General features: G+C 37.6%; 17 protein-coding genes across 35 annotated transcripts; 7 read left to right on the plus strand and 10 right to left on the minus strand.

The window, feature by feature from the left end:
- Positions 1-1,124: 1,124 nt before the first annotated feature.
- LOC105197419 lies at positions 1,125-2,991 on the minus strand. Its single transcript, XM_011163758.3, has 5 exons — positions 2,684-2,991; positions 2,253-2,504; positions 1,934-2,176; positions 1,623-1,787; positions 1,125-1,367 (listed from the first exon to the last, which is right to left on the minus strand). The coding sequence occupies exons 1-5, from the start codon at positions 2,950-2,952 to the stop codon at positions 1,238-1,240; spliced, it is 1,059 nt and encodes a 352-aa protein (XP_011162060.1). The 5' UTR covers positions 2,953-2,991; the 3' UTR covers positions 1,125-1,237.
- Positions 2,992-3,345: 354 nt separating this feature from the next.
- On the minus strand, positions 3,346-8,557 carry LOC105197418 (kelch-like ECH-associated protein 1B). Its single transcript, XM_011163757.3, has 7 exons — positions 7,731-8,557; positions 6,996-7,308; positions 6,682-6,846; positions 5,727-6,394; positions 4,717-4,965; positions 4,106-4,404; positions 3,346-4,004 (listed from the first exon to the last, which is right to left on the minus strand). Exons 2-7 carry the CDS (start codon positions 7,296-7,298, stop codon positions 3,817-3,819), a joined length of 1,872 nt encoding a protein of 623 aa, XP_011162059.1. The 5' UTR covers positions 7,299-7,308; positions 7,731-8,557; the 3' UTR covers positions 3,346-3,816.
- A 1,143-nt stretch (positions 8,558-9,700) lies between these two features.
- On the minus strand, positions 9,701-26,073 carry LOC105197420. 3 transcript variants are annotated; one of them, XM_039459416.1, is made up of 9 exons: positions 25,924-26,073; positions 24,812-25,346; positions 23,610-24,628; positions 22,672-23,536; positions 22,064-22,413; positions 21,273-21,639; positions 20,993-21,063; positions 20,658-20,853; positions 9,701-10,864 (listed from the first exon to the last, which is right to left on the minus strand). In XM_039459416.1, exons 2-9 carry the CDS (start codon positions 25,262-25,264, stop codon positions 10,748-10,750), a joined length of 3,438 nt encoding a protein of 1,145 aa, XP_039315350.1. In that variant the 5' UTR covers positions 25,265-25,346; positions 25,924-26,073; the 3' UTR covers positions 9,701-10,747. The 3 variants fall into 3 exon arrangements, with proteins under 3 accessions (XP_039315350.1, XP_039315344.1, XP_025986878.1); XM_039459410.1 differs by lacking the exon at positions 9,701-10,864 and having other exon boundaries at positions 12,698-20,853; positions 20,993-21,060; XM_026131093.2 differs by lacking the exon at positions 9,701-10,864 and having other exon boundaries at positions 12,698-20,853.
- A 1,262-nt stretch (positions 26,074-27,335) lies between these two features.
- Positions 27,336-33,974, minus strand: LOC105197422 (cyclin-G-associated kinase). The gene is made up of 7 exons (XM_011163761.3): positions 33,740-33,974; positions 32,297-32,358; positions 31,540-32,125; positions 30,302-31,098; positions 29,506-30,228; positions 28,269-29,417; positions 27,336-27,835 (listed from the first exon to the last, which is right to left on the minus strand). Exons 1-7 carry the CDS (start codon positions 33,861-33,863, stop codon positions 27,728-27,730), a joined length of 3,549 nt encoding a protein of 1,182 aa, XP_011162063.2. The 5' UTR covers positions 33,864-33,974; the 3' UTR covers positions 27,336-27,727.
- LOC105197423 (ubiquitin-like modifier-activating enzyme atg7) lies at positions 33,466-39,702 on the plus strand. Of its 7 annotated transcripts, none has more exons than XM_039459481.1 (9): positions 33,466-33,577; positions 35,967-36,180; positions 36,352-36,829; positions 36,929-37,245; positions 37,332-37,632; positions 37,712-38,062; positions 38,188-38,303; positions 38,427-38,724; positions 38,936-39,280. In XM_039459481.1, exons 2-9 carry the CDS (start codon positions 35,984-35,986, stop codon positions 38,978-38,980), a joined length of 2,103 nt encoding a protein of 700 aa, XP_039315415.1. In that variant the 5' UTR covers positions 33,466-33,577; positions 35,967-35,983; the 3' UTR covers positions 38,981-39,280. The 7 variants fall into 7 exon arrangements, with proteins under 7 accessions (XP_039315415.1, XP_039315397.1, XP_039315405.1 ...); XM_039459463.1 differs by lacking the exon at positions 33,466-33,577 and adding an exon at positions 34,691-35,567 and having other exon boundaries at positions 35,984-36,180; positions 38,936-39,702; XM_039459471.1 differs by lacking the exon at positions 33,466-33,577 and adding an exon at positions 34,691-35,567.
- Positions 39,703-40,419: 717 nt separating this feature from the next.
- On the plus strand, positions 40,420-44,401 carry LOC105196509 (peroxisomal membrane protein PEX13). Its single transcript, XM_026131092.2, has 5 exons — positions 40,420-40,704; positions 41,210-41,452; positions 41,817-42,064; positions 42,137-42,337; positions 42,565-44,401. The coding sequence occupies exons 1-5, from the start codon at positions 40,637-40,639 to the stop codon at positions 42,957-42,959; spliced, it is 1,155 nt and encodes a 384-aa protein (XP_025986877.1). The 5' UTR covers positions 40,420-40,636; the 3' UTR covers positions 42,960-44,401.
- Positions 44,402-45,462: 1,061 nt separating this feature from the next.
- On the minus strand, positions 45,463-49,503 carry LOC105197424 (transcription initiation factor IIA subunit 1). 3 transcript variants are annotated; one of them, XM_011163765.3, is made up of 7 exons: positions 49,175-49,503; positions 48,036-48,246; positions 47,489-47,821; positions 47,066-47,274; positions 46,800-46,949; positions 46,642-46,731; positions 45,463-46,556 (listed from the first exon to the last, which is right to left on the minus strand). In XM_011163765.3, exons 1-7 carry the CDS (start codon positions 49,196-49,198, stop codon positions 46,449-46,451), a joined length of 1,125 nt encoding a protein of 374 aa, XP_011162067.1. In that variant the 5' UTR covers positions 49,199-49,503; the 3' UTR covers positions 45,463-46,448. The 3 variants fall into 3 exon arrangements, with proteins under 3 accessions (XP_011162067.1, XP_025986875.1, XP_011162068.1); XM_026131090.2 differs by having other exon boundaries at positions 47,489-47,776; positions 49,175-49,465; XM_011163766.3 differs by having other exon boundaries at positions 46,800-46,946; positions 49,175-49,465.
- A 181-nt stretch (positions 49,504-49,684) lies between these two features.
- LOC105197426 (vacuolar protein sorting-associated protein 45) lies at positions 49,685-52,797 on the plus strand. Its single transcript, XM_011163768.3, has 8 exons — positions 49,685-50,226; positions 50,420-50,618; positions 50,755-50,904; positions 51,000-51,379; positions 51,568-51,840; positions 51,913-52,077; positions 52,155-52,384; positions 52,471-52,797. Exons 1-8 carry the CDS (start codon positions 50,134-50,136, stop codon positions 52,667-52,669), a joined length of 1,689 nt encoding a protein of 562 aa, XP_011162070.1. The 5' UTR covers positions 49,685-50,133; the 3' UTR covers positions 52,670-52,797.
- On the minus strand, positions 52,681-56,849 carry LOC105197425 (metaxin-1). 2 transcript variants are annotated; one of them, XM_026131091.2, is made up of 6 exons: positions 56,559-56,849; positions 55,434-55,681; positions 54,645-54,810; positions 54,129-54,515; positions 53,609-53,669; positions 52,681-52,978 (listed from the first exon to the last, which is right to left on the minus strand). In XM_026131091.2, the coding sequence occupies exons 1-6, from the start codon at positions 56,643-56,645 to the stop codon at positions 52,962-52,964; spliced, it is 966 nt and encodes a 321-aa protein (XP_025986876.1). In that variant the 5' UTR covers positions 56,646-56,849; the 3' UTR covers positions 52,681-52,961. The 2 variants fall into 2 exon arrangements, with proteins under 2 accessions (XP_025986876.1, XP_011162069.1); XM_011163767.3 differs by lacking the exon at positions 53,609-53,669 and having other exon boundaries at positions 52,683-52,978; positions 56,559-56,842.
- Positions 56,850-57,004: 155 nt separating this feature from the next.
- LOC105197427 (very-long-chain (3R)-3-hydroxyacyl-CoA dehydratase) lies at positions 57,005-59,410 on the plus strand. Of its 4 annotated transcripts, none has more exons than XM_011163774.3 (6): positions 57,005-57,218; positions 57,334-57,489; positions 57,603-57,719; positions 57,804-58,038; positions 58,103-58,204; positions 58,343-59,410. In XM_011163774.3, the coding sequence occupies exons 2-6, from the start codon at positions 57,415-57,417 to the stop codon at positions 58,906-58,908; spliced, it is 1,095 nt and encodes a 364-aa protein (XP_011162076.1). In that variant the 5' UTR covers positions 57,005-57,218; positions 57,334-57,414; the 3' UTR covers positions 58,909-59,410. The 4 variants fall into 4 exon arrangements, with proteins under 4 accessions (XP_011162076.1, XP_011162072.1, XP_011162073.1 ...); XM_011163770.3 differs by having other exon boundaries at positions 57,006-57,265; positions 58,100-58,204; XM_011163771.3 differs by having other exon boundaries at positions 57,006-57,222; positions 58,100-58,204.
- Positions 59,411-59,751: 341 nt separating this feature from the next.
- LOC105197429 (mitochondrial import inner membrane translocase subunit Tim22) lies at positions 59,752-62,619 on the plus strand. Of its 2 annotated transcripts, none has more exons than XM_011163777.3 (5): positions 59,752-59,835; positions 59,949-60,314; positions 60,666-60,850; positions 60,948-61,020; positions 61,192-62,619. In XM_011163777.3, exons 2-5 carry the CDS (start codon positions 60,074-60,076, stop codon positions 61,272-61,274), a joined length of 582 nt encoding a protein of 193 aa, XP_011162079.1. In that variant the 5' UTR covers positions 59,752-59,835; positions 59,949-60,073; the 3' UTR covers positions 61,275-62,619. The 2 variants fall into 2 exon arrangements, with proteins under 2 accessions (XP_011162079.1, XP_011162078.1); XM_011163776.3 differs by having other exon boundaries at positions 59,768-59,868.
- Positions 61,286-65,612, minus strand: LOC105197428 (septin-1). The gene is made up of 6 exons (XM_011163775.3): positions 65,062-65,612; positions 64,369-64,561; positions 64,001-64,259; positions 63,525-63,890; positions 63,349-63,453; positions 61,286-63,232 (listed from the first exon to the last, which is right to left on the minus strand). Exons 1-6 carry the CDS (start codon positions 65,083-65,085, stop codon positions 63,100-63,102), a joined length of 1,080 nt encoding a protein of 359 aa, XP_011162077.1. The 5' UTR covers positions 65,086-65,612; the 3' UTR covers positions 61,286-63,099.
- Positions 65,613-65,922: 310 nt separating this feature from the next.
- LOC105197430 (eukaryotic translation initiation factor 4H) lies at positions 65,923-70,347 on the minus strand. The gene is made up of 5 exons (XM_011163778.3): positions 70,091-70,347; positions 68,834-68,998; positions 68,524-68,759; positions 68,081-68,311; positions 65,923-67,153 (listed from the first exon to the last, which is right to left on the minus strand). The coding sequence occupies exons 1-5, from the start codon at positions 70,120-70,122 to the stop codon at positions 67,011-67,013; spliced, it is 807 nt and encodes a 268-aa protein (XP_011162080.1). The 5' UTR covers positions 70,123-70,347; the 3' UTR covers positions 65,923-67,010.
- A 757-nt stretch (positions 70,348-71,104) lies between these two features.
- On the plus strand, positions 71,105-76,365 carry LOC105197431 (myb-binding protein 1A). The gene is made up of 10 exons (XM_011163779.3): positions 71,105-71,341; positions 71,453-71,647; positions 71,755-72,150; positions 72,491-73,074; positions 73,134-73,246; positions 73,320-73,840; positions 73,965-74,606; positions 74,672-74,920; positions 75,013-75,419; positions 75,509-76,365. The coding sequence occupies exons 1-10, from the start codon at positions 71,141-71,143 to the stop codon at positions 75,924-75,926; spliced, it is 3,726 nt and encodes a 1,241-aa protein (XP_011162081.1). The 5' UTR covers positions 71,105-71,140; the 3' UTR covers positions 75,927-76,365.
- Positions 76,366-77,087: 722 nt separating this feature from the next.
- LOC105197432 (aldehyde dehydrogenase, mitochondrial) lies at positions 77,088-83,360 on the plus strand. Its single transcript, XM_011163780.3, has 8 exons — positions 77,088-77,362; positions 80,355-80,600; positions 81,338-81,584; positions 81,718-82,052; positions 82,151-82,288; positions 82,384-82,548; positions 82,674-82,831; positions 82,926-83,360. The coding sequence occupies exons 1-8, from the start codon at positions 77,267-77,269 to the stop codon at positions 83,071-83,073; spliced, it is 1,533 nt and encodes a 510-aa protein (XP_011162082.1). The 5' UTR covers positions 77,088-77,266; the 3' UTR covers positions 83,074-83,360.
- Positions 83,361-84,105: 745 nt separating this feature from the next.
- LOC105197539 (excitatory amino acid transporter 3) lies at positions 84,106-88,354 on the minus strand. Of its 2 annotated transcripts, XM_026131086.2 has the most exons (10): positions 87,774-88,354; positions 86,982-87,245; positions 86,562-86,733; positions 86,219-86,261; positions 86,062-86,098; positions 85,617-85,800; positions 85,122-85,355; positions 84,864-85,055; positions 84,537-84,671; positions 84,106-84,339 (listed from the first exon to the last, which is right to left on the minus strand). In XM_026131086.2, the coding sequence occupies exons 2-10, from the start codon at positions 87,220-87,222 to the stop codon at positions 84,174-84,176; spliced, it is 1,404 nt and encodes a 467-aa protein (XP_025986871.1). In that variant the 5' UTR covers positions 87,223-87,245; positions 87,774-88,354; the 3' UTR covers positions 84,106-84,173. The 2 variants fall into 2 exon arrangements, with proteins under 2 accessions (XP_025986871.1, XP_039315448.1); XM_039459514.1 differs by having other exon boundaries at positions 86,982-88,354.
- Positions 88,355-88,574: 220 nt separating this feature from the next.
- LOC105197433 (ankyrin repeat domain-containing protein 50) lies at positions 88,575-99,016 on the minus strand. Of its 3 annotated transcripts, XM_039459437.1 has the most exons (15): positions 98,190-99,016; positions 96,485-97,256; positions 95,661-95,834; positions 94,968-95,138; positions 94,497-94,808; positions 93,889-94,210; positions 93,519-93,765; positions 92,584-92,767; positions 92,249-92,465; positions 91,928-92,119; positions 91,434-91,675; positions 90,767-91,308; positions 90,296-90,424; positions 89,864-90,041; positions 88,575-89,488 (listed from the first exon to the last, which is right to left on the minus strand). In XM_039459437.1, the coding sequence occupies exons 1-14, from the start codon at positions 98,747-98,749 to the stop codon at positions 89,870-89,872; spliced, it is 4,236 nt and encodes a 1,411-aa protein (XP_039315371.1). In that variant the 5' UTR covers positions 98,750-99,016; the 3' UTR covers positions 88,575-89,488; positions 89,864-89,869. The 3 variants fall into 3 exon arrangements, with proteins under 3 accessions (XP_039315371.1, XP_039315358.1, XP_039315363.1); XM_039459424.1 differs by lacking the exon at positions 90,296-90,424 and having other exon boundaries at positions 98,190-98,994; XM_039459429.1 differs by lacking the exons at positions 88,575-89,488; positions 89,864-90,041; positions 90,296-90,424 and adding an exon at positions 90,448-90,688 and having other exon boundaries at positions 98,190-98,994.
- Positions 99,017-139,244: the final 40,228 nt, after the last annotated feature.

The following is a 139,244-nucleotide window of genomic DNA, read 5'->3' on the forward strand; positions in this document are numbered from 1 at the left end:
AGACGAATCGTCGTGAGGAGAATCTTGAATCCTTCGTGTCGCGATCAGACGACAATGATCGGTCGGGATGGCACAAAGTCGCGTCTTCTCCGTTGCTCCGTATCCTGTATCTCGAGTTTTCGATGGGCGTACCGGAGATGCCGAAAACGAACCAAGTGTCGCGCGTTTGTGCCAAGTATGAATCGAGAGGAGGAGGATCTTGGATCTTCGAAAGCGGCGGCTGAGACTACGAGACGGAGCTGGACGGAGCGACCAGCGAATGGTGAGTCAATTTATTTGTACGAGTATCTACTGTTTATTTGCCCCCACATTTTAGTATTTGTGTCTCGTCCTGATTGCGCTCGCATAAATTGCGACTCAACAAATTGCGTATAAGCCGTTAGGATAGGAAAAATTTTAAGTTCGTATACGCGCGCTCGGCACTCATCCCTTCGCCAGGTGTGCCAACAGACGCGATTGATGTGCTTTCCGAGGTATTGACCGACTGTATGTATGTACAACATTGGCATCGTAGTGTTTGTTCACGTTATAGAGATGGCGTATGGTGTCTCGAAAAATTATAGCAACTAAATGCTGCTAAATGCTAAATGGATATGGCTATTCTCGGGCTTTTTCTTTTCTTCCTTTCGATTTTCTCGTAAAATCTATCCTATCCAAGTTTTTTTATGCGAACTTTTATTCTCCAGGATTGCGATTTTTTTTTGCAATTGTATACAAGAATATACAATTTTGCAATCTTCTGACACAATCTTCGTTGATCAAATGTACTAATAATTTTAATTTTTTTAAAAGCTCGTAAATAACAATAAATAATTTATCAGATTTCATTGCTGCAATGGCAAATAAATAACCGTGTTGCTATGTATCTGTATCTGTTTGTCTTTTTAAAGCAAGAGCGAAAATGTAAATCAAAATCGGTAACACATACACACTCACCAAACACAACGTTACATGTAACGTAAATGTTAGTTGTAATTTCCCACTCAACAATGTAACTGTTATATAACGAGTGTGTTATATAACAGTTACATTGTTGAGTAGGAAATTACAACTAACATTTTTCATTTAATACTGATAAATTTAAAATTATATTAATAGTATTTAGAATAATTAACTTAATGTTATAATGCCAACGTATTTTATTATTGGGATATTATTTAAAAAATAAACCATTATTTTCGTCATTATATTTTTTCGGTACATAACGATAACAGATAACATGTTACAGGTTACAAATTTAGCTATACTTCAAAGACACTAATTGCTTTTCTATACTACTAACAATTTTCCAGTCTACATCCTGATAAAATAGAGTATTGAAATCTGTGTGGCCCATCATCGTTTTTAACGTCTTTTTTGCGTCATTCCTGAAGTTAAAGTATTCACCCTCATTATCTCTAATATTATAGCAAAAATTCTTAGGCCTAAGTTAATGAGATTTGAAATTTTGGATTTTTATAATTTGTAATACTTCACAACGACAAATAACTGAGCATTTTTATCAAGAAATAATAAATCTTTAAAAAACGTAATGTAAATAATTTATAAAAAAAGATCACAAGAAAAAGCTTTATGTAAGACGCTACTGTTAATGATATATTCTCGATGCGAATTAAAAGTACCTTGTTTCGTTATTACCATCGAGAAGGAATTTTGCACACATTGTGAATATCTTACGGCGGGCATCTTTGAGATTGGGATTGGACATTAAACATTCTACTCCAATAATGTTAATAATATTATAGAGCAATCGGCTAACGGCTGCTCTGATCAATGGATTCTTGTGGCTGTATAGATAGAAAAACAGTGTTCAAAATTACATTAAAATCTATAATTCATAAATAACAAAAATCAATTAATCGTAACAGTATATGGCAATTAATGTAATTCAGCGATGTTGACTGAATGACGAAATAAAGCCCCATTTGGTCACCTAGCACCATGTTCGCTGGTTAGTATCCGAATGCAAGTTGCTGGAGGCAAGTGCGACACCATGGAATCCAAAGCACGTTGAGCGTCATTCCGGATTCCCTTGTTTGTGTGCGTGCTCTTCAAAAGCAACGTGGACGCAAGTTCGTCAAATTCAGGTCTCTGCGTACATTGGACTGTCTTGTACAACTCCGTTGCTATCTGGCAAACCGTTCTAACGACGTGCGGCCTCGTATTCCGAAGTAAACTGTAACACAATAATGTTTCATTGCAGCGAGCAAAGGTATAACAAAGAGATGATACAATGGAGATAGTCAAATGACCTGCATAACGTTCGGTATATACGAGGCATATTGGAGTCCAGCAATTCCGGTTGAATCCTCGAAATGTGCATTAACTTTATTAGAGCCGATACATTGCTCTGCCATTGATCCTGCTTTAAATTCTGAATGGCGTGTTTCAGTGCTTCTTGCGGACTCGCAAAGTTTCTTTCCTCTGTTTTTATACAATCGCCTTCTAGCATGGATGTATAGTCTCCATAATTAGTCGCAGGATTAATATCCCTCAAAGGCTTGCTATATAAAGATATCATACATGTTTAAACATACATGAGCAATTACTCAATGTTTATTATTTATATATATTTGAATATATTTGACTCGTGATTTGTTAATTTAGCTTAATTCATAAAATATTACGTCTCATAATAAAAGTTTAATAAAATGCGCTAAGAAATTAAACATCCACGATGTACCTGTCGGATAACGTGAGAAAACGTAGGTCTCCCGAAGCTTCGGAATACGCCGCTTCGACAAATTGCGTTTTTGCAACTTGTGATGAATTTGCATTCTCATGCTGAATAGATAAGGAAATTGTTTCTGTCGCTGCGCATGTGACTGACTTACCTTTTTTAAAAACAGTTTTTATCAAGAAATAAATGCACTCGTAAAAAGATTTCACAATTAGCAAAATCGCAATTTCATAATTTCCTACCTGCACCTTTGCACATGGGACACGTGACATACTTCTTGCATTCCGTATATGCCATTGTATTATAAATTTATTGAATCGTGGCGAAATATAAATATATAGGGACTATATGTTACAGAAATTCGATTACTTTAATGCTGCAGGAATTTGTCCGCCTCTAACGTCCATTTTAAACACGCAAGCATCGCTCACATAACTTTTCATAAAAGTATTACTTCGGTATTTAGACAAGTTCAAGTCGATGCGTTTAACACGCATAAATTTGCATCAAATTTATATTTATTATATTCGCGCGCGACAATTGTGATAAAAATTTTAATAAGACAGATCGACGGAAGTTAAGTTACGACGATGGCGATGACATTGCGAAAGATAACGACCGAATATATATGCAATGGACACTAAACTAAGAAAAACACTTTCGCATTTTCTTTGAAAATAATTTTCTTACGATATGAGAATATGTACATTATATATTATTTGTCTATTCATTGTATTAATTGTAGAATCATTTCTATAATAAAAAAGCGATAAAGCTATGAAACGTTGCACAGTCATATTTATCCTATATAATGAATAAGATAAATTGATTCTTCGATAAATCGCGAAGTAACAAAAGTTACTTCGCTTTGTCGTGAAAGCACTTTCCGTCGACTAGTTACGATTTTCTAGCCGACCAATTATGGTCCGGTTTGACGACATGTCGCATATGTCGTCTAAGCATTATATAAATACACTTCTCAATTCAGTTATGGACGATTGAAGGCATATCCCACTTTATATCGCATAGTTCCATTTTAAGGAACTTCTATTTTGCAGTTTTATTTTGTCCCGCGCGAATAAATTTGACTATTCTTGCTTTTGAATGTCACCTAAAAAACGTATCAGTTCCGCGTATCACGATGGCGGTTTTTCAAGCGAGATATTATAATCCAAATGATCACAATGTATAGGACACTGATAATATGACACCGCGCTAGCGTGGCCAGATCTTCCTGACGTCATAGGCACACCTTGAATCCATTGGTCCAGTGCCGGATCGTAAATTTCTACTATGTTTAAAAACGTCGTACCATCGTATCCTCCTAAAAAAAAAAATCGTATATTATCTTTCACAGTATGCCTTTCTTAATAAAAAAAAATAAAAAAAACTAGATTTGTTATTTCGACAAAGAATTATGTTTACCCATTGCATATAGTTTGCCGTCAAGAATGGTAACGCTAAGAGCACTGCGAGCGATGGTAACGCTGCTCACATTTTCCCAGACGTCACGCTCCGTGTCGTACCTCTCTACCGAATTCAACTGCGATTTTCCATCGTATCCGCCTATAACGTATATGTACTGGCTTAGACTGGCTACCCCAGCTCCCGAGCGACTGCACTTCATAGGCGATACCATCGTCCATTCGTCGTTCTCGGGATGATAACACTCTACTGAGCTGAGCCGGTCCTTGCCATCGAAGCCACCGATCGCGTACAACAATCTGTCAGGAACAATCGTTTATACCATAAATAGACTTAATATATTTTTGCCTAGTTTCTTTAATGAAAAAATATTTGAAAACAATATCTTAAAATATTTTAAATGTAAAAATTGTTATTTATACTTTCGAGGAACTCCAATGTTAAAGTACTACAATTTATATTAGTAACGTAATTAGCATACTTATGCCATAGCTAAATATGATTTGCTTTAAAATTTAAATTTAGCAGTCATCTATTTTCATAAGCAATTAACGTATTTGATTAATATTTTTATCGTGCAATGAGTGTAACAACGCTATGACAATTAGTACCTATTCACTACCGCTACTCCAACGCCTAATCTCTTGATATGCATGGGTTTTACACTGGTCCACGTATCTTGATCCGGGTCATAGCATTCGACACTATTATGGTATTCGACGCCCGCGCTGCCACCCACGGCATATAATAGACCATCCATAACGGCGACTCCAACCCTGTTCCTCGGTACTGACATTGGGCTGCATGGTCGCCACTGATCAGTCATTGGATTATACCTATCTACCCAGTCGCTGTCGTATCTGAGAAAAGTTACAATTTATTTAGTTGTATTTTAAAGTCTTAAATGGAATTAGCATTTGCATTTGCAATTACTTGTGCACACAACAATGTCTCAAACATGATTTTTATACTGCTTGATAACGTTTGGTATATCACAGAATACATTTTCCAATTTTGAGCCTTTTTTGCTTAAATCTCCATGCAAAATTAGAACTTTTAAATGCTAAGTAAAAATTAATTTATTATCTGAGTTTTATTTATTTTATTTATGATTAGAAGAAAAATAAAAAATTACTCGAATATCAAATTAAAAAAAAAACTTTCATAAAATAAATTAATAATAACATTAAAAGTAATCAAAAATAATTTTTTATCGTGTTCAAAATATTTTCTATTTATAAAAAATATAATAAGAAAATAAAATCCGCTGTAAATACAAAGAAAGTATCACGTTTAGATTTTGAAGAAAATTTCGTTAAAAGTATGTATCTAAATATTTAAAACACAAGACATTAAAAAGTTAAAGATCTAGAAAATACACACATACACTTACATGACACTTTTTGAAACCAAAAATATTTTAAATGCAAAAATTGTTACAGCGCTTTAGTACTCGCAAAATAAAAACAAAATCAAAGACACAATCTTACAAAACAGAAAATCACTGATAAAATTCCTTCTTAAGGCAGGAAAAATTCCTTGAGAATTTGTGAATTTTTCCAGATATCTCGTATTATTATAGCTTTAAATCGTCAAATAGGATTGGCGTCCAAGTGCTAACCTGCTTCCTGGTGAATTGTGTCTGCCACCGACTGCGTAGAACATCCCTTTGAGGAACGCACCGCCCAGGCCGGATCTGGGGACAATGAGCTTGGCATGCTGCGTCCACGTCTTGTCGTCGGCGTTGTAGCCCTCCAGGACATCGAGCGAGTGTTTGAAAAAACCCCCGGCGATGTATATTACTCGTCGCGTATTAGGCGTACGCTCCTTCACGACCGGCTTCTTATGTAACGTCAAATCCTTGAAAATCTGCGCCAGATATTCACGACACGCCGGCACTTTCTTCAATACATCGCAGTTCTTCATCTGCTCCCGCAAAAAATTCGGCGTGAGGTACTGGCAACGCACCGCGTGCAGGATGTGCTCCATTTTGGGCCGCCTTGCTTCTTCGTTATACTTGACCCACTTCAGAACAGCATTGTAAACCTCTCTCTCCTCCTGCACGTTCAACTCGTCCTTCCTGATGAGCGTTACCAGTTGAATGGCGGATAGCTGCAGGAACTCCTCCTCCTGACATATCTGGTTGAAGTGCTGAACAATGAATTGATTCGCCTTGTGGTACAAATCATGGCAGCCATGCTGCTCGGCGAAGTTGGCGATTCCAATTGCGTTTGTGGGATCGAGTTGCCTCTCCAGAAAGACACTGCACGCATCTATCACATTGCTGACCTGCATCCAGATACATTATCATATGTTAAATCATATCGACAGATGGATCAAACCTTGTATTATTCACTTGCAGATATATTTATCAAGATAATTGACTGAGTTCCACCAAACTTTACATCGTTACAACTGTTGTAAGACTTTAATATAATTGGCTTTTGCCTTTAGTTGCTTGGATCCAAATGTATAAATCAATTATATAAAAAAATCTGAAAAGCTTTTACTGTGCTAGACACAGCCATTCTTTCCTTTAAGGACGCATTTCTTTCTTCTAAAAATCATTTACTTACTTGGAACATGGTAGCTGCTGACAGCAGTGAACACACGGTAATCTCAGTTACTCTTATTTGACCAGTATACATGAAGTACATTAAGCGAGCCATCGTGCTTGGACAGACCCCTTGGAGCTTCACTCTTGTCATCTCGCACTCCTTCAATCCTCCAGTAAACATTGCCTGGAATTCAAAAACAAATCAACAATCGATTCACCCACCTCCATCCAATTTCGACGGCTTAATCTCCAAGCAAGATAAGCAAATGCGAGTTGGCATTAACGTGCGATGCGTATTCATTTATTCCACACAACTGTCGAGCTTATTAATACCTTAAAATAGGGACTAGCTGCTGCTAAAATAACTTTATGCGCGTGGAAGAGTTCGGAACCGACTTCCAGTATCACGTCAGTCAGCATATGATGGCTGCGCATCATAAACATCATCTTCATAGTCTCCTTCAGGTAGCTGGCCATGCAGAACGTCATGTCGCCGAGGTCACCCCGGTGCCGCTCCGTGTTGAGCATACCCTCCCAATCAGTCTCCTCTCCCGAGGCGGACGGAGCGTCGCCCCGGGACGACTGGGAGCCGCCCCGGGCCTCTTTCTTCCCCTGACAATCTTTCTCTCCATCCATTAAAGTAGAGCTGCAAGGTGAAAGCACGCGGGAATTGCGCCTTTAGATATTTACATACGTTCGCGTCATGGCGCGCTGCGGTCCGTTTCCCTCTTCGCGGAACTCATTAATATCGCGCGAACTCTCGCCATTCCCCGTGGACGTTCCCTTTAGCTCCGTCGTTCCGCGACGCGCGTACCAGAAAAACCCCGAGGGCGAGAGCCGCGTGCAACAATAGCAGAGTAATCGTGTGAGGCGCGCTACGCATGTTGTCGCGGAAACGTCGCACGTGACCGCGTGAAATTTCCAGGAACGAAATACGTCGTGATCACCGTCATTGTCGTCACCGTCGTTGCCGTTGCCGTCGTTGTCATCGTCAGCGGAGAGACTACTCTGTCTTTCTTATCCGCGCGCGCGCGCGCAAGCGAACTACCGCAAACACATGGCACTTACCCGGCCTGCCAGATCGCCAAGGCGACCTAGGTGCGTCGAGGAGTCACACTGGGCTCGAAGGCGAGACAGGAGAACGCGGAGGAGACAGACAGCAAGGCAGCGTGATCATGTTTCACGATCGATCTCGCCGATGATACACGATGACGCAGGCATCCTCCACCTCCGGCTTCGGCCCTGCTCCGATAGATGCGGCGTCACCGAGCGAGCGAGCGTGAGATCGTGCTCTCTCGCCCGCGCCCGCGCGCGCGCTCGTCACGCGTTCGTTTGTGTAGACCGGTTGCGGGCGACGAGTAAAACTTGCGTCGTGATATCACGCGAACGGGCGATTTGCATACGCACGTGTTTCAACCGCCCCGGGCGGACGATCTCACGAGCACGAACTCGCGAACACCGAGTCCGCGTAGATTCAAGAGCGTGGGCGTGGGTGAAACTTTCTCTCAATAGCCGACAACCGCTACTGTCACCGCGGCGTCGTCCGCCGCATCGCCGCCGCCGGCGGCGCGAAGCGCGAGATCGCTTCGTCACGATTTGTACCGTAGATACGCCGGTGTACCTTTGTCCGCGCCGCTGATAGCGGCCCGGCTGGCTGGCTGGCTGGCTGCCTGGCTCGGCTAATAATCCAGCGCGCGCGCGCGCGACCCTGACGGTGACTCGGTAATAAATATCGCCGACGAATCGTCGAGATTCACGGGAGAGCGAGGTCGACGGCGCGGAGAACGGTTGTTGCTTCCTTAGCGACGCGGATCGCGCCGGTTGTTCCTCGGGATGATTTTCAACGAACGCGGTGGAGGCTGGAGGTACGATTCCGCGAAATTAAATGCCCCAATTCGTTTCGCGAAATCGGAGAAGGCGAGACGAGCGCGCGACAAAGCCCCTCCCCCCTCGATCCATAGATACATCTTGATCCCGAGATCTTTCTTACGAATTTCATTTAAATCTTAATTCTTCGTGTCAGCCTCGATTTACGATCTCACACAGACAACATACTTGCACGTGCCTAAATGATATCCTTCAAACGTCTTTTACATATATGTTGCTGTCTGGAAAGTAATCCAGAAGGTGTCGTTTAAACTGAGAAAAAAAATTGTTGCAATTATCATAATTTCACTATGTAATTTACAATCATTTTTGGTACCAATAATATATTCAGCTGTTCTAATTATAAAAATAATAGCTATTAATTATTACTACGTAAATAATATCTATGGTACAAGCAAATGTTTAAAAAATAGTTGCATATTCATTATATAATTGTGATTTGCACTTACTACATAGAAATGTTTATTTTATTTCTATCACTCATATTTTCATATTTTACAATCTATATTAAGATTTAAAATTGTTATAATAATCAGTTGGGTAAGTAAAGATATTTTTTTAACTAAATTATGTTAAAGTTAATGATTCATAAAATTAATTTAGTTACACGAACTCAATTAAAAGCTACGTTAAGATTAAATTGAGTTAAAAGTTAATTTCGAAAAGCATTTTTCATGTTAAATTAAAAATTCGTAATTTTTTAAAGTTAGATTACTCAAGATAATTATAATATAGGTCATCCAACGAATATAATATTTTATTTATAAATTAACTTTATATAAAGTAAAAAAGAAATATTTTTTTTATGAAAGAATGTATTTTTTTCTTTATAATTTTTTTTACACAAATTTTTAACTCAGAAAAAAGTTAATGAATTAAAATTTATATGTTTAAAAAATGACAAATTAAAATTAAAAATTAAATCGTTTAGAGTTGATCAAATTGAGTTAAAGGTTATTAATTTTTTAATTTTATTATTTAATTAAACCGTTTAACAAGCTACTAACCAACCCTGATTGTAATTTATAATAAATTTTTCATAGTCGATTAAATTATAATTGCAAGGTCATTATGATATTTTTATCATATTTTTACATTATTGTATTATTATATTATTATTAATATGATAATAAGAAGAATAAAAATGTTAACCATATAGTATATAATTATAATATATAATTATTTTACTGCAATTGTAGTCACAAATACCAAACATTGTTTTCTCAATGTACGCTATATAGGATAGTTGTAAAAGACTTTTGCAAGACTAAGTTCGGATCGGCGACATTAATTTGCTGTACAAACTTCAAACTCTTAAACATTTTACGACTCTCTTTACAGATTAAAAAAACGTTCGTTTCTCTCTTTCTCTCTTTTTCTGTGGGAACACATCTCGACGGAATATCCTCGTAAATTGCGGCGCAGCGCAATAGCAAATACGACCATTCGTAACGCGAATGTTTCAACCTGAAAGAATTTTCCGCGTCATACGGAGATAAGAGATGCTGGAAACTCCCTTGGATTATAATCGATTTTATAAAAACGACATCGACGACGACATTAGTATATTATTTCGGTCCTCCCATTCCCGCAGGTAAAAAAACGAGGGTGGAATCGCGCGCGCGCGCGTCCTCGTCCATTCCCGCGAACGGACCAACCGTGAAACAGCAATCGTGACCGTAGATGACTCGAATGACTTGCAAATTCCGCGGTCGGCTTGCCTCGATTTCGCGCGTAATCGAGCGAACGGTACTTTTCTCCATCGCCGCCGCCGCCGCCGCGCGCTCACGAGGAGTCAGCTGTTCCGCGTCTCCCGCGAAGACGAAAAGGACTGCGAATTGATTGAGCGTTTGACGGTTCGTTCCGGCAGACTCGACGCGAGATAAACGAACCCGTCCGTCAATCGCGCGGTTCTTCGCAAGCGTTCGCAAAAATGGGGAGACGAGAGGTCGGAGGCGTGAGAAATGGAGCGAGCGCGACGCTACGCGTTTTATTTCAGAGGGACAAATGTATCCACTAAAAAAAATATTAAAAAAAACTCGTCGCGCGCGTGTCCATCATGACCAATGGGGAGAATGAAGGAAAATGACAACCTCGCAAAAAAAAAAAAAAAATTCTCGTACGGAATTGTCTCCGAGTTAATGTCGGTTCATTCACATTCGGATAGATATCGAAATGAATTTGATACGAAATGTCATCTAAGATCGCCGAGAGACAAAAAGTTGCGCCGACGTGCTCCGGCGACTCTCGGAGTGGCGATTGAATTGAATTCCGATGTGTGCCGCCCTCTTTCCGTCAAAGTCGAAACTCGAAACCTAGAGAACATTACGAGATTACGACGGTTTGTAAAGTCTAAGAAATAATTATTTAGAAAATTTCAGAAACCTTCTGTGAAATTGTTGAAAAGGCATCCGACAATGATTGATTTTTATATATTTTACGTCATGATTTAGGATATTTTAAAAACTGTTTTAGGATATCCTTGGAACATCGCTTGGAAATCGCTTTTAAACGCGATAATTTCGATCGATAATGCAGTTTATATTATATTATATGCATATAATATATTAATACAGGGTTGTATCGCGTACATTTCAAGATTACGTCTACATGTATTGTTTATACGAATCTTTTTCTTTTCTTTATAAATAATATAACTAATGTAAATTATTACAAATTGAATAATTCAATATAGAACAAGTAATTAAATTATAAAATTATAAAATTAACATATCTTTGGTGTATTAATAAAATAAAATATATATTAAAAATAAAAAGATAAAATTTTCACTATTTCTATTTTAATTTAAATCTTCTATGAACTATTGATTAATGTTTACATACACTAAAAAATTATGTTTAAGTAAATATATTTATTTTAACATTATTTCCTTGATTAAAAAAAAAAATATTTTCTAAACTTAAAAATAAATTATTTTGTATACAAAAAAGAATGTTCTTTTTTGAGAACATCTTTATTTTCAAAATGTTAGCTATTGAATTGAAATTATATAATGTTAAACGTAATTGGCTTACGTAAAGAAATTTTGCAGTTTTATTTTAAAAATGCATTATTTAATCATTTTCATGAGTTAAGAGAAACAAATAAAAACTAGAAAATAACAATATCTTCAAAAATAACTTCTACCCGAGGGGAAATTCACAGCCGGCATTGGTGTACAAAATTTCGGCAGTGGACTGCCGAAAAAAGTAAGCAGTGACCTATAATATTGACGGCATTGTCGTCAGTGGTTGGGGAGTGGTGAGCTCACTTCAGAGTCGGTTTTTCGATCATGGGGTTGAGCACAAAAATTTTTGAATACTTCGGGAAAGCTTTAGAATTCTTGTGCAGGCATTGGCGTATGATAATGGGCACGCGGTAGTGTTCATAATTGCATGGCATTGCCTTAATTTTAATATAGGATTGACGGCATTGTAGGCATTGACTAACAATAAGCATTGTCGGCAGTGTACAAAAATGTCGGCAGTGTTTTACAGCAATGCCAAAAATCGGCATTGGTGTACAAAATTTTGGGTTGTGAATTCCCCCTCGGATCTACCCTTTGTGTAACGATATACTTTTTATGTATTGATATTCCTTCTGGAATTAAAAATACAATAAATCCGTCATCGTTTAAAGTGCGGAAACACAGCGTGCATTTCGTTCAGAAGTTCGAATGCGAGTTGAAGGATGCGTCCGCGAAGTGCATAAACGTCAGTTCCGATTTCGGAAAGATAACGAGGAACGTACTCCTGCCGGTTCTTAATCAAGATGAGAGTGATATTTTGTATATAATATCAATGTACATATAATTTAAGTTTATGAAGAACTTATTATCATCGACTTCTTATCAGTGTATGCTATTAGTCGAAAAAACAGCATTATAATTACATAGCGTATATATCTCTCGTTGCACACTCGATTAGAGATAAAAAAAGAGATTTTCTTACGAGATAAGAAAACTCGGGTATTATTAAAATCAGAGGAAATCAGGAAAGTCGACATAAAAGCACGTTCTCATCTTCCGCAATCTGCAACGCATCTCAACACGTTCGATTCGTTATATAAAACGAAAACAAAACGAGGATGAGAGAGGATGAGGTGCGTGTACACATATATACATATTATGTATATATTATAACTACACTTTGAGATAATATATTTATTTCTTATTAATATGGAGTTTTCATCAACAATAACAGTGTAGCAGTAGGCGTAACAAGAGAGACGAGGTAGGTTACGAGGAACCTATCCTAATGTCGTACGCCAACAAGTCACCGCAGTTGGAAGGGATCTTCGTGGCGTCTATTCCTTCGTTCGTCACATTTGTTTGTGCTACGACGCCGAGCTATCGGTCGTTAATCACCGCGGGCAGAGAGAGAGCGTGATCCGGACCGTCTCTCCGTCACGTGTAAAATCTTTGGCGCATTCATTTTTAATCCTCGAGCAATTCGTTATCGCAGAAGAACGCAGTCTTATCGTGTATTTCAAGTGTATTTCCGTAACATTAACACGACGGATAAGAATTGGAACTCTTTCGTTTTCCGCCGTTTTCTTTCTCTCTCCCCTTTTTTTTTAACCATATCTCTGTTTCTGTGCGTAAAGCTGTAACAACAGTTACTAAATGCATAAAGAGGGAAGAGTAATAGTGAGTAACGAGTTAAGAACGAACCGGCATACGAGCGTTCGAGGATTAAACTGTTACGCGCGCGCTCGCATTTAATAAATGTGCAGCGTCGAGAAACGAGGTAACACGCCACGGTAACCCATTTGTTCTTTCTTTCTTATTTCTTTTTTGCAGAGTTATTACGAACGGAAGAGCCACATGCTATATTAATCCCTTACGATTAATTATTCCGTAAAGTCTAACGCGTTACATTACGTTTATAGCCGATCCCTCCTTACCAAGTGACAAATCAAGACGTCGCATACTGGGAAGGGAAAACGTCTGACGTCTGACGATGAAGAATTGCTCTCGTCTCTCTGAAAGATTTCACGAGACTTTTCCTCGTCGCGATTGTGCGTTGATACATTAAGGAGCACGAAAACAATTAAAGCTTGTAACATGATAATTTACTTTCGTCGATCCAACGAAGCGAAATGCTAGGCAGTACAGTTTGCCAGCAGAATATTGCGACAGATTGGCACCAACCGCAGGGTCCGCTGACAATTTGCCGGATGAAAATTGAGGAGAATCTGTGTGTCCTTTCATAATTTAAATGGAACATGTTATTTAAATCAAATGCATCATTTAAATGGAATTGTAAGAAGAGAGCTAGCGTTGGCTCGCGTTTCGCCCTTAGTATTATGATTGCAATCAATTCAGCTGATTCAGTGATTTAGACTTGCGGTTTTTCTTGGCGACCCAGTTAAGTGGCTGCTCCATTTCGCCATCTTTTATCTCAAACAAATTGCGCGCTTCGATCTTCCGACGACATTCGTTTCTGATTTACGAATATTGGACTTTCTGTTTAAATAATTGTAAATTTATCTCGTGATCAATAAACTCCCGAGATCCTCCTTATTCCGTCAGTTCATCGTAAAATATATTATTTAAATGAAATGTATCATTCAAATGATACGAAATGGTAGATTTCTGCTGGCAAACCGCCACCACATTCCATTAACAAATTCTGCTATCTTTCCGCTGGCATTGTGCCGACAAAATTTGTAGCAGACGCTTTGCGATAGATTTGGCAATCTGTGGGGAATAAGAGAGAAGAAAATTGCACCGTTTAGGGAGAAAAAAAAAACCCAAGTGAAATATTTGCGAGCACAGCGATGTTCGCTTCGCGAAAGACACTGGACAGCAGCATGCGAGACATTTGCATATTAATTCATCACTTAGCATGGATCGGACCCGTTCGTTCAACGATATCAAATAGTGGTATTACTTGGCAGGATTTCAAAATCAACGTAACAACAGTTCAAATTATGGCAGTGCTTTGTAGAATAATCTTATTGCCCGTTAGTGAGTGAATTAATATGATGCCACTTAATCAACGCGATAATGATAATGAGGCGAATCAATCATGTGATCCGATAACTCGATCCGCCGTGAACGCGTTTCTCGGAACCTACGGACTCTCCTTTGCTCTAATTGGTGTGTTCGCTTGTGCTCCTCGTCTTTTGCCGCGAGTTTTTCTTCCCATCAAACGAAAATAAATTCAAACGAATCGAAAATTGCAATTCATTTTAAATTTAACCGAATTCGCGCTTTAGAGCCCCGAAGTATTTTTGAATTCGAATAGACTCAAATGGATTGGAATACGAAATGCGCTATTCGTCATTTTGATTTCGGATGAATTAATGTCCTCGTTATATTTATTTCTGGATTCAAATGAATTGAAATTTAAAGTGAGCTACTGATTATTTTAAATTCGGATAAATTCATATTATTTTTTGATTCCAATGGATTCGAAAATCTAAAGTGCGAATTCGACAATATGAGAATGAATTTATTTCTATCCATTTCAATTGATTTTCGTTTACCGGGTATTTCTCTTGTCCTCGCTCGTCGTCCTATACGTGTTATACCTGGCGACGATCTCGCCATTTCCCTCGCGTAAGTGATTGCATTTCGGGTATACCGTACCCGTTTCTCCCTCGGCATCGTCGTCGAGGAACGAGATGCGCGGAGAGATGGTTGGAAAGAGAAGAGCGAGTGCACTCTACGCGATCTCGAATATCGCACGTCGGAGACTCATGTATCACGGAGAAAAACGCGTGGAATGTCTTCGCATCTGTGTATAGGCCGGCAATTCCAGATACATATATTATAATAATAATAATAATAATAATAAATACAGCTATATTGCAGTGAGATCAACACTCGAAGAATACTTTTGATGGTAAACATTCGAAGAATATTTGATAAGTTATCGAACGAGAGAGCGCAGATACCAATATTTATTTAGAGCGCGCGCGACGTTTCCTCAGAAATTATTTTGAGATTCTGCATATCGTCCGTGTACATCTCTTTCCTATCCCTCTCTCTCTCTTTCTTTGAGAGTACATCGAAAAGTGCAAATTCCAAACGCTCCTTGGCATTCGTCGTTATCGCGACAGGATTGCGATCGCGCGGAATTGCGTATCTCAGAAAGGAGGTCGCTCTCGCGAAGACGACGATGACGACAACGAGATAAGTGCATTTTGCTCTTATCTTTCCGTGCGTGTGACGTCTAACAGGCTCTTGTTGGCGCACAAAGAAGTAGGAGGGCTCGACCTTTAATTCAGTGCAATAGTGTTCCTTCAGGGGCATCTAGTAGAGAAGACACATTATGTACAAGGAATCCCCGAGAGAGACATACACCGAAGGGAGGGGGGGAGGGAAGAAGGGGGTTTTCCCGGCTCATGAAAACGGAACAACGCGATGGGAAAACGAAGATCGAAGAAAGTGAGAGGGGCGGAAGGGTGTGGGGGGTGTGGAAGAGAGAGCCCTACTGAACCAAATTACCGGTAGAACCCACACGTTACGAGGAGAATTATAGCTTATATAAATTAATAAGTCTATCTTTGATTTCTTTAGGCGCGGGTGACTCTAGACTGGCCCCCTATATGTTTGTATTTTGATCACTTCCTGAATTAATTGCAGCACAGATTACGTCTATATAGTCTGCCAGTGAACGCAGTTTCCGTGAAAGGCCCGTCTTAGCTTCGGCAAGCTAAAAGCCCTAACAATCACGGGGTGACGGAGACGAGCAAGTGTTTTTCTTTTTCTTTTTTTTGGAAGGTCGATGAGAAAAGTGGGCGAGCTGAGCGGTTGCGTTCCATGTCGCAAAGACACCGCGTGTCTTTAAATGTAGGCGCATTTTGCCGCGTTTTGCGTGCGTGGGTGCATGCGTGTGTGCGTGTGTATCGTCGGCGGAATCGTTCAGCGCATTCGTAAAAACGCTTAGCGAGTCTCGCCGTGAGATCTGCGCAAAGTCGGACACGTTACTTTAAAAAAGTAACGCGTTATTGTTACCGTTACTTATAAAAAGTAACGATTCGTTATTTTCTTGTAATGCCAAAATAAAATATTGAATTTTAAAGATATATTGTATAAAAATCGATAAGTGTATTTATAAAATGCAACAGATGCATTTATTTCATTTTAGCTAATGCATCTATCTCATTTTATCTCGAGCGTCCTGAAAAAATTAAAATGGCGGCCCAATCAAAAGTTGTCTAATGTTCATTTCCATTAATGCAGATTAAGTTTGATCTCGGTTTAACTTACTGTTTATCTTTTTCTAGTTTGAGGTTCTAAGAATTAGAAGAAAAGATAAACAATAAGTTAAACTAAGATCGAAGTTAATCTATTGATGGAAATGGACATAAATGGTGTCCAATTTCCTATTTGGATCTCTAGTTACATGTACATTTTTATAATATAAAAAAAGCTTCCTATATAATTTGGAGTTTTAAGTTCAATTGATTTTTAAATAATGTAACTTGAAAATCTAATGTCTTACTTTGGCATTATCAAAAAGTAACTGAGTGTAACGATAACACATTACATTTTAAAATTAGTAACGAGTAACGATAACGAGTTACTCTTACTTTAGAGTTAGACTTTCAGTATTAACAATAATGGCAATAACTATCGGAATGCAGTTTAAAATATAAAGTACAAAATACTTTACAATATTTAAAATATAAAAATAAATAAAATTTATAATTGTGTATATTGTACGTAGATCAGTACGCACTGATCTGGCACACCGATTGTATTTGCGCACGGAAAAATAGAAATCTATTGATTAGGCACAAAGATAATACTAAAGTAACGATAAAAGTAACGTTATCGCAACTGTTACAGACAGAAAAAAGTAACGTTCGTCATTAAAACGAAAAAGAAAAAAAAAACAAAAAAGTAACAGCGTTACAAGTAACGCGTTACTTCCCCAGTCCTGGATCCGCGTACCCGGGTGCGGTGACCCCCTCGCATGGGTGCAATCATTCAGGACACTTTCATCGATTTCGAGCGCGCGGCTTCGGCGCGACGCGTCGCGACATCGCGTCGGGGCGCGTCGCGCTGACGCACGCAGGATCGAGGGAACACCCTCGGGACTACCTAGCCACGACCTACTTAACGAGGACAATGACGCTCTAGCTCTACCGGAAAAGTGTAGTCTGCCCCCGCGGCGGCGCTCAGCCGCCATCGTCGACGGTCGGCGACTCGCCGCCGCGTGTTTCCTGGTGGGAAAATAGTCGCACGTACACTCACACACGGAGAGAGATCTACCCTACTAAGGACGAGGAATTTAGTTTAAGTTTTTTTTTTCTGAATACAATATAGCGCTCTACCGAGGAGAACTATGAAACTAAATGTCTATTATACTCTATCGTACAATATAATGTAGTGAAATATTCGAGTACAGTACAGTACTAGTTTTAAGTAAAGTATCTTTTTTTTTTGGGCGGATACGACTACTCCTCTAAGGCCTCGCTCATCTTCCCGTCCTCTTTAAAGTAATTTAATTTGAATCTCGTCCTCCTCCTTTTTTTTTCCTTAGTCCCGCACACATCCACGTTCTACTTGTCTAAGTTGAATAGTAATGAGACTAGACGTGAGTTCACCCCCCCTTTTCATCAAGTGAATCGAAAGAATTCGATAGACGAAGATGGGAGACATACACATCGATCAGTAACAATTATTCAATTCCGATAATGTTTCAATTTACAATTCCTGAATGAAATTTCGACTATCAGTCTAGTAAAACCGTCGGAAGGAATCGTAAGGTAAATTCGCCGGCCGCGGGCGAGGTCGGAGATTTACCAAGTCGCGCAGCGAACGAACGAGCAAGTTATCGCGTGATACCGGACCCCGGCGTGCTCTCTTACCTAGCTAAAATATACATTTCTATTACACATCTCTCGTGCCGGATGAAAGAAAACAGTCGAAGTCGAGTCGCGAAGTTAATACTGACATTTTGGTACTGCTTTAGGAGACAATATTGCGAGACGTCGTGGGATCCGCGACGTGGATGCGAAAAAGATCCTCCTGTTTATATAGGTATTCACCTCCTAGTGCTTTCTTGCCGAGTCCCAATCTCCGGTATCGAATAACCCGCGTTATGAACACGTCAAGAGAGAATTCGATTAGAATTCCATCAGCCACCTAGAATTCTTCCTCTCCTGACGCGATAATTGTAAGATTTAATGCATATTATCTCGCGGTAAGTGGTCATTCTACGCCGAGAGTCCATCGAGCGAGTCTCTCTCCTTCCGCAGTCACAGAAATTATTAAAGTATGGCAGTATGCAGTCCAATTCGAGGAGGTTCGGTAGATCAGCGTTTCTCAACTTTCGCACTACGCGTTTATATGCTTTTGCCTATGGCGAAGTATCCGGAATGAGAGTTCCGTCGTATTTACAGTATTCTTACAGAGACGAGGAATTGAAGAAACGACAGTCTATATCTCGAGATATTTACACTGTCCCCAAAGGGACGATTATCCTAGATAATGTAGCCTGTCCGAGTTTTTTTATCCGCGAGCGAAACGCCCCCGCCGCCTCTCCATCGCTACCGCGGAAAAAGAAACGGAAACGAGATAAATGGGAATAGACGCTATGTCCATAAATCATCGCGTGTTCGTTGTATTCGTGCGCTGGGTGTGCGGCTAATCGATCGCCGTCGCTGGGAGTCAGTGGTGCGAACGGTTGCGGATGGAGACCCGCTCGATAAACTTGGACAGACTTGATCTGGTGAACGATGCTTTTTTTTTCTTTGCGTAAACTGGTTTGAGAACCGATAAATTTTGAAAGAGCTTTATTCATACTATGTACTAAGATCGTGACGGAAGAATTCGTCCAAGATCGGAGTTGAGAAACGCTGCAGCGTACAATATATCCGATACCATAGCAATCGAGAGAGACTCACCCAGGCTGCCGGTTAATGTAGAGTTAAAATGTCAACAAGAAAATATCTTAGTACTCGTATGTGTCTCGCTACCTATTTAAGACAACACTACTAGAGTTTATAGCACTTTTGTTTATCCTATATTATCAATGTACGTAACAACGTATGAACAATCAAAGAGATCTTTCTCCGTTTTTTTTACCCCATCCCTCCCCCCACTTCAACAGCTGAAAATTCTGCCCGTTTACTCACATCGCCGTATGCCTCTGGCTAGTTCTTATAATTTCTCTGATAAACTGTCGGATTCCTCTAACAAATTGACCTATAAATCTGATATTGCTTAAAATCAATCAAGCCCCTCAAAGGCTCAGCGATCCTCCAAAAGCCCAACTGCTTTCAAGAACTCTCCCTTAGTACGGAGCGGTTTCCTATCAAGGGGGAAACAGATCGCGATGGTGGGCCCTGGCAGTTAAAATGGCCTTCAACTCGGAATCCAGTTGCTTCTTGGTTCGCTCGCTGACAAACTGACCGCCCACCACCGGCTGGGTCAATCTCGGCGACGGTAGATCCGCCATCAGCTTACCGCTGTCGCGATTCTCGTGACTCCTAGCGCGCCGTATGGGCTTCTTGATCGACAACGCTTCCTCTTGAGCCTTTTCTTCGCCCGCGGAACGGCTCAAAGAAAGCGTCATTTCTTGATTCAGAGTATACGTTGAACCACGACCACCACCTCCACCACCTCCACCACCACCACTACCACCACCACCACCCCCGCCGCCGCCGCCGCCGCCACCACTACCGCTGCCTATAGCCTCCGACGACCTGGTGAGGTCAATAGTCCCGGAGCCCCACTCGCGCGACAATTTTCTCCCAATGGCGGACGTGAGTTCGCTGTTCGGTGACAACAGCGGACTCCTGGACGCCTGATAACTAGCCGAGTGCGGTGGTTTCAGAGTGGCAAACACCGGGAAGGATTGACCCCGCTTGGCCGGGCTGCGACAGTATCTTGGTGTCGGTATACCGCCACCTCCGGCGGCGGAATCACGACGAACGGTCGGCGTGCCACCGCCGGTTGAATCGCTTCTGGTAGGTGCTAACGGACGCAGATTGGCACTGCCGCCGAAAGAGCCGAGACGTGGCGGCGGCGAGCCGCCGTCTCCATGGCTCAGTCTACGGCCTACCGTTTCTAAGGGGCTCCTCGCACGTAAATTGGTGTTGCTGAGCGTGAACTCGCGCGGCTTCATTGGCGCGTCGAGACTCACCGGTGACAATCCGAGACGAGACGTTGATAGGTTCGTCGAGCTCCTGCTCTTCTCCGATCGCTTGGGGCTTCGAGGCATCAACGGACTTTTGCTACGACTCCTCTCTCTACCTTTTCCCAGTTTTTCATCTTTTTTCACTGTCTTGGTGGCTTCAGGCTCCTCGGGTACTGTTTCGATCTTCTCTTCCTGTTGTACTCTGAAAGATAGTTAATATTTAGTAATTTCTCTTCCACTCTAATACTGTCGCCTATTATTCTGATGTAATAGATTATGAAAAAATATTGGGTTTTGACTTTTCGGCATAGGAAAAAATTGTTTTGACAAAATTCCCTTACCTTCGAATTTCTTGAATCATCTCGAAGAACTGCGCTTTGCTCTTACGTCTACGACGTTGTTCATGTTCCTTCTAGAACATGGAAACATTATAGATATTTAGAAATCAAAGTGTGCATATTGTCCATAAGTTCGCAAACATAAATCTTCGAATAGACATGTTTCTATTTATTAAAAAAAAAAAAAAAAAAAAAAACTCGAAGTCAATACTTATTTCAGAGTATTTTTATCGAGATTTAATTCGCGAACCTGTGGATCATTTAGAAAATCGAAGATACGCACTCGTTTGACACTCTTCTGGAAGAGCGAGGCGATCTGGCCCTGTCGCACCGTGTGTACCAATTCCCGAGCGGCGTGATGCGGCGAGACCAGCTCCACGCAGTTGATAAACCTGTATAATTTCTGTGAGAAGAACATGACGTTGCGGCTACGCCAGATGGAATCCTCCGGTCTGTGCCGTAATCGTGGTAACGTATATTTGTAGAAGAGATGTTCTCCCACCAGTATAATGGTACCGAGCACTACGCCCATCCCGAGCAAGCAGAACACTCCGGCCACGGATGCGACTCCCAGAGGCCTAGGTTGGCCACCCGGCTCAGCATCTAAAGCCATCCCTGGTCGACCGTTCAGACAAGGTAAATCGCCATACCTGGAATTAGCTCGCTTTATATAAAGTGTTTACCTCACTGATTTTAATCTGAGTTTTTTGTAATACTAACGATCTGATAGTTACATAAAAAATATATAAAGTATACAAAATTAACAAATATATTATGTAGGTTAAATATATTTAATATATATAATAAAATGTTTGCACGTGTAAACACACACATAATTTTCCAAATAAATTGATTTTACTTGACACAAGTCTTTGATGGGATAAACAACATACTTGCTTATACTTTTTTCGCGCAGTTCATGTATTCTGCGCGTCGGACTTTATTTATCACTTAATGTATTTTCGTCTAACGTAATTATCACGCTCCCGTTATCGCGCAAATAAAAAGAAAGTTCGCACGCGAACCAATATCGATTATCCAATTTTTTCGCACTTATTTTTGCGCATCACTCACCATTTTTCCTGCAGCGTATCAAGCATCCCGTTGCTTGTGTAATTCGATATAACTTTGGATATGCTTTCCTTCATCGGATGTCCTCTCGTAAGCGCAATTGCATAAGTGTCCTCGTTGATAGTATCACCAATCTTCTGCAAACGGCAACCGTTGTCGGTCGCCCGGTAATAATCCAGAATCGGCGTGTCCGCGATCAGAATGTCCAGGGAGCCGTTTCTCAATCTTTCCACGCCTTCGGCAACATTTGACAAGGAATATCGAGCCATGTGGGACCATAATTGCGGATTCGCCTTTTGCACGTAATAATCAGCCGCAGAAGCTCTCGGTGCACCAACTCTTTGTGACAACAGCTGTAACATAATGCATTCAAAAATCTTAAATCTATGACTGAAAACTAGATACTAAAACAAAATATTTTCCTTTTATGCATTTACTCCGCATTTATGCATTAAACCCCAAAACTGTTTTATTCATAAATATAATAAATAATTAACAGAAAATAATTATAATGAGAAAGACTTGATACACATAAATTTTTTTTTCTTTTATTTTCTCTTACATTAATTTCTTTGTAAACATTTGCGTATTTAAAGAGTCGAGATACTCACGCTTTTATCATGATAATTGCTCACTGAAGAGTGAAAAAAGAGACCGGCGATAAGGGCGGCTATGTTAGCTGTGTACGAGGCCACAAAGATAACGGAGAAGCCACCCCAAATGTTGATGAGGAACTTGTTAGGCCACGATTTTGGCGCCTTGAAGGCCACGAGATGGCCACACAGGAGGCCCCACATTACCCATAGCGCGGAGGCGATGGAGAAGTTCTTGCTACGCTGCCTGCCCCAGGGATTCAGGCCAAATGGGCTGAACCATTCGTAGAGCGCGACGGCGATAGCGGTAAAATTCAGCGATGTGAATACGGCGATCCACAGCTCCGTGCTGAACGGAAACAGAAACGCAAACAGCGGTATCTCGGAACGTAGCTGCGGCGCAGTGAGAAAGCTCACACCGCTGAAGTAGTATGGCGTGCTGAACTCCACCACCTTGGCACGATGGGTGGATACACTCAAGGCCGCAAATGACATCTGCGCCCGGCCGGATACCAGCTCACCCATCACACCGTTCCAGGTGCCATTTCGGTTGTTTTGTTTACCAAATAGCCCGTCTTCCACCAGGTACAGATTAAAACGGAACCCAAGTTCGCGCGCCACCAAAGTCAGCAAATCCATACTCAGGCCGTAGCAGCACACCACGGTTTTACCTTGTTGGCAGGTGAGACCGCCACAGAAACCCTCCTGCAAACTCGTGACCATGGTGAATGGCGATGCCAGCGCGGTCACGATACGATAAATCGGCATTCCGATCTTTTCGCCACCCTGCTCGAGATATGCCGGCATAATACCGCCACCTGGCCAGATTATGGTATCTAAGCGGACTTCCCTGCCTCCCTTGATAGTACCGACCTTGGTCCACCTGTTAAACATTGATGATATCGATTATTCCACCTTCTAACGATAGATATGAATATCTTAAGATCAAGCTGAACCTCAATTGAGTCTTATTCCCAGGAAACCTGACGGCTTGCAAATTCAGTAACTGGAACTCTGCCTTGTCCTTGGAGATTTGTCCTATGGATTTCCTCAATTTATTCGTCAGGGTCGCGGATACGTTCTCCCTCGCGTCGCTCGTCATGAATGTAGCATTAGGATCCGGGAAGCATTCTGGGACGAAGTGTTCTTTAAGCTGCAGTTCGCGCATACGACTCAATCTCGGTTTTGTTTCCAAAAATGTTTCATCCAATGCCTGCGAGGTTTCTCTCAACATTCTGGTCAGTATGGTGTCGCCACTCATTATTTTGATGCCGGATGGTCTAAGCGCGAGCATCCCGATCGGCATGAAACTTTTGGAATTGAGCTCTTTATCACTCGCGAGTCGCACGACATCCTCCTCGTCGTCAAAATTGAAGCTTTTGTCCTCCCTTTTAGTTAAGATCTTTTCATCCCGCCATCTGAAGTCTTGTAACCGATGTATATCGTTAGCCAGACTCGGTAATGGATTCAGCGGCGGCAGTGGCTTATCCTCGGATGCGAGATTCGTCGCTCGCTCTAATAATGGTGAATTCTCGTTGGCTGCAACGGCGAAACGCGAACCATGAAGGAGGTGCGAGCTGATGATGTTGGGCTCGTTCGGTCGCAGCTCCGCTTTGAGATCCAACCAGAGCCACAAGAATCTGCCTGAGAGCATTTCGAACTTGCCCGCCGCACCGAGAATTTTTCGGGCGTTGCTCAGGTCGCAAGCCATCACTACAACCCCGCCGCTGCCGTTCTCTTCAGCTACTCGCCTCAGCCTCAATCTTAACGTTCTATCATTTGTCGGAAGGTATATAATCGCGCGAGGTGTCAATGTCGGCTGATTCGTTTGTAGAAGATGTGTGACGGAGAGGAGGGTAGTATCGATGAGAAGGGTGAACGCATGCCAGTTAGCCCGATTCATTAAGGCGGCAGCTGCCGCTCCGACCTCTTTGGGGCTTGAACCTATGCGGTTCTCAAACCGGCCAACATTTCCCTGTACGAAAAGTAATCGCTTAAATTTTTACATCGCAAAACATCATTCAATTATGTAATCAAATCGAGTTCTGTATCATAGAATTTGATCATAGCTATCGTGATATAAAGAAAAACGTATGTATTTTTTTTTTCGTAGAATTAATGATACAAGCGACTGAATTTTGTAAATGTGGATATATACCTGACGAAGAAAGTCTCTGTGCGTGAACGGCAACCACAGAGCTGGAAGGTTCAAGGCGGCGGCAGCCGTAACGAGAAATCTGGCTGCCGATCCTCCCCCTATAATAAGGCTTAATACTGTTTTTCCGCCTTCGATGTCTGTACAAAATTTGTTTAACACTGACAAGGGGTATAACAAGGAATCCGTCATGGGTGCCATCCTTGTTTCTATATATGACACATCCATGTCCGCGTGAAAAGATTCCAGTCTCACGTCCTCCCATGCTTTCTGTACGTCTGCCTTGAAAGGAGTCTGAGGCTGAGTTAAACATACCACTATCCGCCACGATGCGTAAGACGATCTGAGCCTGGCCTTTGCCGCTCTCAGAGATTTGGCAGCATCTGCGGTACCGGACACTGACACAGATGTCCCTAACAAGAGGAGAATTACAACTCTTGTATAGGAGCCAGGCATCTTCCTCAGTTTTTCCTTACACTCCCCTTCCTCTTTTTCTATTTAGCTTTTTTGATGTACATTGCTGGAGTGTGGGCCTAATCTGTAAGAAATAATATTGTTGTTGAGAAATTGTAAAACTTTAATAATTTTTAATTATTTTAATGTGTACCATTAATATATCATTAATACATGTGTGGCAGATAAGTTTTTATTAATAAATATTTGTCAGCATTTCGCTAAATATTATCGTGCACATAATGTATAATTGCTTTTAAATTATCTTCAAATTATACTTCATGAAGAATTCTTCCAGTACAAGATTACTTATAATTATATATCTCATACTGTATAAATAAATGTGTAAAAAAATTTTACACTTTTATATTATAAAATTCTGAAGTACTATGAAGAATACACGAATCCATAACAATAATTTATTAATATTAACGATAGATATGTAAAAGATTTATAATAAGTCTCTTTCACCTGCCAGGAGTAGTTACCCTGTTCTACTTTCTTTTTTTGCAAGTGTCAAGATAACTTTTTTGGCACAAACGAGCACATAATTTCGCGTCACGATGTGCACGCACCTCAAAGGGGAGAGATTTTAAATTACATTCTAATAATTGTAATCCGTAAGCGCGTTTCGCGGATGCACAAAACAGAGACGACCTTACCTCTTGACGGAAGGGATAGAAGGTCGCGCGTCTGGTGGGGGTTTAAGAAGAGCAGAGCAGGGATCGCTTTTCGGCCACCGTCGCATAATAGCCGTCGATCGGGTAAACCGTGTCAATCGTCGCGAGGCACTCGGTCAATTGGTCGGCGCGGTGGAATTGGTCGGCGCGGTGGACACGGACGATGAGCCGCCCCGTGCGTAACGGCCATTTTCGCGAGAGCAGCCCCTCCCTTTAAATTTCACCCCTGTGGCATCCTGTGGTCCACACGAGCGCGCTCGTGGCATACTCCATGTATTGCGCCTGTCTCCCTTCGTACGCGTGTACGTGTAAGTGTCCTTGCGTATATATATCGACGGCTCTCTAACAATGCCACTAACACTCGTGGATTTTGCTGACGCCCGTTATAAATGTCTCTCTCAGTATCCTATGAATTAAAAAAGAACGGATTTCTTGAGCACCTCCTAATACGAGGTGTTTCGAAAGTTGTGACCTGATTTCATATTTTTAAGATAACAGCTCGACTTCCTTTTTCGAGCAATATAAGTTGAGAAAATAACAATTTTAGAATCATTATGAGAGATTGATTAGGTGATGATATTGCATGTAGAAGCTGAAAAAAATAAATATGATATAAGGACTTAAAGTGTTTAACTGGAAACTTTAGAAACGTCCGGATATTCGACTTTTCGTTTTATTTTGTCGTTAGTTTGAGTTTGCTCACAATTTTAAATCTTCAGACAAAAATAAAATTTTCTCCTATATTTTCAAACCGCAATTAAATATATTTAATGTATCGTTTAAGTTTAATTGAACTTTGCTCCTCGGAAATAATTCAAAATTTAATTATTAAAGTTAAAAAGTTCTAACATACAATAACTTAAAATTTTATTTTTATCTAAAAAAAGTTTTATTTTATATTTTAAAAAAATCTATAAAAATAAAAACTGAAAATTATTGGGATACTGTATATACTAAAGGGAAAAAATCAAAATTAATATATATTCACATATATTTAGAGATAAGTTATATTCTAATCTTGAGTTTTTCATATAATATTTTATGCTTCTATTAAATTATTAAATTAACATAATTTTTATTAACAAACCATAAATAAAATATACTAAAATCTGGCTAATTACTATTAAAAAATTCTTTTTGTATTGGCATTGTTATACCAGCAATATCTTACCTTAAGTAATCAAGGAAAATAAAATTGCACAATTGTAGCAACAATTATGCACATGTTGACGTGAGTCTATAAAATTTCGCAACAGAAAGATATAGTACTACATCAATTTGGTACTATTATTATGCCACGATTTGTTTCAAAATTGAAATAACAGCAAATATATCGTAATGTATGGAATACCTCTACAGCAATCCTCGAATCTTCGATAGACAAGAGTGCAAAGTACTTTCGGCCGGAAAATAGCTTCGTATATTTGGGATCCTCTTTTTAATGTACATTTGCATTATATACATATATACGTTACGCCGCACTGCCTTAATTGGAGACATTTTAACTAGGTTTACAAGGCGTTGAAATAATAAGGAGACGTGTCCCGAAGCATAGCTTCGCCGAACTCGCTGTCACCTCTGAAGACTTTACTTTCTCTCTCGTTCCCTCGCTCTTTCGCACCCACTCTTTCTCTCTACAGCTAAAATAACGTAATCGGAATGTAGTTACATGGATGCAGTTATCTCACGGATAACGAGATTTCCGCCCCATCCTTAGCTCCCCTTCCGCTAGGAACTAAATTAATTACAGAGACAGGTTCTCGATAACAGATAACGATTATTAAAATTAGCTAAATAGGTTCTGCTGTGACGCATCGTTCTCGAACGTGCTCCACGCATTGTTCAGCTCCATGAAAATCAACTTTGCTATATTCTCATTTGCTGTGCCCGTTTGCTGTAACACAGAAACAAATTCGCGATAAATTGTTTCGTTTAAATTAAAAATTACATTTATAAAATTGTTTAAATAGCAAAATAATTATCCTAAGTAAATATAAAATACATTGATTTTTCTCTTCGGATTAATGTACCCTTTGTTGTAACATTATTAATATTTAAATGCTATTTAACAAGTGATAAAATTAATAATAATTTATGCATTAAATATGTTTCTATTATTTAACATTTAATAATATTGACTTTATCAATAGTCAAATAAGGCAGTTAAATTAATAATTAATTATAAAATAAACTGCTGTTATTATTCATTTATGTAAAATTGATTGAAAAATTAATATATTAATATTTTTCGTGAATAATTTAAAAACCTATTATATTTACCCAATAAAAAAAAACTATATAAATGACATTCGACGAGATTAAAGTACCTTGTCCGGATGCACAGCTAAACAAGCTTTCCTATAAGCTTTCTTGACATCCGCAGCCGTGACCAGTTGATGCATTTCGCAACGCTGCCACCTGTCAGCCTCCGGCCACAGGACTGTGTGCATCGAACAGAGCAGGGCCCGCAAATTTCCTTTCTTGCCCTCTGTCCATTCAGCGATTTTCATTCTATCGGGATCCATTGATTTAGCCGCTTCCACCTTTCGCATCTGATTTATTGTCTTCGGACTGTCCTTCTCCGCCTTTCGCGAACTGAAGAAATTATAACCCTGGCTACCGAGCAAATCTTCAAATGCATCGCCACTCGTTTTTTCCTTCGCTTTACCGCTGAGCACATCCGAAGCGCCGCTGTTCATACTATTGGCCTCATTGACCGTCGCGCTGGCTTTGTGTATTGTATTTGGGCTAGAATGGATCGGCGTACTTGCGGGTGCTGGACTCGAGGACTGCGGGGTATTCGAATTTCTCGGCGTGCCATTCCAACTGCCCGCGAGACCGGCGCCCAACGATCCGGCCAGATTGGCAAACGGATCTTTGTTAGCTTGGGCTGCAAAGTTCGGAACGCTGGCATTTCGCGGGAAATTTTCCTCGGGATTCGGAGCCTTAGTGGTGTTCGGTTTCCCCGCCACGAAACCGCCCAAGAGATTGTTCGCTGCGTCTCCACCCAGAGGATCAAACATCAGATCATTGACTTGTTTAACGTTATTCGATGCTGTCTGATTCTGTCCGAATAACAGATCGTTCATATTCAGATTATTGTTACTGGGAATATGATTGCTCCTTGTCGCGGAATTATGTCCGAACAGTAAATCATTCGAGGCCTTATTGTTAATTAAGGGTGTCGAATTGGCGGTTTCGGCTTTCGGTGCCGACACGCCGAAACCACCTAAGAGATCGCTTTCATTCTGACTAGAACTAGAAAAGATATCTAATCCTGGATTTGCCGCCGCGGCAGCGGGAGTATTTGAGGTATTATTGGTATTGTCCAGCATGCCGAGATTTAACAAGTCAGCCTCCTGAAAACTGCTTTCTTCGATTTTGGTTGGCTCTTCTTCCTTCGGCTGTTCCGGCTGTTGAGGTACCGCTTCGTGTTGCGAGATCTTGTCAGTTTCGTTCGACGATACTTTCTGTGTCTGTAATAACATCAATCATTAACTTTCCAATGTTCTTCTATCCTTTATTGTTACAATATATATAAATAACAATAATAAAACGTTTTACCTCTTCCTGGTGAGAAGCTGTCCTGAAGTTCTCTAAAGTTTCTTCCATTTCTAACGTTGAACCAAACAACGGCTCCGGCACAGGCTTGACACACGTCTCCGCTTCCCACGGCAACGGTACCCTCGATAGTTTCGAATTTTCTTCCCCTATCATGACATTCAGTACAATCCGGAACTTGCCACCGATCTCGGGAACATCGTCCAAGTCGCATTTCTCAAACGTCAAGGCGCTCTCGGTGATGGGTACGTAGCCTGTATGAAAGTGCACTGAAGCGATTTTAATACCAATCACACGGCCGAGCTGCTGCCTAGCGTGGTATATCACTAGAGTGACGTCACCGCGCACGGCCGCATCTCCCAGAATCAAGCAGATCTTGCCCTCCATCATTCCGAACAATTTCATCTCTTCATAACCTTTTTTCGTTGTGAAGACTAGCGCACCATTACTGTAAATCTCTATGTACGGCCGGCAACCGTCTCTCGCTCTAGTAAACAACGGCACCGGCTGTATGATAACGGAACGGAGGACCAGCGGCTTCGTGTGCGGAGGCCGGCCGCCACTGAGCAAACTCATGTAATTAATACTGCGTAATTCCGAGGGTTGTATATGCGGCGGCTGGCAACGTCTCGTCGTGAATAGGGCGATTGCCTCCTCGACAGTGGTCAGGGCCCTGCAATAAATTAGCAGAGTGCATGCCACTGTGGCGCTTGCTCGATACCCATCCTAAAAAAATAAATCAAAAGAATAATTATTTAGCAAATGTTTCATCATGCAATTTAAATTACGACATACTTACAGTACAGTATAGCACGACCACATGATTGACATCAGCATTCAGATATTGATAGATATCTTGACAGATCTGGTATAGAGCGAATAGCATGGGCGTATTCGATTCCGGAGTGGCGTAAGCGAACGAGCAATCTATGTGCCTACCAGGAAGCCGTGCGGCGTTTGGTCGGCCACGAGATAGATTGTAAAGCTGAATCTTGGCAGGCGGCGGATGCCTAGCATTGAGGAAGGCTCTCACATCCTCCACGTGATTAGCTCGATAGGTGGATTCGATTCCGTCGGCCGGATACGGCATAATGAGTATGCGCGACGTCAGATAACTCGCGTCCAGTTCCGTCCTGGCCATACTCTGTTGAACAGTGTGCATCACCTTGCTGGAGGTATCTTTCAAGTTGCGCAGGATGCTGCCGGCGCCGCCTCTCAGCGAGTTGAATAGGCCAGTTGTGCTCTGAGTAGCAGGAACCTTGGACATTGCCGTCTGTACAGGCGCCGGTCTTGGGGGCGGCATCGTTGCAGGCGCGGTGGTACGAGGGACTGATGTTGGCGTTTGATTCGACAGTGGCGGTGACGTTGGACGCGGAGGTGGTGACGGCTTAATCGCAATTTCGATCCGCGGCGGTTCTCTAGGATCGAAGTCGTTCGACTCGGCGATTGCCGCCAGACGTTCCAAGAGCTGAGCCGTCGTTAGCCTTTGTATAGGTGAGATTTGCAGACATCCCTTCACCAAGTCATGCAGACACGCGTACCGTGGATTGGGTGGTAATGGTGGATACTTGCCGTTCACAATTGCCAGTTTGTTACCTGCATGACAAAAAATGCTCTATTGTTATAATAAAATTGGCATACATGTTCAAATTTAAATAATAGTTTTTTAATTTATCGTTTTAAAAGAATTTATTTTTAATGATAATTTTCTTTGATAATTTTCTATTTATTTATATATGTAAATTCTATTAAATTACATAGATATATATATAAATTTTAATTTTTATAAAATAAATATTACTGATTTAACAATTCTAAAAAAATAGTGTTAAGGACAAAATTATATTTATCATATATATTAGTAACTTGAAATCATCTAAATTATATTTTATGCACCTCTCTATATCTTTAAAACAAAAAGAGATATTTAAACGTATCTTTTGTAGTGAATCATCCTTTGTTTTCACATTTATCCTCAATTTTAATAACTACACGCTCCTGTTAACTTAATATTTAGCAAATCGCCAATTATCTTACCTTCAGGAAAAGGATGCCTTAATGTAATCAAAGAATACAATATACATCCTAAGGCCCAACAGTCCACTGGAGGCCCTATAGGCTCATTGTTCCACGTATCCATCATTTCTGGGGCACGATACATGGGAGTTGTATACTTGGCCATCTGATCCTCTAGAGTGGCACGTTTTTGAGCATTCCATGACGGATCAGGTAGTATCTGCTGAGTCGAGGCGCTGCCAAAGTCACAAAGTTTCACGAGGCCGTCTCTCCCAAGCAAAAAGTTCTCCAGCTTGATGTCGCGATGCACGAAGGGTTCCGGTTGTTGACTGTGCATATGATGAACGGCACGCGTCGCTTGATAGGCTATCTTGCACACCTGAGCGAGAGTCAGCGTGTTCACGGACACACTTCTTAGTATATCGGCTACCGTACCGCCAGGACACAATTCGGTGACAACCAGATACTCATATCCTTTACGCTCCTCTCGTTCCAGCCGTTGAGCATACAAGAACTGTATAATATTTGGGTGATTCGACAGTTTCTTCAATGTATCTATCTCCTGTATAATGGTTCTGTTTGCATCTTCATCGGTGGCGATAAGCCTCTAATGATAAAAAAATAATTATTAATATAAAACCGTGTATATAACACAATTAAAATCGAGATAAAGCCAATAAACGATTATAGCAGGATCTTAATGTTTAATAATATTTCTTATGTACAATGTAACAAAAGATAAGTTGTAATGAAGATAATATTAAATTAGTTTATTTACCTTAAGTGCATATTCTTTTCCTGTAGCGACATCTTCTACCGCGAACACCAATGCCCATCCACCTGTTGATACGATGTTTGCCACAAATTATCTAAATATTAATAATGATACATAATTCGATTACGAGAATATATCTCTCTATATATCTCTCGCTCGTTTTTATCATGTGCATAAATGTTATTTATTATGCGTGAGTAATTAAATAATGTACGTTTAGTTTACAAAGCTGCAAACTTCTGTAAATATTCACGACTGTTCTAAGTATGAAACACAAATTGTAAAAATGCACAAAAAAAAATTCCTTTCAAAAATTCAATAATATAATTTTATTTAATATATAAATTATTGGAGTAATAAGTTTGAAATTGAAATTTTCATTATACATACGTAAAAATAAAGACCTTTTAATTAATCATAAATTATAACAAAAATTAGTACAACAAATCAAAGAAAAAATGAGAATTACATAACATCTAAATTATCTTGATTTTTACTTCATTCACACATATCCAAATTTGTAAAACTCAGCATTGAGCAAATACTCAAGTTAAATTATATTATAAATTATATAAATTAAACTCTTTCTGATAAATCGACTTCCTGTACATAGTGATGCAACTTTAAACATCCAGTGATGTAAGACTGCACAACGATTCGACAGAAGAGTCGTTTTGTAATAGCGTAAACATAGTCGTAACTGATTGTGAAGCGCAGTTGCATGTTCATTTTTGCCAATAAGCTTTGTAAATAAGCTTTGTAAGTAATCTCAGTTTAACTTCCTTTTTATCTTTTCCTAATTCCAAGAATAAGAAAAACCGAGATTAAAATTAATTTAATGTTAATGGAAATAACGGTGCCCCTTATAATACTTTACTACTTAACTACTTACAACTACATTTACACTGCTGTAGAATAGGCTATATTAATGCAATCAATAGATTCTAAATATAATTGGAAAGGAATATATCAGGAGTAGATTTATAGATAGTTTTTCGTAGCTTTCTTAAAGAAGTATGCCTGCGAGCTTGCCTCGAGGATCGAGCGAACGGAATCGCCCGCGTCTTAAAACTCGCGACAAATCGTCATGCTGTCCATCATCAACTCATCAACTGATGAACAGCATCCGACAATCCAACTGAGCGCGACGAGAGAGAGAAAGAGAGAGGGAGAGACGTGGCTCGCTAGCGTGAGAATAGCTTATCCGTGCCTGGCGCTGCCTGGCCGCGTGTCAAAACACGCTTGACACATGACAGGAGGGACAGATGTCACGCAAGATCAGAGGTCTGGCTCGTTTTTTCTCTCTTGTACCCTTCTCGCGCCAGCGTGCGCAACCTCTCTTTTTTTTTCGCGATTGACGTTATCTCGCTCTAATCGCGGGTAGGAGGTGCCGCCGAAATCCCTTGCGATCCGCGTTCGCGCTAGCCACGGAGACGATAGACTCACCCTCGGCGATCAGTCGCGTCACCCTCAGCTTCACATTGTTGATGTCCAACGTCTGGCCGACGTACTCGTTGCCGCCGGTGCCGCCATTCAGGTACTCGAGCGCGGACCTCAGGTAATCCGACATATTTCCCTGGACCTGCCTCGGTGGGCAACCCCCCGCGGATAGCCCCGTCTCACAGTCGCGTCGTTGCGGACAGCCGATACCGTGCGGCCATATTGGTGCAGCCAGGTGCAGCAGTGCCGTCGGCGCGCAGCCGCAGCCGGCCCGGCGCTGTCGTCGCTTCAGCGACCAACTTCAGGGCGTCACCGATCGAATTGCGCGTTCGTCGATTTTGTTTTTCAATAATTATAAATTAATTTTTACATAATTTTCTAATACACAATTTTACAAATGTATCGGTTTTATACATGACTTCAAAGATTCGTTATCCCGTGCCTAAAAAACTTTTGAAATTGATCGTAGAAAAGTTACAGAAAAAGAGAAACGCGTTGGCGGCCAACCGTGACGCCGATTGCAGATTGCGAAATCTCGTTGTCCTCGCGTTCATATCAATGCGCCTTCAACTCCTCTCTATCCCGTCCCACTTGCTCACGCGCCGTGCAATCGCGCCTGCACGCCAATCGCAATAATGATCGCAATTCTTTTCGCTGCTTTCCGCGAAGAGATTCGCGCACTCGGTGCCGGCTAGAAGAACAATGGCGTACGACGCGAACATTTCAAGCGCTCTGAAGTCAGAGGATGAAATTAATAAGCTTCGTACTTCGTTCCTAAACGAACATAAGCGAGTTTATTAATTTATCGATTGATCAATCGCATTATATCAACTTTGCTCTGTAAAAGCTGCATTTGCGCATATAATGCAATCAATCGATGAATATTCAATTAGTTAATATTGGCTAAAAAATTCGTCTCTCTTTGAATTTTACAGAATTTAGACATGCAAGAGCTTTCAGCGATGCCTTCAACATAATTCTAAAAGCAAATAACGAATGATAACTCTTACCCAGACAGCATACAATACGAGTATAAGCTGTTTAATGTAACTTCTTTAATTAATTTAAATAATTGCTAAAGTTTAAAGTAATAATCACACCAAGCGACCAATAATCGAACTAAAATGGGTAACTTAAAGTAGAAAAAAATCTGGATATTTACTTTATCTCGAAGCATGACGTATGTTGTATATACATACGCATTCACCGTCATCTCTTTCGTGTTTGAAGTTAGGCGCGCATGTGACGCTCTCGGCTCTCGGCACAAACGCGCCTAACTTCAGGCACATGCAACGAACACAACAGCGACGCGACAGTCGACAATCGTCTTTGTTTACTATTCTTGTTTCTATCTACTATTCGCTTTCATAATTATAATTATAATTATAGCGATTATAATTGTTGCCAACAATTACTCCGTATGAATCTGATACGCGTGTGTTAATCGGCGTTAATTTGCAGTCTGAAGAAAGAGAAACAAATAAATGTATGTGTATATTTACTATTTTGAAAGTGCATGACGCATTGTCAAAACAACTAGGTGTGCTAAATTTTTTTACAACTTAAGAAATTGCGTTTCAAAAAAACATAGATATAATTATGTAGAAAATAACTCAAGTATAGCAATTAAACTGGCGTCGAATGACATCTTAACCCTCTGCAGACAACTCTGTTTTTCCACTGTTTAGTCAGACTACTTGGGTCACTGGCAAATGGCTGTGTATTTTTTTAAGAGTTTTTGGACTCTAAAAAATCTGAAAAAATTCTGATATATTTTAATACTTAGGAATATGACTATACAATTATATGATTTAAAATGGTTCTTATTATAAAGGTATAATCAGCAAAATCAAAAAATTATCTGGTTCAACATGATTCAAATCAGTTTGTGAAAAGTTAATAATATATTTTAATGACATCTCTAATGTCAATAACGCATCACTGAAACAACATTTGACATAATTTGTTATTTGAGTCATTTATACATCTTAATTATATGTTAGTTTCCAAACGTACTATGATACGATTAATTTAAACTTGTTGCATTATACATTATCAATATCTTTTTCTATGATGTTTGATTATTAAATGTCAAAAAGATATATGTTTTCTAGAATAATCTTGTACACCTTTTAACATGTCTGTGGAATCTTATCTTTATGCAGAAGCATTTGTATTGCTATTATTTTTTCTTACAATATATTTATTATATTCTCTTATTTTTTAAATTTAGATTATTAATTTTTGAAGATGTCTGAGGTAATAAGGTTTACAAAATTGAAAACAACAACAAACCCAACATTCTGGGCAAAATTTGCAGAATTAAAAATAGACAAATTGAAACTAGATGAGAAATCCAAGATACATTTATGGGGAAGTTTTTCGCTTCAACCGATGGATGAGGGAAGAACTAATCCATTAACGCTCGATTGTACATCATTTAATGAGTAAGTATTATTCAAGCCTAAAAGAATTTGTTTTTTTTTATAGGAAATAGACCAAACTATTTTTCACGATTTTCATTTGTACAACAGTAGTCATTTCAATGACACACTAATAACATATAAATTCTATGTCAGTGTAATAAACAGGATAAGCTCCATTTAGATGAGTTTCAGAAATCTGGAGACAACTTCTCACAATGACGGCGTAGCTTGTTATGGGTATATGATTAACATGAATACCTATGAGGCATTTAGACAGATTAATCCTGAGAAGTTTATTGATGCTATGGGCAGATGTATTGTCGATAGTATCAGAGACGGCACAGCTCTACAGGAGCCCTGGCGGCTGTCCATGTTCTTAACATTTGCATACTCAGATCTCAAGAAGTATAAGTTTCATTATTGGGTTGCACATCCAGCTCCTTTCTCATTACCGGAAATTTTGTCGATCGCACCGACGAAATTTGTTTCCGGCGAATTGACATCCAGTCAAGTAGATAAATTACACACAAGCTTTCTTCAGTTGGATGCAAGATCGAGAAACTTTTTTACAGTTTTTGTTTCTGGAAAGGATGATTTAAATGTTGATAATTTATCGAAGGGAGTGGAATATATGAAATTAAGCGTTAGCGATAAGGGAGATTCACAGCAGGTACAATTTGATGAATTTATGCTATTATCTTTTATTTTTATATTATATATAGTAAAAGACATTATTATATAACTTAAATTGAAAATCTATATTTAATAGGCAAAGAATGAGGTCTACTTTGCATTTTATGATCCTTGTGTAAGTGCAGAACCTGGATGGCCCTTGCGAAACCTTCTGTGCCTATTATTGTGGCATTGCCCTGCATACTGCTTTACACACGATATCAAAGTTTTGTCTATAAGAAGTGATAAAGTGCAAACTGCAGTTATATTTACACTAAGAATCAAAACAGATAAAGACGTGGAAGCTATGAAAGAAACAATTTTTGAAGGGCATTTAGTAGGATGGGAAGTTAACGTAAACGGGAAAATGGGTCCTAATATTGCAGATTTATCTAACATCATGGATCCTATTAAGTAAGTTCGAGTTGATCAAATCAATTAACAACAATTTCTATATACGGAAATTTACGAGTGCTATTTATATTTCTATATTATGTCAGACTATCAGACAGAGCGATCAATTTAAATCTGAAATTGATGAAATGGCGCCTTGTCCCTGATCTAGATTTGGAAAAGATCAGTGGTCTACGATGCCTTCTATTGGGTGCCGGTACACTCGGATGTTCCGTGGCGAGAGTACTTCTTGGTTGGGGTATTAATAATATGACCCTCGTAGATAATTCTACTGTATCTCATAGCAATACAGTGCGCCAGAGTCTGTATACGCATGAGGACGCGGTGCAACGTCGGCATAAAGTGCACGCCGCAAAAGACGCTTTACTCAGAATACGCCCTAGCATGGCAAGTATCTATTAAACTTAAAAAAACGATATTTCAATGAAGAAAACAGTTATTAATAAAATCACTTATGGCGTTGCAGAATGTGGAAGGTGTGATTTTGCATATTCCTATGCCCGGCCATGTAGTCGGCCCAAGTATGATGGAATCGACTAGGGAGGCTGTAAGCAAGTTGCAAGAACTCGTGAATAGTCACGACGTAGTGTTCTTGCTTTTGGATTCGCGTGAGGCGAGATGGTTGCCGACCCTGTTGTGCGCCGCAACGAATAAAATAGCTATCAACGCTGCTTTAGGTTTTGATTCGTACACAGTACAACGGCACGGCACGCGCGATACTCTTTCTAATTCCATTTCGCCGAATTTAACAGTGCAGAATCCCGCAGGGCATGATCTCGGATGTTACTTCTGCAACGATGTAACGCAACCTGGAAACGTGAGTACATATTTTATTTTAATATCTCATCCTGGAAAAGATTTATAACATAAATCAACTTACAAATTAATTTTTTTAAATGATACGTTTTAGTCTTATAATCGCTATTTTCATTTTTATTCTAGTCACAAACTGATAGAACGCTCGATCAGCAATGTACTGTAAGTCGACCGGGTTTGTCGCAAATTGCCGCTGGTTTGGCAGTCGAATTACTCATGGCGGTAACGCAACATTCTCAAGGGTGAGCTGAATTCAAAAATAAGCTGGAAATATTAAAGATTATGGATAATATAACTTTAATAACATTTAATTTATTTTTACTTCCATATATAGATCTGATTTAATCTAATATTATAATTTTCAGAATTTTAGCTAGAGCCCTTATGAGTAACGATAGAGACGATTGTCGAGAGGATGTCGATAATCCGTTAATAGGATTATTAGGTGGTGTACCGCATACCATACGGGGCTCGCTTTGGGGCCACGAAATGAAACTGACTGTTACACACAGATCCCCATTTTGTACAGCTTGCTCAACGCCTTTGATCAAGGAGTACCGACAGCGCGATTTTGCTTTTGTGCTCGACGCTTGCAATATGCCAAATTATCTTGAAAAATTATCAGGACTCGAAGAAGTATTGAAAAAACCAGATTTGGATGAGGTATGTATTGAGGTATAAAAGCAATTAAGTGCATTAGCATCTAAAGTGCTTTTTAAATCATTTCTAAATATTCTTTTATATAGACTGTTTTCAAAATTTTATTACAATAGAAATTCAGACAATATATTTTAATTGCTTTACACGTTAAAGAATTTATTTGCATTGTATTTGAGATTACGCATCATGCATATACATATCTCTCAATTTTCAGTTATGTTATACAATGGACACTTCGAGCGAGGATGAACAATCGTGAAGAAGCAGCGATTTAAACAGTGCAGACAAAACGATAAAATGCGTACAAAAAGAAAATATATTAATTTTAGATATAAGCTATTTGCATGATTTTTTATATAAATAAATATACATATATGTATAACATTTTATGCGGAATATGTCATTTTAAAGAAGAAGAGCACATTCAAATTAATCAAAGTTACAGTTTATAGAATCAAAAGTTTTAGCAAAAATTGTTGATACAAGAGATATATACATATATAAACAATGAAAGTTCTTGTGCTTTTACTTCTTCAGTTCCGCATAATTATCCATGTTGCATATTTTATTGAAAGTTAACATGTATTATGTATATCTGTGATTTATAATTTTACTATTATTACTGAGATTTATCTAACATTGTAAATTTTATACCGTGAGTGATATCATATTTTTATTATAGAACATTAGAATGTTTTATTGCTCCTGTATAAATACTTAATTTTTTTTATTTTGTAATTGCCAAAAGATATAATATGTGCAGATCTATATTTCAATATAGAATCATATTGCAATCATGTGAGTTATCACTAGAAAATAATGAATTTTAATTAATGTCATTTGAGCTATAAATATATATCTACATTGTTGTGCAAAAAAACTTCCATTGATTTTCTGTATCACGTTTGCATATTTCATAACAAAAATGTACCTTTGAGCTGTTAATTTTAAATAATGATAGAGATTAAATTTTTAAGTATATCTCGTCAATTTTTTATGTGTATATTATACCACTTTCAAAAAAATATAAATTATTCATATGGCACACCATATTAATTTGATTTTATTATATTTCTTAATTATATAACTGCAAAATTTCTCAATTATAATCATGTAATTATAGTCTTAGGTATTAATTACATACATATAGATATATAATTGTATATTACGTCTATTATTATTTATTATTTAATTAAATCAGGAAATATTTTAGAAAGTATCGAACTCGAAAGACCGGTTCTAAGGAAGCACGAGTTGCGCAAACTCGAACTTTTAAAGTCACCAGAAGTCACTAGCTAAAAACAAAATCGAGTTGTCGAAAAAACACAGATATCTATACTAAACTAGATCGCTAACCTGTGGCATTAGCATATGACAGTATTGAGGCAGGAAGGATATCCGGTAGCGATCTAGTTGTTAGATAGATATCTGTGCGAAAAAATTTAAATTTCTAAAAATCGATAAGAATATCGCATCAACGAGAAAGAGTCTTGAATTCGATGAAAAAAGATAACGCCAAATCAAGGCTGCCTGCGAACGTTTTGAGTCCGATAGAGTCGTACAAATTTTATTGATCATGCCTGTCTTTCACGAGTGCTCACATCGCTCACATCTGGATAGGCCTTAACACTGCTTAACACGTCGATATGAATTAATACACACCGACGGGAGTAATTTTGTGAATTTGTGGGGACATCCGGTCGCTCCGGAGCAGAGTACGGAGTATCCTTCGCAGTAAAGAGTGAGAACACACAGTTACATCAGGCACTTAAATTATTCCAACAGTAAAGTTGTTGTTCAACGCGTGAACTTTGCACTGTGCTATCTCAGCGGACAGTGGCGAACAGTTCTGCGCTGTGATTACGCGCTGATGTCGTAAAGATCTTCGACGGAACAGACGTGAGATCCAGCAGCGATGGCACCGGGACGGAATAACATTATTAACAGCAATCAGCTCAGGAATTCTGCCAGCATCTCGTCTAGGTGAGACACCGGTGCCTGCTATCGTCGTCCAGCCTCGACATGATCTCGGAAACTTTCGCGGTTAAAGGGCATTCAGCTGACTATTTCGTGACCGAGCTCTAGACACCGACATTCTTCATATTAGTTCCGTTTTAATATCGTAATATTCAAACATAAAAAAAAAAAATGAAACCAAGATGAACAGGTAGAAGAACAGAGTAAATATAATCGAGATATTTAATCGTCTCTGGAAGATTTTTAATCTCTTAATGTTACTCTAGCCTTATTTGTGCTTAGTAATCCTTTAATAATCTTGTAAATATTTTCTTTCTGGAATAATTTCCTACTCCTTGTGGCTTACTGCAAAACAGCTAGTTTAATGCCCGTCTCAATGATTTGCAACAATGAATATGAATTGCAATAAGATAATTTATGTTAATCATTGAAGAATATATCAATTAACAATAAAGAATCGATAAAGCACATATTAGTAAAATGTAACGATGAAAAATTTAACTATGTCCAGCATGCCAGGAACAAATCTGCCTTTTCAAGCTACCGGAGCTGTTCCACCTCCATTGCCACCTCGCCAGCCAACTCAAAACTACACAGGGTACAATGATTACAGACCATATGCTTCAAATTATGGCTACGGAAGCTATGGATATGGAAGTGGTTACAGCAGAGGTTACGGTGGATATGGATCTTTTGGTAGTTACATTCCTTATTCCACTAACAGTTTTGGACACAGTGGCGATGCAGAGAGCAGGTATGTTGAGAGAAAAAAGGTCATTTACAAATAAATATTACTTGAGAATGTGACTATATTAAGATACAAAATAATGAAAGAATAAAAACATAATTTAGTTTTAAATTTAGTTTCTTTTCATTGATATTATATCATGTTTAAGAAATATAATAATTTAATCATGAATTTGAGAAAAGATACAGATTATACATTGTATAGTCGATGTATCGATATACAGATGTATAGTCGAAAAGAATAGATTTAATGTAAACTAAATCATCAACCTTTCTCTCTTGCATTTTGCAGCCTTAAATTTTTATTTGAAAAAGTATATTCAATTACAATCAAGATCTTCGCCTAAAAGAACCTATTTTTTATGTCACAGGTTTCAACAGTATGCAGAGGAGAGCACAAGATCGACATTCCGTGTAGTAGAGACTGTATTGCATACATTTTCGTCTCTCACGATGTTGCTGGAATCGACGTATTTCGCATTGACAAATTCCTTTAGAGCGATTTTAAGTGTGGCGGATAACATTGGTAGACTGCGTTCGACACTCGGCCAGTTATTGAGCACGTTCGCCTTAATCCGTTTTTTGAAATGGGTCTACAGAAGAATTTTATTTACGCTTGGTAAGCCTCTTGCGTAACCCAAACTCTTATCTTGATTAACATAATTTATGTAATTGTTTAACTATTTGTTAGGTCTTCAAACGCAAAGTGCCGTCGCCGAAAACTTATGGCAGCAATCAATATCACAACTGACAGGCGGAGAACAGACGGCGACGACGACGACGAATGAGAGAATTTCACCGTTGATGAATATTCTGCTTCTCGGCGTATTTGTCGCTATTCCATATCTAATTCACAAGATATCGAATAGTATAAGGCAGAGTCAAGTAAAAGGTAATTATTTTTCCATTTCTAAGAATACAATATCTAAATAAATAAATGTGAAATATATTTTAACGAATAACAATTGTGCTCGCGAAAACAATCGATTTATCCAAATTTTAGACACACAATCTAAATTAAATTTATGAATTCTTTTCTTTTTATAGTGATTTCTATTTTTAATATATGCACACTCTTTAACATTTTATATATATATAAAATTTGTTTTAAATTTACAGTTAACGATCCTAATGAATGGGTGAAGTGCGAGGATCCTGTGTGCGTGGCCACGGCGATGTACGATTTCATGGCGGTTTCTAACGAGGAACTGAACCTGAGAGCTGGCCAGAAAATATGGTTGGCACCACGCTCTCTGCAATCTAAGAGCATACCAGGTTGGTGGATTGCTACAGATAGTAGAAATGTCGGTTTGGTACCTGCCAACTACGTGACTATAGTGGGACAATTGAAGAGGAAATCGGAAAACAGCGAGAATGTTGTCGCGTCCACAGTAATTCCAACTTCCATGCAGAATGCAACCGCTTCTGATGAACAGATAAATATACCCGAGCCTGGCACTAGCCAACAAAGTATTGACTCTCTCTTCTCTGAGAATAATATTAAAGAACTTTAGTTGAAAAATACATCGGTAGTCTTTCATCTAAATCATTCAGATAATTACAAAGTGATATTGTCTATCTTAAATATATGGCCTACCAAATCTTTACAAGACATGACTGATATAAACTAATATTACAAATCATATATTTAGTATCAAATAGAGCGTGGTGAGCGAATTTCAATATATGATAATACAGTCATCTGTTCACCAAGACTTTTAATGATTCATTTCTACTGGGAAAAAGCTCACCAATCGTGAAATAAAGACTATTAAGGTTTTGTTACTTTCAATAGAGTAACATATTATCTTTCTATTATATTAAGTTAACTAATAAAGGGGAGCTTGTAACATGTGTGTGTGTATATATATTTTATTTATATATATATATATATATATATATATATATAAATTTGATTTTATTTAATCAAAGAAGAGAAGAACGCGAATCATTTCGTAGATGTCAATGCATAAATAACTCTTATTTCGTACAAATTTCTGCAAATGTGAAATATCTCGATCTCAAACTTGTGCTCAGTTGTAATAATTCGACGAATAAAATTTTTTGGTTTTCGTTCATATGATTGTATGGCTTATAAACCGTTCATTTAGACGAGAGGAATTAGTGAGTTGCATGTCACAAGCTCACTTGGTGAATATTCATAACAGTGTCACAATCTCATATATAAGATAAAGCATAGAGCAATACAATCGCGTTTCTACTTGAAAATCAGATGATATAAAAGTTAAATGCAGTATTATGCCAATACACAAATTTCAAAGTATGGAATATGACTGAAAATTGTATAATCTTCACGAAATGTCCAATGATATGTTCAGCAAAAACCATTAACGATTGTAAAGTTATGAATCCAATACATAATTCTATCTACAAATGGTATATCTAAAGATATATAATAATTTTAGTTTGACTTTAATATGATGAAAAATTAAACTGCTATAATTAGTAAAGCAATTTACCTTTTTTGTTATCGAATTAAAATACTAACCGAAATGTGTTGAAGTGTATAGACGCGATTGTGTTTGGCAAAAACGATATTACTTTTTAATATTATGCAAATTAGAATTTTGTACATTTTGTAATATTTTAATTGTAACTACTTTTCCTACTCTAGCTCCATTTAGTATTTTAGTATTTTATAATGGAGGTAATTTAAAATTGTATGTATATATATTTAGGCACATCTTTGTAAATTGAAATTTAAGATATTGAATTTGTGAGATTCAACAGTCCTGATGTATGTATTCTTTAACATTAAGGTTTCTTTTTATAGCGTTTTGATTAATATTTACAAAGCGTTATTATATGTTATATAGATAATGTATAAAAATGTTGATATTTTATGTTTGAAGAGTCTAACGAGAATTGACTCGTACTCTTGTGGTTTATCGGGAAAACATTAAATTACTACATAAAGAAATTGAGTAAAATAAAATATGTTTTATCATTAAGCTGCCTACCAATAAATAATCTACTTTTGAAAAGCGTAAATTGTATCAAATAAAATCTAGTTAATTCAAAAACTGAAATTTAAATATGGATATAACAATTTGGACTACATATAACGTTAAATGCGAGATAAGATGAAGGATAAAACTATGGACTATTGAATGCTCGTCATTAAGGGAACTACGGTTGTCGAAAAGTTTCTAAGCTAACATGTGCATATATGCATATACATATATCTAAAAAAAAATTTTTTGTTAAACATTTATTTTGCAAATTCCAAGAAGTTTAATTTATAAATTAAACTTGGAATATATAAGGCATACGACGAACAATATAACATAGATACTGTAATATTTTGTGGACAGCACCTGTATATATAATCATATTCTATAAGATATATGATTTCCAATTCCACCAAAATTTTCATAAAACATATATTCCTTTTTGGTAACCTCGGAAGATTAGAGATTTTTGGCCAATTATTTAAAATAACTTATTCAGATTTAAAAATATGTCAACACTTGAAGTGATACCATACAATACAGAAATGAATTGCACACCATTTTGGCATATTCATAATCACATTATTTCGTAGAAGCTTGTTTATATCATTTTTCAATTAAACAAACATTACCTTAAATTATTATTAATTAAATATTAATCTTCATTCATAAATTAGAATTTAAGAATAAATTTTTACTAACACGGCACTGATTTTGTTTAAACCTCAAGACGCATATAACATAAAATTTGCTAACTCACAACTCAAACTGTTCTGAAAGTTATTGTAAAAATTAAATTAGTGACAATTTTAAATAGACATTGTCAAATATTAAATAAAAATTATCTGAAAATTAAATGGAAAATATAACAACACTTAACAGCTCAAGCTATTCTGTAAATTGTGTGTAGATAGATGTTTGTAAAGATCAAGTTTTATCGCTTTCAGAGCAATTTAAATTTCCTGAGTGAAACTTGTACATAGATTCCTCCTAAATGTTTGAATTATCATTTATGCTTCTTCATAAATCAATTTGCTGATGCTGGTAATAGTACTAAACATATTTATTATGCCAAATCACACATGAATCATAGAATCCCCTAAAACTTTTCAACTCAAACATACCTACAATATTCTGTTTTTCAGATCACAAGTAGAGGACGAAAAAGTTTTTCTTCAACTTCCTCTCCGCGTGAAAAATTCATAATCGACGATTTCAAAATATATATGTATATAATATATATTATGTATGTAGTATATATAATATCTGTAGCATACAATTTTTGCATTCATTGTCCATGATGTTAGTGGTTCCAGATCCACTAATCGATATGGTGCTTTCATCAATATATGTATATTCAGTCAATATATATATACATAACGCACTTCCGCTCCAATAAAGTTCACGCATTTGCTAGAAAAAGCTAACTAATCCGTCGTGGATTATTTTTTTTAGGAGGAATTTCGGCGCCCACAAGCAAGTTTCCAGTAACATAGAATAATAGAAGACTTTTGTATAATTTTTTATACTTGCATATTCATAATTTGCACTACATGAAAACCATACATACACACATATGTGTATATATTAGCCATCTTTGTCCCATTTGACTTTCAGTCTTGAATTTTCTTAAATGAAAGATTAACAAAATAATTAAAAAACTCAAGACTAATGATCCTATTAAAACAAAAAAAACTAAATTATAATAAAACTTTTATCTGTGACTTAATTACCTTTGAAAAGTAAAACCAATGTGTCTAAACACGAAAATCCTGCTATTTGGAAGGCTAAAAATATAACACAAAACGTACACAATATGATATTTGTGATAATGTGAACATTCGCTATTGTTCCCCTGTACTGTCATTTCCATTTGCAATAGCTTTTCGCGCAATCGGTAAAAGAATCGTCGTAGAGATTTTCGGTATCTCTCGTATTAACACGATGAACACATTATCAAGTTGCCTTTACGCGCAGTGTCCCTGAGTCGAGCTTACTGTGGGCAACACGATATTCACATCGCACCTAGAATTACCATTCAGCGTCCCCGTTTGCCTTTTGGAACACATAGTCTTTCCCAGTTAAATTCATTATACCGTCCTTCAGATAAAACTTCCACTTATTCCGACTCCTTGTGATCTGAGAACAAAACATTATCGTATGAAATAAATGAATTTGAAATAATTTATATAACCATAAAGTTAAATATAAATCACTTCCATACCTTATCATATTGACAGACGACTACATTATCAGTTTCGAAGAGATCAGTAGGATCATCATCCGTAACGTCGTCTTCAGAATTAAGAGGTTCCTAGTAAAAATAATTATGTTTTTAAAACAACCACTCATATTATTTGTAATTTATTTATATATATTTACATCTTCACGAGCCGCTGCTTCATCATTTTCTTCCTCCTCTTTTTCATCGATGTCCTCGTCATCATCATCGTTATCCTCTTCTTCCTCTTCCTCATCATCATCAGTAGAGTCACCAACTCCACCATCTAATTGATTTATATTATTTTGCTGCTGGAAAAGAGCAAAGAATGTTACTTGTACGTGCATGTATTTATCCAAGAATCATTATCTTATCTCTGGATCTATTATCTCATCTTAGATAGAATATTCTAAATATTTGATTCTACCTGATTTTGAGGTGGCCTTTGTGTGACAACGCTATTTGTACTTTGTGTGACCACTTGAAGGGGCTGATTCACTTGCAATGGAGTTAACGTCGCTTGTCCTTGAAGCGTAGAATTCACATGTTGTTGTAACAGAGTTGAAGCTAAATTAGCTGGAAGACCCATAGCAGCAGAAATTACTGGACCTGTTAAAATTGTATGTAACTGGTTCGCTGAAAAAAAGATTTTTATTTACATAAGTAAATTATTAAATCTAACATACGTGTGTTTTGCAAATTCTTTATACAGTAAATTACAGTAACAAAAAATGCAATATAAATATTTACATATAGATGTAAAAATTATATACAACAATATTAAATGTACTTAAAGTTCAATTTAATCTACATAAATTGTTCTTTATAAAGCAAAACCCATGGTCCTCACCTTGAAGAGCCGATGCAGGAACTTGTATGCTCAAAATTCGCTGCGGTCCATCTGGAACGCCAGCTTGTGGAGGTAAGGTAATCTGTATGGGCACTTGACGTTCAGCGAGTACTGCCGAAGTAGCTACTACTTGTTGTACCGGCGTCGTCGAGTGTTGTTGCTGCGCTTGCTGCAACGTTGTTCCCGTGGAAGGATGTTGAGGTTGCGATGGCTGTTGTGGTTGTATCTGTGCTGGTTGCTGCTGTTGCTGCTGCTGTTGCGATTGTTGTTGAGGTTGCGTTTGCGGTACTATGTTTCCAGCAGATGGTTGTACAAAATGATTTCCTATATTAGCTGTTACAACATCAAATATATAACAACAATCTATATATACAAAATGCATCACAATTATTGAATATTCTATACCAGAACATTGAAGTAATGTTCTAAGCAATGCATTGGAACAAAATTAATTTTGGAACAATAGCAATAAACCACGTTGTATAAAAATTTTCTGTAAATGACAAATCGTTTGCTAATCATACGTTCTTAATCTGTATCAACATACCTTTATTGATAGACACAGCTTTATGCGTGTTGATCTGAGGAACTTGCGGCTCTGGTGGATCTGGATTCAATTCCACTGCTTTGCTAGCCATCAGTTTTGTTTCCCATATTTGCTTAAGTTCTTGCAAGACCTGCTCATCCACACCTTCGTCTATAAATGACTCGCGTACTCCTGATATTACATCTTCTATCACAGTGTTGTATAATTTTAACTGTAAAATAATTTACAATAGAACTCAATCTTTTGATATTGCAGTAGTACTAAAATTATATATTATTAGAAGATACATGCCATATATTTCCACATAAATATTTATACATTTATTTATAATGTATCCAAGTAATCATATCAACTAAGAAATGTTATATAAGCATAAAGTATGCAAATGTATTCCTGTTGAAAAATTAAATTAAAATAAATGCAAGTCCGTAAACACAAATGTTATGCAAATTATATTTGCTCCAATATCTTATTCAAATCAGTTAGTGGTTCTTTTTTTTTTTTTTTTTTTTTTTTTTTATTCAAGCTACATTTCATCCTCTTCAGCAACGACCAAACAAGTTTGGAAGAGATACTGTAATACACAAACATCTGCGCTTACAGATTTATCCTAGCCTTAATTTAACTTATTCCAGCGTTCTTATTAAGCTTCACAGATGTGGAGAATCATACGAAAAAAATTTTAGCATTCAAGTAAAACAATCAGGTATGTAAACATCTAAACGTTTGTTCAGAGATATCACAGACGTAAGTACAGCTAAGTATTCAGGTGTGCACGACGACGTGCAAGACGGCAAACTATAGAGCCAGGGTGTTGAGTTAAGCTACGCAGACGTGTCTCGCAGTTCATTTGTTATGATCTCTGAGGCAAGGTGCAACTTCCTCGACGCTTGTTCTCGACAGTCGAGCGCCATCGGACGCGCGTGCGGCACTCTCTCCGGTCTATATCGAGGAATCCCGGAGAGAGGGGGGGAGGGGGAGAGAGGGAGAGAGAGAGAGAGAGAGAGAGAGAGAGAGAGAGAGAGAGAGTTCTTCCCTCGGAAAAATCGGCCGCAGTACGCGACACTCGCATCTTCGTAATCCTCGTATGCAAGCGTTCACGGTCACGGTGTTCGCGCTCACTCTACATTTCCACTCACCACGCTAGTCTGGCTGAGAGCCATCGTGACGATGCGACACGCACAATCAGCGTGGACGCGCTCGCCCGACCGGGAGGGGAAGCAAAACACCGACGATCCGACGAAGACGGTGTATCCTGCCCGCGTCGCTTTACAGTCCACGCCGGTGCATCGTCGAGGGACGAGAGGGCGCAGAGATGAGATTCCGAAGGCCTCGTGATAGTCGCAGAGATACGAACGCAAATGCAGGGCAACCTGCCTCAATTCGTCCACGAACACCACACCGTCGGGCTGGCCGTAAACTCGCGCAATGACTGCGACGACTGCGACCTGCGACTGCGATAAGTGCCCGGTCTCCTTCGCGCAAGCGCGCGCCACGGGCGCACTGACGCATGCGCCCAGGGTTTAGAGTTTCGCCAACGTCTCGTGTGTCGCGTGTCGCTACATGTGTGCATGCGCGAGTTTCTCGAATGTATCTGATTGGTTAGCGGAAGAAAAAAAAAATTGGAGTATTCGGACATTCTCTATTCCGAACTCGATCATAACGTTTGAAAAAACTACACTGTGCATTTTGTATAAAAAATTAAGTATGAAACGTCGCGTGTATGGATATCGATTAAATTAATCGCAGCTTGATTAATCGAAATCATCGGTGTGGACGTTACGCGACGCAGCCTTGTCATATCGACGTAGTGCGAAAATGGACCAATCAACGATAGAATCGGGAACTGGAGCTACGCCGTTGCGAACGATATTCTTACGTCTATCTGGCGAATCTGACAGGGATTTGTGTCTCGTTATCAAAATTTGCTAGTGTGCGTCATGGTACTCGAGTGGTTTCGTGGGAGATGTATATGTATAATGATACACACGCAACTTTGCAACTAATCGCGTCTGGTTTAGCAAAATATGAATTCAGCGTGATATACGCGCGCGTAATACGATAAGCTTAAAGATCAAGGTGCGAACCTACAGTCAGGATGAACGTCGTCACTGCTTTGAAGTTCTATATAACCAGGATGACAGAAGACAGCGGCCCTGGCATGAAGGTTCTGCTGATGGATAAACAAACGGTAGGAGCGATAATCAGTACTGTGATTTATGACGTTTCTTTTTTTTTTTTGTAATTCATCCTTTCAATCTTTTTCTCCTCTCTAATTACCTGCGTCTATTTTGAAAATGTAAAAAAATGCAACAATGCAGCTATGAGGAAGAGAACGACAGGTTCGAAGGATTATCGTCATTTTTTTTTTTTTCAAATTTTAGACAAGTATAGTCAGCCTGCTCTACAGTCAATCTGAGATACTGATGAAAGAAGTGTACCTATTCGAACGAATAGACACCGCCGTGCATAACGACACTTTAAAGCACTTGACATGTATAGTGTTCGTGAGGCCGACCAAGGAAAATATCGATTTGCTTTGCAAAGAGCTCCGGTATCCCAAATATGGAATCTATTATATTTGTGAGTGATGACATATCCTTATAGAAATTGTATTTTCAATCATTGGGTAAAATTGAGAGAAAACAGAAAGATGTATCGGAAGCAATGATATCCGTGATAAGAAGGGATGATCACCAGTAACGTATCTTTGCATTAGATTTCAGTAACATTATTGCCAAAGCAGACATAAAACTTCTGGCAGAGAGTGATGAGCGAGAGGTAGTCAGGGAGGTGCATGAATATTACGCGGATTACCTAGCTATTAATCCACACTTGTTTTCACTTGGAATAAATGCCTGCTCCGAAGGTAACATTTACCCATAAACTTTGTTAAGATAGATCTGTAAGTAATTTTATAAGAATAATAAAAAACTATTTCACATTTATGCATTGCGATTCAAGGGTTGACTTGGGATCCGGTGCACTTACACAGAACTGTTCAAGGAATAACTTCCGTTTTACTATCATTAAAAAAATGCCCATATATTAGATATCAAAATAGTTCGGACATGGCGAAGAGATTGGCAGAGAAGATAAGAGAAGTACTCAGCAAAGAGTCGAATTCTTTCGAATTCAGGCAAGAATCTAATCCTCTCCTCTTGATAGTTGATAGGAGAGACGATCCTGTCACACCATTACTAAATCAGTGGACATACCAAGCAATGGTGCACGAATTACTAACGATTAATAATAATCGGGTTAATTTGTCTCATGTGAAAGGCATTTCAAAAGAACTGAAAGAAGTTGTTCTGAGTGCGGAGCATGATGACTTTTATGCAAATGTAAGAAAATTTTTCATCTAATTTGATTATATATAGTCATTTTTAAAATTATTAGCATAGAAAAGTAGATACCAAATGATCAAAATTATGTGACCTTTGATTGAATTTTATATTTTAGTTATTTTTTAAATAATTTTACAAACCTTTGCGAAAAATTTTGTGTGTTAAAAATATCTATTCTTGAACAGAACTTGTATTTAAACTTTGGGGAAATAGGACAAACGATAAAAGAATTAATGGAAGAGTTTCAAAAGAAAGCAAAGAATCATCAAAAAGTTGAGAGTATAGCCGACATGAAACACTTCGTAGAGACGTATCCGCTTTTCAAAAAACTTTCTGGTACTGTATCGAAGCACGTTACAGTAGTCGGAGAGCTTTCGTCTCTCGTGGAAAAGCACAATTTATTACAAGTATCAGAATTGGAACAAGAACTGAGTTGCCAAACCGATCATTCCTCGCAGGTAATTTTCTCTGCAAAACATATATATATATATATATATACACATATATCTTTCTAATCATTCTGTTTATAGCTGCAAAAGATAAAAGCGCTTATTGGCAATCAAAAGATACGAGATGTGGATACCGTTCGACTCGTGATGCTTTATGCACTGCATTATGAAAAACATACAAGCAATGATATAAACGGTTTAGTAGAGTTACTTAAGAAGAGAAATGTTTCAGACAAATATATCAAGGTATTTATATAGCTATTTGTATAGTAAAACTTTGTTTAAAGATATATGTATATAACATACAAATGTAACATTTCCAGCTTGTATATAATATATTAGAATATAGCGGTGTTAACACAAGACAGAGTAATTTATTTGATCGAGAAGCAGTTGCTAAAATAACTAAAAAATTATTCAAAGGATTAAGTGGAGTAGATAACATATACACGCAGCATTCTCCTTTAATAAATGAAACACTAGAGGACTTGATAAAAGGAAAATTAAGTACACAGGCATTTCCATATCTCGGTAATATGATAATGTCACGAAGGTAAATTATATATTTATATATTAAGTAGTATATCACACACGTGTGTTAGATATAAATTATAATACACTATCGTACCATTTTTATAGACCACAAGACATAATAATATTCATGATTGGAGGTGCAACTTACGAAGAAAGTTTGGCTGTTTATAATTTAAATAAACAAAATCCGGGACTAAAAATTATTTTAGGCGGTACCACTATCCACAATTTCAAAAGTTTCGCAGAGGAAGTGCATCATGCCACCAGCGGCATCTTAATGCGGTATAAAATCGGAAAAAATTAATGATGTTGATATCGTCTTATTCCAAAATATTTATTTACTTTGTTATATATTTTGCTATTTATACATTTATGTATTATCTCCCTCTCTTTCTCCCTGTGTATACAAATATAGGACTATTCCACCAAGACATTCAAACGTAAATATCTCGAAATGTTGCATGAAACAGGATATTCTGCATTTAATAATTTTATATTTTCTATCTTTGTCGTGAAAACACAAATTTCTCTTTGCTAACTGCTATTCGTCATCTTCGTCATTCAGCATGTATTCCATTGGCATATCTGCGAGTTCATCATCCTTTACTGGTACCTTTAATAAACATGCATTACTTTTTTAATGTTGCAATAAACAAAATAAATAATATATAATGTATTGATTGTTGAATCTGACTTTGAATAATATCACATTAATCATTTTTATAACAAAACTCTAAATTTAAAATATAGAAATAAACCTGTAGAAACAAATCCATTTAAAGCTAAATAAAAAATGAAGTTTTATTAACTGTTTCCATTTCTCTGAAGCTTTAAGAAATATTGATTCTTTTGCAAAATTTTATTACAGAGTAAGCTTATCCTAATTTTTTTTATATAATTTTTCATCATAATGTATTAAGAAATTAATATGCTTACAAGACATCGTTTTTATTGTATATTAATAAAAAATCTATATTAAATTTTGGAACTAATTTTACATCTGTTAGAGTAATATTAAAATTCCATATTATTTACATAGGAAAATAATTTTTTATTTGAAGCACGCAGGCTAAACAAAAATAAGCTATCTAATCACTTTAATTCTGAATATACCAGTTTATGGTAATTCTTTAATAGGTGTATGCAGTAAGAAGCAAAAATGTATTCATTATATAATAAAAATTGATATTAATTGGTTAATTTCCATGTAAAAATATATTACCAATGTATAACTGATACTCACGTTTTCTTTTCTTCTTAGGAATTTTAATAAATTTTCTGCTTCTTAACAAATATACTAGCACCTACAAATAAAGCTACTTGTAACCTCAATTTCAATATTACTGTTTCATTTTAAGGAAATTGTAATTACATAAACAATATCTTTTTGTGAGAAAGGATTTTATGCTTTTTCTATATTATATTTTACTAAATCGATTGTAAAGATTACATTTTGCTATGCAAAATATATTGATCAAATTCAAATATATTTTTATATCATAAAAAATTTTGTCATGCAAAAAATCTATTAAACATAGTTTTTATAATAAATATTCATTTGGCTTATAATGTAAATATTGTTTGGCTATTAATGTAAATATTAAATATGATAAAACTAATTATCATATTATGAATATTTACAATAAAGATAAAATAGGAGAACCAATTAATATCCAACATAAATTCCATCTGTTGCAAGAACTTTTCATATATCCATGATATGCATTCTATCATATTTTTTTCTCTATGTAAACAAAACTTACCTCTACAATACCAGTGGATAATGCATATCCCGCCATTGCTAACGTAGCGACGAGCGCGGCGAGAATCTGATTTCTTCTTTTGTTTGGAAATTCACTTTCAGAATCTCTTCTCCCTCTTTCAACATTCTTCTCGGCTTTATGCTTCTCATAAGTTTGATATTCGTTTTCAAAGTACCTCTGTGATATACGCGACACATACTTCACTAGATTTGTACAGGCTTTCAGATGATTTTGCAGAACTGGATTCGGTAGCGGGGCTTTGAGCAATGGTGCTAGATACGAGTATATAACAGCGTCTAATGTGCTAGGCTGTTCCCCACAGAAGAACTCTCTATCTCCAAGCCTCGTAGATAATAACGTTAAACATTTTTGTGCTTCCGAATATACCTGTCATCACATAGATTCTCAAAGTTAATTTTAACCTTTACAAGACTTATTTAAAATATATTTATCTTATAAATCTTTTTATGCATCTAATACTCTCTAAATTATTATTCTGTTGCATGTTGCACATACCTCATTTTCGATAACATTTATATTATCTTCTAGAGGATATAAACTTTGCATTAAGGCATGCGCCTGCCGCTCAAATTTCCCTGGATAATAGAAATTAAATGGGAAAGACAGAGCTTTGCAGTACCACGGTCTAACTAATTCATCCAAATTCTTTTTATCTATCCACCTAAAAATAATGATATATCTTATACATGCTATATATCCTATATACATATATACAACCTCACAAAAACAGTGATATTGTACAAGATTCTAATTGTACTAAAATACACTTGCTGTTAATGTTATTTCTTTAAAACTAGGGACTGGACAAACATGTATGATGTGATCAGAATAATGTGCATCTCATAAACTTAGATAAAAATATTTTTGGACTGTTACTTGAGCCAAATAATTATTTAATTATTAAATTAGAATTTATAGACAAATTTATTACTAAGCAATTTTAAACTTTGCATGTACATCATTAGGAAAAAAATTTTTTAATGTCCAAAATTACTATAACAATTGAGGCCTTTGCTGACAACTGCTTTGCTAATAAAGCTTAAGCATAGGAATTCTTAGATCTAATTTTGAATGTGCTAAGTTTAGACTTTGAAAATGATATATATATATTTCTAGAAAAATTTTTGTTAAGATAGTGAACAATCAAATTATTTTCAATGGAATTAATTACAGGTAAATTTTTCATGATTTCAGTGTTACAAAAATAATATAATTTTAAAATCATTGAAATTTTGTGAGCATTGAGTTGCACCTTATTTTGATGCATCTCTGTATATCTCATACCATATAAATTGGAAGGCTGGATACAACTTTTCCTTAAGCAGAGAATCATAAGCGATGACGTCTGCCAAGTGTTTATCGCTTAATGTACAGTCAGAAATATGTTTTGCTCTAAAATAGGGCAATATATCTTTAACTGTATCCAAAGTACGAAGACCAGCCCTAAGCAAAGGTAATCGACCATTGGGTGTTCTAAATGGATTGCTCGTTAGATTTACTTTTAAAGGTACCCCACTGAATTTGGCATACGCCTACAAATAACATAACTGTATTAGGAAAAGATAAGTTGCAACCTATTATATCATATCAAAATATTATATTATTATTAAATAAATATGGCATTCAATGTGTGTTCTTTTTCCATACTCTTCAAGGGGAGGAAGAACTGAATTTCTTGTAAAATTTATCTTTTCTCTTTTTTTCTCTAATGTAAAAAAAAGAGAAAACATAAAACATGCCAAGAAATTCAATTTTGAAGTGTGGAAAAAGAACTTTAAGATTTCAATAGCAAAGTAACCAATTTATAATATGTAAATCATTGTTATAATTTCGGTAGCTATTAAAATGCAGTGGCTAACATTTGGCTTTCAATGAGTCGATTTAAAGATTAACAAAGCAGTGAGACATGTTTTATTCTTCTCTTATTTTCATTGATATCGCATCTAATCGACAATCTAAGTAAATTGATATTTTTGCGTAATATCCTTCTTGAATTGTATTTGTCAGATAGCAAGTAATTGTATCCCTTTGATGTCTTCTTTAACCGACCGTAGTATTACCTGTCTCTGCAATTAAATTTTGACTGAAGATTCCATCAAGATTCACTTGAAATTACACCAGGAACATCTCTCCGTCGTCTACTTTTTCTTTCAAAATATAATCTATCAAGAATCCCTTATTTTCAATGAACAATGAGTTAATCGTTTGAGAACCGCAGGTTCTAACAACGTTTATTAGAGAGATAGATTTTCAAAGAGATCGGCCGAAGAATCCACATGGTGGAAAAATCGTATGACATTTCTGATCCGTGCCACACTTGTTACATTACGAGAAAAAAAAAAGGAACCTGCTACCGTAGTTCGGACAGCATGATCGCGTCATAACCTCTACTCGTCGAGCGAAACGCACCAGAACTTGTAGGCACTCTATGTCGATCGACGGCAGGCCCCAATCGCCCTTCCAGACATCCAGCTGCAGCATCTCGGCGTTGGCCATTTTCAAAAACTCGCATTTCCAGTGAAACTAAACGCGTACGCGAACAAATCCTTCGGCGCGCAACAACTCCCGTCTACTCATCTATCGCGAACACTACCGCAAAGCGAAACCCCCTGCGCGGCCTGCGCTAAACGTAGCGTCGCATGGCACGTTGTAATTTGTAGGTTAGAATCTCTAACCTGCAACGTTAAGCTCATTTTACATGAAAGGTATAAGAGTACGAGCAGCACAAGCATAGCAGAGCCACTGGCCAATAAGAATCTTATATAAATCAATATGGCTTTATCCTAAATGTTCATTGGTCCAGCAATTTAATGTGATATGGTGGATCTAAAGATAACAACCAATCACATTCAGCTGTTGCTTAACCGTTCAGTGAGCAATCGTAGTGATCGTAGTATTCGTAGTGATTCGTAGTACCGAATATAATTGAATGCACCCATTGATTTGCTTTTTCTGCTGAATGCAGCCTATGACGTTCCAGCTTTTTTTTCTCGAGCTCCCCAATCATTTTTTTATCGACCTTAATTTTATTAATCATTAATTAATGCAAAATGATGTAACGATTAAAGCGTGAGTAAGCAATTTTGTAACTTGTGTTCCAAAGTTTAATTGATTTTGTACGTGGTTAAGTAATATAATATACAAAAAATAAAAACACACATGCTGAATTAATTGCTACTTTTAGGAATCCGGCGAAAAAAGCGGTGATAGCGGCAGTGATAAAAGATCTCTGTTGTGTCGTTAGATTGCTATAATAATATCCAATATGCTCACGCCGTTTGTATACTGGGCCCAAACGGAGAGTCAAATCACATTAAAAGTAGACCTGACTGATGTAAAGGTATGTTGTTTTTGATACATGTAACAAAATATAATTTCTGTACAAATATAAATGCAAATACTTTGGTCTAGATACTGGTATAAATTGTCATAATCATACACCTTATTTCACAGGATCTTAATGTTAATCTAAAGGAAACTACATTGCAAGTTACAGCCTACGGACAGGGAGCAAGAGGACTAAACAATTACAGCTTTGATTTGAATCTTCATTCATCAATTGATCCTAATGTAATAAGTCCCTAAATTAATTTTTCATGTATGTCTATGATATGAATTGTACTAAAGAAAACTTGTACCTAACATTTACTACAGGAGAGTAATTATAAAGTAATTGATCGCGAGGTGGATTTTATCCTGAAAAAGAAATATAATGGTTGGTGGCCAAGATTAACAAGTCAGCCACAAAAGCCCTCGTGGCTCAAAGTTGATTTTGATAAATGGAAGAGCGAAGACATGGATGACAATGAGGATGAGAAGCGTGATATTCTTAATGATTATCCAAATATGTATGATAAGTTGCACAAAGAGGAATTTGGTTATAGGAAAGGTATATATCACAAATCGATGTTACTCTAATGTCACAAAATTAATATATCTTATTCTTTCAGAAGATTTTAAAAAAGTGTATCTAGTCATATACAATCTCTTTCAATTTGTCGGTTTCATTTATGTGTTCATTGTAATGGGTATACGATATTCGCGCGACGGACCAGGTATATTTATATTATTTTATAAGTATGTTTTTTGTATGATTTTATTTCATCAAAATTTCCTTAATTTTTCATGTAGAAATTTATAATAGTGAATAATCTCGTTTTTCAAAAATATATTAACGTGACATGTGTTTTCAGATTTCATGAAAGAAACTTTCGACACGGTTGGCAATCCATTAAAGTTTGTACAAGTTTTACAATTGTTGGAGGTGATGCATCCTATGTTCGGATATACGAAGGGCAGCGTGCTGGTGTCTCTCTGGCAAACGGGAGGTAGAGCGTTTGTGCTGTTTTGCATGATCGACGCCGAGCCTCGTATGCAGACCAAGCCAGTTGTTTTTTACTTGTTTGTCATATGGAGCATGGTGGAAATAGTCAGATATCCGTATTACATCACGCAATTGTTAAACATTAAAATACCTTTGCTAACATGGCTGAGATACACAATATGGATACCGTTATACCCATTGGGCTTTCTATGCGAGGGTATCATAATGTTACGGAACATCCCGTACTTCGAAGAAACTCAAAGATTCACTATCTCTTTACCGAACAGTTATAACTTCGCTTTTCATTTCTCCTCTGTCATAAGACTCTATCTGCTCTTCTTATTCTTACCCGCATTATATATGGTGATGTCTCATATGGCTAAGTTGCGATCTATAAAACTTGGGAAGTCCAATATTAAAAAGAAGTATAACTGATTTCGCAGAGTAGAGCTTATATTGCTCTTTCCATCTGTAATCGCTATTGCGCAAAAATTATAATAAAAGAGAATAAGATACGTAGAAGAAGTAATAAACTCCGTTTTAGCGTATACAGCTTTCGTGATAATGCAACAGTTTTATATAGACATTTATATGTTCTTATCGCTTATATATTAAATATTTTTCAAGAGCAGAATTTAAATTTTAGGTACTTAGGTATAAATTGATTTTATTCCTAGACTTCATTATTTAGTATAATTAAATGCTATGTAATGAGGTACAACGCGCAGCGTATTTTCATTCTGCATATCTGCCATATTGTACCAAGCGGGAAGAACATTACAATATAGATTTCATCCGATGACTTTGCAATATGAATATTTGACTGCATTCCGCATAATGAACGGCGTTACTAGGAATTTAATTTCTTAGATATCTAAGCCTCAAATGCGAATATTCTGTACATGAAAGAATAAAGTAAATTATGTAAATAGGACAAGTGTGGTCAAGTCCTGTCTTTTTGAATTTTTAGCTTGTGGCAGCAAAAATATAACAGCAAATATGTAAATATGCGTGTGATTAAAATTAATATTTAATACAAAATATAATTGCTATCGCAACAAAAATTGAAAGCTAGTTAAGAAAAATACAATTTACGATATTTACTGTACTAACAGTATAAAATTTGTTTATTATTTTAAAATTATATATTTTGAATTATTCTTACTTTATATAAAATGTGAAAAAACAGAAGGATCGAAAAACATTTGCAAAATATTGAATTGTAAACTTGATAAATTTGAATTTCAAATTCGCTTCGAAAAAGCGATATTTTTGGCATATCGATATATATCGATATTAGTTGCCTCTATCTTCAGAACGGACTGTCCGGAGTCCTTCGGCGAATTTAGGTTAGGAAGCATGGTAGGCACGCTGTCTGCAACCGGTTGTAGTCTTGTACATACCTGATCGATTTAATGAAATTTGATTTTAATACACGTGTAACTTTACTTTAAACTTATATTTCCGCATTTCAGATTCCGCTATGAATCCGACTTGATACGATGAAATGAGTCTTCCAGTAAGCAAGTATTTGGAAATCGTCGTGACGTGATGTGACGCGAGACACGTTTTCGTCCAAATCCGTGGCGAATATTTTAAAATGTATCCTACCGATCTGACGAAAACGATTTCACCGTCGGCTACCGACAAAGGAGTGTTTCTGAGCGACACCGAGCTCGATAAGATCGCTCTATTCCTCGTTGGAAACCAGCAACGCTTTAGAGAAAACATTATAATCCCTACGATGATGGGGCCCGTGCAAATAAAGACCATCGAGGAGAAGAGGATAGAGAGGATGATGGAAAGCTGTGTATTTAAGAGCATTATGAGTTGTGTTATTGGTATGCCTCTTCTCTACTTCTCTCTATATATAAATATCGAACTTTTAAAATTGATAAAAAACATGTATCATATTTAGAAAATTATAGATGTTTAGATTTAATCTTTTGCAATCCTTTGTAGATGTAATACAGTATCCTATCATATAATTTTTCAAGTATTTTATTCTATATGTGATTATAATGTTCAAATATTTTAAAAATCTCTAAAAAAAGAATTTCTCAAAGAATTAAATTTCTTTGATTCATATTAAATCACGAATTTTTATTTATTCGTCGGAAATAATTTGAATCACAGAGTCAAGATTAAAATTACTGTTAAAATTACATTGCATTTGAATATTTATTTTTCAGGATATGGTTTGGGAGCAGCCATTGGACTGTTCTCCTCCAGTGTGAATCCCAACGTAGCGAGCGTAGAGAAACAACAGAGCGCGCGAGAAATATTCAGGGAGATGAAAACCACGACTCTCAGTTATGCGAAAAACTTCGCGGTTGTTGGATGTATATTCTCTGGCATTGAGTGCACAATAGAATCGGTAATACTCTAGATACGCGCGTTAAAAATTTGTTTTGGGATAATAGTTACTTTCCTGGATGTATTTTTGGCGTCGTAATAAATATTTTTAATTTCAGTATAGAGGTAAAACCGATTGGAAAAACGGCACATACGCAGGCGGTTTAACAGGCGGACTAATTGGCTTAAGAGGTATTCATAATTTCCCCATGCATTATCAAAGTTACATTCTGAAATTCACTGCCAGTATTAAAAATCTATACGTAACTACAGGTTTTTAGTATTGGCAGTTTATATCAGAACGCAGTCTAATTATTAATGTTTATCGAATTCACTTAACTTTTAATCTGACGCTCTTTGCAGCTGGAATAAAAGCGGGTATAGTCGGTGCCGCAGGCTTCGCGGCATTCTCAACGGCGATAGATTATTATATGCATAAATCTTAGACTGCGTAGCAGAGATTGTTAAAAGATATATATTTGTATAAAAGAGATATAAAAATCTATGTAATTACGTATCTATACAATTCCTGTATAAAAACATGGAAATGTTTCTGTTGTAAATATGCTCGTAAAACTAATATCGTGTGTCTGAATTAAAAGCGTAAAATATATTGCCTTTTTTTAATTAATTACCTAATAGTCATTCAATTTCACGTTAATATACGAAATTCTTTTTCTTACGTGTAATTCTTATATGTAATCACATTTCATATGTTTCGTTGTATTGCACGAAACGATTCTCATAAGGAGATATTCGTATGTGATATACACGTAAAGAGTTTCTAAGTCCGTTGTCACATTTATCTTAAACATTACGTTTTTACTTTGATCATGTATGACGAATATATAATACTTATGAATATTCAGGAATACATTTATCGTTTATATGTTTCGTGGACTCGTATATACGTGAAGGAGACCTAGAAAAAAAAAAGTTACGAACGGCCAATTTCAAGGAAAAAAAATGTTATAAATATATCTAAAATTAACTTTGGATTGTTCTCTATCTTTTAAAAAGTGTTTGGAACATTCGTACTTCTTTGCTTCTAGGTCCTAGCTTAATATTAACAATTAAATGATACACTGTATTAAATGATACGATTGCTTTGAAATAGTCTGGCGTAATCATTCAGATCTTTTTATCCGAGGATTGTGTCAGCTTTTTAAAGTTTTTATACATCTGTCTTACATAAATTCAATAAGACATTCTTCATTCACTATCGATCAAATTTTATCGATAACTTATGAATGTATGGCTCAATTATGGAAATCTTTTTGTTTTAATGCAATTGAAGCGTTTATGACAAATTGTTTGCATATTTATATATGGAAAAGTTTTGAATTTTTTTACGCATGTTAATATTCGTACTGTGATAGTGAAATAGATAAAAGTTGCAAGGCACTTTCTCTTTACATTTCTTTTCCGCGTGTTACATTCTATTGTACAATAATTGTCATTTGAGGTAAAACTCCTATTTATTACGTCATGTGTATAAGATATCTATTTTCTTTTGATAAAGAGTGCTGCATATACAGCGGAGATCTACATAAAAGTTCTTTTGAAATGTAAAGTTATTAGGCATTAGCTTATATGAGATACTTGTATTCTCAATCTTGATTCATTCGTCTCGCGTTTTACTTATGCAATAAAATCTTATTTAAATGCTTATCTATATTCAAATGCATGATCCGAGTAAAACGTTAAGCAGTTTATCAATAATTAAGACAGAAATCACATGGAAAAGTGATAAATTGAAGACAAATGCTTTTCTTAAAAAAAAAAAAAAAAGTATTAGAATAAGATTCTCAGTAAGTACTCGCACAGTAAAATCTTAGAAATAGAGCAATTTCCGTTCAAATAAATTTTGTTAAAAGGAACAAGTTACTCAAGTGCCTTACCTATCAACCTTGGATATGCAAACATTTGTTTCATACTGTGTCGTAATTTCAGATCGAGTTTGTTGGTTTGTTTGTTTCTGGACAAGGCAGCGGATGGCTAACAGAAATGTATCACGAGCCATATCGACAATATATGCTTATCAAAAGACGATTAGTATTTTGAGATTCTTACGAAATATATGTCTATAAAACGCATAATGCGTGTCAAAATAAGATTGCCCTAATAAAAGGCAAGTTTATAAAAAATATTGCGCCTGAAATCAAGACCCCGTTAATCGTATGAGCCACTAAAAAAGTTTTATAAATTTTTTTGGCACTCGTAACAATGGAGTCCTTCACTTCATACGTCGGTACACAAACGCATGTTCAATCAAGGTTGCTGTTGTTGCATCTGCGCTTGCATCACTGCCAGCAATTCCTGCATGTGCCGTATTTCCGCCTCCTTTTCTTGCAAAATGCGATCCTTTTCAGATACGGTGCCGTTCTTATCCATTTCCGCGATGCTGTATGGAAAGAAACGATAATTAAAATAATGTTCATATGAGCAGCAGAAATATATTGTAATAAAATTTAATATAGAATATTTTTATTTATAAAGTAAAATAAAATTTATGCTCACGTTTGACGTCGAGGGGGCACCGGAGCTCCCTTCGCTAATCTTTCGCTACGATAATTCTCGTAATGTACCTCTTGCGTTACTTCCTGTAGGTCTTGCATATGTGTACTATAAAAAAAAGTAAAAAGTTAGACTCACGTCTATCAATGTAAAAATATATAATTATAACAGAAACTTACATCAGCATTGTCCTTAACTTGATAAAATCGCAATGATCGGGATTCTCCACTTCGACCACGCCCCACGGATACAATCGGCCACGTACTCTCTTCCCTTTGACCTCGAGCAAGGTGTTCGCGCCGCATACCGCGAACGGAACAGCCTCCTTTAACTGACGCACCTGTTCCTTGTAATCCTCATCTTCGTCGCTATCACAGTCCGGTAAAGGATATATTTTGATTCCATTGCCTTCAATCTCCTCCATGACTCTCTTCTTCAAGCGCAAGACTTCCTTTTTGGTAAGTACATCAGCTTTTGCTATTACAGGTACTATATTTACTTTGTTGTGAAGTTGCTTCATAAATTCGATATCCAACGGCTTCAACCTGCATCAGTGGAGAAAAAAAAAAGGAAAAACAATTGTATTATTTGCTTCACCACGCTTATCTCTAACACTAAATAATTAATTCAATTTTATGGGATAATAATTTGTTACCCGTGACCAAATGGAGAGATGAAATAGAAACAACAATGTATTCTATTATCCACAATGTTCCTCCTGTTTAGGCCGCTTTCGTCACGAAGAAATCTTTCAAATTGATCGTCTATATATTGAATAATAGCGCGGAAACTGTCCGTGTTATCAATCGCATCTCCGTAACCAGGTGTATCGACGACTGTTAGTCTAAGTTTCACGCCTCTTTCTTCAATCTCAACCGTTGAAGCATCAAGTTTGACAGTTTGATTAGTTTTCTCTGTTCAAGAAAGTACAATAAACATTTCTTAATTACATAGGAATTTGTAAAAATCACACATTCCATTTATGTATCATGTCTGAAATAAATGCGATTTGTTTATGCTTACCGACTGCATCAGGAATTATTCGTTCGGGATACAAATCCGTGAGGAACAAACTGTTCACCAAGGTGGATTTTCCGAGGCCAGATTCTCCCACAACCATAAGCGTAAACTCAAAACCTTTCTTCACGGATTTTCGATGCACTTGATTCGGCAAATTTGCAAATCCCACATAGCCAGGCGTCTCAAGGCTCGCAAACTGGAAGCATACGAGTGTTTCAAAATCAGTTATAATATTTCAAAATAAAGGACGAATATGTAATCTCGAAACCTTTGCAAAAAAAAAGTAAAGGTATGCACATTTAGATATATTATTCTCATATCTTTTAAGAAAGGTTCACAACTGGTGAGTAGAAAACATTAACATCGCAGAAATAAATTAATAATAAATAATAATAAATAAATAAATAATTAAATTTGAATTTCTGTGAATGGCAATAGCCACTACAAAAATGTAACTACAAATTCTTTTTTTAAAATAAATTATAAGAAATTCAAATTTAATTAATTTATTCATATATACATATTATATATCAATAACAAATTAATTAAATTTAAATTTCTTTATATATATTCCGCGATGTGTTTTTCATTTGAGAATTTGTTGTGGATTCTTCTTTCACACGCAAAGGGATTCAATTATAGATGGTTGGGCCTGACCGCAGGCATTCATGTGACACGTAAGCCACAGGCACTTACCGTTTTCACGCTTTCGCTCGACATGTCGGACGCGTGAGTCCGTGGACAAGCTCGCGCTTTGTTCCTACCGAAGGTCGCGGTCAATTCCAGGCCGGGTTTCAAGCCGTGCAAGCGTGCGACAGGACGCGGCGTCGCCGGAACACTCAAAGGGAGTATCGCTCAACTGACGGGAACTGACGGGAGACAGAGGTTACCTCAGTCACGAATGTATCCGCATCTCACGCGCAAATGTTCGTTCGATAACGTAGCGCGTCCCGCCGCGATCTGAGGTCTGATGTGCCCGACTGGTCACCGCTACAGTAGCCGCCGAAAGCGTCGCGCGGTCGCACCGCGTCCAGGCACGACGGCGAGTCTCGGGGAACGGGCGCGGAGGCACGGACTGTACAGGATATCGCGTTTAGATTGGGCGAATGGCGGGCGGCCGCGGGGAAAGGAGAGAACACGATGAATCGGAGTAAGCTGAGGCGTGGCAACCGAACAGCTGAACGGCATTCCGTTACGTCCTCGCAAAAAAAAGATGCGATTAGATTTCTCATGTCTGCAAAAATCAATAACGATATATATTTGTCGATGATGGTATCGATAAATCTTCGAACCTCTCCTTCACGTGATTCTTTTATTTTGTATTATTATATTTAATTATATTTACTATACTTATTTTATTTGAAAAGACAGAATTCAGTGTAAAGCGTAGCACTTATTCGGGTTTATTTATATTTAGAGAGAAAGACAGAGAGAGGGAGATATAAGGCGAGCTTACAAAATATATTCGAATACGCATTGCATATTATTCACAATCACAAGTTACATCTCGTTTACTTTGCCGTAACCGACATCACTTACCCTAATACACTGCACAGATACGAGGCAAACAGCTACTTTATTCAGGAAATGGTATCATATACAAGCATTGTTTTACATAATATTTATTATTATTTCGAGTTTTCGTTTTTTCCTTTTTTAATTATTCGCTATTCTCACGACGTTTCTCGTAATTTCTCAACGTCATTGTTAGCATTGGTTAATCATTACATAATTATTAAATGTATAATAATCGGCGCATTCCTCCTTTGTATCGCTTCCCGCAATGTAGAAATTTGTTTGAATCACTCGCATGTTATACTTCGCAATCCTTCATCAATCGGGTGTTGATTGGAAAGAAAAAAAAAGAATAATCGTTCAGTAATATCAAACAATTATATGCTATTATCGTAACGAACGGTTGATACACAATGATCAGCGTTGTACGGTGAAACATAAAAATTCTATGGAAGGAAACGAAACCTAGTTGTAGTCGCCACTTTCCTTTGTACTTCTTTAAACCCCGGACTTAGCCCTTGAGTACAGATTAAGAAATACTAGCGTAAGATGAAATATACATGCTGTGACATTTTTATATTTTGTGATAGTTTTGTACATATACCCTCAAGTATTATTACAGACACGAAACTCAACATTAAATTGACACGAGTATTAAAATGTACTCAACTGCGTAGCATCTTAACAATCATCATTTATGTATATAAATCGCTATCCGCTATTGGAGCATGCATTGTGCATACACTTTTTTCTCTTTATGTATACTGTAGTTACAAGTATTCTATTTTCATCGAGAATCGAGAGAAGTTAATTTAAATACAAAAGATTTTTAGAAGAACGATGTTTATTCTTGATTAAAAATGCGCAAAAAATTTAGGTAGAACTGTAATAGATTTGTCTGCAGCATATATATGTATACATACATGTATACATATATATATTTTTCCTTGCGGGCGATACCCTTGTAAGAATTAAAAAAAGGACATCCTGATCATAAATGTTCGAAGAATAACTAGATTTTTATTAGGAAACTATGAGAGAATCGTGGATCGATTTTAAAATTTTGTCAACAATGTTTTTCTCCCCAATTTCCTCGGAGAAATTAGAGACTATTGATGATATCGTTAGTTTTACTTGTCCTGCGTTTTCAATTTTTCTTCTCGAGGCTTTGCACCTCCGTAAATGGAACTTGTTTTACTCGATTCTGCAATTGCATTCACAGGCTCTTTAATAGTTCTTGGTTTGAGCTCCAAACGTTTTCTTCCAGTAGTGTCTAAGATAAAAAATGCAATTAAATATTAATTATATGAATATATAAAATTATATAAGATTATAATTTTAACGAGTATTTTTCAAATGTTGTTTAGATCGATTATTTCGTCCAGCAAACGAGTTTAATTTCTAGTCACTCTAAATATATTACAAGAAATTTTAAGTGGAAAAAGATTATTCTTCCATGCCGAGAAATAAACTAAAAAATGTAAATCCAAAATCTATTATTTAATATTAAAGATGTGCGAATAGTTCAAATTCAATCGAATCTGAAAGATTTAAATTCAAGTAGTTTGAGAATTTTGAATCATCGACAATTACTTATTAAATCTGAAAAAATTTGATTAGACATGAAAACTTTAAATTCGTTTTAATTCAGTCTCACAAATGGTTCACACACTTATTCAACATAGTTTTCTATTCTATTCGGATTTTATATCCTTATTATAGTAGTGATCGTGGCGCAGAGTTGTGCGTCTACTCTCTATGCTGAAGATCTGGGTTCAAACTGATCATGACACATGTGATTTTATTCGATCACTATCTCTCGGAAAGTAATGAAAAACCACCGAGAGTATCTTGCCAAAAGAACCCCTCTAAATTAAGTTCGGAATCGGCGTTTAAACTGTAGGTCCCATATATCTATGTAAATTGCAATCATCATTACAAACGAATAAATTGTAAAAAGTGCATACCACAGAAATACATGAAGGGTCACTATGCTCTGACAAAAGCTAAAAACTCGAGAGATAAAAAAAAAAATAAAAAATAAAACTTTAATTTTTAATAAGCAACTACAAGTGATAATATGAAATTGCAATCTGTTTTGAAATAAACTAATACATAAATTTCTTAGATAGATTTTTCATTAAAATACTAATTCATGGTGATTAGCAATGCATTTTCAAAGATGATATCATAGACATACCTGGAGGAGGTGCATCCTTCTGATAAAGGTCATCTTGAAAAGGTTTTCGGTCTGAACCAGTTCCCCGAAGTGGAGGTTTATTAACGTACGCTCTGCTAGACGTACTTCGTGACCAATCACGATTTCCACCTGTGTCATCGTTGAATTGGCCATAATTGCCTCTATTACTTCTAGAATCCCATCTATCGTTACCTTGCCTACTACCTCCGTGTGAGGCTCTATCGCTGTATCCTGCGTATCGAGACAAACTATTAAAATCTTTATTTTTTTATAGAGATTTGCAGCACGTTAAATTTCACGTGCTACGATAGATGAAGAAAGAATTAGTTTGGCACTATAAGCATTAGTATTGTGTTAGTATACAAATGCAAGATATGCATTGCATTCTATTATTATCATCATTTGTGAAAGCCCATAATGTTTACTTAAATATGAGGATTTACTATCAAAATCATCGCCGAATCCGCTACGGCCGGAATCTCGTCCTTTAAATCCGCTACCACTGCCGCCGCTGCCACCGCGACCTCTCCTGTCGAAGCCGCCACCGCGGTCGTTTCTTTTTCCTTCCGCTACATCAATTTTGATCAGACATTTGTCAACTTCTACTGCCCCATCCATTTCCAATGCCGCCTCTAGATCGGTCAAGTCTTCAAACTCGACATAGCAAAAGCCTTTAAATCTATAAAGTAAAATAATTAAAAAATCAATTTTGATATATTTCCTTCTTCTGTTTTTCCTGCAATTAATACGTACTTGTCAGTGTCTCTGTCTTTAACCAGTCTGATGACTTTGACATTGAGCTTCTCGAAGATTTTGTCAACGTCGCCTTGCACAATTCCATTCGGCAAATTTCCCACATATGCAGTATATGGAGGTTCTGTTGGCAACGGTTTTCTACTTCGATGAGTAGGGTAATCTCTGAACAGAGAAAAAACATTAAAGTCATTATCAGATCTATTTTTTTTTTTTTAAGTTAAACTTGTTACATAGTCTTTACCTTTTCTTTTTCTTTATGCTTCAATATAAAAAGAAAAAGAATATATGAACTGTGCACCAGGCACAGCTAAAAAGAACAAGCCTTGTTTTAAAATCCTATTACATGCATGTATGGTTTAAACTATTACGTCCACCTGTGAAGCAGTTGTGGACGTTTTTATATTACACTTCTTTAGTTATACAAGTTCTTCAAAGAGAAAAGACTCGTCTTTTCTCTCAATAAAATCAAACATCATCATTACAAACGAATACCAGCGTAATGTATAGAAACAAATATCTGTTAATATCAGTTGTATTCGACTGCTCCAAAATGACAGATAATGATATGTTCATGGAAGCTATGAAGAAGCTACGGATTTGTTTTATCTTTCTCCCCATTATCGCACGTTTCAAGTGAACACGTTTTTTAAATGAAAAAGCTCGCCTACACGCAAGTACGTGCGCGCGCGCGCGCGCGCGCATATTGTGCGTGTGTGAAGCGAGAAGAGCATTGTGTACAGAGAAGGCACGTCGACGCGCGCCACTCGAGACATTCACGCGTAAAGCGACGGCGAAGCCGGAGCGAGACTGCTCTGACAGCAATTGACCAAAATTCGCCAAAACTCGCGATGCTGCGCTGCACGTTGCGCGCTGTCGCGCAAAACGATCCTTCCTCCCTCTCTGTCTGTGCTCCGCGTCACCTTCTTCCTCATCCTCGCGCGGCGTGCACCGCACGTGCACTGTTTCTCCCGGTCAACGAGGACGCTTCGTCGCATTGCGGCGCGCTGTCGCACGGCCGGAATCCGCGGCCCCCCGGGCGAGCCTAGCCGGCCAAAATAAAGCCGCGTGTCGCGGCGCCTCGCAAGGTGTTGCGCCCGCACTCGCCGTAACACTTAACCTTAAAACCGGGAGATGTACGCGTGCGAGACGGGACCGTCCCCGGCGGCGCGACTTGTCGCACGCACGGCCCACGCTCGCGGTCGCTCGGAACACCACCGGCCGCGTGACACGACCGCAAACACGGCTGATACTTGCCTTGAATCGTCGTAACCACCTCGACCAGCCATATTGAATGCACGGAACTGATCGGAACCGTGTGAGTCGAATCAGTCACCGTGTGCGAGCGACACCATCGCGCCCGGCACCAGACGGCGCCCGGCGAGACGCTTCGACGACGCGTTTACCGACACTGAATCTCGGGGCGTAGGCCGACGCGGCCGCGTTCACTGAAAGAATTTAGCCGATCGAAACGACGAGCCGGAGCGAGATGACAAGTGATGACAAGCGACACGGAACGCACTTCAGGCTCGGGATCGAGGCCTCTCGCTTCGGCCCCGCACGTCGAATCGACCAATCGCGCATCCGACATCGAGAGCGCAGCTGTACGGCTTTCAGAGACTAGACGCGTGATTGGCCGACGGCTGCTCGATGCGCGCCGGCGCGGCCAATGAGAATCGCCGCGACCATCGTCTCATTCGAACGATCCACGATTGCATCGTTCTCTCGATATTGTAAATAAAAAATAAAAGGAAAGATTCTTAAAAGGATAAAATTTGTGTTCCGAAGGGCTGTACGATTGGCGACGATTAAAGAGAAATTAATGCGTACACATGCGTGACTTTCGAACGGAGGGCAATCCATCCCGCTTTCTCGCGAATTTTGATGGCAGACGCTTCCGATTGATTTAATCGGTGATTTTATCACGTATATTATTTTGCTAGACTATTGCGATAAAAATGAGGAGAGGATTATCAATTGTTTGACGTAAGCAAAAAAAAAGGTTGGGGACAAATTATATACAGTTAAAAAGCAATTAAAAAATCGTCAATTAAATTATCTATGCTACTTTTTATGAACGTGAACAGCATTGTTAATTTCTGGTCATTTAATACATGCAAGAAATGATTAAAGATAACAAATTATACAAAATTTTTCTTTCATTTATAATCACATTGATCAAATTGATCGGAGTTTTGTCGTTCTTTGTCTTCCTCGTCGTGCGTTCGATTCGCACACGCATATGTGCGTCATGTGCGATTGACGAACGTAGTCCCGCACCGCTCGCAGAACATCGGCAGGATCAAGATGGCCGCCGCGGTGCACGTACCGCATGTTCCGCGCGACATGCACATGGCAGAGGCAATTTCGGATGAATCAGAGCAGCGGAAGATTGGCAGAATGAACTCCACCATACTCGACAATTTTACCAAGCTGAAGGATGGCAACGATTCCGTGAGACTGAACGCCGGAGTTACGCTACTGAATTACCTACGTCAACATAATGCGGTAAATTACATTAACCTCATTGAGCAAACTGTCTGGTGGGAAGGAGATAGATCTAATTCGTATGAGATACACGGCAAACTGTCACATCGCAGCGTTTGTCTGTCCTTGCAGGATCAGGATGACAAGGAGTTGAATTACGCGCTAGCTAGACTGGTGCGCACTCTGGGATCCTCGATGACTGACACCAGAAGAGGTGTCTATAGCACCCTGACAGTCTTTCTGATGATGCATCCCGACACGCCGGTGGAAAAACTCTTGTCCATAATGAACACCCAATTGCAACCAGCTAGCAGTAATGCTAAAGGAGTAGGACTGCAATCTTGTTTTTGTTTTATCCAATATCATGAAAATAATGTTTAATATAGTATTATTTAATAATATTTAATATAATACTTGAATTTTTCTTTTCATAGGAGAACGCCGACATATATATGGGTCGTATACTGTTATGCGGTGCTTTGATAAGGTCCAAATTACTCGTTCGCAACAGCGTCGAGATGCAACAGCAGATTACAGAGATCTTATTGAATTCTGGTAAACAACGCAGTTATCTGTCATTCATCTCTGTTACATTTCTTAGCGAGTTTGTTGTTCAGCTTGATATTGAATCTATGAAGAATGTTTGGCCAATTATTGAGAAGGAAATTGGCAAGCCGTGGTCTGAACAAACTTTAGATACATTTTATGTACTGCTTATCATTAGAGACAAACATCCATCACTGGTTAATCACAAATTTTTAAAGGAACACTTGGGTGTGAAGGAAATTATTACTAAGGAATCTATGGAAGACATCGTTAAAGTGTTAACGGTATGTTGGTTAGCAGAAAATAATCTTTATTTTGTTATGGATTTCCATCTCTCTTATATGATTTACAGTAAGCTGGTATATCATTTGATTACTTTGAAATTTGTTCTTCACTTTTGTTTTTATCACAGTAGAATGATAGCCATTCAAAATTGCTTGCATTATATCACATAATAATAAAATTAGATTCTAGAAATTAAATCCTAATTTTTTATATGATGAATATCTGTTCTTTTACTAAGCTATTTAGTTTTAAATTTAGCATCTCTAATCTTTAATAAGAATAAAATATGTTTGTGATTTTTATGTCACAATGCTTATATAATTTTTTTTTGTTATTTAGGCATTACCTAGAATTATATCGTATCAACACCCAGTGTTTAAACTATTTTGTGAAAAGCTGGTAGCGACCGAATTTGTGGCAGATTTTTGGAAAGGCATTGATCAAAAATTTGTAAAACCATCATGGACTGATGAATATGTTGCTGTAGAAATTTTACGACTGATACTTCTTAATGTTACGGATAAAACTGTAATTCCATCATTATTATCTCCAAATCTTTTACAACACATGTTAAAAAGATTTTCCAATTGTAAGAGGAACAATAATGATGCAATTTTAGTAGCCTTCAGAAAAGTTTTACATTTAATGGTGTCTGCTACAAATGATGAAGATATTAAGATGAAGACACAGCTGAGTATATTGAAGAAGCTTATATTGCATCCTGGTGATTTGATGATAGAAAAGAAAACGGGTGTCAAGGTGATTCAAATAATTACGGGAAATCTGAAGATTGATGGTATCAAGAAATTGTGTCAATTGTACAGAGACATTATAGAAAATAAGATGACTAAAGAAAAAGAAGGGATAAAGGTAGAATCATGGACGAACGCCGAGAGAAGTTACACAGCACAGCTATTAACAAAGTAAGTACATTTGGCATAGAAGATATAAGTAATTATTTAATGGATACATATTCTATCAGATTAATGGGTCGTCAAGATACATTGTTGGATCAGGACTGGAGACTTGAACAACTGATGTTTCTGTTCAATTACGGACTATGTGAAGTGTCGAATGTTGGAATAGAATTAGCGCGTAAGTGTATTAGATATGTGTATTTGTTTAAATTATTGAGATGAAATGTATAAATTGTAATTATTATTTTCAGAACAATTTAAAGATTCTTTTTATCGTGCTCTGGATTATAAATTACCAAAGTTGGATAATGCACGGAATCTATTAAGTGCTCTCGTTCATAATTTAGATTCAAAATTGCAATCCGATACGATACAATTAAGATCTCCATTAAACAACACGGCATCCGATGCTTGGAAAAAAGTGATAGCCTTGATTGAAAACCTAGAGAAAAATACAAAAAATTTGGAAGCTTTACCGATATTTCATACAATGAATTTACACATGGGTCTGCAGTTATTCTCAGATCCTGAAACGGCGATTATGTCGATCAATGAACTTCAGTGTTGTTACGAGAGATTAAGTAAAAAATCCAAGGGACAGAAAAAGCTCAATGTAGTTACGGAAGAAGAACCAGAATGGGTCGAAGTAGTAGTGGATCTTCTGTTATCGCTTTTGTCTAAAAACGATCATTTGTTCCGTTCGTTAGTTGCTTGTGTATTTCCACATATCTGTCCTTATCTAACTCCATCTGCAGTTCATCAGATATTGGCTGTAAGTGTTTTTTACTTATTCATGATTCTTAAGTTAATCTGTTTTTTTAACTGTAAAATTTTAATTTGTTTTATGGAGTATGTGAAGAATATATAAGTTACAGATGTGTTATATTTTATTTTAGGTGTTAGATATAAAAAATACTCGAAAAACACTTATGACAAAGCGAAATGATGATGAAGATTCTTCAGGTATTGAAAGCGAATCAGATAATGGCGAGGATGAAGAGGATGAGAGTACTTCAAACAATGAAGTTTTATCGAATAGTGAATCCGAGTCTGACGAAAGTAAGGATGAGGATGAAAACGAGGATGAGGATGAAACGGAGACCGATAAATTGAGAATGGCGCTGCATCAAGTTTTGGGTAATGCTGCAATGCAAACCGACGACGAAGATATCGACGTAGATGAGATAGGCGAAGAAGAGGGCAAGCGATTGGATGAATCATTAGCGGCGGCTTTTAAACTCTTCCGAGAAAATCGTCAAGCTCATTCTAAGAAGCAGGGAAAAACGAGTCAGGCGTTGATGCATTTCAGGGCTCGTGTTATAGATTTGTTACATATTTATTTAGATATTTGCCCGTCTATGGCAGTCACTTTAGATATGATCGTGCCGCTTTTTGCTCTACTGGAATTCTGTATAAAGGACCCACATCAGGAACCACTCGCGCATAGAATTCGGACTTGCTTAAAAAAGTTATCAACTGTGAAAAAGTTTAAAGATACAACCGACGTCGACGACACTTTATTAACAACAGTGTTGAAGGTAAATATTTCTAACAATTCAGTGCAAGTTTGTTAATTAAGTGACATATGATGTGTTTCTTTAAGGCTTTGATCGAAAAAGGAGAGCGTTCTGCTTCAATCTGTCAAGAGCTCAATGATAAATTGGCAGAATGCTGCACCTTCCTCGTGAGATGCGCGCAACAGGCCAATTTGTCTACCAAAAGTATCGTAGAAATTTATGGTGAAAATTTAACTGCGTTCTTTAAGAAAAGAGACTGCGTACTTTCGTCTATGTTATTTAAAGGCGTGTTACAATTGTGTTGGGAAGATAATTGGCAGCTGGCGCTTCTACTGGTATGTATTTAAATACACAAGAAATTAATACGCGTTTTTTAATATCTTTATATAAAATGTTTTGTTCTATAGAATATCATTTGATTGTTTAGGTGGACTTTGCTTTTGACAGCAGTATTCGATACTTTCGTAGGAATCAGGCGCTGGAGCTATTATTAATTTTCTATAACAATAACCGACTGCTGAACATGAATACGAAATATGTCGACGTGAGAATGAAATTGGAAACGACGCTTTGCAAAAACGTCATAGACACACTCGAGGAGATATGTGATCTGAATAATGATAATGTCAGCGTACAGAAAAAAGTTCGTCAGAGATTTATTGGGCATCTTTTGACGCTATTGCGGATCATTCACGCGCGCCATTTGCCGCAAGCGTGGGATTGGCAAGCAGTTAAAACGGTATTAACAAAGTACAGAAGTCGAAGTGCTCTTTTTGGAGATGCGAAAATTGCCTATAACAAGCTGGCAACAGAGATTGGAGTGCCTCTCAATGTGTGAGTGTAATAAATTAATCTCGGGCTTTTTTGTATACATTTTTTTAATTTACAAAGTTTATTTATATTGTTTGGTATTTTGTCGTCAGGTCATCAATGAAGAATACTACGTTGAATAGTTCCGGTAATCCTGTTTCACAAAGTAATGGCAAGCAAAGCAATGTCGGATCTCAAAATGGAAAAGCAAGCAATTCGGAAGAAGAGGAAAAAGAAGGAGAGGCTACACACGATGATCAAGAGCGGAAGAAACGAAGAAAAAATAAAAGCAAACAAAGAGATAAGCGATTACTGAAGAAAGAAGCACGTGAATTACGCGCGAAAGTTATGTCTCAAGATATGGAGCTGTTTAAATTTAGCAGTGTTAGTTTAGCGGAAAACGAAGACGCGACGGAAGTCATTCAAAACGGGAAGTCGCACGACAAGTCTACGAACTCGTCACAGAAAAGAAACCAGACGACGGAAGACGGTCGCGAGCCTAAAAGAAGGAAAAGCACCAGTCGTACTTGATACAACTTATAAACTTGGAAGAATAAAAAATGATAAAATACGTACATAATATGGAAATTAGGATGACTGTTTAGAACATGCCTATCCGCATTTCAAATTCTAACGGAATATTTTTATATGCGACATAAGGTCTGTGCACACGTACAGCTATGGTTATTATGTTATAATTATTTTGTTTTTTTGTTTAACGAAAAACGAGTAATAAGCGATGCATTATTTAAAAATTTACATGTTGATTTGATTTTCTTTATTTTTTTGATCAAATGTTATGGAACTGAACATATATAAAAGCAAACTAGAGAGTTTCAACAATAAGTGTGGGATTTATTTTTTAAATACTAAACAAACAAAAGTGTGAAGGTCTGCAAGAAGAGTGAAGGTGGCATTTGGATGATATATCTGCTCTATAACAGAATAAAGAAAACCTTGATTATCTCAATTTGTTGTTTTATTAAAAAAACTAATCCTACACTTCTTGTTGAAACACTGCAACTTTTTATCAATTAGTGAGTCCAAAGATAAGTAACTATTTTTAAAATAACCGACAAGTTATCCTTATCATAATATTATTTACATTATATCTTGATTGGTTTTAACGTTTCCAACAATTTCTGTTTTTTGTTGGAAAAGTTTTACCTTAATTCTATGCAGATATATTTTGATTAACATTTATTAAATATTTTATACTTTATTTTCAATTGTTCATATGTATAATTTTTCATTAATTTAGCTTGCTGAAATTAGTGTAATGGTAAGTTTATATGTGTGAACATATTCTAAACATTGGCCAAAATATCTTCTATTGAAAGACTATTCTCGTTTTTCACAATGTTATACAATGTTATACAATAGAACATTTTGTATAATTCCTATGTTGTATTAATATTAAATAACTCTTTGTACAGAGAATGTACATAAATCTCGATATACGTGAACATCTTGAAATTGATCCATGGCTTCTCAGAGTGGAATCCTTTCTATATTCTCAGTTTTCGGAGTACAATTGGCAAAATTGATCATTGCGAACAAACCTCGTCAATTACTGTCAATCACGAGTTTTTGTTCGTCTAAAGGGCGACTGAAGGCGACTACCCGATCGCAAAATTGCGTATAAAAAAAAAGACAGAAAGAGAGAGAACGCAGATACGACCGAAATATTACTAGTGAGTCTTCAAACGTGCCGCAAATAGAGCACGCGCGTTCAGCGGCGGTGGTGCAGAGTTACTAGAAAGGAGGGAGAAGAACAGCAGCGGTGACTACATGTGACGCATTCTGTGGCAACAGTATCAGTCTTTTCCTTTCGATTCGAGAGAACGTATTGTCTCACCGAACGTGTCGACATGTTGCGCATGCTGAAGAGGTTCCAACATCTGCGACGCTACTCGACCGCGGCACTGCCAGCGCCGGAGACGAACCCGCCGATCCTATACACAGGCGTAAGTGCGAGCTAGTTTCGAGCGAAAAATTCGAGAAATGAATGTACTACGAGATGCAATATTGTTCCGCTGGGATGCGTGAAAAAGGACATGATCGCGCGCGCCTCACAAGATTCTCGCAAGTGTTGCAAAGAGCGTCGAAGAGGGTGAAAGGGAAGGAGGCCGGTCGATATCTCGTGGTTTGCGATAAAAAATGTAACTTTCGCAGTTTGCGCCCCGTCGTTGATGGATTTCCTAAAATTTACGCATTTAAACTAACGAGAAATGACGATCTAATATCTATGCATCTAATCTCTGCTCGTTTTTACGTTTATCTGTGAGCGCAGGCTCACAGATAGCGCGATATATCTGTGTACGATTGGGAGCGATTGAAAAATGAAAGGAGCCGACTGGGATTTATATAAACGCGGAATTTGAATTTTTTGTCTCCCCCCCCCCTTCTTCCCTCCCCCATTTTATCTAGATAATTTTTATCATAATTTTGCACAATATTGAGCAAAACCATTTGGGATATATGAGAATAATAGGTTACAATTTTTTTGTTTTTAAATTTTTATTTCTTAAAAATAAAAATTCTTTAAATACATAGAAGAAGAAGAAGAATACATAGATATATAATGTAATTTGAAAAAAAATTTCTCTTTGAATTTCAATCAATAAAAATCAAAGTTAAAAAATAGAATGAACATATAGCTCACATGATTTTACAATGAGTAATAAAATTCATATAATGAAGTTATACTACATTATATTTTTTCCCAAAATAAGATATAGACATTTGTTCTAAGCATTTGAAAGTACGTTCATAAATTTTTAGAAATTTTTTTAAACCACTTTAAATATGTAAAAAGTAATAGGACTCGAGATACCTCTGTTTAAAGGATACCGGTTTTTCACATTGTATTGTTAACCAGAGCTTAATTGGCAAGATGTCCTTAGTCTGTTCAGAAAAGACTACATAACAAGAACATTAATAACGAGAACTTGAAGGCCGTTGACCACTTGAAATATAATTCGCATTAAATTTTTTTATGCACTAACATGATATCGTATAAAGGTTCTAGAATAATGAGATATAATTCGCCAGATTTTTATTTCATTTTATCTTTTCTTTTATTTTATTTTTATTTCATTTGTATTTTTATTTATAATTTATTTATAATTCAGTTTACACTTTATCGCGTTTATTTGAGAGCAAGTTGTGTATATTTTAATACATGTTTGAAGCATAATTCCTCAATCAAATTTGAATTCCGAGATATACATACATGTAAAGCGTGTATATCTTGGAATTCAAATTTGAATTATGCATATGTATTATATGCAACGAGAAGATCCATTAAACATCCATAACGATAAATTTATACCCATGCTCTTGTGCAATCTTTAGAGCAGCTGTTGATATGTTATAAATAAAACATTTGAGGATTAAGTATTTTTTTATTACCAATGAGAGTTACAAAGTAGCTGGAACTAAACCCAGCAAACACCACGTTACATGTAACGTAAATGTTAGTTGTAATTTCCCACTCAACAATGTAACTGTTATATAACACACTTGTTATATAACAGTTATATTGTTGAGTGGGAAATTACAACTAACATTTACGTTACATGTAACGTTGTGTTTGGTGGGAAATATTTCGACATTTAAGACAAAAGAAAGAATAAACGCTCTTATAAAGAATATTTCTTTTTCGACATGTAATAAGAAATGTAATATTAATTAATGGTATTTAATATATTAACAAATTTAATAGGATTAAATTAATATTAAATATATTAATATTAGTTTAATAAAAACATAATCACATGTAGTACATGTTACAAATGTGCATACAATAAACATGTACATTATAAACAAATGAAACTTCCACGTGAAATCACTGTTACCAGAATAATTAAAACTATTTTTTAACTGTGCCATTTTCAAGTTTGAATACAATTCGGTTCAAGAGTATTTGTAATATAATTTTCAAATGTTTCAAATAGAAAAACTTACGTTTAAATTAGAAAGTATAATATTGATGCTACTTGCTGTTTGAAATTTAAAATCTTGGAACAAAGTTTAAATGTATTTAGATCATTTACATTACTTTAAATTTATATTGTCATTTTTGTGTCCTTTTTTTACTTGAAGCAAGTGCTCATTCGTCGCATCTTAATCCCAGTTCTGCTCACTAACATTGAATATATGAAGGTGAGGGAAAAGAGAATGTTGTATTCAGCCATTCATTACGCACAAGGATATTCTGTGAGTTAACTAGACCTGATTATTACCTCTTCAAGGTAACATCTTTATTTTTGTTTTTTAATCCAACACGTTCGGATTGAATCAGGTCCAAACTTTAGATCATTTATCATTTCATTTATAACTTCTTGTGCATAATGTGAGAAAAATTGAGGATTCAATAGACGCATATAAATGTGAAGTGTATATTTAAATGAAGTTTGCCATCAGTTTTCAATGCAAAACAGTTGCGAGCGTATCGTTATCTTATCGAATTCTTGCCGTATTTGTTGAGAGTGGAACTTCTTCGATTTTATTTTGCGATAGGAAATCGTTATTATTACAATGTAAAATTAGAGAACGCTTTATCTGCATGACTGTGTTCAATTGATTTCAGAAGCGGCAATATCGCAAATCAATACAGCTTGCATGATAAATATTGTATAATATCGAGTTATATAATTAATGATAATATTTTCAAATACGAATGTAACTGTACTAACAAGTTATAAATGAACGACAGTTTATATCTTGCTTGTGTGATACTCTTATCAAGAAGAAACGAGATCTGACTGCTATAACGAAGTATAGCATACGTTTTATGTATATTTTGTATGCGACTATAAAACATTGAATATGTTTAGAAGATATTTGCATATGAACGAATGCATTCTATCTAGATATGCGATATGCAGTTCTTGCTTTGTAACTGCTTGACGTGTACACGATACGTTTCCAACGTATTTCGTTTTATTTTTGCAGATATTCATCAATAATGAATGGCACAAATCCAAGAGCCAGAAGACCTTTCCCACCATCAATCCTTCTACGGGTGAGGTAATTGCTGAGGTGCAAGAAAGTGACAATGCAGACATCGATTTCGCGGTGCAAGCTGCTAATAAAGCTTTCAAGAGGAATTCACCATGGAGAACCATGGACGCCTCTCAAAGGGGGCTTCTCTTGAACAGATTGGCAGATTTGCTCGAACGCGATCGGAAATATCTCGCGGTAATAAAAAATGTCAATATTTAATACAGTATACAGAACTGGAATTACCGACATATACAGGCTTTGATAACAATTTTCGGAGGTCATAGTAGAAATATTTGCGTTTTTTAAACCCTTTTTGTTTTAAATTGTTGCGAAGAAATTGCAATATTTTTTTACTTCTATTCTTTGATTTATTTAACATCGTAATTACAAGTAAATAATAATAATTTACTTATAATAATAATTTACTAAATAATAATAATTTATCTGCAAGCAAATATTGTGTGGGTTTTTTTCAAACAATGTATTTTACGACTCATTTATTAGCAATTAAAATAAGCACTTGATGTTTACGAGAAAAGACCTTTTTTTTTACATTTTAATCGCATTTGCACTTATTTGAATAAATTAATATGACATTTACTTACAAGTGACTTGTAAATTATTATTTGTTATTTTAAATAAATATTATTATTAGTTAATGTCAGATTAGGCAAAGAATAAAAGTTAAAAAATATTTTTTAAAAACTTTTATACTGCAATCATTACAAGATGGTTTTATTATACAATCGTTTAAAAAAAATTTAGAGAGTATTTGGAATATGTAAGATGTAAATAGCAACGTTTTATACACATTTACTTCGTTTATTAAAAAATGATTATTAATGAATATCAAACTACTTGGCCGAAAGCAAATAAATGCAATATTCTTGTTTAAAATTTTTATACGAGCTAATTCATCGTCTATCTTTCAGTCCTTAGAAACCCTAGACAATGGCAAACCTTATTCGAATTCATACAACGTAGACGTACCCATGAGCATTGGGATATTGAGATATTACGCAGGATGGGCTGATAAATGGCATGGGAAGGTTATTCCAGCTGATGGAAAGGTCTTTGCGTATACCAGACATGAGCCAGTAGGAGTATGTGGTCAAATTATCCCATGGAACTTCCCTATGTTGATGATGGCATGGAAACTAGCACCAGCTTTAGCTACAGGTAATCATGGGCACACAGATTATCTATTTTGTTATAAAGCTTTACTTTCTTTAGTTCACTGTAACGAATAAAATTTTTAGTGTCCATAAGTTCTGTAATAACATAAAGTTGAAATAATTATTTTATTTTTCAGGAAATGTTGTCGTTCTGAAACCGGCTGAACAGACTCCGCTAACGGCTCTTTATATGGCACAATTGACCAAGGAAGCTGGCTTCCCTGACGGAGTGGTCAATGTCGTTCCTGGTTTTGGTAAAGCTGGTGCCGCGTTAGTCGCTCACAACAATGTCGACAAGATCGCATTTACGGGTTCTACCGAGGTTGGCCAAGAAATAAAAAAAAATGCTGCTATTTACAATTTAAAGAGAACCTCGTTGGAGTTGGGTGGAAAGTCCCCTAACATTATTCTTAACGATGTTGATATAAATCAAGCGGTAGAAATGGCGCATTTTGGATTATTCTTTAATATGGTAATCTATTTTGTGGACATGTTATTTACACACAGGCGATTCCTCTTTTCCATTTTTCGATTCACGTTTTGCTTATTTTTAAATTGGTTTTTTTTCAGGGTCAATGCTGTTGCGCAGGATCAAGGACCTTCGTTCAATCGAACATTTATGACGAATTCGTTGAAAAAAGTGCGCTTCGCGCCAAATCCAAGACGGTGGGAGATCCATTTGACTTGAAAATAGAACAGGGGCCACAGGTACATACAAATTTGTACAGATTAGAGCCTACTTTAATCGATATATTATTAATCGTATAACTAATATTATTATGCTATTAATATTGTTATTTAAGATCGACGAGACGCAATTGAACAAAATTATGGGTATGATAGAATCTGGTAAAGATCAAGGCGCTAGCTTGGTAACAGGTGGCGAACGCGTTGGTGACAGGGGTTATTTCATTGCACCAACTGTATTTGCGAACGTTCAAGACGATATGACTATAGCCAAAGAGGAGGTAAGCATTAAAATCATAATTAACCTGTAAAACGTAACATCTTTCAAGTTGTGCCTTCACGGACATGGATGAAGCGGTCTTCATTTGATGAATTATTGAGAAAAAACTATGCTGTTTTTTGGCAGATATTTGGTCCAGTTCAACAAATTTTGAAGTTCGACGATTTGGAGGAAGTTATTGATCGTGCTAATAACACTCATTACGGATTAGCTGCTGCAGTTTTTACGAAAAATCTCGATAAAGCGAATTACATAGTGCAAAATCTTCGTGCTGGCACTGTATGGTAAGCCGTTTGTAAATATTGTAAAGAATGTTATGTGAATTCTTAAAAAACAGATGTAAGTTAATCTTATCCTTCTGTTAATTTTTATATGTAGGGTCAACACATATAATACATTATGTCCTCAAGTACCATTTGGCGGCTACAAAATGTCTGGACATGGCAGAGAAAATGGAGAATATGGTCTTGAAGCATATACGGAAGTGAAAAGTGTAATTACACAACTTGATGTGAAAAATTCATAAAAGTATCAAGATCGTTAAAGAATCGTTTTACAGCATTTTTTTATTGGAGAAGACAGATATGATTGTACAGGTGTAATTTTACAGGTAACAGGTATATTTTATATAAATTTAAAATTTATAAATTTTTAATCTCTGTTAGATTGCAGTTAAAGCTCTTGTATTTTCCTTAAAATCATTTATCAGTACAAAATTCAGCACACATAAAGTGGTACAATAATGACTTTTATATAACACAAGCTGTAACACGATAGTGAGACATGCCAAAAAAAAACAAATCGTATAGCGAAGATTCTTTTAATTCTTGAATATGAAATAAATAAATAAATGAATAAATAAATAAATAAATAAATAAATATATATATATATATATATATATATATATATATATTTAATATCCATTTTATATCAAGTTCGTCTTAAGTAATGTCTTAAGATGTTAATACAGTTTTGTGCAATAGTTTATGATTGCGACAGTCTTAAATATAAGAATCGACTATGATACAAACCCAAAATAATTGAAATTTTATTTTTTAAAGTTTATAATAAAATATTAAATTTGTATTTTAATAACATTAAATATAATAAAATTAAATAACACACACACACACACACACACACACACACACACACACACACACACACACACATATTTAAAACTTATATGTATATGTATACACATACACGTACATATTTTTCAATAATATAGATTATAACATTTTTTTCTATTTTTTTCATTTTTTCTACCTCATTAAATGTTCTTAGGATTATAGAATTGATATCAATTTTATATCAAGTTCGTCTTAAGTAATGTCTTAAGATGTTAATACAGTTTTGTGCAATAGTTTATGATTGTGACAGTCTTAAATATAAGAACCGACTATGATACAAACCCAAAATAATTGAAATTTTCTTATTTTTTAAAGTTTATAATAAAGTTTTTTATGCTTTTAATGTTTAAAGTTTTTAATGTTTATAATAAAATATTAAATTTGTATTTTAATAACAATACAATAAAATTAAATAACACATTTATATGTATATTAATATAATATTATATATTATAAATTTATTTTAGTAATATAATATTATATATTATAAATTTATTTTTTATTAGTGAAATGTTTCATAGATGTATCGCAAACATTTGCTTTCAGCGGACATATCTCGTCTTCTAGAGCCTCTTCTAAATCTTTTTTGCAAAAATGAGATATGATGCTTGCACCCAGCGCGTCACCTATAATATTGATTGTTGTTCTGAAACGGTCGCTGCAAAATAATATATTTTCTTTTTTACTGCGGAAGAAGAATTCTATATTTATACGAAATTCACCTGGAATATATTCATTTGACAGATATATTCATATGAATTTATATAGATTTATATTCGAAAATAATTTTACTTATACAATTTTATTTATTTCATTTATTCATTTTACTTATTTTTATTTATAAGCGATACTTACACAAGCCAGTCAACAGCGATAATCAAAGTAACATCTTCAACAGGTACTCCTATAGAATTTAACACCATTATTAACATCATATAACCACCACTTGGTATACCAGCAGCGCCTATGCAGGATACTGTACATGTAATACTGTAAAATAGAAAATGTTAAAGTTACATTAACGCGATTAAAATTAAATTTTTTCAAGTAGAAAGATATTCGACCGTTCATGTAACATACAAATCTAAACAAGAACGCCTTCCACGATAAATTTTTTCAGATTACGCAGTATATTTCTCTAAAAAATTACAGTTTAATCGCGTTCACGTTTTAATCACTGACCTGATAATTATTATTTTCAACAATGAGAACTGCAACCCACGTAATTGTATAATAAATATCGCCCCGATAGTTTCGTACAAGGCTATCCCGTCCATATTTATCGCTGCTCCAATCGGTACAATAAACTTTGTTATTTTAGGATTTATATCCAGATCTTCTAAACATCGTATTGTGTAGGGAACCGTGGCGGTACTAGATTATACGTTTCATTAGAATACAAAACTCTACTTGAATTGCACATCAATCTTTTTGTTATACCTCGACGATGTTCCAATGGCTGTTGCAAAAGCTGGGCCGAGCTTGGATATAATTTTATATGGGGATTTACGTGTGACGATCCAGTGAAGAAGAGGCAGGATTACAAAACCTTGCAATATTAATCCAACAAACACTGTTAGGATATAATATCCGAGACGGCTTACTATATCGTTAAAATTATTTATTTCCAGCATTCGACCAGCGATAAGAAACGACACGCCTATTGGTGCCAATCTAAATTAAAAAGTTTTATTTTATCGTATATGCACACATATAATAATGAATATATTTTAATGTATTTATACATGTTGCATATGTCTTTTATCAGGATTAAATTATTAAAGTTTTATATGTATAAACGCTCAAAATAAAATTAATGCAAAACTAGAATAAATATTGTAAATTGAGGTTTTTTTTTACGATAATACAATTATACAATATTAAACATGTAATAGTAATGTAATAATATAATAGAATGAATATACAGCAACGTACTGTGTTACCCATGTCATAATTTTCATGATGACATCGGCCAAGGAATTAAAAAAATCCAACAGTGGCTTTCCTGTTACACCTATTTTTTCAATTGCCAAACTTATTAACAGGCTATGAAATACTAAGCCAACGACGTTTGTTCCTGCCACATATTCGCCCGTTATACGCCATTCTTCTATCGGTACTATAGCGAATTGAAAATACTCTTTTTTATCAAATGTTCATAATTTTTAACCAATTATGTTTAAAAAATTAGCTTATATTTTTATTCTGTGTATTTTTGTAAATAGCTTTGAAGCAATTTTCTTTAAATTTATTAATATTTATGCTACTCAAAAAAGTATATAGAATTAAAGAATTGAGTCCCCTCCCAGTTTATTGAAAAAATAAGAAATCGAAAGGACTGCTGTGAATAAAAATGTGTTATTTTAGCATGTTACAGTACCTGATGCATTGGCTGGCTGATGTAAAACAGTTTGATACTGCAATGAGACAAATTTTTTAAAGATTTTCTTTAGGTGAAGCAGTAGGAGATTTATACTTTTGCGGAGAGATTATGCAGTATAATATCTGTAATATACGTATAACATACGTAAACATACCTGACGTATGCATGCATCTATCAAATTTTCGGGAAGGAGATTGCTATGATGTAAGAAAAGAAATATATGTATATATGATTATATAAGATTTTTCTTTCATATAACAAATTATTTTTGAATTTTACTAAGAAATTATTATGTATTATACATGTATATGAAACACACAGATAATTATTAATCTATCAACTAAATTATTTTTCACTTAATTTCTTTTTTTTACTACTGTTACTTTTATATTTTTATATTTATACGTGCAGAAAAAATTAGTTTCAGTGTTACCAGAGAAAACTTTAAACGTATGACAATAGAACTTGTAAATTACAATACACGTGCACTTAATTACCGAAACAAATCCAGAATTGTATCTATTGTCATAAAGGTTTTTGTGGTCTTTGGTAGAACTTCATTTTCTATTAATTTGCCTGGTCGAATAGTTTCGACAAGTATGACACATAAAGTTATTCCAATCGTAGTAGTCGTTAGATAATAGCACAATGCCAACCGTCCAATAGGTCCTGTACAATTATAATGAACTCTAAAAAAGTAACTTTCGAACTCTCGTTATATTTTCTTATAATATTCTTTATGTAAAATGTTTTAACAAATTTAATATAACAATTTTTCTAACTATTTTATATGTTTGATATGTTGTATAATATGTATAATTAAAAATGTATTTTATATTTTTTATTAATACTTTTTTAGAATAAAAAAATACGTATGTATCTCGTCAAGAACTTTTTAATAATCTTAAAGGTCTTACCAGATTTGGTGAGATTACAAGTGGCACTTATAATACTGGACGTGACGAGCGGCAATATTAAACAGTTCACCACTCTGAGAAATATCTCTCCAGGAAATTTGATGTACATGATATCTCGATGAGACCATATTTTTCCGCTGTAATACTTGAGACTTAGGCCACATAAAATCCCAATAGTCACACCAATCAGTGTTGTTACTATCAACTTGTGTTTCAACAGCAAAAGTTTCAATTTGGACATTGCAGCTGATTTTACAGAATACACTGTGTTATAGCAATAACATATAATTAAGAATTATTTATAGAAACTGGGAAAAGGAACAACTAAAAATTTAGCAAATTAAATTTCAAAAAATTCTTAGTATAATTTCAACAAAATGACTCATAATTTCAACAAATTGACTCGTTAACATCTAACTGCAGTTACAAATTCATGAACAGTATGAGTAGTTTGATGCGCGATCGTGCGTGCGAGCAATCAAATTTGATTAATAAGTATTGAATGTGATTTCTTTTACAAACACTATTTTGTCTCTAATAATTTGTAGTTACATTTTAATGGCGTGACAATTAAATTTAATTAGTTGCACGCACAAAACGCATTTGATTAGTTGAATACACCAGACTCATGCTGATCGTCAACAGACATTATATTAGCATTGTAAATATTGTTTATAAGAATTTCTTACGAACCATTGACTCGAATCGGCCTCTACTTTTTCTTTCATTTCTCTGATTTAAAATTCATTAAATTCAAGAATTAGTAAAGCATGTTGAATAATTTATACTTACCTCGTATAAATATGCGTATCGCTTGGTTTTTTATTTAATCACAACGAAGAGGTAAAATATAAAAATTTCGGTCACATTGTAATAAGCGTTATGAAAGTAACTTGAGTTTGAGAAAATTTGAAGAACACTGAATGATGTTTCGAGAAATGGAGATTTTATCAAGGTGTATTATCTAAGACGAGACACTTTTATCAGGAAATGTTTTATTTAAGCAAACGTACTTAGCGAAAGATACTCTCTATATCGGTTGCAATTTACTTGACTCTTTCTATTCACTATTTTATTATCTAAATTGAAGATGTCCTTTATTATCCATGTTAAAAATGTTTTCTTGACCTAGCATGCAGATACCTTTTAAATTCTTGTTCTTCTTGATTTTCTGGTTCTAGAGCAGCCACAATACGTTTGAATGTCTTTTAAATTAGCAGTTTAGAAAAGGAAAAGGATAAATTAAGACAATGGGACAATGAGATAAGTGAAACGGCATAATATAATTGGATAATTAGAAAATTGTCTCAAACGGGCAAATTGTTAATAATGCAAAAAAGATTAGTTTTATTGTTGTAGTATCTCTATAGCATATACGTCTTTATATTAATGTTAAATTTTAAATATTCATTCGTTTTGATATGTTCCGAGATATAAGAGATTACATTATCTTCCGTCATGATATCATAAATCATCTCATCGTACCTCCATGTTCATTTCGAATGATTTATCATTGGATAGAATATATGCAAAAAAAAAAAAAATGATGGCAATCGCGATAATATAAAAAGCAACAAATAATTACGCTGATGATTATGTGTAATATTCTTTTCTAGTTTTATTTATTTCGTACCTATTACAGTATAATAAATATGTTGCGTGAGACATTACGAGGGGATATTTACAACATGTTCCTCATTTTCAGGCCATAACTTTACGTATTCGTAATGAGTTCATAATATCGTTTTTTTTTCTTTAACTTTTTCTCCTAATATAATTTATACATATCTTTACAATATTAATCTCTTCGATTTAAAGTTATCCATTAAAAGATCACATATGCATTCTGTTTGCATCCAGTCTTCTGAAGAAATTTTCATCGTTAAACTTCATTATCTAACCTGGCATTAACATCACGACTAAAATTCTTTCTTCTCTGTGTGTTTCTCTCTCAAGATTTTAATAATAATTTTTTAAATATATATACAGAATACCTCAAAAGCTGATCAATTTCTCTCGATAACAAACTTTTATGGCTTTTCTTTTTACTTACGCGAACTTAAGTAGCTTCTTCTCTAAAATCGATGATTCGGAGACTGGACAGTGTTTACGATATTCTGTATAAGCGTCACACATACAGGCATACACATACACACACCTAATACGAATGCATATATATGTGTATGCATGTATTACATTAGTGAGATCAGTAAATAATTCCATTAACGTTATATTTATACAAAGTCATGTTCCGTAAGTTTACATATCTATGTCTACATATACTTTCTCTATGCAACATAATATTTGGTTTTGTGCTACGCGATCTCCGTTTCTTTTTTCACGCTCATTCACTCTCCCTTCCTCTTCCTCTTTATTTGAGGTAATTTGATTTTGCTCAAATAAACAGAGAAAAATTTGTTTATTGACTTACGCTTTTTGTTCGCGACAGATCGCCATCCACGGTGTTGGCTCACAGGTCTTCGTCGAGACAATCCGTAAGGTACAGCCTGTGATAGTAGAAAACAAATACAGTTCACTATATTTCATATAATCGCATTTATATAATTATATTCATTAATATAAATTATTTATTATTGTGTCATTTTATGAGAGTTCGCAATACATGATTAATAAAAAATATCCTTTCATTGTGATACATTTTATTTGTTGTTGTAAAATAGTAAAATAAATTTTAAGATATTTTAAAATATTTTATAACGTTAGTAAATCAGCAAATTTAAGTGCGAACTATATTTGTGGTGAAATACTTTTTAGACTACTTGAAATAGTTATTTGCTATCCTTTGTAAAATAATAACGGTTATTGTTTTTTAACTTTTACCAAATAGAAGGAGAGAAAAATTGTTAATAAATAGACGATACCTGTCCCTATAAGGGCGTTTCCTTGCGCGCTTCCGCCTTCCATTGAAATCCATTTACACGCGTTGTAATAGGCTTATTTCTATTTGTAGCATTCTCAATTCCGTTTCTAACGCCCGCTACTAATCTCATGGCTGGGTTGGATACCAAGCCATTACGCTTTGGTTTTACATTACTTGCACTGAAATGAAATATAAAACACTTAAGATGAAATGTGCTTATATGAATGACACATATATGTATATTATTTTGTTTCGTCAAAGAGTTGACGTGAAAAATGTAAGTTAAAAGGAAAAGTAATGATGTATAAAGATTTTAGAAAAGAAAAAAAAGCGTATCTCATTATCGTTAATACAAGTCTCTGATCAGCGATACATTTTAAACAAAAACGATGTTAATAACCAATTGATACATAGCATGATAAATATGTCTAACATTGTCGTATGTCCTCCTTGACTATATATTCTATCTTTTTTCGCTCGGGAAGGTTGAAAAAGGAAGGAAAGCCTATCGCTCATGAAGCGGTGTGTCTTCCTTATACGACCATTGTGATTTCTGCAAAGTCTAAAGAATTGCATTGAAAAAAATTAAGATAATAAGTATGTTTAATAAAATTTCGAAAGATGGAATTATGTACGCATGATTTTTGTGAATGATGTACACGTGTGAAACATAAGATAAATGTGCACATGATATTTGGATTGACGCTCGTCGAATCTTGTTAATGTATGCCTGAATAAATAATTTATGATCTCTAATATGTAGTCTGATGTCGTGTCTTGTGGATGAACAAAAACATTTCACGATGACGAAAATGTTAATTGTGTGCTGTGATAAACATAATTAAGTTAGTATAATGTTTATAGTTTTTGTATATATATAAGTTATTTCTTATTAATTACTTACCTTCCAGGTGCGTGGCCTTCCGAAACGTGTTTAATGCTTCTACCAACGCCAGCGCCGCTGTTTCCCAATATTATTCTCATATGGGTGTCTCGCGTAAAATGCGTGTCGGCCGAATTTCGTTTTTCCTCATATCCGTTCTCCTTATCCTTCCCAATGTTTAAGCCCAACATCTCGTTTGTTAATTCGAACGGCTTGCTAATGTTATTCCTGTCGATAATCTCGGTTTTGATGTTGATAGGCTCGTAGATGACTGGCGTGTGTTTGTATCCTCCTAGCTGCGCTTTGTACGGCATATTTGGATTCGCTGCCAACAACGATACACCCAACTGACTCTGTATCACGTTAACGGCCGTTTGAGCACTCGGTGGACTCGTGTTTGTAGGCGAATAAGGAATAAGGCTGTCGCTTAACGGAGAATGCGGAGGCGAGGCGTATATCGGGCTCTGCGGTTCACTTTTCAAAGGTGATAATAATTTGCTGAGTGGCCGACTCTTTGCTCCCCTTGAGCATTGCTGCAGTTGTTGCGTGAAAGATAATGGGGTCTAAAATTATGAAAATTAGACAATTTAGACTGGTTGTATAGGGATTAAATAATTATAATATAGCCATGTGCAAATTGCTTTAATTTCAGCGAGCGTTGCGGCATGGTGCCGTGCACTTTAATTACCTGACAGTTAACCATCGAATTTTGATTAAACTTTCCTTGATCGCTCTTGGTGCTACCAGTTAAATTACTGCTTGACTTGCTATTGCTGGAATTGTTGCCTAGAGAAACGCAACTGCGTCGTTTAGTCGAGTCTGGTGATTCCGCTGGGCTGTATTGCGTCGACAGTGGGTTCAGAATCGCCGACGAAGGTTTAGTCTCAGCCGTCGAATTGGATGTGACTGAAGTAGCACTACTGCTACCACCTGAAAATGATATAATGTAACATTAATATTTGACCTTTTTTCGATTAATTTATCAAAAGAAAAATTTCAACATAACAAATATAAAAAATTTTTGTAGCGCAAGAGAAGTAAAATCCTGTTAAAATAATTTCAGAATCAATAATTTGTATTTTGTTTTTACAAGAGAAGCGAGAGGAACGATATTTCAAATCCTTTTTTTAAATATGTTCAAATTTAACTTTAAATTAACCGAAAACCAGAGTATCAATTGACCTCCATTAATACCGGGCCTCAAACTGCGTTGATTCGCAGAATGCTCTTCTAATAGCCTGACAACTGTATCGTGACCGCTTTTAGCAGCTACTTTAATGGCATTACGTCCACAGTGATCGGAGTGATTGGGATCGGCTCCGTGGTTCAAAAGCGCCCGGACACAGTGCTCATGTCCTTCCTGAGCAGCTATACCTGCAAATTGCATTCTCCTATCAGCTAACATGCCCTAGTTTACACAACCAGTTATAATGTTATAAAAATATTTTGACAGATATCATATTTTATTCATACAGCTGTAGAGAGACATTATTCGTAACGCACCTAAAGCCGTTGCACCTTGATTACAAGTGTGATCAGGAGTGGCACCATGTTCTAAGAGCAGCCTAACGATCGCTGCGTGTCCTTGCCAAGCGGCTGAATGAAGCGGCGTTCTATTTTCATTGTCGCAGGCGTTTACGCTAGCTCCACCCTCGCTTAGTAACAACGCTACCATTTCTACGTGTCCTTGCCAGGCGCTTACGTGTAACGATGTTCTACCCTGTACAACACAAATGTAACAATTTCCAGGCGTATTATATAAAGCACGAGTGAATTTATGAATGTTAAAATAATAAATTATTATTGAGTTTTCTTCCCCTCTCTATGTGATTACTTACTTCTGAATCTCTACTTTCTATGTCTGCGTTCGCATGTTCTAGCAGAAACCTCGCCATAGCTAATCTGTTTTCTAACGCAAGGATATAGAGAGTGCTCCTCCCATCGGCATCTTTCGCGTTAACGTCAGCATTATGAGATAACAATATCTTTACGGTATCATAATGTCCTTCCAGAGCCGCAAGCCTATGAAGAGAATAATTTTTTAAATACTGATATAATCTTATAATTTTATTTGTTTAGAATAATATAATCAAGGGCGGCGCAACAATATAGGCAAACTAGGCGATCGCCTAGGGCGGCAAAACTCGGGCGGGCGGCACTTGTGATTGTTCCGGTTCGAAAGCGTCACTACATGATACCATATGATACCAATCGAACATTAATATATTGTCGTTATTGGTAACAGTGACGTCTAAAAAGTTGATTTTATATATATTAATTATGAAATATCCTAAGATTTCTAATAAAATTTAACAGAATTTATTTATCGCAGTGATACAAATCATGAAAGAAATTTAGAGATTGTAAAACGTAGAGAAGTTTGGCTAGTTTTTATGCCAAGTATATTTAATATTTTTGTGTTTTGCATATATGTGTGTGCATGTACGTGTGTTTGATTATTCCTTAATCATATTTAAAATGTGTATTTGCGTGCTCTGAGGGGACTGGGGCGCACATATTATTCATTCGCCTAGGGCGTCAACTTTTCTTGCGCCGGCCCTGAATATAATTCATCAATTATAGTGTACAATAACTGAATTTATTTTAAAAAAAGTTATTCTTTTTTAAAAGATATCAAATGCACAAATAATAATTTGTTTTTTAAATTATTTTAATTATGATATGTAAATAGCAGCTCTTTCTCAATTAATTCAAAATTAGTTTAAAAATAATAATGTGTAAAATAATGGAATTATTAATATCAATACGGTACCTTAAAGCGGTTTTACCGTCGTGGGCATGCTGATCTATAGGCGCGTTGTGTTGTTTCAGCAATCTCTCTACTAACGACGTGTGTCCCTCCTGCGCTGCGAGCATAATAGCGCTCTTTCCATCATTGTCAGTCTCGTCAATCTTCGCGCCAGCCTCTAGTAACGCCTCGCAAACTTCGATATGACCCTCGAACGCCGCATAGTGTAGCGGGGTCCAGCCAGAATTGTCTCTATGTTGCTCGTCTAGGCCTTACGTGGAAATTTATACGTCTCTTTATACACTTGTGATGAAGGGAGTGGGGGAGAGAAAAAGACAGAGGCAGAGATCAGGCACAATATGCTTGCGCCATTTAAACTAATTCTACAATATACCTCTGGCGAGCAATTGCTTCACGACGTCCGTGCCGCCCTGGGCAGCGGCTACGCTGAGAACGGTCCTGCCTTCGTTGTCTATAGTGTCGACGCAGCAGCCCCAATACAGTAAGAGCTTGACGACCGATCCGTGTCCCATGCTCGCGGCCGCCCACAAAGGCGTTCTCCCGGTGACGTCGCAATGATCCATATCCGCGTCGAATTCTAGAAGCAAATCGCAAACGTCGCGATGACCCTCGAACGCGGCGACCAGCAGCGGAGTCATGCCGTCTTTGTCCTCGTGATCTACGGTAGCACCTCGCTCTAAAAGTATCGTCACTACCTGCAACAGACAATTAACATACAATGTATATTATTATAATATACATTAACATACAATGAGCATTATTATTTGATGCAACATATCTGTTTAATGTGATGTATTTAATAATATAATAATGTAATGTATTTAATAATATAATAATGTAATGTATTTAATGATATATCTGATATTAAGTCTTTAATAATAAATATTTATAATTTATTTAAAAAATTTTTGAATGCTGACAACAGTGCAACAATTTACAGCAGTTTAATTGATTTGTCTAATTGGTATTCATGTGACGAACCTTAGCGTATCCGTGATTGGCAGGAACACAAAGGGCGGCGACGCTGAGCGCGGTTCTGCCGTCGCTGTCCGCGTGATCGATCTCGGCACCGAAATCCAAAAGATGTTCCACTATCTCGCTGTGACCCATATACGCCGCGGCGATTAAAGCGGTTCTACCTTCGTCGTCTGTTCTGTTAACATCCGCACCGTGTTTTAAGAGAGCCTTGACGATATCTTCGTGACCGCCCCATGCGGCGGCTCTCAACGCAGTTCGTTGATCCCAATCGGCGCAATCTACCATAGCACCGTGCATCAGAAGTTGCTCGACCACCTGAAACAAAACTCGTGAGAAACACCTGTTTTATTTACGACTCGCGAGACCGGCAATTTAATGGCCTTGCTCAATGAGACTGTCTTTTACATGTATATAACGAGGAGTTAATGAGACTTGCATATGTTCTTAGAAATTCGCCACTTAATCTAATTATACCTGAGTATGCCCTCCCCAGGCAGCGGCCCTGAGGGCGGTCCAGCCGTCACAGTCCGCATGATCCGCCCTCGCACCGGCAGCTAAAAGAACACGTACCACATCCGAGTAACCGTGCCTGGCGGCCAAGTTCAGTGGCGTTTGTCCATTCCGATCGACTGCTTCCAATTTCGCCTGTACGCAAATTTAGAAATTCATCAAAACTATTTCAGTATCACATGAAAAAAATATGGAACAGTTTTTTTTTTCAAACGTACAACTGCCTTTATATAAAAAAAACTATACCTTGCCAAAAAATAAAAAAATACACAAATAGAAATCAAGTTTACAGTTAATAATAATTTAGTATGCTTGGTCTTATACTTCAATTGTAATAAGATTATCGCTCAAAGAAAAAAAAATAATGCTTAATATTTTGAGATATTAGAATATTTTATATGTGTCTCTATTCGTTAAGCAATTAAAAAAACTGCTTTTGTTTTAAAAGGTGTTTAGATTTAAAACGTTGAAGCATTTTTAAACTGAAATCTTTAACAGTTTTAAAGATTTAGTGTTTTGAATCTAAATACATACCGTTTAATTAAGTACTCAAAAAAAGACAGAAATAACACATTTTAATATATTAAAATTAAATACTTGTTTTTTGAGTGATATCACTCTCCTGATTATTATAAGTTAAAAACACAGTTTGTATACCTGGGGACAGGCTGCAAGCGCCAATTCCAACAGAGATGCATTGCCATCGGCGGCTAAAGTGTGCAACACCGTTCGTCCGCAAGAGTCTGTTTGATTGATATCTCCGCTTTCACCGAGAAGCTCTGTTAACGGTTCACTCGCAGATTCCTCAATGGGGCTTACGTCTTGCGAAACCTTTGTGTAGAAAACGCAAAATTAAATTTTCCCTCGCCACAATACTTTCAAAACTTCTACTGCACATATTTTTCATGATAATTAGTGAACTTAGCGGCGTAGCGTTATCAATTGTATAATGAATCATATCACGTTGGCGACATTTGCGCCTCAATGACGTTAATGACGAATTTTCTATGGGTCGCATTGTTCTTTCTTATCACAAAATGTATGTTGGCCTCAAAAAAACTTAGATTAGATATTATTATATTTTATCATAATTTTCTGAGACCTAAATGTTTCTATCATAACTAAAGATTAGATATTATTGTTACGTTCATTACAGTTTCCGGAGAGATTTTCAAAAATGAATTCATAATGAACTTTAATCCCCATTGGTTTGTCTTAAATAAAAAAATATATCTAAAAAAAAAAAACAAAAATACGTATAACATTTTAAACATATATCTCTAAAACATTTAAAACATTTAAAACTAAAATCTTCAACAACTTTAAATGTTTTAGTCTTTTAAATTTAAGTCAGTTTAAAATTAACGCATTTTTAACATTTAAAAAATAAAAAAAAAATATATTAATATCTTACAATTAAACTTTTTTTTTAACACGTTTACTCCGATTTTTCTTTTAATAAATAAATAAAAAAACGCTACCTGACTAGAAGAAATAGCATCTTTGCTAGCGTCGTCGTCAATCGTTTTCTCGGAGGGCCTAGCGCCGGCGTCGATCAGCAGTCTCAGAAGCTTAACATCCTGCCTGGGCCAAAGAATGCACTCGGAGCTATCCAGATAACAGCCCTCGATGGGCGCGTTACTACCGATCATCCAGAGCACTTGAAGAGTGTGGACATCCAACGTAGTGTTAAGCGGAATGCTCGTTATCGCGCGTTGCAGGTGTTGCGCCAGCACGCAGATCTCGTCGGGATTGAGCTCGGAGCCGCGTAGGGTGTAGTAGGCCGCCAGCATGGCATGGCCCTCGGTGGCCGAACAGAGATACTTCTGGGTGCAGTGCTTCACGTCGAGTAGCCATTCGGCGAAGCTGTGATGAAAGAGCATCAATGCGCCGGCACGCGAGACCGATATCACTCGGCGCAGCAAATGCAGCCGGCGATTGAAGTCCTCGACGGTGATACCGACGCAGGTCGTCTTCACGCTCTCGTACAGGATCTCCTGAGTGATGGGCAATTTGGCGGCGAGAATGACGTTGAGCAGGGGCTGCACCTTGTTGAATTGCTTCCTGCTGAAGAGTCGCTGGCAGAGCCAGAGGTATAGGCCGTTCAGCGTTCCCGGGATCTCCCGCACCTCGCGCAGAACAATAAAGTTCTCTGCCACGCCGTCGAGAACTTTCTCCAGGTACAGAAAGCAGCCGTTGCTCTTTATGTGCAGCTGGTTCAGCATCTCGGCGGTGTCGCGCGAGATGTGCTGCCTGTGAAAGTAGTTTATAGAAGCATTAGCGAAACGATTACTCACGAGTGACAGGCACGTCGAGTGAAACGGAAGTTTTGAATATCTCTGTTGTTAATAAACTTGCGCAAACTTTTTTGCGTCAACTATTTAAGTTTACCTAAGTTTAATGTATTCATTTATTAAGAGGCATTTTCTCGCAACAAAAAAATTAAATCTTTATACTTTCTCAATTAATTGTTTTCTCAAAAATTAACTATCGACCAAATTAATGCAAATGTATCAATTTAATTGTATAAAACTTATGAATAATGTACGAGAGCAAAATATACACCGTAAAAAAATTATATGTAAAATTGCACCTATTATAGTTAGTAATTTTAAAACTCATAATTTCAATTGGTTTCCAATATATGTACAAGAATAAAATTAGTGTCTTAATTTTAATAAATTAGAAGTAAATTTATAGTATGTATGAAAAAAATATAAAAATGACAATTTAAAATTTTTTGTTCAATTGTATTATTATACATTAAAATATTGACTGTGTCACAAGTGTTGTAAACAATAGAATAACTGCGCCTGCAAACAATGATGCTAAGCAGGACAGAATTTTCGCGCATGCTGGGAACGCTGATCGCGCTAAAGTTCACAGCAACACAAAATGTTACTGTTGTACTTTTACACAATGTTACAAAAATTTGAATAACTACATCAAATATTTAAAATATTCTGTCATGTACTTCATTTTCTATTTAAAATAAAATTTACACAATAAAAGCAAACTATACATTTTTTGTCAAGTTACATAATTTCTGTAAAATTACAGACTTTATATTTACAGGACTAATCATGTAAATTTTACATCTATTATTTGCGTAAATTTATTAAATTTTTTTACAGTGCGTACAGTTCCATACAAATATACGGCAATCTACGAGAGTCCTGTCGTTACCTGAGCGCGTCCTCCTGATCCAGCCGGGCGAGAATATACTGCTGAACGTCCCTAACGACCTGGGACTTTCTCAGGTCGTCCAGCGAGATCTTGCGAAAGCCGGTGAACATGCGCGAGATGGTCTTGCTCTGCCGTCGAGCGGTACAGACTAACAAGAGCCACTGTGGGAACAGATGGTGATGATTAGCCAGCAATTCAGCTATTGTACGACTGACGTTGTCGTTCTCTCTCCGCGAGTCCCTGGTGCCAGTCTGCGGTGGATTCAACGTCTGACCCTCGTCGATGGAGTCCACTAGTAGGAAGAGACAGTTCTTCGGCGGGTCGACTTCCAGCAGTGGGAACAGCAGGGCCTTCTTCAGGGCATCGTCCGGGTCTCGATCCAAGACGTCCGGTTGCAACGCGGCCTGTATATCCGGATCGGTCCGCAGCTTCTCGGCGTAGGCCTCCGCGATGGCCTCCCTAGACGTGAGAGGCGGCGCGGTCGCGATAATCGTCGTCGTCGTCGTCGTCGCCGCTGTCGGTGTCGTCGTCGTCATTGTCGTCGTCGTCGTCGTAGGCATCACCGCCGCGGTCGTCGTCGCCGTCGTCGCCGTCGTCGTCGTGTCGCCGTGAGCATCGTTGTGGTAACCGCCGCCGTTGCCGATGAGTTCGACACGGACGACGCTCGATGATGATGTGATGATGATGATGATGCTGCTGCTGCTGCTGCTGCTGATGATGATGGGCGGCGCCGTCCGAGCTCGCCTGGAGCAGCTGGGCCACCAGGGATCGCACGAATTGAGCGGGCGACAGGGAGGCCTCGCTCCTAGCCTGACAGAAGTGTCGGGCTAGCAGACGGCGATTCAGGGACCGCTGATGCCGCGCGGAGGCGCCGTTCGACGGCCACGCCAGTTCGGCGCAGAGAGCCGTCTTCCCGCTACCCGGCCCGCCTACGATCAGGGCGCCGCACGTCTTCGACTGCGGCCGCTGCTCCAGGCAGTGCGACAGCTTCGTGAAGGCCCACTCCCGGCAGAAGAAACGCTTCTTCTCGATCACCGGCGCCGCCATCTCGCGATGTCTCCTACTCCTCAGGTTCAATTGAACAGATGAATCTCTCCCTCCTTCTCTTTCGCTTATCCGCGATCGAGTCTCTATCGGGGTGCCCTAGCGTAAATCGATTGGCGTAAGTAGATCTTTGGCATGGGTTTCACTATATCGGTTTCAATTCGCGTGTACGTGTGTTGCGTTTCAGGTTGCCTGGACGTATCTGATCGGATATCTGATCGGATGAGCTGTTCTCTCCCTCTCTCTCCTGCGCTGTCTCTCCGGAGTGCCGCGACTAAATGCAGATCTGGTGTAAACGGTGAGGTGGGTAACGGCTCAGATCGGCTTAAGTGCAGCGACAAGATTGACCCGGCTGCGTTGCTCTGTCAACGGAACATCGGCGGGAGCCCCAGGGGGCTCTGAGGCTTCCTCTGACTCCATTCAGGCTTCTCATCGCCTTGTAACCGCCGAACAATGCGCCTCGCGTCCTTGCATGCTATCTGGAACAAAAGAAGAGACCCGTTTTTTTCCCCTCTTGCTTCTCTCCTCCTCCTTCGGTAGTACGACAATTTCGCGAGTGCTTGGAAAACGAAGCGAACGGACGGAACGTAAAACTAATTTCTCGCCACAGGTCGATTATCGGCCACGAGCGATAAAATCGCCTCGGAACGAAACGGAACGGGGGAAAAATCTATATTTAAATCTACAGCGAGAGAGATAAAGCACGCGAAGTATACTCTCGCTGAACTTATTCGGAAACGCGAGTTGCGCAGCGCCACGATAAAATACGCGTTTGCAGCACGACAGGCACGGTAATGTAGCAGTTCGTAAAGTAAACCCAGAGGACTTTTATTCCCCGGTATAAAAGCGCAGCTCGATCGCGTAGTCTGCGCGAGCAATCCGGATATATATCGCGCGCAGACTTTTAAAAAAGATCCTACTACCCCCCTCGGTCCTCGGTCGCAATTAGCCGGTCCAACTAACCGTCTAATTGATTCGCTCAGTGTTAATCTTTGGGGCGCGCCGGGGCGGCTAGACGGCCAGGATGGCCCTCCTCTTCCGAGGAGGCTTTAATCGTTCCTCACCCGTAACTTTGCGCGATCTTCCGCCCGGAGGTAAAACGATATTAACTTAAGACGGTGTTCCGTTTAGCAGGATAGACGATTAGCGCGCTGTCCATTAATGCGATAATTAATAATCCTAACACGGACGAGACGGAGGAATAAGGTTCGACGACCTCGCGTCGGCGCGCGGCGTCGCGTTCCGGCGGATGCGCGTTTATTATCACGCTGGCGAGGGGATAAATAACCGTATCGCGAGCGAGTGTGCTGCGGGCCCTCGCGCAATCTTTACGCGTTTAACGATTTCCACCGACGACGGACGGGGAGTTCGTCGCGCTGAACGTTTTTACTTCCAGGTTGTGCGACGTCGTAAAAGCCTCGATAAAACGCTCGCTCTCGCTCTCGCTGACACTCGGTTTCCGCTATCTAGATGTGCGTTCTGCAAGAAAACGCACCCCTTCAACCCCCCCCCCTCTCTCTCTCACACATTCTTTTCTCGCCTCGATAAATTATAAATACGTTCCGCGGCGTATCGCATATCGATTCGATTACGTGCCCGGGGACCGTTAGCGTATAATTGCGTTACGCGCGACGAAATTGCCACACGACCGTTTCTGACCATCGCTATCACCGATCTCCCTTTTCCTCTCTCTCTCTTTTTTTTGCCTCCCCTTCTCGCTCGGGCAATCTGGGAAAATGTGTTGAGCGAGAAAACGTGAAAACGGTTTTCCCCGAAAGCCACAAATTCGCCTGTCACGTCGGCCGACACACACGTACGCGTCGTGGCAGCGTCCGCGGATGTAACGAAAGATCGTTCGGCGCGTCGGCCCCGCGAGTGCGCGCGGGCGGGCGAAGGACCGCAAATCTAACTCTCGCGCCCCCGGAACTGGCGCGATAAATTTCGCGTTTATCCGCCCGACCGAGAGGCAGGCAATCGCGGCCAGCCCCTCCCCCCCTTTCCTCTTCCGTCCCGATATACGTTTCCCTTTATTTTCTTAATTGGACAACTGCTTAGTTACGGTCTCCTCGTAGCCGAGGCGCAAATTAAAATTCCGCTAAAAGTAGAATCCGCTTGAAATTAATGGAGATAAACGGGCTCTCCTGATTTGCCCGCCTGAAACTTTGTTCGGGTTGAACTTTGTTCCGCGAGCGTCCGCAACTTTAAGAAGAGAGTCGCGTGGAGACACTTAAAAAAGGGAGGGGGGGGGGGAGAGGATCATCGCGCACTTTCGCAATATCGTCACCCGGATTCGGGGCATTTACCCCGTCGGTGCATCTTGATCTATTTCCCTGCACTGTAGAAGAATTTTATGTGAAATTGCAGCTTGTTATACATAGAAAAAATTTAGTATCAAATCAACAATGCATTGTTTCGTGTATAAGAAAGAATATAAAATCTACTTGGAAGAATTTATAATCTTAAACAGACGTAATTTGCTTACATGAAGAGAACAATTTTTTTCCATGTAAGCAAATTATGTCTGTTTAAGATTGTAAATTTTTCCAAGATTTTATATTCTCGCTGCTTATATATGTATATGAAACAATGAATTGTTGATTTAATATTAAATTTTATCTGCGTAGTGGATAATTGAGATCCACTATACACTGATGAAAAAAAAACATTTGATGAAAAACTAAAATATTTAGTTCGATTCGTGCAACTAAATATTGAGTTGGTTTAATTAAGTCTTGGTCAACATGAATAAACTACACCTTTTTTGTGCAACTAAATACCTGCTGAATCAATCCACTGTTTAGTTGATCGTATCGGACTAAATATTTTACTTTTTTCAACCAATTTGTTTCTTCAGTATAATAGCAGCAATTTTTATAATTTACGATATGTAATGGTTATGAATTTATATAAGTTGTAAATTTCAAGTATTCGTAAATTTTCGATATACAATACAAGAATAAAATTAATTTCTTGATTTGTAATTAAGCAGAAACAAATTTACAATATGTATGGAAAATTATAGAAATGCAACAATACTATTTGCAATTGTATTATTTACATGTTCAAATATTGTTTCTCTATCACGTATGTTGAAACAATAAAGTGCTGTGCGTGCACACGGTACGCTAAACGCGACAAAATCTTTGCGCATGCACGGTGAATGCTAGTTGTCAATAGTTGTAAATTTTCACTCGTTCGTAAATTTTCAATATACGATCGTAAAATTAAATTCCTAATTTATAACTGAGCAGAAATAAATTTACAATATGTTTGGAAAATTATAGAAACGATAATACGATGCACATCTTGCAATTGTATTATTATATAATATCTTCAAATATTGTCTGTATCATACGTGTTGTAAACAATAGAATAACTACTGCACGCGAACAATGATTTTAAGCAGAACAGAATTTACTCGCATATTGGGAACGCTGATCGTACTATTATATATTTCACAGCGACACATGTAATATTACTGTTACATTTTTTACATATTACAAAAATTTTGACAATTACAACAAATAATTAAAGTATCTCATCATATGCGCAATTTTTTTCATATAAAATAAGTATATTTACAACTCTCTAAAATTTTTGAAGTGAAATTTCATCTAAAAGAGTGGAATTCCATTCTAAAAGTGTGAAAATCCTGCCACTCTTTAAGACTGGCAGGATTTTTACACTTTTAGAGTGGGATTCCACTCCAAAGAATTTAGAGAGAAATACAATTAAAACAAATCCTATATATTTTTTTGTAGAATTACATAACTTCTGTAAAATTACGCGATTCTCTTATATTTATAAAACTAACCATATAATTTTTACATCTATCATTCGTGCAAATTTACTGCATTTCTTTACAATGTACGATGAGCCTCGTCGCGGTGAAGACCAAACTACCAAAGTCTTTCATTCAGGCGCGAAGTTGATAACTGTGTCGCGTCTCGCGGTCCATTCACTCGACGACGTTCGCCGCGGAACTTGTAAGCAACCGCGAGGGACTTGAAAACTCGCGGTAAGATAAATGCGCGCTTACAGCATGCGCACACACGAAAGTGACGTTTCGTAAACGGCTCGGTAAATGCCAGGAGGCTCGACCTATATTCCGACAATGGCCGCCGACCCGTTTATTATTAGATGCGGTGGCACAGAACGCCATAAAGATGACACCGTCAACGTGCGCGCGCGGCGCGTTGCATTGTCGCCCCGATGCAACCAGAACCGCCGGCGTTGACAACCCTTTCGGTCTCGTCACCCTCCCCTTCGCCGCTACGCCCTAACCGACGATCATTATGGCCGAATGATACGCGAGCCAAGGAACCCGAGAAACGCGCGCGAGGAACGAAGCGAGAACCTGTTTCACACGAGGCAAGGCCCCACCATGCACGCTCGGTCAATTAAAACTCCTCGAGGCGGAAGCGCGTATCGAAATTGAAACCATTCATTTCCTACTGCGCCGTTTAATGACGATAATTAATATTATTTTAATCGCGACGCACACTGTTGGCAAATTACCACCCGGAAATATTCGAGAGAAATATATTCGCTGATATTTTCGCAAACAGTACCCGCCATATAGTTTGGAAACACTTGCGATCTTCCTGCATCTCACGAAAAGTTAAATATCTCGTTTTAAAGAGCAGACATAGGGCCTTAAATCTGTGTTTGAATTTTGTTTCCACAACAATTTCTTTCTAAATTATATAAAATTGAGGAATAATACTTTTTGCAATATTTTCGTTTTACTTTGAAGCACTGCAGTTTCCGATGAAACATCATTAAACAAAATTTAATAATCAAAAGCATTTTAAAGTAGGCATTTAAAATTTTTAAATGCTTTTTAAAAGAAATTGATACGATAATTTTTGGCAATAATATCAAATTTTTAGTGTACGTTAAACTTATTTTTTAATTTTAAAACTAAAAGGGTTTACGAAAAAAAAAGAGAAAAAAATGTTATTGAGCTCCAAATTTCCACAATTTTTCAACGTTTCAACATTTTTTAAATAAATGCGATTATTTGCCCGTAAAGAATGTTTTCAAACTTATGGACGGTACACTGTAGAGCAATTGTGCTCTAGATACAACGCGTTTTCGTCGCAATTAAATGTATCGAACTATTGACCGTGTCCATTAAAAAAAAAAATAACTGATTGTTACAATAAAACACGTTTTTATCGACGGAAAGTTTTATTTTTTTTTTAAATAAAGGTTTATATATTAAGCTCCAAGGACTGCCTGCTTTCATTCTTTTTTCTGTGGAAACGTCTATTACACATCTTATTCAAAGGAATTGAAACGACGCAAGACGATTTGAATAATTTAGTTGGGGAAACTGATTGTCGCAATAAAACGTGATTTGGGGGGGGGGGGGGGGAAACTTTTTTTGCCAGAAGCCCGTATATTAATAACCGGGGGGGCAGAGCTCCGCCAACTTTTCCATTTTTTTTTCTTTTTTGATATGGGAATGTCTCTTACATATATCTCGTTCAGTTCAAAAGAATTGAAACGGTGCAAGAAGATTTGAATAATTTTATTCGATCCCGCCTCCCCCCGCGTGCGCTATCGACAGAAGGGGTTGGGAAACGTCACGGTTGTAAGCCTTGGGCAAAGGGGGGCAAGCAAAGGGGAACGAGCGGAGGGGACAGCGCCCGATGTTTCCTTTCTCACGTTATGCTTTCTCTCCCTCTGTCTGTCTTGCACCCCTAACCGATCGATTCCCGTTCCCCGCCCCGCGCGAACTCCGCGTGCCGACTTCGGGCGAACGCGAAATTTATCCTCGGCAGAGGCCGCGGAGCTGGATTCAATCAACGAATATAGGCGCTGGGCCCATTTACATGCAAAAAAGTAATACGCCATCATCGATAAACGGTAGCGCGATTCATTTCGCGAAGAATACAGACAAAAGCGGGGGAGGGGAGGGGGAAGGGACGTAGAAGAGCGATTCTTTTTTTTTCTTTCTCGCGCGGATCCACGCGGACGATAATAAAGGCGGCAAAATTGTTTCGCGCAACTCATTTTTAAAATTTTTAATTCACGACTGGCAATTTACCTTTCCCGATTTAAAAATTCCTTTCAGCTTGGAATTGGTAATTAAGATTTCTTTTCCCCCCTCTTACGCTGAACAATGAAAAAAACCATTTCGTAGATTCGTTTTTTTTTTTCGTTTCTCTGTTTCGCTTTCACGCAGCTTGGTTGTTACACATATGAAATATAATCATGCAAATTTATTTTCCTTCGGGAAGATTCGCACGCGTATAATTCCGATCGCCGTTTCGCTCTTTACAGAAAAGGAATCTAAGAAATTTCTCGGCGAAAGTTCCGACGGTTTACGTCGGAAAATAGCGGCGCAATTTTGGTCGCCGGCTAGGCAGCGAACGGCTGCGAGACGCGTTTCCCCCCATTTCTCATCGCGCAATGGCAGCAGAAACGGAGATAAAAGCGTGTGATTTTCTCAAGGTGGAATGATCTCGTCGTTTGTCTGTATGTACAAGGGAGGCGACCGCTCCAATATCACACAAAAGTTCGTCTAGACTTCGGATCGCGCTTGCCGCAGGACGAAGAAGGAGCAGCGGCTTGGAATAGCAAAGGGAAGAATATATTCAAAGAAAGCTCCGGCTAAGCCGGATTTAGGGCTAATCCGAGAAAGAGAGAGAGAGAGAGAGAGAGAGAGAGAGAGAGAGAGAGAGACCACGGCCAGAATCAGCGGCAGATCGGTCAAGCGGAATACTCGTGGAATAATTATCCGCTGCGCTTAAGTGCTCAACGTCGGAAAAATACTCACTGGAATAATAATTGCAAAAAAGAAAGAAATAGAATGTATTACATAATTGGACAAACGTATGAAAATAAAATAGAACGTATCTCAGATATAATCAAACATACTCTACGAAACACAGGATATTCCAGAACTGTCCGTCCATTCATCGATTACCTCGGAATTCATTTAGAATCTGGATTTAATTGCATTTAATTCGCTATCTTTCTCGCTGCTTTTAATCCTTCTATCTTAAATATCTCATTAGTTTTAACATCGCGAATTAAAATTCTCTGCCTAATTAACTTATATTGGAAACAAATTGCAATAAAATTGGCAATTTCGCAATTTCCATCTCATTTTCAATCACGTTTTCAAAATACTCGCAGAGTTGATCCTGATTAGAAATCATTAATAAATCAGCTATTATCCTATTAAATTTGTTAATTTGCGTTGGCCTTAAAATCCATCAGGTAAACCACTCCTTCACATTTAAATTTCATCGTTATAAATTACTGAAATATCGACATTATTGTGTATCTTCCAAGATTTTATCGTCAGATCAATTTATATGAAGTCGAAACATCGTACACTTATTGTTAAATGTTAAAGACATATTATTATTTTAACACCTAATTATTTGCTCGTTTTAATTGACCTTTTTGTACATCGTTTATTATATTATATTATTTTTTTATTGATAAATCAATTCCTATCGTGCGAAATTTAATTAACGAAGGTCAGAGCAAAAATGGTTTTAAATAAGAAACAGTAAAAAAAATAGTCCACAATTATTGAAGCTTCGTGCAAAGTTTTTGTAGAAAAAAATTTTTTTCCGAAGCTCGATGTGAAGAGAGAACAATATCAGATATAAAGAGACACCACCGATTCATCCCTCTCTTTTAATTCGGTCACACGGCGCTGCTCCGTTGCACTCGTTGCACCCGAATGCATTATGCATCGGGTTGCACGCGTGCTGGCCTAGCACCTACGCAGCCATGCATGCCAGAAGTCTCGTTTAAAGACACAGGAAGTTCTTCCTGCGTGAAAAGAAAGAGAGAGAGAGAGAGAGAGAGACAGCCTCATTCGATCACGGTCTTGTATTACGAGTCGTAAAATGTAGGCAAGCCGTCTCCTTTATATAAAAGGCGTTTCATATTCCAGCGGAGAGAATCCCGCGGACGGAAGTTAAAAACGTTGTCGCGCGCGAAGATTAATGCGGCGCGTCTATTTTCGAGTGCGCAGCCGAGTTTGTATATATTTTCTAACTTTAAAATAAATATTCTTTCGCGACGTCGACGATACGGCGAAAAACTTTGAAAACGCCTTCCCGAAAAGAGTGAATCGCGCGGCGAGTTTCTTTCTTACACGATACACTCGAGCCGTTCACGCTTCGAGGACTTTTGCGAAAGTATGAAATATGTTTCCGTTTAAAATTCTCTTTGCCTAACCGATGTAAGAAGTGTATATTGTACTTCTCCTACAGGTTCAGAGATTTCTCCCTTGGCGACGAAGATAAACGCGTTGTCAACTTAACGGACGCGTGGGCTTGACAAAGCGCGCATTTTCATCCCGTTGCGTCACCAGACGAGCCGCTCCTCCATCTCTTCCTCCTGCTCTCCTCAAGGACGCAATCCGAAATCGAGTTCGGACAAATGGGGTCGATTCTCTCTCTCTCTCTCTCTCTCTCTCTCTTCGGGAGCGGCGCGGATTAACTTTCCGCCGGCGTAAAGCCGCGCGCGAACTTGCCCGCAAAATAGAGCTGACCGTCGTTTAATCCGTTCACGTCAGAGTACGTGCCCGCTGGACCGATTCCGCCGCAATTGCATTCCAATTAGCGCGAAAACGCAGACGCCGCGCCCGAGCTGAGACTGCAGGGCTCCGCAGGTTCCGTGCCGCATCTTACGGCGTCAGCATCAGCGGCGATAATCGCTTCAGTTCAAATATTTTATGTATTTAAGCTAAATATATGATTGCTTAAATCGAAGTTCAAGTATTTTATGTACTTAAGTCAGATATATAAATACTCGAACTGTGAAAAGAAGTTAATCGAGTTGAAAAATTTAGTTGACGGTTTTTTTTTCTCAACGTATACAGAGTGTAAACGAACAAGTATCAAATATTCTAGGGACGTATTCCGCGATCGAGCAAACATTAAGAAAGTTCATGCAAATATGAGTTTAGAAACTAGTTTCTGAGATAAGGAGAATTTTATTGTGAAATATTACAGTGGAATATATCTTGAAAATGAAGCGACTGATGTGATATCAAAATATAGTGCCGAGTAAAGAGTATAAAATATTTCGCAAACCACTGATTTTCTTTTTATAGCTCTTAGTACTTTTATATGTAGAATAATTAGACGAATTAGATTATGTATAAAAAATCATAATTCCATTAAAAAAATGGAACCCTTATGTATTATAATTTTGAAAAATCCATTCTTTCGAAAATTGATTTTACCATTATTTATCTCCCTTCGGACAATTTTTTTTTTGAGCATTTCTCTGTCAACTGCTACGACTTCAAGATATTCCACTGTTTCATAAAAATTCTACCCTATGAAAATTAAGCGTTTCTAGAATTATGTTTATACGAACATTTTTTTAAAGTTTGGTCGATAAGAATATGTCCCTAAAACAGGGATTTCAAAAAGTATGAATCGCAAAAAATGTGTCATCTATAGTAAGAATCAAAAACCAAATTTTAAAATAAATTATGAATTTCTTTGTATATAAAAATAATTCACTTCGTTGCAAAAATATCATCAAATAGAAATAGAAAATAAGTACATTCTCCACACCTTTATGTCTTATATTTTGAAAAATAGATTCATAAAATTATATTCAACAAAAAGTCATAAAAAGTAAGAAGAGTAAAGTGATATAAATAAATAATCAGCTTACTCCTCTCCTCCCCACTTTTCCATAATCCCTAAAGCTAGATGGATCTCGGATGTTTGCCGTTTCACAAAAATGGGTCACGAGTTCACGTGAGTTTGAGAAATTGTGCCCTAGTACATTCGACACTTATTCTCGTTTACACCTCGTGTATACTCGACTGAATCCTAAAATAAAAATTCGAGCACACTTCGACACGTCATACGCGGTGCGGACGTGTCCTCCGCGCCGGATTCCGAGGACCTTACGGATCCCTCGAGGAGCGTAAATTTTGCCTTCGTTTTATCTCTCGCACTTCGCGAATGTTACCGAACTACGCGAAACGAAAGCGTCATTCGCTCCTTATTTAGCAGGGACACGTATACCCGCGTCGCGAGTTTTATGATTACGGGGAACGCGAAACGACAAGTCGCCTTTACATTCGAGCGTATAAATAGCCAAATGAAGTCGTCAAAGAAGCGACATTATTGCGCATTACAGCGCATTACCGCGAAACGAATTACGATCCAATATAAAGGACTCCTTTATATCGAACGCATCAAATATTTACTACGATCATTGAGCACACTGCGCACAGCGAAATTAATTTCCTGCGTAGTTCACTTTGTTTCGTTCGATTTTATTTTTTTCATTATACCGCGCAACATAAAATCATCTTCCTTTAATAAGCGTTTTACTCTGGTATAATGCGGAACATAAAATTATTATATAATTAACAGAATTATTGTATAATTAAATATTCAGAGATCCTGTGTCGGTGGAAATTAATTTCTAACCGGGAAATCGTTCCGCGTTTCTCGCCCAAATATATTATTCCGACGGAACAAGCTTTTGAACAAGAGGCTGCAGTATAAAATACGGGTGACATATAATTTCCATTTTAACTCCGCTCTCGCAGGTTGCAGGCATCTCGCCGGCGCGCGCGCGCGAGCTTTCCGAGAGCGTACGTGAAACATACGTCCGACGATGTGTACGTACGTACGAGGCACGCTAGTCGCTTCCGAAAGAAGATTAGAGATCCGTGTGCCAGATCCGTGGGCTATTGTGTCACTTCCGAGTTTCCGCCCCCGATTGCGATCCGCGCGCCGTGTGCATACACGCGTCGGTCTAATCACGCCAATTAATTCCGGCCGCCTTTTGTACGGGCGCGTCGACACACGCGGCGCGTGCATAAATTTTGCAATGCACACACCCGGGGAACGTGTGCGTCCCCGAGTGGCGCGCTTAAACCGGTTTCCGGTGGCATTCAGTGCTCTCGCTCTCGCGTGTACATGTGGCCGCGCACGATCGCGGAGTTCGGGGGCGCGGAGAAGTTATACGAAATTAACGAGTCGCTTGTATCACCTTTCTCTCTCTTTCTCTCTCTCTCCTCTCTCGCGAATTCGTTCGCTTTTCATGCGCTGAAAAACGCTCGCAGTCGTTACGTCATGTTTCAATCAACGACGCGATCTTCGCTCAGAAAAATGGCCTCGCAAGTAACATAATTTTTTGATTGCCAAAAATTAACTAAGGTGGATAAATAATTAGCAAACATTGTGACATCGTATACGTGTTTGTTACTTTAACCAATTTAAGTAACAGAGACAGAATTTGTGTCCAAATTGCTTGACGTGAAATTTAGGAAAAAAATTGCGAAGCAAACTTTCAAAATACGTTTCGCCCATTTTCAGAAGACAGGATAAAAAACTATAAAGAAAGCTATGCGCTCTACAGAAAATAACAATATGCCAGCGAGTAAGATGTGAATTGTTGAAAAGAATTGTGCCATATCAAAAATCAATTTCTAAATTTTTCAAAAAATTGTCCAAGATAAAATTTTGGACAAAATGCATGTTGATTTGTTCCTCAATTTTTCTACAGCATCTATTAACATTGAGACCAATTGTACAATTGTTATAAAATTGGACTGTATAATTGGTTATGAAGAAGAATTGCTAAAATACCGCTGCTATAAATTCTATTTGTAAACAAACAATATTTCAGCAAGCAAAAAAATTAGCAATAAATTTTTGTTGTGACACCTAGAAATCTACACAGAAAAAAATTAGTATCGAATCAACAATTATCTTTTTAAAAGAATTTATATGTATAATCTTAAACAGATATAGTAATTTGCTAACACGAAGAAATTTTGTTTAAGATTATGTTCGTTTAAGATTAACAAATTCTTTCAAAGAGATTTTATATTCTTGCTTATACAAAGAAACAATAAATTGATTAATTTTTTTTCCATGTACCTACATCATTTTCTTGAGCGCTCATCCGTAGCTCATCAGTCCAATTCTAATTCTCTAGAGACCAATTCCAATTTCAATTTAAGCTTCTTTACGTTCCTCTACTTACACCTATTGACGCGATGCATCAATAAGTCGACTTCAATTATTACTTAACAGGCGCGCACAGCGCTTGCATTGTAAATGCAGCTTGGGACGCGTCAAAGTGAAATTCTGTTATTTCGCAATTCTCCCTGTGGAGAATCGATTGTGTAATTTTGCGCGAAACTTTTCACACGTCACACGCGCATAATCCCCCTGAAAAATTCTCATTAGCGTTGCCATCGACAGAAGAAATATTATGCACATATACGAAGCGTGAAAAGTTTCTCACGTGAAATTACCACGATCGATCCCCCCCCCCACCCCCCGGACGCGCCAGTTCTCGGCTTGAATTCGAGACAAGTACCGACACACCTCTCCTGACTATACGCGAATCTGAAGCGCGTGCACGCCTTCAGAATAATGCCCCTCCTGACGTTGCAAATGCAAAAAAGTGCTCGGTGCATTCAATTGACCGCGATAAACTTATGCGCTTTTCATCGGCGGGAATAATAATTTCTTCACTGGCATTCTATATCCGTCGCGATCGAAAAGTCTCGAGCATATAACATGTAATATCACGGGTGCACAACACTCTGCCGCCGTATCGATAAAGGGTGCAAGTCTGCGTAAAGCTACGCGAAACCCCGCGCTGTGCGACGCGGTATACGATCGAAGCGGAGGAAAACGTCGGTCGTTGCAAATAATGCCCAAGATCTTACGGGGAAAGCAAACTATCTTCGTCGCGAGTTAGCCGCGAGATCGGCTCTTAATGAATCCTCCGAGAGCGCGGGCGGAGATGAAAAAGCGCGAATCGCATTAGAGCGGGAATACGCGCGGTATTTACTCAAAGGGTTTTCCCTCTCGCGTTTCGCGGAGAGCGCGCGGTGAATCCCCGTTCCAACTAATTGGAATTGCGCGCGAGAGTCTGCGGAGCTTTAATTACAACTCGAGAGTGTTTTTAATCCGCTAAAAACGCTCCGATTTGCCGAATATCCTACGTCCCACCCCTCCCGCTGTTTCGCTTGAACGGCGACAGCAAAAAGTGCATGCCGCAAAATTGAGAAATAGGGAAATAGGGTCGGCCGATGACTGCCGTATGAATATTCAGGCTCCTCATATCGTCGCTCTTAGCCGGCCCCCGATTAAATGAAGAGAGCCGGTGGTACGTCACAATCGTACTCTCTCACCGTCCCTCTCCCGCCCTCGAAGGCTTTTAACCTAATTAGCATAATGTCAGCGGTAACGAAGTGAGCCGATAGAACACGCAATAGAGCGAGGTCTGTCTATCTCTCGGCGGGAAGATTAAAAGCGCAACGTAAAACGACCGGGGCGAGTCTGACGGTCGCCGTATAACGGAAAAGTTGCTCTCTCGCCGCAAGGAGCGAAAATTTAATTATTCGAGATGTCTCGCGGGCACATAGTGGCCTCTATTATTCTCGTGCAAATCTTGCGCTTGAACGCGAATGGTGCCCTTTGAGCGTTTCACTCCGCAAAGAGCAACAAACGAATATCTCGAAACCGCGCTCGAGCTTACGAGGGTGAGGTAACAAGACGGCGCCGGCAGGAGGAATTCCCTTCTCTTTCGCATTTGATCGCTCAATTCTCCCCAATTTGTAGACTTATACTTACACAGGTACTTTATCCGACAGGTTTTATCGTAAGAATTTTTTTTTATCGCAAACACATATAATAAAAAAATAAATACTTTACGATAATAAAAAAATAAATATTTTACGATACGATTAAATAAGATTTTGTACGTGTACTTTTTATTTATAGGTTCTTGTCTACGCTGAAAAAAAAAGACTGGCAATACCTACCAAATGTATAATGAAATAGTATCAATTAAATATTTGGTTAATGTAGCAAAAATTATTTTACTTTTCTGAATATTTATATCTTATACCAGATTTGATAATACTTACTAAACATTTAGAAAGATAAAATTATTTTTGGTTATATTGACAAAATATTTAATTGATACTATTTCACCATACATTTGATAGTTATAACTAGACTTTTTTTTCGGTGCAGCTATTTATGCGATTTAAAAGTTTATGTTAAACATTTAAAGAATTCAAAAACGCCGATCATCAGGCTGCTACTGAAAAGTCAGGCACAAATGGCGGTCAACGCACGTGTTAAACAAACTTCTGTACCTCTGAATCTCATACAGAAACTTCTAAAAGAAAATTGAACCATTCAAGTAATTGCCACTCTAATAAGAGACAAAAAATAATACTTTATACAGAAATAACCATTTTGCTGAAATACAGATCTGAAAATAATTGTTTAATCATTTTAAAAATTATATCTGATATTTAACTTGATTGCTAGAATGTAAAACTGGTTGCAGCAATGTTATCACCCTTGGGTGCCCTACAAAATTATTTTCTGACGGCTCCACATAAAATTATTTCAAATAATTGCAAACAAGCTTTTCTATGAGCCACCGCGGTTGTATGTGCGTACAAATAAAATCAATTATTATTAACAACAATATTCAATTCAAACGTTTCGATTCTCTATTGAATCTTCTTCAGTGAAGCATGCGTAAATTACACCCGTAAATGAAGTTCATAAAGCAATATATTGCTTCCTCCCGCTCCAAGCAAGCTCAAAATATTCACATTTTTCGTCTATTTTGTCCTTACACCGACATGGGCTCGTCGTCTCACCACTCGGATTGCCTGTTTTCCGTTCTTCAATAATGACGAACGAACATAATCAATTTCGAACATTTGAATATTTTGAGCTTGCTTGGAACGGGAGGAGGCAATATATTGCTTTATAAACTTCATTCACGGATGTAATTTACGCACGTTTCACTGAAGAGAATCCAATAGAGGATTAAAACGTTTGAATTAAATATTGTTAATAATAGTAATCGATTTTATTTGTATGCACAAACAACCGCGGTACAGGAAGGTTTTACGTTTGTAATCATTTGATTAATTCATTTGAACCAAAAACTCTGTACTTTATTAATTATAAAATTACTTCTTGATTTGTATCTAAATAGCTAAAATTTTTAGATACTGCAGTAAAATCGTTCTTTCCGTGCATCTACAGAAAATTACCACGTTTAACGAAAACTATAACTTCATGAAGAGAACACGATCGACTCGAGAACAAAACGGCGGAATCGAGACAGCCTGCCTCTTGTTTCGAGAACGAGCTTCCCTTTTCCTCTCGAGATTATTCGAGATATCCGAATGCACGATAACGCGCGTATAATCTTTGCGCTGCGCGACGCTCGTCCTCGCTATCGAACCAGAGCTACGTACAACAAACTCACTTTGCACCGCGTCACCCTTTCGGAGATCCGTCCGCTCGTCGTGCATACTGGCTTCGAGCGGACGTGCCGAGCCGAGCCGCGGACAGAGCTCCGAAACGTGTCCGACACGCGGGAGAGATAACATATGCCGCCCGCGCGAGAGGATGCGATAAAAATAGCTTCTCGAAAAACCTTACCGATTGTACCCGCTTCCCGTCGCTTTCGTCTCGAGGCGAACATCTGACTCGGGTATTCTGCGCGCGAAACGCGTTTCCTCTCCTTCCCCTACGAGAAAGAGAGAGAGAGAGAGAGAGAAAGTTTCGCGAAAACTTTTACGCGGATCGAGTTATCGCGTTTCGGCGCTCCGCTATTTTGTTTGTCTTGTTCGATTTGCCAGGGAGCCGCCTTCGTCGTAAATTCGAGTTAGGTAACTCGCACCGGAGGCGGCCGTAGGCACTATGAATCATCTCTCGCTCCGCGCGCTACGTGGTCCCGGTCTGAAATTCTAAAATTCGCGATCGTCCCTCTGTTATATTTCGCCGCGAGAAGGAGGGAAAGGAAGCGTGAAAGGACGAGGAAAAGGTAAAACGCGACGCTCTTTGCCCTCGGAGTAACAAGTAAAAAACGGTAACTGTTTCCCTCTTTGGTAGCTCATGAGCTGTCGAATCTGATTCTGAACTTTGAAAAATTTTAATTTGTCAGAAAATTTATAATTAATATTAAAATCTGCACGTAAAACGATTAAATATATAAGAAACTATTGTGAGAACAGTATATTAATCCTCAGCTGACACACTGGGTGTCGTACACCCGGACTGTACAAAAATGCTCGGCATTCATAAATCGTTAGCTCCTTTTCTTCTGAATATTTTGATTTTCGCACCATTCAGTCTTCTTCTTGACCTTCTGGTGTATTGATCAAAAAAAAGTTGTTTAAATTCTATGTATTACGTATCGAGATACGCGCAATTAAAAATGATCGGGTGACGTACACCCATGTACGGCAAAAAATCAAATTCAATATAGTGTGTCAACTGGGGATCAATAAAAATATTAAATTATAGTAAAATAAATAATACTAAACAAATTTCTTTAATTCTAATAAAGGAAACAACTCACAAATTTCTTGATCAATCAAAGAAACCGTGTACGCATAAATTTCTTTGGTTCAAACAAATTATTTTTTTACTTGAAGAAACTTTTCTCTGAGCGTATTTTCTCGATTTAAATGTATGACACTCTTCGCGAAGGGTCTATCTTTTATAAGTATACATTATTTATGCTGTTAAAAATTTTTTGAAAGTCAAAATCACAGATTCACACAGCAGCTCTAAAATTACAAAATGTATACAGTTTTTATACTTGCCACTACGAGCAAAAGTCGGCTCATTTTACACACACTCATTGTCGTTTCAGGGATAGAAGGGGAAACGATCATCTCTCTTCTGCCGCCGGTTCCATTCAAAGTAATTTATTTATCGGTACGTGCATCGTTCGTAGGTCGTATGGATCTCTCTATCGCGCAAGCTCTCAAATGCGCGATGTCATTTCTCGCATAACGTATCGGCCAAAGTTCGCCCAGCTTGCGCGACTCCGCATACTCACACATATATCGCGATAGTAACGCGTATGATTTCTCGGGTGTTTCAGGCGGAAAGCCGGGGAACGAATGCCGGAAATATATGTGGAACGACGTGCACGCGCTATCTACCGCCGCGGGCGCAGGAAGCGCGCCCAGGACCGGAAATGAAGGATGTAACCGGGGCGGTGAGAAGAGCCGACCGCGCGTACACATGTTCCTAATGAAATTCTAACGACGCGTGCATAGAAATTCTTGCAGATACATTTACACAAATACACAGAAAGAATGGTTTTGCTAAAGCAGGGATGTGGCAAGTAACGTGTTACAGTAAGTAACGCCGTTACTCGTTAACTCTTTTGTAATACTTTTTTATAATTTGGTGATAATGTTACAATTTTTCATAAAAGTGATAGTAAGGCCAGGATTGGAATAATCACTTTTGACAATTAACTCGTTATCATTATGCATTACTTATTAAAAAATACCAATTTGAAATTTTTCTCGTTACGTAACGAGTCAAAGTAACGCGTCACTTTTTGCAACTTTTGTCAACTAACGAGTTACCTTTTTCAATGAATATTGCATAATGACAATAAGTGTGTTAAAAATGACTGTTCTCCAAAACTCTAGCGTTATTATCATAATAAAAAATTCTAACGCCATTACCAAATCGTTATTATAAAAAAATAAAAGTAACGAAGAAGCAACGACTTGCCATCCCCCGTGCTAAAGTATTCATCTAAAAATTTAGCTGGATACAGATCTAAAAATAATTTTGTTAGACCATAAAAATAATTATTGTTGGACTCTCAAATTAATTGCCAGAATGTCAAAATTTTTTGCAGCTTTGCTCATCGTGCTTGAACAACGGTCATAATTAATTTTGATGACCTAATAAAATTATTTTCAGATCTCTATTCAATAAAATGTTTACACGGAAAAAAAGATTTTATTTGAATTAATATTCCTACAGTTATTTGACTGATTGTGAACGTTGTTTTGTTGAAACAACATATGCTTATAAAAAAAATTATTTGTTTGAATAAAAATGTTTCATTCAAACGACAGCTATTATTTGACGAAAATTAAACACTACTACTAGTCGTTCTTATTGATTGAAACATTGGTTTATTTGGACCATTCCAAATAAATTTGTTTACACAAATGGATACAATAAAAAAAGAAATATTACAAGTAACATTCGCTTCTGAATATTTCGATTATTTTTTCTCAGTGCAAGTTTAATTTTTCAACACCATCAATAAAAGACACAAGCTCGCGAGAGATTTAAAATTTATCAAGCCCAAAGAAATCGTTTCACACCGGAGCGCAACTTGGTCGCGGATTTGAGATTTTCGATGTTACAGATGTTACGGAGGAAAAAAGCATACTTCGCATGGATCGCGATGAAAAGTCGCATTGTTTCACCTCGCGATTTTAGACAACAACGATTTTGTAACGTCATCGATAACGTAAATCGAGAGAAAGCCGAATGCACGCGCAAAGTCATGAAAACTGCATTTAGCGGATGTGCCTGAGCCCCGGGTATCGGAAACGGGGATCGGTCGTGTTACAATTCGTACAGATTATATATACGGACGCGATTTCGTATCGGCGCACTGCACCGCGTCGATTCGATTCGGCTCGATCCGATAAGTTTCGCAGTCGAATCTACAGTCGAAGTTAAGCGGATTGCTAAGTTCGGGAAAGGATTGCCGAACCGCTGCCATGCCGCGGCCGGCACGATCGTAACTTTCGATCCCGCCGAACGCTGCAATTCGTAATCCGTTATCGATCGCATCCCTCCCGACGTCTGTCTTTCCTCTCTTTCTCACTTTCCCTCTATTACACTTCTCGCGCAGCAGAATAACGCCCTTATCGTCGCGATAACGTCGTCTACGTCTACGAAATTTTTCGTGAATGAAATCTTTGGCGCAGGTACGTTCTCATCGATCTCTCGCGAGCTCGTGTCTTTTATCGGAGGTGTGTTGAAAAAATTGAACTTGCGCTGAGAAAAAATAATCGAAATATTCGGAAGCAAATATGTTACTTGTAACATTTTTTTCGATATTTATTGCTTCAAAAATTTGATTGCAATGATGAAACAAACATTTCTATAAAATATATATTTTTCATTTACTAGTTGCTTTGCTAGAAATGCAATTTTATTTCGCTATATTTGAAAAAAATTTATTTATTAAAAATAAATTTATATACTACAAATGAATTTTTAAGTATCTTTTTCTCAGTATGTTTAAAGAGATTGTCCCAGTTTCTTTACTTTATTTTATATAATTTTATAGTAATTACTACTGTGAGAAAAAATAAATATATATTTACACTGCGTGCATTACGAGATTTATTGAAACTTATTTTACTTGTTTCAAATAATTACAAAAATGTGCGAATTATATATATATATATAAAAAAAATCTCTATTCGAATCCAAATTATTAAAAAATTTCGAATTTGAAATATCATATTTTCATATATTAATAAAATCATATTAATCATCTTTAAAGTGAACTTTTATCATATAAGCAATACTTATTATTTTTTCTCATAACGTAGAAATCTTTTATTATCTATATATTAATATTCAATCTAATAACAATTATGTTGTAAATTATTAAAATTATATATATCACGATTCAACTCGATTCGACTTCATTCAGGGTCTTGATTTGCACATCTCTAACTTATGCATTTCTAAACAAGAAACCAAGGTTGTCGATAAAATATAATTCACGTCAGAATTAAGTAACAATTGAAAAAAAGTTGTACAAAAATATAATTTTAATTTAATTGTTATAATGCTACACGTATCACGTAATACGAGAAAATAGTCGGGACGAGAACGTCCTTTCGCTCTTGAGAATCGTCAAATCTTTTATCGACCGGCGTACAATTTAATCCAAAAGAGCGCGAGAGCCTTAACTATACGGGCAAGAGTCATTAAAATTTCGCCCGTGATTTGAGGGGTCGCACGAGAGGTCGACGGCGATCTCGCTCGCGGAGAGTGCCCCACCTGCATTAACAACTCGGGGCGCGTCAATTCGCGGCGATCGACGACAAGGGGGAGGGCCACCCCTTCGATATCGACGGCGACGACGAACGCCCGGAGGAGACTTCCTTTCTTCGCGCTCTCTCTCCGCACGTGCCCACGATGTTTAATGCAATTTCCTTTATCGCGGCGACGAGTTTCCTCGTCCTGCCCGTCGCCGCCTCCGCGTCCGTCTCGCCCCCGCCCTTTCCGCGGGAGAAAAACTCTCGGTGCGCCGCGCCGTGGAGCGCGTGGAGCAATAAATTGCAGCTACTCGAATCAACTTTTGAATTACGACTCGGGAGAGCTCGTTACGACAACCAGCGAAATCCTGTTAGCCGCATTGCAACCGTAATGAACTCGTCCCGACGTGGCTGGTGGCGCGCGAAAGGAAGACCATGCCGTCTCGCCGATTCGCCGTCGTGCAGCGGGAGTGCAGCGGGAGTGCAGCGGGAGTGCAGCGCGATACCGAGAGCACTCCGCGATCGTGCTATCGAGGCAGAGAGTTGATTTCACTCGGCCCCGCTGGAAAACCTCTTGATTATTAATAGCCAATTCGACCTGCCTTACCGCGATTTATTCAGACGCGTATCGTATGCTATCGTATTCCCTTTAACGTTAACCTCGTTTATTCCGCAAAACTTCACCGTATTACCGCCCGAAGGTGTATTCTCCCCTCGAGTAGCACAATGATTCTCGCGTATTTACTTTCGATTCGTTAAGAAGCGAGAGAAACCTGTCCGGAGATAAAATATTCCCGTGAATATTATTGCGACAACGTGCACGCGATAAGATGCTTGACGCCGTACGCTGTAAATTAAATTTCAAGCAAACGTCGAATTTTATCCAATTTATATTATTGATTTTTAATCATTCCTTTAAGCCGCCTTGCTCTTGCTCAACGTTAATTTACTGCCGTCAATTTTACTAAAACAACGGAGTTGAACAATTCAATTCATTAAAATTAAATTTAGTTTATTACGTATCAGGTTCACACACGGAAAGAACGGTTTTGCAGTCGGATACAAATCTGAAAATAATAATTAATTAGTTTAACTAAAATAATTACGTTGGACTCTCTCAAACTGAATTGCTGGAACTACACAGGAAATAAATTAGCATCGAATCAACAAAATTTATTATTTCATATAAGCAAGAATATAAAATCTTCTTGGAAAAATTTATAATCTTAAACAAACATAATTTACTTACACGAAGAAAATTTACCTCTTTATGTAAGCAAATTATGTCCTGTTTAAGATTATAAATTCTTTCAAAATTTTATACTTTTGCTTATAAAATAATAAATTGTTAATTTGATACTAATCTTTTTTTTCTGTGTAGAATGTTGAAATTTTTTTTTCAGCATTACTCATCACGCTCGAACATCCGTTACAACTATTTTAACGGTCCAATAAAATTATTTTTTCAGATCTGTATCCACACTGAGAGAAATGTTTGGTAAAATCAATCAACGTTGGGTCGAATAGTGATCAAATAAATTTTATAGTTATAACTACTAGATATATAGTTGTTTCGACCAAACAATTTGTAGCCTTAATAATTATTTTCGTACAACAAATTACAAAAAGTTTTGTTAAATGTAATCAAGTTCTTGGCACCAGTAACAAAATTCATTTGATCACTATTCAACCAAACGTTAATTGATCTTAGCAAACGATTTCTCTCGGTGCAGCTAAATATTTAAATACTTCAACAAAGTCGTTCTTCCCGTGTACGTAATACATCATACTTTAAAACTAATCTAATCTAACGTTGATTAGGTGAGGTTGTTCTTTCAACTGCACGTTTCGTGTTAATGGAATAAATTCCACGCGCACGAAAGTTAAAAATAACAAAACGTTATCTAACTCAAGGAACTGGTTTAAATTCCATTCCTCCATATTTAACAGCGTGAACACATTTCAAACGTCGCGTAACGAAATTTTGGTACCTGAGCTTCATGGCTCAGAGGATTAGAGGACCATCTACGCGACAATGGCAGTCGCTTTCCTTTGTTTATCGTCCGCACTGTACAAAGTCACGTGCAACATCGTGCGTGCATTCGTACGCTCGACAGTTTGAGGAAATAGCGCGGAGTTTAAGAGTAGGCGAGCATAAAGCTTCCGCAGTCACAGATCCGCCGTGTACTTTATGTTCAGGACGTTTTTACGCGGCGAGTATGTAAGAAGTGACGGAAACTAGGAGGAGGAGAGCTCACGGGCGTACGGTCGCTCGTTCGAGGTCTGCTTCTTGCAGCTACTAAAAAGTTTGTTACCTTTTTAGGAGGGTATTGTCTTTAGCGAGGCCAGGAGGGAGAGAGAAACGCCGGGACTAAAGAGGGTTTTCACGCGAGCCACCGCGAGATAAGGCGGACGGGGGATGGGGAATGGGCGTCGCTACGACGTACGACGGGATAGATGCCGATAAGAGCAATCCTGAGGGTGCGTTTCCACATAGCACGACCTAAGTGTCGACGACGAGAATGCACGATAAAGATCGGCGAGACGAAGGGCGAGGGCGCGTCGCGCCGGCGCGATATTATTAGCGCGTAACTCTCGGAAATAATATAGCGCGCATATTGCATGTATTATGCCTCGGAAAGTTATTATTAAGGTACCATCGAAAAATTATATTCTCCAAGTAAGACGATTGTACTATATACTTTGCAAACTCTTTTAGCAGATATAATCCACTCTCTCAGTGGATGAGAATGTATTCTTCTCTTTCAAAATATCCTTTAAAACTGAAAATATATTCTTTCTAATGAACTTTTGGACAATGCCATGCAAACCATGTTTTATTTGTAATAATTATAATCGTTATAATTTTCACACTGAAAAGAGAGTTTGGTAATAAAGTTACCAAGCGCTGAATAGTGAAATAATGCCAATTAAATTTTCAATTACTGGGTTGCGCAATCTGATGTATTTTTTTCAATTAAATTAAGTTACAATTTGTGGTTTATAAAATTAATTTAGTTACGTTAAGATTAAATTAAGTTAAATTAAAAATTAATTTTTGAAAAGTATTATTCACATATTAAATTAGAAGTTTCTAATTTTTTAAAATTAGATCGCTCAAAATAATTATAACAAATTTTTAATATTTTATTTGTAAATTAAGTTTATATGATATAACAAAGAAATATTGTTTTTTGTTTAATGTAAGAATGTATTTTTTTATTTAAACTTTTAATTTGAAATAAAAAATAAAAGTTTGAATTTCAAAAAAGAACTAGTTATTAAAGTTAAAAAATAAAATGCTCAATTTAAAATTAACTGAATTAAATTAAAAGTTTTTAATTTACTTTTCTAAATATTACTAAGTTTGATTACTATAATTATTAAATATTTAAAAAAGTAAAATTATTTTCGCTCATATCAATCAAATATTTAATTGGCATTCTTTTACTCAACATTTAACAGTTATCATCAAACTTTCTTCAGTGTAAAATTAAAATAGATCGCAAGCAGGATAACTGAAATGTCCAAACGGAGATGTCCAATGCTAACCGCGCGAAATGTATTTTTCGTAACGCGAATTCTAATTTGCCGCTGGACGTCATTTCGCTGTCGAGCAAATACGACGATTTAATTTCACGCGCAAAGGAAAAGTTTACCGAGGAATCTACCGTGCGCTCCTCGCTTCTCCTATTACAATAGCACACGTTCCGCGGAGCGATATCACCGGCTCGATAAGGGCTTCGGAGACCAAACGCCGGAGATCGCATCTGCGAATAATGCAACCTCCTCCGAAATAACGTCATGATTTACTATGGCGTAGGATATAATCAACAATTCCAATTCTCGACCGTTACCCCCGATCTTTATCGCGCACAAATTTATCCGTGGATTTGCCCGTGTATTTCCTTTGCGGATTCCGCATTCTCTGATACTCTCTCATTGACGAGCCGGTCCAACTAAATGTCATAAAAAAAAGAGAAATATAATTTAAAGAATTAATGGCTTCATCGATCGCTTCCATACGTTTTACAATTCAAGAAAAAAAAAGGCTTCTCTTCATTATCACATATTTTACTTTCAAATGGCCACTGTGCAATTATATTATTTTTGTGATATTAAACGGCCGCGTCTCGTCGCGAGATTTCACTGCGCTCGTATCCGTGACCCATTTAGTTATTTTTCAGATAAATGGCGCAAATAATACTGGCGAATATACGCGCGCAGTGTACGCGACACGGGGCGATCCACCGAGAGTCGCCCTAGCTTCGCGGCACATTAAATTGCATTTATTATTCTCGCGACACACCGCCGTAATACATTTCGTCGACAGCAACGCTAATCTACACTCTCACAATGAATGCGCTCAGGCAGCACGCCTCATCAATCACACTCGCGAGGAAAGTCCTCCGGTCCCCGGAGAAACTGATTTTCATTAAATTGATATACCGATTCCCCGTATCTCCCGCGCGAACCTCTGGCAGCCGCTATTTCCTAGCAGATGATTGCGTGCGCGCGCTAGAAGTTAAAGGGATCGTTCTCGTGCCACTACTTAGACACAAAAATACATCAAGAAATTTTCATACGAAAGGTAGCCATCAATAAAGAAAAATTTAATATATTTAAGTATATTTAAAGTGCTTGAATTTTTTCCTGAAATTTTGATAAAATCATTTCACCGGAAGAGCGTTTCCGACAAAATCTTTGACAAATCTATAATGCAGTTCAATTTCTCTAATTTGTAAGCAAACGTATAATATTTGTTGTATTTGTTAAAAAAAATATGTCTATACTGAAAGAAAAAATATCTTATTACAGAAAATTTTACTTAGCACAAAAGAATTATTTACTCGGTGGGTCCCAATGGCTTATTTACTTGTAATAAAATTAAAAATTTTTTAATTGAAATATTTACGTAAATAAAATAAAGAAATGAGTTAATGAAATAATTTTTCTAGTTCTATAATATTTACTGTTAGACTACTTTTCAATGTAATCAGATTTATTAATTTAAGGAAACAATTAAGTTCAATAATATTACTAGCTTATTTGTAAAATAATTATTTAAATGTAAAAATACAAAATTATATACTTAAAGTAATATGTCTATTTGTTCTGTTTAAACTTAAAGCTAAATATTTTTACTTAAACAGAACAAACGAATGCTTGCATCAAAATATAGTTTTGAGAAAATGTTTTTCATTAAAAAAAAAGTTTCTCTCTCAGCTTCTCTCTAATTTTTTTATTAATTTATTTGTAATTCATTTATTTCCTTCGCTAATTCCCCCGAGTGTTTTGAATTTAAAATATGATTAGAAATATAATTAGATTAAAAGTAATATGCGCTCGCTTACAATCAATTGACTTCTTCAATTTTATTTATCCGCAGCAACGTTTATGTAGATCGATCCGTTTACGATGATTAAAAAAGACGAAGAAGGACGAAAAATAGGAGAAAGGGCGTAGAAACGGGCCAGAAATGGGCGACAGGTAGATGACACCGAGAGGCAGAGTTCGCGTCTTGGAAATGCTATAAGCAAGCCTGTATTGCAGAGTAGACCTCCGCTGCCATTGTCCGCAGGCGTGCGGGCGAACCATAGGTCTTAAGATCCACAGTCTGGTTAGTCGGGACAAAGCCTCGACGACGAGGCCGCCAACAGGGGAGTGCACAATTACACACGCGTCGTCTGCTCCGTCCCGTCTGCTAAGAAGCCTTAATTAACGCGGGCTTTCGACGACGACGACGACGACGACGACGACGACGACGACGGCGACGACGTCTCGCCGCCGAAGTGCATCTCGCTTCTCCTTCGCGCACGGGGTGTCCCGGCCTTTCTTTCTCCCGTCGCGACGACAACGCGATAATCCTTTAATGCGTTTACGATTAAATCGTGTCACCCTCCGACGCGAATTACGTAATAGGAATAAAGCGGGCGAATTAATCGAGAGACGCACAATGGTCGTCGCCAAAGTTGTCGGCAGCTCGAGGGGATGCTGTCCGCTCTAAGCGAAACAAAACTCTCGACTCCCATCGAGTTTCATCCGCGACGATATCTCCAATCTTCAGGAGCAACGGAGATGACTCTATAAATATGTATATTTCTCCCCTTCGGCTGCCCCATTTTGTACGATCGACCCTTAATCCGGTTGTAACTCCGAATCCGGTATTCCTTCCGCGGCTACTGTCCGCTCGGAATAGCGCGCATCGCACTCGTAGATTCTGATTGGAGAGACGATCGCGCGCGTGGTATAAGAACGAGGCGCGTTATGTGCTCTGCATTATGGAGGTCGTCCGGCCACCCGAGAATGTCAGGGCGTTACATAAAGGCCGTTACCAGGCACACGGTGAACGACGAGAATCGTCGGGGGGGGAGAGAGGGAAGAGGACAGGGAGCGAGGAGGCACTCCGCTGCGATCCTCCTCCCTCGTCGCGCGCCAGTCCCGAAAAGGTCAAACGTGAGGGAAAGACGAGCACTCCTGGCATTCGACAGCATCATCAGCGGCAGACTCTGGCAACGATCCTCCCCTCGAGCACCAAAGAAAAACGAGAGACTCCGGGCTGCCGCTTGAGCGAGCGACTTTTCGGTCGTCTAAAATCTCTTTTCATGTTCCTTTAAAAACGCACCGGCAGACAGCGGCGAAAGCGATGAATTATTCGAGATTGGATTTTATTCAAATTATTATCTACGAAAACTCTCTCCACGCGTGTCACGCGAATAAATTGCCGACTTTTTCAAATCAACGTTTAAGGATGTTTTGGCTGTACAATATATGAGCTAAAAGTTATCGGAATTTAAAAACTGGAAAGGCTTCTCTAATTTTATTTTTTTTTTTTACCCGATTAACAACGAAAAATTTTGGTCGCGAGTGCCCGAATTTTAACCCTGAAACTAGCTGCAAAGAAGAAAAAGATTTATAATGGTTTTCGCAACAAAAATCGTTATATTGTGCTGCGATTTTGAATAAATAACTTTTAATCGAGCGAGTGAGTCTTAATGACTTTTTGCACGAATATTTATTAGAGTTTTATTAGTACAATATACGTAAAAATTTTTACTCAATTGGTAATACAACTTTCCCATCAAATTTGCAAATAAGTATAATAAAATATAATATTAGTATATAAATATATAAATATAATTATATTTAGTTTATGAAAAACCAATAAATGAATTATGCTCAAATTTTACACTCAGATACTCAAACGTAATACTAGAATATTCTATGAAATTTTTATATTCTTAGTAACGTTTTGAGATAGATGACCCATACACATCCTTAAAAAAGAACGTTGAAAGTTAATGACTGTACGAAGTACAGGCAGGCAGTGCGCGTGAGTATTTGCCGTTACGTCTAACGAAATAAAGATTAAAGTGTTTTATTGTGCCGGTCCTTTTGGACAGCTGGGAGCGATCCCTCGAAGTTTCGAGCTTTCACAGCCCTTTCCCTCTCGATAACTACATAGGTACACATAAAAATAGCTGGTAACCTCTTCAGGTGAAGGGCTCCTGCGGGAACTACGTTAGAAGCACGTGCCGTGAATTTTGGATGCGATCCCGAGCGCGCACCTTCGTCATCCTTCCCCTCGTACCCCCGCAGCAGCATCCCCGCGCGCGCAGCACGACATCGCCAACATTCGACGTCCCGAATCCACCTTTCGCCCCTTTTGCCCGTCCGCCCGACCACGATCGTGTTGTCTCCCAAAATCTATAGACGACGCGCCCGGAAGATCCAATGTTCGCGACGACAATAAAGTATAATTCGATTCTCGGCCGCGCACTGGGCCGGAAAGAAAAACGCCTGATTTATGCCACCTACCGCGAACACGAGCGTAATACATCGGCGTTTTACGGCGACGACGTATACACTGGATCACGAATGAAAATTTTTCATCCGAGCGCGGCGACAGGATAAAAAGATTTGGCGCGAATCAAGCCGCGAAAAAAGAAAGCGTAATCGCGGCTATCTCAATGGCTCTCCGTAAGACTTTTCCGCAGTTACTTTTTATCACGGACGGGAAGGAGCTTTAATACGACAGCGCGAGCGAATTTCCCGCGAGGAACCGAAACTCTTTTACGCGCGGCATCGACGCGCGGCGCAACAAAGTTTTGCGCGTTAGCGCCGCATAAAAACAAAAAAAGGGGAAAGAATATTTTTCACCCGCCGCCGGGACTCGTTTTGGATAAGTTTTCGTGCTAGTCGGAAGGACGCGCGCGGCTCTCGAAGGACTTCAAAAATTACTTACCAACAACAAGTCCGCCGAGGTAGACTAATTTCCCGACAAGTACGTGACCTGAAAAAAGAAACGGGCCATTTGATTGGTCACGATTTTTTAATTTACTTTATAAAGTTGAAAGCTTGGAGTGCATGTAAAAAAAAAAGTGCGCGACGTGAGAACAAAGATCAACATGCGCCGCATCGCGTCTTTAATTCAAGACGTTGCGCTTCTAATAAATATGCAAACATGAGGAGGACCATGCTCACGAAAACATTCCACTGCTAAGAAAAGCTCAATTTACGTTATTTCTTCGAATAGATAACGGTTTGACAAAGAATATTTTCTTACACCCAGAAAAAATTATGTTTAAATATTTGATAAAATCGTTTCTTCAACTTGGGTTTTCTTTTTTAAATTGAAATGAAAATACCTTTGAGACAAATAAAAATTTATTTGATTACAAGAAACGACCTTATTAGCCTTTTTCAAAGTAAACTATTTGTTTAATTTAAACAAATAATTTTTCAATTCAAAGAAAGTACTGACAGAAATCTAAAAAATAATTTAGTCGTTCTCATTATTTTTTAAAATAGGGATATTTTTTTTATTTAAAAAAGATTTGCATTACACAATCAAACTATTTCTTTAATTCTAATAAAAATAACAAAAAAGTTTCTTCAAATATATAATAATGCACAAATTTCTTCGGTTTAAGCAAATTCTTTTTATTCGAAAAAACTTTTCTCTGGGTGTAATAAATGTCTTAAAATATATTCATTGCAAATTTTAGAAAAATTCAGTATCGTATACTGTTATGAAAAAAGTATACTCTTACAAAAAATATTATAAAATTATATCAAAGAAAAATCAGAAAAAACAAAGCGAATTTTAAATTAATATTTTTGAATAAAATATTAAATTATTAGTTTGAAATATGTTATGAATAAATTTTATAATAAAGTTAAAAAATATGTTAAATAAATAATATATATTTATACTTAATTTAAATATAATATATATTTTTCTATGTGTACAGAGAAGTTTATTTTAAATAAATATTACATATTTTAATGAAATATGATAAGTATATTTTAAGATTATTATTAAGAGAATATTCTTTATGAAAATGAATTTATAAACATCAAACATTACTAAAAAAAAAAAAAAAATATATATATATATATTAATCGCTTTTCTTAACACGAGAATAATATTTCTCTACTTCCGCCGATTTGCAACCTTGTCTTATTGAAAATTTCATAACGTTTACTACAGATTTCGCTCGTCCTAATTCGCAAATAGAACGAAGAAATAGATAGGTTTATCAATCCGTATACAGAGACGTTATTACATTTTACAGACAAGAGATAAACTTTGCGTGGAGTTTCGTTTTTTTTTTCTAACACTGCGAGATTATCTCCGTATACAACAGCGAGAGATTATCTCTGTGAACAACAGCGTTTGCTTAAGATTCATTCAATTATTTACACGTCATTGCGTACGTGAAAGACTCCAGTTCTCGTCGCTCGATAGCATTAAACTTTCGGCTGCGCGACAGTATAGCCCGCGCAGATTTCAGTTATGAGTCGCGCGCGGGGCACGATTAGTTCGTAACAATCTCAGACAGCCCGAGAAGTTATATCCGCTGCACGGTTGCACAACAGTAGTTACAAAGCCAGATACAGTAATGAGCGGTTTCTCGCGTCGCGAGGTAACGCGCGCGCGGACCGGGGGGACTAAAGATTAATTTCGTGTCAGGGGCACACGCAAATCCGCGAGTGGCATAAATCTCCAGGCTCGAGGAGCCCCGGTTCCCTCTTAAGGAGCGAGTAACGCCGTGAGTTCACCTCGGTTTACCTCCACGTTATATCGGCGTCACTTTATCGTCATCGCTTTTGTTCACTTGTATCTTTGTATGGGAGGAGACAGACTGGAGACAGACTGGAGAAATCGGATGCGCTTCGCTTCCGTGCTTATGTATTGCCGTGATTTCAAAAACAAAGGGATAATTACGTGTAACGGATGAAGATTATAAGGAATAATTGTGAGTTTTGATCCCTCGCCTTTCCTTTTTTCGACAAACTTGAGGATATTAATAAAAAATTATTAATCAAGTTATGTATATTTATACACAATTTAATTAATGATTATAGTTATTAGGCATGTGCAAATTATTCAAATCAGGTAAGATTTTATTCGATTCGAATACGAATCTTATACGTTGACAATTTTACAAAACATTTAAATTGGCACAGAATATTTAAATGACTTACATTCAATGTCAACTGATATTAAATTGACTTTATATCATATAATCAAAATATATTCAGTCAAATATATATGAATTATATATATTGACAATTTTATAAAATATTTAAACTAACATTGAATATTTAAATTGACTTTGTGTCGTATAATCAAAATTATTTTTCTTACAATATAAAAATCTTCTGTTATTATCTATATATTACGACTAAATTAATAATTATTTTATTGTTAATTGAGTTATGTATCAATTTGATTTGGATTCAAGCAAAAAAATTAAATTTTGATTTGACTTGGCACAAAAACAATCCCGATCTTTAAATAGTTTGACCAGATGTATTTATTTAATTGCGATGTTAGGAACGCTTTACGAATGATAGTCCTCTGAAGTCTTTTCTGTTATTTTTTTTTGTAGACAACAGTGCTGAATGCTTTCGCATCAGTTCCGCAAACGATTCCTCGCGTACGTCATTAAATTCCAAAATCACAAGCCAGACGAAATGTCTAAATCCAACAGACGAGACCGGCATTCGTTCCCAGTCTGTTCCACTCGTCTAGATAATGTAAGCTGTGCGAGAGAGGGCAAAAAAGCATGGAACAAAGTTGAATTGATGCAGCAGCCGGGGCGCCCATTTAGTAACTTCAGTAAGTTATAAAGCAACTTTCTCGTTTAAGACCAAAGTAAACTGAACTGAATCGAACTGTGAGCTGAATAGACGGCGGAGTGTACTAGCCTGCCTCGGACTATGACACATTGCGCGGCGAGATCAAGATCGATAGTCGTAATTAGACGGTGGCCTGCCTTGGGAAAAGGGGCGAGTAAAATGTGCAATGTGCTTTCCACAATGTCGACGATGTGTATCGCGATAAAAAGACGTAATATAAAGCGCCCGGCGTCGAATAAATCAACGTTCGCTGCATCCGCGTCTCTCGGTCGCAATTCCGACGTCCGCCGCGCCTGTGTTCATGTTCGCGGAACCAGCAGCTAGCTGTGTTTGCCTTCATTGAATCGCCATTGAGCGAACGCGTTCTGTCGATCTCGGACGAGAAGAAGTAAGTTAGCGAGCGAGCCAGCGATCGACCGACCGACCGACCGACCGACCGACTTTCTTCAATTCATCACGGCGATAATTGTTTCTGCAATACGGAACGATTACACCCACATTGCAGAAATAGTTCAGAATTCAGTGCTGTTATTCGATGTCTTTTCTCTGTATTATAAAAATCAGACTGATGTAAGGACAATCATAATTCTTGTTGCAAGATTTTATTCTCAAATGGAAAAATCCTTATCTAGAATAAAATAATCTCGGTGCGGTCCCATCAACTTGCTCAGCCATTTGGATTCACGTAATCACACAATTATTTTTGCATCCGTATTTTCAACAAAATCGCTCTTTCAGTGCACAAGGTTGCAATAGGATTAAGCACGCCGAGAACAATTTTCAGGCTTGCTGTTAGAAATCTTTTCTGGGGAGGACACTAATCGCTCGTTGTCGCCTTGTACGCGTTACGAAAATTATATCGTTTGCGTTTAATTTTGCAACTAATTCCGGTTAAGACGGAGCGTCGAATCTGTTTGTCCGGGGTCCTAATGGAAAACGAAGGTAATTTCGGAGCTCTTACAGATATGGGGAAAATTGCAGCGTGCCATCCCCGAACGCTTCTTAACATTTACGATACACTGACGAAATGTAACGATGGGGTCAAAGTTACAGGATTCGTCCACACTTTCCACCGTTTTGTAAACGACTTACGTACGTACGGTACCTCGGGGAGAGCTTTCGTATATATTTCTTTTACGCGAACGGCTCGCATAAAGACGCCATTATCAAAACGTCTAGACGGAAAATTCCTTCGGGGGAGGAGAGGTGCGTTCGATACGCACCGTCGGCATTATCTGTCGGACATTACGGCGCGGCGAAAGAGCCAGGTGGAAACTGCCGCAGAATAAAAGCGAAACGAGACCACCGTGCCAATTATTAAAAACCGATGCAGGATTATTAGCGATCGGCAAAAAGAGCAGTGCAAAGGCGCTCCTCGAGAGCTCACGTTTCATAATTTAATTAATCGCGCGCGAGAGGCAACGGCCTTCGATCGAACGCGCGTTGTTTTCGCGGATGCGGCGAGTTCTACGTTATATGCCCCGCGATTATATGACAGCGGAATTTTGCATACTATTGCATATTCATTCAGTATTTAGCGCCGGCAACGAGTTCGCGGCATTAAATAAAAATGTGATTTGCCGCTCTGTAATTTTGAGGCTGTTTCACCGCGGGTGTGATTCAATTAGCGGGAATGCAAATTGCGTGACGTGCCCGTTTATTTTCGCACAGCGGTCGCGCCGATGTAGAAGAATAACAGTTAGTATCAGGTAACCAAAAACGCGTATTCGTAACACGCCTCCCAAGAAATTTAGGGGAGAATCGCCAAATGCGTACTACTTGAGCCACTTTTTTTTATTATATTTCACATTTGGTACTGTTTCGAATGCAAATCCAAGTTCAAAGTTACAGCACAATTTTTCAATCATCTATTATTACATGTTTAATCTTTCAGTAATAATAAATTAGTTTGTTATAAGTTTTTTTTCTATAATATGCTGCGGAAGGTGTGATTTACGGTTCGTCTTCAAAAATATCAAACTTATAAATTAAAATAATTAAATATAAGAAACCATTAACTAATATTTATTTATTTATCAAATTTATTCAAAGAGCAAACAAATATTCAATAATTAATAAATAACAGAAAAGGTAAGAACACCAAAATAAAACTGGCTTGAATTTATTTTTGTATTAACATTTGTTATTCATAGCAATTACTATAGTTTTTATTATTATCACTTATCAATCTCGCATTAGTATCATTTCTTCATAGTAAAATTTGTGATGATACAAATTAAGGAAACTTGATAGAGGTTATAAAAACACCAATTTAATTTTTATTATAATTGCAAACATGTATGTACAATGAACATAAAATATTCCACAACAAGCCTTCTTTCATGAAAACATAACAGTCTAAAATAAAATTGCGTAATTATCAGCCACGTAAGTTAATAAAAAATTTTCGTCAGATGTATCTGATTTTCCAAAATGTTGGTAACATGGACAAAGCGAAATAAACTTTATTAAATTTTGGTCTGTATTACTTAGGTCTTATTTACTTTTTTATTTTTGTCGCTAAATGTTACTTATGTGATATAAAAATGTAAAATATTGAATAGGTACGCTTTAGGAGACCGCGCAAAAACAAATTTAGTATCAAATCAACAATTCATTGTTTCATAATATAAGCAAGAATATAAAATCTTCTTGGAAGAATTTCTAATCTTAAACAGACAATTCGCTTGCATGAAGAGAAAAATTTTCTTCAAGTAAGTAAATTATATTTGTTTAAAATTATAAATTCTTCCAGGAAGATTTCATATTCTTGCTTATATATAAAACAATTGTTGATTTGATATCACCTTTTTCCTGTGTGATTTGCATTCAACAACTTTTCCCTACTGCCCGGATTAAAAAGGATTTATTGAGTTTTTTTTTGTATCGCGCGAAGAAATACTCGTAGAACGCTCTTGAGTTTCAAACGACACAGCCGATTTTTACAAGTGCCATATGCGCTCGCGACATCGAGTTAGACGCTGCTCCGAGAGGGAAAGGCGATATTACCACGTTGGTGCGCGCTCAATATAACATCGCCGCGCGACGGCGAAAAAACAGCGTATACTTTTATTTAATAAACCGATGTTTATCGCGGGGTATCTCGACGTCGCTCGTCATTAAAACATTCAGCGTCCACTGAGGGCACTGCAATTACTGTGGAGAGCGAATGGAATCTGGCAGCTGGCGAATCCGCGGCGTTTCGAATGGGGGAACGAAAGCGCGACAGTCGCATTTCAAGCACGATCGAATTCCTGGCGTTCTCGCGTTGCCCGGGCAACCGGATTTTTTTTCTCCAGCGTCGATGGAATTACGCTGTTAATTGCAGTCAGGCACGAGATCTGTATAAAGTGCGACAACGAAGTGGCAATTACGCTCTATCGTCGAGCGAAATGTGTTCATCGGCCTAGTGCCCCGTCATCGATCGTCGCGGAGGCGATAATTTTATCCCCGCGTGGAACACCACATTTTTAGAATTTTCGATACAAGTCGATAAAGCTTTGGATTTTAAGTCCAAAGAATTTTTAGTTTCGACGCGATCGAGAAAGAATGTTGGAAATTAAAAGCGGGAAAATGGTCTTTTTAGTGACACAACCAGCTCCCCTTTCCCCTCTCATCGCTCTTTCCCTCTTTTTTTTTATCACTTATCCGTTCGTCTATTTTCCTCTTTTCCCTTTCCGCTTCTCTGTTCCCTTTGTAATACTCCTCGCATTGCTGTGACTTTGATTTTCTAAAGTACAAAGAGCAAACCGTTGAAAAATGTCGGTGTAAAAGGGACGCCGGCAGAAATTAGCGTGTACTACCAAACGTGACGCATAGAGAAGAGTTGCAAAGCTAAAATAGAGAAAAATTACAGCTTCCAAAAATTTAATTCGGATACTGACATAAAAATAATTAAATAGCACAATCCAAAAAATTACAAAGGATTATGTGTACATTGCTAACTGAAAATAACGTAACTGAGAATTAAATATTAGAATTAAATTTGCTTCTCGATTTTAACGCTCCCTTCACTTGGACACAAGGTGCGACAGACCCTCGATTTATAGCGCTCTCTCTTGTAAAATTTAATCTAAAAATTTAGTTTAAATTTATATAAAATTTAATTCGTGTATAGACTTAATACGGAAGTATCCTCCGTAGGTCTATCCGGCTATCCTGTCCATCGATTCACTTTCGAGAGATGTTCGCCGACGGCGGGCTTAGTTGATTGAAAGCTAGATTAAAGTTTTTCGCGGATTCCATTTTCGTGGATATGAAACGGCTAAAAGTTCATTTCGCCTCACAAACCGTCCGTCGGCTCCGGGGACCTGGATTAAACATCCGGGGTTATCGAATTCAATCGGAAAAATATGTTCATTTGCATTCGTGATGAGAATACAGATTTGAGGAGAGTACCTGTCCCTTTTTATCTCCCTCTTTCGCTTTTTGCGTGTGTCGCGTTATGTAACTTTCGAAATAAGTTTATTTAAATGCATAAATGTATGCGTGTTTATGGCAAATGGAAACTGGAGAGAGAGGGAGAGAGAGAGAGAGAAGAGGAAAAGCTCGCTATCGTCCAATACATGTCATAACGATTATTTGTGCCCCAAGGAAAAAATTTTTTAACGAAAAAGAAATACGTTTTCTTAACCATATATTTTGATTAATAACCAAGTATTTGTTTGCTCCATTTAAATAATGATTTTATAAATAAACGAACAACATTACTGAATTTAATTAAATTGTTTACTTAAATTAATAAGTTTGATTATCTTTAAAAGTAGTCTAACGATAAATATCATACAACTGCAAGAAAAATTCTATTTGCATAAATATTTCAATTAAGAAATTTTTAACTCGATCACAACCTAAATTAAACCATTGGGATCCACAGAGTAAATAATTTTTTTGTATCAAGTAAAATTTTTTTTTGTTTTAAAATATTTTTTCTCTCCGGGTGGCAACATTATTTTTTTGACAAAAAAAATACATACGTACATATTTAAACGTTTCTCTTATTGCATGCCTCTCATGCGCTTCGTTTTGGGACACATTTTTACTTCCAACTAATAAAATAAAATTTCAACGAAATTCACAGTTGGTCTTTCCGAAATAGAAACACTAGAATATTTCGGCAAATTGCATAACGTGTATCACCGAGAAGTTTCAAAACGCTTTCTCGTGTTGTAGCCAGGGACCTATTAATTTTCCGGCACATCGCCATGCAGAGACAAATCGGTTTCAAATATCAAATAATGCTAACCGTCTGTTTGCCGTAAATTCTGCGTGTAACGAGAGCCCGAAGCTCAACCCGGATGCTCACGACGACGTCGCGATACGATACCGCGATCGAGCTTGTTGCGAACACATGGTGCCCCGGGAGTGCGGTGCGAAGACTCGACGACACGTACACGGTCGGCTCTATAATGACGCACGCGTCGCACGCGGAAAGCGTGTATATATATATATATATAAAAACAAACAAACACACACACACATATATATAAACACACACACACACACACACACACACACACACACACACACACACACACACACACACACACACACACACACACGCGAACACACACAAACACACACACACACACACACACACACGAACGCGCGCGCGCGCTTATATTAGATATATATGCACACGTTTCCGCGATACGAGCGTGCGTGCACACGTGCGAGCACGGCTGTCGGTCGTTGAGGACATCGGAGAGCCCGAGACATCCGGTACAATACCCTCTCGTCGGCGACTCATATAATGGGCCGCCAGTTCCACGCATTGTTCGAAAGCAACATTATATGCGCGCGTTTAAAATTACCGCGACGCGAAATCCGCGTTTACCAGACGCGGAAGTCTCGCGGGCAAGAGATGCTCCGCCCTCCGTCGAGAAAGAATGAAAAACGATGACTAAGAAACACGTACTCGTGTACCCTAATTCCACGATCGACTTTTATTAAAGACGATTCTCAAAATTGTTCTCTTATAATTAAAGAGAGAAAAATGCTTGAATTAAATAAAATTTCTCAAACATACGGGGAAATAACGAGGGGTCACTTCTCTGGTCGCAGAGCTATACCGTGTACGTTGTTGGACTGCGTAGATTATTAGTGTTACGCACGGAATCGTGCGCGGGGTTCATTACCGCGCTTCCGGTAGCGCTTCGCGAAAGACTCGCCAGGTGATTACCGCGTTCCGCGTTCGCGTCGGGTACTTCGCGTACTTCGCACAGACTCCCTTCCATAATGAATTTCATTCTGCCCCGTGACATTATTAGCCCGGAGCAAAAGAGGCGACGGCTCATTAGGGAAGTGTTATGGCTTTTGATCTGTGCGGATCCATCCTTTGCGCAATATGAATGTACGCTTGATTGCCAGATAACAAGTCGCGCACCGCAGACCCAAGCGCGTTGCACCAACGTTCGAAATGCGAAAACACCGGTCCGGTCGAATCTCGACGCGGATGTAACAAATCGTTTAGTGCAAACTGCACGGTACGATATTTATTTTATCATGCTAGTTACTCCCGCGCGCGTCCTTTGCAGCAGAAATAATAGACAGCAATTTTGTATTTGCGTGTGATTCAGCAACGTTGACACAAGCGCAGAGATCGCAAAGAAATTTTGTCTCTCTCTCTCTCGTACACAGAAAAAAATTAGTGTCGATAATTTATTGTTTTATATATAAGCAAAAATATAAAATCTCTTTGAAAGATTTGGATAATCTTAGACACACATTTTGCTAAAGTTCATTTTATTATACACAGAAAAAAAATTTGTATCCAATCAACAATCATTGTTTCATACATAAGCAAGAATATCAAATTTTCTTGAAAGAATTTAATATTCTTGTTTATGTATAAAACAATGATTGCTGATTTGATACCAAATTTTTTTCTGTGTATTGAAACACTACCCCAATTTTATGAGTTTGTAACCAAAAGGCTTAACAGACTCTTTGAGAGAAAAAGTTCACTCATTTATTTTTTTTTCTTTTAAACCGACTTTAGTCCCCAATTTTTCTTGATTTTTTTTCGTTACACAGTAAGAAATACCACGTTCGTGCATTATTATTTATTATATAAAACTCAAGTAAAAAATGTAAGGATTAAAAATTTTTAGCAAGACTTAATAACAAAATTAGTTTCTCAACATCTTTTTATCTATAAAGAAAAACTGATCCGATTCGCCTCGGTCTACCTTACATCGACGCAGGCGTCAATAAAAATATAAGGCGATTATTTCAGGTACTAATAATCAAATATCCCTCGATCGGGAGCAAAAGCGCTCGGGCGACGTATTTAGCGCGAATAAGAGGATAGCGGGTACTCGGAGAGACGTCTTTCTCAACGTCTCGTGAGCGAGGTGCGCCGCGATTATCGGAGGCAAGTAAATACGCGCGAGCGTCATATCCCCTCAGCCGCGAAGTTCTCATTTTACAAGCCCGAGGCGAGGCAACACCCAATTTGGGAACCTAATCACTCCTGGCGGCGGGCGCGCGGATAAGATGCTGCTCCATTCTTCGCCCACTCGCTCTCGCTGCTCGCTCGACAAGCGCGCAAGATTAATACGCGGATAATTCATCTTCCTTCGAAGACACCGCCGCGCCGCCGCGCTGGATCCCTCTCATCTCGCGATCCTCGCTAATCTGCGCGCGAACGAGCGAGCGCGAGACTAATTTATTTCGCGCTAGTATTACGACGGATATAATTAATCTCTAGCATGTGACCTTAGGCGGGAGCAGCCACGAAGAGAAGGAGGAGAAGGAGGAGGAGGAGGAGGAGGATCGGAAGCAACGCGGTTGAGGGTCCATTTTCGCGTAACACCCGTCGATCGCGATCGCTCTCGCGTCGCGCGACTCTCCAGCCGCGAGGTTCCATTCTCGTGCTATTTTCAACTCGGCACGTTCGCGCCGCGGACGCCCCGAGTGGGCTGAAACGTTTACGTAATATCGTAGCACGTCGGCCTTAAAATCGCGACAGCTACGTGACAGCCGAACGTCACGAATCACACGGGCGAGAGTGTACGCCGACTTTTGTAAAAAGAAAAGCTAGGGGTCGGGAACGTAATTGAATCTCGCGAGAATCCCGTCTTCCTCCGAGCTGTTTTCTTACAATTTTCGCGCTGACGCGAATCACGCAACGTCGCGGCGAAAACACGCCAAGTTTATACACCGTGAGCGGCGCGGCATGGCGCGCGGTTGCGCGAGGAGAAGATGTTTCTGTAATCCACACGCGGCGCCGACCAGTTTTTCATCGGCCTCCCCCCGGAGAAATAAAACGCCGAGGCAAGGGGCCTGGCCCCGCACTAAATATATCCGGAATATACCCCCGGACAAGAAAGCGGCGTGTCGAGTCCTCGAAACCTACGACCAGCCTACTCGGCTCGACGACCCTGCTGCCTCGAGAGTGCCCGCGGAGAGTGTATAAGCGGTAGCGAGCTAATGACCGCGTCGGCTATTAACCTCTTTCGAGTTATCGTCACCTATATGGCCATTAATAACGTCGGCGCGTCGTACGTTGTTTCTAATGAAGCTTCTAGTTATAAGGTACTCGCTATTAAATTTCAAACATCGATCCCGCCTCGTTCAAAGTTTCGCGTTTGTCTATTCGATAACAAGTTTATGTTGTGGACGCTCTCGCCTCGCGCGAGCTGATTACCTTCCCAAGTAATACGTCTGATGTATCTTCGTTAAGGCATTAATGCATTAGGGTAAAAGTAAATTCATTTATTCCTTACGTAGTGCAAAAATATTAAATATCAGGTAATTGTGAGTACTAGTGGTCAATTTGGATTTTTCTGTCATTGCTATATAAAAGTTGGTTATTAAAAATAAAATACATTTGCTGCAAGATCTTTGACAGAACGACAGCTTTTCTATTTTTAAGAGCACCTCTTAAGCCCTAATCACACTAGCGACTGCGATTAACGATTGGCGATTACTTTCCAACCAATCAGAACAAAGCAGTCGCCGACTGAGATTAATGATTGCCATTTAGAAAATGCTCTATTTTGTAATCGTTAATCGAC

This window comes from Solenopsis invicta, chromosome 2 (genome assembly GCF_016802725.1).
Source record: "Solenopsis invicta isolate M01_SB chromosome 2, UNIL_Sinv_3.0, whole genome shotgun sequence".
In the NCBI taxonomy this organism is placed as follows: Eukaryota; Metazoa; Arthropoda; class Insecta; order Hymenoptera; family Formicidae; genus Solenopsis; species Solenopsis invicta.

Coding starts and splice junctions, on each gene's coding strand:
- LOC105197420 (XM_026131093.2), bottom strand. CDS start 25,264: ATGCCTGGCTCCTATACAAGAGTTGTAATTCTCCTCTTGTTAGGGACA. Junction 21,064..21,272: donor TCCAGAAGAGTGTCAAACGA/GTGCGTATCTTC, acceptor TCCATGTTCTAG/AAGGAACATGAACAACGTCG. Junction 20,854..20,992: donor ATGATTCAAGAAATTCGAAG/GTAAGGGAATTT, acceptor ACTATCTTTCAG/AGTACAACAGGAAGAGAAGA.
- LOC105197539 (XM_026131086.2), bottom strand. CDS start 87,222: ATGTCCAAATTGAAACTTTTGCTGTTGAAACACAAGTTGATAGTAACA. Junction 84,672..84,863: donor TTGAAAATAATAATTATCAG/GTCAGTGATTAA, acceptor TCTATTTTACAG/TATTACATGTACAGTATCCT. Junction 84,340..84,536: donor ATCGCTGTTGACTGGCTTGT/GTAAGTATCGCT, acceptor ATTATTTTGCAG/CGACCGTTTCAGAACAACAA.
- LOC105197423 (XM_039459463.1), top strand. Junction 37,633..37,711: donor TCAGAATACGCCCTAGCATG/GCAAGTATCTAT, acceptor ATGGCGTTGCAG/AATGTGGAAGGTGTGATTTT. Junction 38,063..38,187: donor ATGTAACGCAACCTGGAAAC/GTGAGTACATAT, acceptor TTTTTATTCTAG/TCACAAACTGATAGAACGCT.
- LOC105197429 (XM_011163777.3), top strand. CDS start 60,074: ATGTATCCTACCGATCTGACGAAAACGATTTCACCGTCGGCTACCGAC. Junction 60,315..60,665: donor CATTATGAGTTGTGTTATTG/GTATGCCTCTTC, acceptor TTTATTTTTCAG/GATATGGTTTGGGAGCAGCC. Junction 60,851..60,947: donor TTGAGTGCACAATAGAATCG/GTAATACTCTAG, acceptor TTTTAATTTCAG/TATAGAGGTAAAACCGATTG.
- LOC105197425 (XM_026131091.2), bottom strand. CDS start 56,645: ATGGCCAACGCCGAGATGCTGCAGCTGGATGTCTGGAAGGGCGATTGG. Junction 55,682..56,558: donor TAGAGTGCCTACAAGTTCTG/GTGCGTTTCGCT, acceptor TGTTATTTGTAG/GCGTATGCCAAATTCAGTGG. Junction 53,670..54,128: donor TATCCACTGGTATTGTAGAG/GTAAGTTTTGTT, acceptor CTTTATTTGTAG/GTGCTAGTATATTTGTTAAG.
- LOC105197432 (XM_011163780.3), top strand. CDS start 77,267: ATGTTGCGCATGCTGAAGAGGTTCCAACATCTGCGACGCTACTCGACC. Junction 80,601..81,337: donor GCGATCGGAAATATCTCGCG/GTAATAAAAAAT, acceptor TCTATCTTTCAG/TCCTTAGAAACCCTAGACAA. Junction 82,053..82,150: donor TTGGATTATTCTTTAATATG/GTAATCTATTTT, acceptor GTTTTTTTTCAG/GGTCAATGCTGTTGCGCAGG.
- LOC105197426 (XM_011163768.3), top strand. CDS start 50,134: ATGAACGTCGTCACTGCTTTGAAGTTCTATATAACCAGGATGACAGAA. Junction 51,380..51,567: donor ATGATGACTTTTATGCAAAT/GTAAGAAAATTT, acceptor ATTCTTGAACAG/AACTTGTATTTAAACTTTGG. Junction 52,385..52,470: donor AATATGATAATGTCACGAAG/GTAAATTATATA, acceptor CCATTTTTATAG/ACCACAAGACATAATAATAT.
- LOC105197431 (XM_011163779.3), top strand. CDS start 71,141: ATGGCCGCCGCGGTGCACGTACCGCATGTTCCGCGCGACATGCACATG. Junction 71,648..71,754: donor CTAGCAGTAATGCTAAAGGA/GTAGGACTGCAA, acceptor TTCTTTTCATAG/GAGAACGCCGACATATATAT. Junction 73,075..73,133: donor ACAGCACAGCTATTAACAAA/GTAAGTACATTT, acceptor ATATTCTATCAG/ATTAATGGGTCGTCAAGATA.
- LOC105197430 (XM_011163778.3), bottom strand. CDS start 70,122: ATGGCTGGTCGAGGTGGTTACGACGATTCAAG. Junction 68,760..68,833: donor AAAGACAGAGACACTGACAA/GTACGTATTAAT, acceptor TTTACTTTATAG/ATTTAAAGGCTTTTGCTATG. Junction 68,312..68,523: donor ATTCGGCGATGATTTTGATA/GTAAATCCTCAT, acceptor CTCGATACGCAG/GATACAGCGATAGAGCCTCA.
- LOC105197418 (XM_011163757.3), bottom strand. CDS start 7,298: ATGGATGGAGAGAAAGATTGTCAGGGGAAGAAAGAGGCCCGGGGCGGC. Junction 6,395..6,681: donor CAGCAGCTACCATGTTCCAA/GTAAGTAAATGA, acceptor ATCTGGATGCAG/GTCAGCAATGTGATAGATGC. Junction 4,966..5,726: donor CACAATTCACCAGGAAGCAG/GTTAGCACTTGG, acceptor AACTTTTCTCAG/ATACGACAGCGACTGGGTAG.
- LOC105197422 (XM_011163761.3), bottom strand. CDS start 33,863: ATGTCGGATTACCTGAGGTCCGCGCTCGAGTACCTGAATGGCGGCACC. Junction 31,099..31,539: donor AAGGCATCCTTTTCCTGAAG/GTAAGATAATTG, acceptor TTTGTCATGCAG/GTAACAAACTGGCAATTGTG. Junction 29,418..29,505: donor CAGCTTCTCACCAGGAAGAG/GTAAAACGTTTT, acceptor ATGTTATTACAG/ACACAGAAAGTATCGTCGAA.
- LOC105196509 (XM_026131092.2), top strand. CDS start 40,637: ATGGCACCGGGACGGAATAACATTATTAACAGCAATCAGCTCAGGAAT. Junction 42,065..42,136: donor AAGAATTTTATTTACGCTTG/GTAAGCCTCTTG, acceptor ACTATTTGTTAG/GTCTTCAAACGCAAAGTGCC. Junction 42,338..42,564: donor AAGGCAGAGTCAAGTAAAAG/GTAATTATTTTT, acceptor TTAAATTTACAG/TTAACGATCCTAATGAATGG.
- LOC105197433 (XM_039459437.1), bottom strand. CDS start 98,749: ATGCCTACGACGACGACGACGACAATGACGACGACGACACCGACAGCG. Junction 92,120..92,248: donor TCAAGGTGCAACGGCTTTAG/GTGCGTTACGAA, acceptor TGCAATTTGCAG/GTATAGCTGCTCAGGAAGGA. Junction 90,042..90,295: donor CAAGGAGGACATACGACAAT/GTTAGACATATT, acceptor ATTTCATTTCAG/TGCAAGTAATGTAAAACCAA.
- LOC105197419 (XM_011163758.3), bottom strand. CDS start 2,952: ATGTCACGTGTCCCATGTGCAAAGGTGCAGGTAGGAAATTATGAAATT. Junction 2,177..2,252: donor ATATACCGAACGTTATGCAG/GTCATTTGACTA, acceptor ATTGTGTTACAG/TTTACTTCGGAATACGAGGC. Junction 1,788..1,933: donor ACCAGCGAACATGGTGCTAG/GTGACCAAATGG, acceptor CTATCTATACAG/CCACAAGAATCCATTGATCA.
- LOC105197424 (XM_011163765.3), bottom strand. CDS start 49,198: ATGGCTCTCAGCCAGACTAGCGTG. Junction 47,275..47,488: donor TCCTGCATCGGCTCTTCAAG/GTGAGGACCATG, acceptor TCTTTTTTTCAG/CGAACCAGTTACATACAATT. Junction 46,557..46,641: donor TCGTCTGTCAATATGATAAG/GTATGGAAGTGA, acceptor TTTTGTTCTCAG/ATCACAAGGAGTCGGAATAA.
- LOC105197428 (XM_011163775.3), bottom strand. CDS start 65,085: ATGTCGAGCGAAAGCGTGAAAACG. Junction 64,562..65,061: donor CGAGCGAAAGCGTGAAAACG/GTAAGTGCCTGT, acceptor GTATGCTTCCAG/TTTGCGAGCCTTGAGACGCC. Junction 63,454..63,524: donor AAGTTAAGGACAATGCTGAT/GTAAGTTTCTGT, acceptor TTTTTTTTATAG/TACACATATGCAAGACCTAC.
- LOC105197427 (XM_011163770.3), top strand. CDS start 57,415: ATGCTCACGCCGTTTGTATACTGGGCCCAAACGGAGAGTCAAATCACA. Junction 57,490..57,602: donor TAGACCTGACTGATGTAAAG/GTATGTTGTTTT, acceptor CTTATTTCACAG/GATCTTAATGTTAATCTAAA. Junction 58,205..58,342: donor ATATTCGCGCGACGGACCAG/GTATATTTATAT, acceptor ATGTGTTTTCAG/ATTTCATGAAAGAAACTTTC.